The following is a 144,179-nucleotide window of genomic DNA, read 5'->3' as shown; positions in this document are numbered from 1 at the left end:
GTGACGCCCTCGTTCGGGGCGTCGCGGAAACGGGGCCGCGCCGGCTCACCTGCGATTCAAACGGGACCTGCAGGCAAGCAAACGCACGTACAAGAACTCAACTTGAAAACTGAACGCAAGAGGGACACGAGAATGAGGGACACGAACGCATGATCAATTTCATAAGAAAGTGCCGAATACAAGGGACGCAAGTAATCACTTGAAAACGGGGCTGGAAAGTTGGGGGAAGTGGCACATACTTCCCTTATAATGGAAGCCTATGGAAGCATGTAGGTTATGCTAATTAGCACATGCACAGAGAAGTGAAAGAATGCATTTATGTAATTACTTGTAGGAATGCACGTTAACTTTCACCACTCTCTTGGAGTTCAATAACTCAAAGCTATTTTAACCAAAAAAAAAAAAGAGGAAGAGAGAGAGAGAGAGAGAGAGAGAGAGAGAGAGAGAGAGAGAGAGAGAGAGCAACACTTCCAATAGCCTACGCCTACCTTAGAAGGTTCTCAAAAAATAATAAAAGTATTACCTGAGGCAATAAAAAACCTCGACTAGCTGTAGATGGAGACTTTTTATGTCTCTCTCTCTCTCTCTCTCTCTCTCTCACACACACACACACACACACACAAGAAGTTTTGGACAAATTCTCACAATAATTCCCACATTATGACTTAACTCAACATCATGAGCTTCTGTGAGGGAGGCACGGCCATACCTAGCTAGGTATGATTGGGGGCAGGGGACCGTCGGCCCGCGGTGGGGGGGCCGGTAGTCCCCTTCCCCCAATTGTACCTAGCTAGGTATGCGGTGCCTCTCGAGCAGAAGCTCATGATGTTATGCATTGTATGAAAAACTCTGAAAAAGTCTCCCTTGATATCCTACATGAGAAAATCTCTGAATCTTCTTGTGTCTCTTGCTTGGCCTGTGCTACACCCTTGAACTTTGGGACAGTTGGGTGGGGAGGATTAACTGAACTCCACACTCTTCCTTTCGTGTTTCTTCTCCCATCCTCAAACTCAAATCTCACGCACTACTTTGCTCAACTTGCCTGCACCATTTGCTTTGCTTCCTAGCAACAGTCATCCACCCTCCAAACAGGTGACTCTCTCTCTCTCTCTCTCTCTCTCTCTCTCTCTCTCTCTCTCTCTCCATTTTGGTTGTGCAGGTCAAAAGCTCCAAAGGGAAAGCGCCTTATAAGCCATGGCAGCTTGACCTATCCTTAGTGCTGCGAGTGGAGGTATAGTGCATTGAGGCATGCATGGGTTCCATAGGAGGTTTGCACACAACGTGGGTTCTATAAGAGGTGGAGCAGGTGGGCATAGCTGGCCGGTGCAGGATAGAGTACCCATGGATGGGTCGACATATAGCTGTAGCACAGAGAAGGCGGATGGGGGACATGGGTGTGGTTGAGGCAGGCTGCAAGCAGTTCCATGAGCAGCGCAGGGAGAGTGCAAGGTGTATTGTGAGTTGTGCAAGGAGATTGATTTCTGCCTTTAAGGACGCAACATGAAATCCAAAACGTGGCATACATAAGGTAATTGATTGCAAGACAAAGGGAAGCCAACAAACCAACCAGTGGGGAGGTCATGTTACGGCCATGATGATGGTCATGGTGCTTGAAGATGTTGAGCACACTCACATGCCTAGAGACTTGAGGAGATGCGGCCATGGGGAAAGAACCAACATTTAGGTCAAAAAGGAGGTGACCATGAGGCTTTCGTAGCAAGCTGTTGTTGGCGTTCAGCTTGATGGTGAAGACTTGGAGTGTAGGATTTGCATGGCATGGGCCCCAAGCTTGCCAACAGGAATGGATGCTTCGCCCACCTCCAACTGGAGGTATAACATGTAGGACAAGTTGTTGTTGTAGTGAAAGCTGGCATGGTTAGGGTTGAGGTGTAGCTCGGACATGCTCAGATCGCTGCTGGGCAACACCAGGCTTCCCAGCTCCACTTGCTCCACATTTACCACCACCACTTTGGCCTTGAAGGCCAGATGAGAATGAGAAGCCTCAGTAATACATGCGATAGGCTCACATGCAAATCTATATTATAGATCTGGTCGTCAAGTTGTGCCGAAGTGGAATCTCGGAGATGTAATAGAAGGTTGATACCATCCATACTATGCTCTCCCCTTCAAAAACGTCAAAGCCATGTTTCTTGCATTGCGATTTTGCATCACATTACTCACCCCATCGTCGCAACCTTCCAACGGCTCTTCTCAACTCTCCTTTTAATGCCGCAGCCGCCTAGGTCTGTATCATTCACCACCTAGGCCTACTTCTCTTTCTTTATGCCGCGTGGTCTTTCATTGTTGTCAGGTTCGGCGGCCCCTTAATCTTAACATTGAGCACACTAGCCGCCTGAGTCGTCGGGACTGTAGGCCACACTCGCTGAAGCAAGGAAGTTACGCCACGTGTGAAAAAGGGAGGGGGGGCCTCAACACTAAAGGGCACGGGCCATTTAATGAAGCCCAAGCGGTGGGATCCACGGCAGCGAAGTTCGGACACGAAGATCGAGACGCGCGCAGCCGTAGGATGCCGGGGTAAACTAGGACATAGAAAAGTAAACTTTGACAAGCAGCGGGACCTGTCCAAGCTTATTTATCATTATATAGTTTGCCCATAAGTCAACTTCCCCATCGCGCGGGCGTAGCGGTTAGTGCATTGGGCTCCCCTGGTGGTGGCGAGGGTTCAAGTCTCCGTGCCCGCAATGGTCGCCCATTTTTTTCCGCCCTCAATCTTCCTCGAGATCCCCCCTTTCAACCTCAGCCGCCGATCCCATCTCTTTCTACCCGTGCCCTTTAGTGCCGAGGGAGGGGAGGGTTGAATCCCTCTCCCTTTTATAATAGTATAGATTATGAAGAGACCTGCTTTCACCTTTAAATTAAGGTTGCAAATTGTGGTTTCCTTGTAAACCTTAGCAAATTATAGCTACAATTAGCACAAAAGGTTCCTTATAAGCCTAAAAGTAAAGGTAAGATTATCCGAAACTTCTCCTCATAATAGTAATATGTGGTTCCAATTTTGCAAGCAGGTGACATTAGCCAGAATCTATGAAGATCCTCCCAGACATCCAAGGCGAAAACAGAACGAGCCGGCACGTGGAGGAAAGACGCAGAGAGAGAGAGAGAGAGGAGTGGAGATGCCAGGCGTTGGCGTGAGTAGAAAGAGAGAGGGAGAGGGAGAGAGACAAAGGGGGGGGGGGGGGAGTGTCGTGTGTGGCGGCGGCATCAATGGCTCTCCCAGTAGAGGTGCGCGAGCAGGTGACAGGAGCATGCCTCGCGTATTGTGTGCTTCTCAAAGGGAACTTGCAATGGTTGTTGTCGCCCGTGTTCTTGTGTTGCTGTGAGACCTCGAAGGAGGAGAGAGAAGGCCATTATGGCGCATGGAAGCAGTTGTGTGATGGATGCCCTGTCGTGCTCTCTTGCAATGCCATCGCAAAGTTTTTTTGCATCATGCATCAAGACAATTCAGCGATGGATGCATGCACAAGGAGTGGAAAGGGGAGAGGGGAAGGGATAGGTAATTGATGAGCTGGTTCTGCAACAACAGAGGAAGTGTGTGTGACTGTGGCGAGGTGAGAGGCAAGACGCTCTTGCGTCCTTGAACTGTCGGGCAGTGGACAGCTCACCTGTGCGTATTCAATTGGAAGCGTAACGCTCATCATCCTGCACCAACAATAGCCAGGTCTGCGCACGATTGGCGATGGCAATTCGGTGCGACGCTGCAACATGATGGAGATGATGGGGACCATACTCTTTTTTGCTTCCAAGTTTCTAGATTCCAAGGAATCCAGAGCACTAATTAATTAATGTAGGCGACGTAGACCCAATAGGCATGCCCAATTTTAGTTTGGGGTGAATTAAGGGGAATATGAGTAGATGCTCTTGAGGCTTTAGGGAAAAGAGGGTCGGGGGTGTAAAGAATGAGGATGCAAGAGAGCTACACAAGACAAGCACAAAGCACACAGAGATGGAAAGCTTCTTCCTCTTCTTCGCAGAAAAGAGAGTACAAAATGACTAAGTGCTAAAGCTGAAAAGTAGTACATATGTACATGCGGTCACTAAGTGTGAACTCGCTAGAAGCGTACTAGGCTGACACTATAAGTGTAGTCCAGCTGTAGAATCACTGGCAGAGATCCTCCGTGTCGGTCACCTAACGCGCCAGTGAGTAAATGCCGTAAGCGGCCAAGACCCGTAGTGGATGCCAGCTTAAGGTGTAGAGCTCGACATCTCAACACTCCCCCTCGAGCTCTGCATGTCGCAGAGTCCAAGCATAGTCCGGAAACGTCAAAGCTTCTCAACTCCGAGGGCCTTGGTAAAGATATCCGCTATCTGCTCCTCTGTGCTGACGTAGACCAAGTCGATGTCGCCCGCCAACACTCACTCTCGAACGTAGTGGTAATGGACCTCGATGTGTTTGGTCCTGGCATGGAACACTGGGTTCCTAGCCAACTGCATGCTGCTGAGGTTGTCACAATGGATGAAAATTTGCTGGTCCACCTGCACTCCCAAGTCCTCAAGTAATGTGCGTGGCCAAGCTACCTCGCACGCCGCAACTGCTGCACCTCTGTACTCGACCTCTGTGCTCGATAAAGCAACCGTAGGCTGCTTTTTGCTACTCCAAGTAACAGCAGCACTCCCAAAAGAGAACATGAAGCCACTCGTAGATCTCCTATCAACAATGCTACTTGCCCAATCTGCATCTGTATACCCATACAATGCTAATGGTGCATCTGTTGCATAGAACAATGCGTAGTCAAGAGTACCTTGCACATACCTAAGTGTGCGTCGTACTCCATCCAAATGTGGCTTCCTCGGAAGCTGCATGAACTGACTCTCCAAGCCTACTGTGTAGCTCAAATCTGGCCTTGTGATAGTCAAGTAGATTAGACTACCCACAATCTTCCTGTACATGTTGACATCCTCAACAACATCACCCTTCTCTGCACTCAGCTTTGCATTCACATCCAAGGGAATAGAAATTGGCTTACAATCAGCCATACCATACTTTGACAACATGTCCAAAGAATATTGTCTCTGTGATAGCCATACACCCTCTGGAGTCCTGATCACCTCAATGCCAAGAAAGTAGTGCAACTCGCCTAAATCTTTCATTTCAAACTCCTGTTTGAGAAGACCCTTCACATGGTCAATCTCCATAGCATTGTCACCAACAATAATAATGTCATCTACATATATGGTAATGACCACAATCCCCACATCACTCTCACGTACATAGAGTGAATGATCAGCATGAGCTCTCTTAAAACCAACACTGACAAGATACTTGGCAATCCTGTCATACCATGCTCTAGAGCCCTGCTTCAAACCATACAAAGCTTTGAGAAGTCTGCATACATAATCTGGGTAACCTGGATCGACATAACCAGGTGGCTAATCCATATACACTTCCTCTTGCAACTCACCATTCAAGAAGGCATTCTTTACATCCATTTGATGCATAATCTATCCTCTAGATGCAGCCACTGCTATGACAGCTCTCATAGTCGTCATCTTTGCCACTGGAGCAAAGGTCTCCTCATAGTCTATGCCATACGTCTGTGCATAACCCTTTGCGACCAGCCTTGCCTTGTGACGCTCAATGTTACCATCAGCCTTATGCTTGGTTTTATACGCCCATTTACAGCCAATAGCTTTCTTGCCACTTGGCAATGGCACCAACTCCCATGTGTCGTTTGCTTCCAATGCAGCCATCTCTTCATTCATTGCATCATCCCAATGCACATTTCCAACTGCATCCTCAAAACATGTGGGCTCCACATCCTGTATCACCTTAGCCATGTAGGCTTGGTGATGCGCTAGATACCCATCATAAGTCAATTTCTGAACTGGATTTCTGACTCAATTAGATCTGCGCGGTCCTGGGTCACTCCTTTGCCCTCTAGCATCTTCTTGTACTTTCCTTACACCAGGTGTCCTCACAGCCGGAATTCCAAATTCCTCATCAAGACTTTGTTCAGAACCATCTGAATCCATATCTACATGTGAAAAACCTGATGATGCATCAGCCATAAAGGGAGGTTCATCAACCTTTTCCTTTCCTTTTCGTGATACATTCCCAGTACCTGTTGGTGGAGTAACCTGCGTACGTAGTCTACCATTCCATGGTTTCTCAACAGAGCCACGAGAAGAGGACTCTTGTGGTCCACTCAAAACCTGTGACTGTGGCCTCACATTTTGTACAACCACATCATCTTTTACATCAGCCCCAATAGTGCCATGTGCATTACTGTACCAGCTGCTCATCTCATCAAAGACTACATCTCTGCTCACTCGTAATTCTCGTGTAGTAGGATTGTAGCACCTGTACCCCTTTTGTTCAAGGGAATATCCCACAAGAATACATTTCTCTGCTTTAGGATCCAATTTCCTACGCAACTCATCTGGTACATGCACGTAAGCTATGCAGCCAAACACTTTCAAGTGTGCCAAATCAGGCTTTGTACCTGTAAACTGTTCCTCAGGTGTTACATCATGCACCGCAGTTGTAGGTGTCCTGTTCATAATGTACACAGCTGTATTTACGGCTTCAGCCCAGAAATGATGAGGCATATTCTTCTCATTCATCAATGCACGTGCAACCTCTGCAATGTGCCTGTTTTTCCTTTTTGCGACCCCATTCTGTTGTGGAGTATATCTGCATGTAAACTGTCTGCGTATACCATGCATTCGCAGAAAATCTGAAAAATCATTGGAGAAGTACTCTCCCCCTCCATCTGACCTCAATGTCTTGATTTGCATATCTGTCTCCTTCTCAATCATGACTTTGAAGTCTTGAAAGTGACCAAACACTTCACTTTTGTTATGCATGAAGTAGACCCATACTTTCCTTGTATGGTCATCAATGAAAGAGACATAATACCTGCAACCATGTATACTTGCAGTATTGGTTGGACCCCAAACATCTGTGTGCACCACCTCAAGTGGCTTTTTACATACATTGCGCTCATGTGGAAATGAGCCCTTTGACTGTTTTCCAAACTGGCATGCTGCACACACTTTATGCATACCATCCACCTTGAATTTGGGCAAACCTTTTACAATCTGTTTTGATTGCATGCTGCGCAATCTCTGCTCATTGACATGGCCAATGCGTTTGTGCCAAATGTCAACATCAGCCACAACACCTATGCCCTGTGCAAATAATGCAGCTTTTACCTCAGGCATGTCTACATTCAGCGTAAACATTCTGCCCACACATTTGCCCTCTGTGATCAGCTTACAGCCATTCTAGAAATCTTCTACATAACAGCCATTTGGATTGAAGCGAACCTGCAAACCCTGCTCAACCATTTGTCCAACAGAAACAAGATTCTTTGTAATGTTTGGGACATGAAGTACATCTGCTAAGTACTTTGATTTTCCACTCTTCGTATTTAGAGGTATGTCCCCTACATGAGCAATGGGGTGAGCTGTGTCATCTCCTGTCTGCACATAGCCTGACACATCTGGTTTGCGCATATCTCTAAACCACTCTCCATGAGACGTCATGTGATTAGAGGCACCTGAATCCACATACCAAACATCATCTTGGGTGGAATTCTCTGCAGTCATTGTATTCATTACCTGCTGCATAACAAACATGCGCTCGTTTTTGCTGTCATCTGCATCTGTGCTAGTAGATGCATAGTTGCCCTGTTCTCTCTTTCCACTTGCTTTTCCCTTTGGACAGTCACGTGACATGTGACCTCTTTCACCACAAGTCCAACATTCTCTGCTATCTGGAGTATGTTGCTGCCTGCTTGATCCTGCACCACGACCTCTTTGACTCCCCCTGCCTTGAGACTGGTTTCCTCTGCCACCTGTATTGTTTTGATTTGATTGGCCTTCCAAAAATTGGCCCCTGCAACCCCTTGGGCCTCGACCACGACCTCTACCTCTACCTCTGTTGGAGTTAGAATAGAAGGCCTGTTCAGAATTATTTCTGCCATGAGAAGAAGATGTGTCAAGGTTCTTCTCCTCAAGAATAAACATAGAAATCAAATCTTGGAACACGGGGATGTCGTTTCTTGTATTCATGGAAGACCTAAAATGTACATACTCATCTCCTAGACCATCCAAGCATGCACGGACAATGTCATCGTCTTCCACTGAGACTTTAATAGATCCAAGAGCCTCAATGATACTCTTGATCTTCAAGGCATAATCATTGATTGAGAGGTTGTTCCTCTTAACCTGATTTAACTCCGACTTTAGTTGAAGCTTCCTAGCCTTGGTGTTCACCTCGAACACACTGCCTAAGTTTCTCCATGCAATGGCGGGGGTTTCAGCATCCTATAGATTGCCCATCATGCCATCTGTGATGCTCATAGAAAGCCAATACATCACTTTGCTCTGGCCTTGTTGCCAGTCCCTCAAAGCTTTCTTTTGTTCTGCTGTAGCATTTGCCTCGGGAATCTCTGGTTCCTTTTCATTGTCTCCTTCTACATAGTCCCAATAACCTTTTCCTTTTAGGAAATTTGTTATTCTGAACTTCCATGCAGGGTAGTTATTTTTCTCAAGCTTCTCAGTAACAATCTGACTGAAACCGTCAGACATCTTGAAGCACTAAGACAAAATAGCTGCAATTTGCAAAAACCTGCAAATCTGTTGAACCTGCTATCGTGGTACCTGTAACGCTTTCTACACTCAACGAGTGTCCACAATCAAGCGTACATACAACCATTGTACTTGTACAGTAAATCTCTGTATACTGCACTTTGGAGACCTGTTCAGAAACTTGTGCGAAAAACCCCTAAAAATTTCTTCACTGCGCGAGGCGCCTTCGGCATCTGGTCGTGGATTGCGAACGAAGGGATTGTGATGCTCTTGCTCTCTTAGCCTCTCTTGCCTGCACCAGGCTCTGATACCATGTAAAGAATGAGGATGCAAGAGAGCTACACAAGACAAGCACAAAGCACACAGAGATGGAAAGCTTCTTCTTCTTCTTCACAGAAAAGAGAGTACAAAATGACTAAGTGCTAAAGCTGAAAAATAGTACATATGTACATGCGGTCACTAAGTGTGAACTCACTAGAAGCGTACTAGGCTGGCACTATAAGTGTAGTCCAGCTGTAGAATCACTGGCAGAGATCCTCCGTGTCGGTCACCTAACGCGCCAGTGAGTAAATGCCGTAAGCGGCCAAGACCTGTAGTGGATGCCAGCTCAAGGTGTAGAGCTCGACATCTCAACAAGGGGCGGCACGTGGCGGAGAGAGAGAGAGAGAGAGAGAGAGAGAGAGAGAGAGAGAGAGAGAGAGAGAGAGAGAGAGAGAGAGAGAGAAGAAGAAGAAGAACAAGAATTTTAACGTCGCGGGAAATATCCGACGAGTAGAGTTGAGGTTGTGCTCTTTTTCAGAGATAGAGAGAGAAGAAGAAGAATTTTAACGTCGCGGGAAATATCCGACGAGCAGAGTTGAGGTTGTGCTCTTTTTCAGAGAGAGAAAGAGAGAGAGAGAGAGAGAGAGAGAGTAGGTAGGAGTCGGGAGAGATGTTGCAGCCGTTGGAGTGTCTGCAGGGCACGGGAACAGAGCCAGAATAGGTGTCTGCAGGGCACGCGAAGAGAGCCAGAAGAGCACAGCAACGCGTGCGCGCGCGCGCGAGAGAGAGAGAGAGAGAGAGAGAGAGAGAGAGAGAGAGAGAGAGAGAGAGAGAGAGAGAGAGAGAGAGAGAGAGAGAGAGAGAGAGAGAGCTTGTTTCAGGGAACCTACATCCTGACGCTTTGAGTCGAGAGAGACTAAGAGAAAGACGGAGAGCGGCACATGGACATGCTGTCGATGGCTGTGCGAGCAAGGCGCAGAGGGGAACAATGGAAGAGGGAGGAGAGAGAACGGCGGACGGATCTACGGAGATTCCGCTTAATGAGGACGTAGACTAAGTATGTGGTGTTGGCTTCTTTTTTGCACTTCACAATTGCCCTATCAAATTTTTGGCTCGCCCAAAGGGCAAAGGCTATAGAGATGGCTTCTCTTTTTGCTGACTAAAATAGAAAAAGGTTGAGTTGTATTTTCAAGCATTTTTTGATAGGCCAAAAATGCTAATTGGTTGAAATCAGATAGTGGGCCGTCATTTAAATGAAGAGTGTGTAAATCTAATGATGGCATATCTAGAGTTTTAAAATATGAAATGAATGCTCATTTACCAAGGAAAAGATTTTGGGTGCCTGTAAAAGATTTTGGGTGCCTGCAAAAGGTTGGCTCGCCCAAAGGGCAAAGGCTATAGAGATGGCTTCTCTTTTTGCTGACTAAAATAGAAAAAGGTTGAGTTGTATTTTCAAGCATTTTTTGATAGGCCAAAAATGCTAATTGGTTGAAATCAGATAGTGGGCCGTCATTTAAATGAAGAGTGTGTAAATCTAATGATGGCATATCTAGAGTTTTAAAATATGAAATGAATGCTCATTTACCAAGGAAAAGATTTTGGGTGCCTGTAAAAGAATGAAACGTTGAAAGAGGTAGAGGTTAATGATAAATACTTAGCATGGGTGGTTCCACAAATCCCAAGAGCCACATTGAGACTAGAGAGTTTTGGCATGGGGAAGGCCATAGGATTGCCGAGGCCGGCCGGATAAGTGCCACATGGCAAGGGTTTGCTAAAGCATGCTTTCCAATCTTTTAGGTGTCCCTTTTGCCCTGCTCTCGACAGAGGAGGTGGTGCATTGGAGTTTTCGTTGTTTGCTCTCGGCCGAGGAAGTGGTGCTTGCAGTTGAGGTTGGAGTGGCAGTAGTCCTACGACAACATGTGCTTTGCAAACATCATCGCGCTGAATCTGGAAGAGGAGGTGATGCACTTCTAACTCTTATGGCGGCGTGTGCTTTGCAAACTTGGGCGTACTGCTTCTGGCAGAGGAAGCGATGCATGGAGGTCGTCGTCTTGTGGCTGCAGGTCTTGCGGTGGCCTTTGGAGGCTTCCGGTGCATCACGTCATGCTGGGAGCGAAAAGCTGTGGTTTGACCGATCATGCTAAGCTCGTCCTCAGTTTTGGTGGCTAACAGCAACGTCTTTGGAAGGCAACCAAAATATGCTGCCCTATCTTGTTTTGAGGCTTCTCTGCAAGCTCCGACACACTTCTTGTATCTTATCTAGAAGGCACAAATGAGGTATATTGTAATGTGTAAAATGCATTGTCTAGCTTCAAGCTCTCCCCAAAAAGTTGTCTTGTGCAAGCCCTTGTCTCAATTGGTTATAATCTTGTTAAGGTGTTGAATGAAACATTTTGTGTGCTTCTTCTGTAAATGTGCCGGCAAGTCATCTTTCTTTTACCAAATCATATTTGAGGTGTTGTGTGGTGAAAGATCGTCTCTGTGGTCTACAATTGTTCTTGACAATGCTTGTCGTCAGCAAATGTACTTTTTGTGGTCTACAATTTCTCTTGAGAATGCTTGTCGTTAGCAAGCCGTAAAAGGTCAGATTTGAAGTGCCTCTTGACAACATAAAGTTGGATGCTGCTAAAATATCCACCGTGGCTTGTGCGGGCTTGAAGCCTTGTAAGAAGCTGATGTAGTTTCATCTCAGAGCTTGGCAGTTTTTTGGAGCTCCTCTGTCATCATGGCATCTTGTGCTTGTGGTGATGCTGGCAAGGGTGGTGCAAGTAACGGCTCACCCACCGATGGTGAGAGTATCAACTTCTTTGGAGGTTCACTTTGTTGCCTTTTTACTAGATTCTTGTCATGCTCGCCTATGTGCTAAAATCGATTCTGCTATTCGTCCAATCGGGGGACTCGTCTGGGGTGTTGGCTTGGCACATTTTTTTCCCCCTAAATGTGTTGTATATGGAAAATGTTGTCCTGGTCGCTTGCTGCTTGTTTGCGCAGGTCGTCGTTGACCCGTGTTTTCAGTTCACTTGTGACACATGAGTGTACACTGGCTAAACTGGTTGTTTCTCCATTGGGGACCAGCGTTGGCATGATTTGACAGGGTTTGTGACTTGAATTGCTTTTCTGAATTCTCACTGTAGTCTTGAAATGTTTTTTCTGCACAAAGTTTTCTGAGGTTTTTTTCTTCAAGTGAGGCGTACAGGTTGTGTTGTTGGATTGATGGGTGCAATTATTTGTTTGTTGTTCGTGTTGGGAAAGTGTCGTGTTGGCTTGTTGCGTTATGGCTCTGTGCCTTTGAGTGGGCATGCTTTGCTTGTAGCTGTGGGCAATGTCTTTTGCTCAATTGATCCTGTTTTCGCCATCCAATGCCTCCACTCCAACCTAACTCACCGAGCCCAGTGCAGCATCCAATATTGTGTGTCCAAGTCCACCAGGTTGCATGATTGACGCAAACTGGTTCTACTAGTTGATGGTCATTTGCCTTGCATATTTTGGTTGCCGCCTGGGCGTGAAGTGCGTGTGATTTGTCGTGGGGCCCACTGATTCTCGCCGATGCTTATTGCTAATGTGTTTTGGTTGTGCTTCCACTGTCGTGATCCCACAACAGCCACCAACTAGCCAATCCCCTTGGGTTTTGCTCGTTGGGAATCTCAGCTTGGCCTCCCAAAGAGGTGCCAAAAGCCATGCCCCATGCTTTCGAGCGTTTTGCTTGCATGGCCTAGTTGTCCTTGGCGTTAGTGAGTTTGTTGTGTGTTGGTCATATCTATGTTGTCTTTGGCTTGCTCAATTGGTAATGTTTTGCTTGGGTTGTGGCTTCATCTTCTTGTTCTCTTGTAGAATTGCGCAAACTCCTTAAGCCTCCTCGCCCTGCAAACAAGCGTGCAACGTATCCGACATTAAAGAGTTCTGCTGAGTTGCTGAGTTGCCCCCAAGTCCGAACTCCGGGCAAGACGTAGTCGAGAAGGTGTAGGCGTCCATGTTTGAGGAAAGCCCTGCTTCATCTTCTTGTTATCTTGTAGAACTGCGCAAACTCCTTGAGCCTCCTCCTCGCCCTACAAACAAGCATGCTGCGTATCCGGAATTAGAGACTTATGCTGAGTTGCTGAGTCGCCCCCAAGTCCAAACTCCGGGCAAGACGTAGTCGAGAAGGTGTAGGCGTTCCCTGTTTGAGGAAAGCCTTGCTAGCGCAGGTATGGCCAACATACACATGCTCTTTGTGGGGCAAACTTGATGCGTCTATGTTGTGGTCTATTGTTGTGCGCTCTTCAACGTGTAACCGAATTACGATCGTGTTTTGTTTTTTTTGCCCAAAGGAGATTTGCCACTAGGAGAGGAGTCCAACCAAGCACTAAATTTGAGTGATTTGACTTTGCAACAGCTCCCCAGCTCGTGGGTCAAGCACATCTCAAGCCTCATTGCTGCAGGGTCAGTCAGCCAACCCTTAGGTGCTCGCAATCCCTCCCTGACGGTTGCAAGCCGCCTGACAAAGGGAATGCCCTGATAATCAAGGATGCCTTGGCTATTGTTCGTGATCACCGATATAGATGAGAAAAGAAAATCTTTCTCCATAGAGGGGAAAATCTTGAATTGGTATGGCATAATCTGTTACTTCTCCCTTGGTCAAAAGGAAAATGCTCGTTACTTCTAATTCGACATTGTGGACGTTTGCATTGACACGATCAAAATCTTCACTGTAGAGCCTTTCATTGAGACCTACATTGAGGAGCTCAGGGTTGTCCTGTTTGCCAGGATTGATTCTGCTAAAAACCATACTGATGGTGACAACCATTCGAGCTTGTGATTCATTCCCTATATCTTTTTTTGCTACATCTCTATGGGCAAGTGTTGACACCGCCCCTTCTCGAGTCCCCCTGTCTGCTACATCTCCTACAATAATCCTCTCAGGAGCGCCTTTTTCCTTGACCTATCATAGCCGGGTTGCTTGGAGAGCGCAAAGGAGAGAAGACGGTTAGCCTTGAAGGTTTGCTAAAAGCATTTAGAAGGGGGGTATTGTGGTTGAGTAGGGGTTTGGTAATGCGAGCTTTGAAGAGGAGTCCACATTGCAGAGGGGGTTGGGAGATGAGCTTCGGGAGTTGAAGGTGAGCAAAATCGAGAGGCTTGAAGTGGCGTTGGAGAGACGAAGCAAAAGGATCTTTAAATCCGAACCATTTGGGGTTGTTGAGGTCGAGATTGGAAAATAAAGCAAAGACGATAAAGGGCTTCCATGAGAGAGTCTAAGTGCAAGTACTGATATGGCCGGATGGTTGAAACTCCCATAACGCAAAATGAAGGGTTGTCCATTGTAATTGCCGACGAATATGACGCCCTGTGCTGGCTAGAATTTCCTATTTTGCCTTGTCCAATGCGTCTCAACCACCTCTTATGTCTAATGTAGCCATAACCCTCTATATGCATCTTTGTGTGTTGACCGGATTCATCATTGCTAATGCACTCCTCCCCCTTGTCTATTGTTGGTCGTTGCCATCTGCTGTTGCTCCAACTCAGCTTGTAGGGTATCTATCTCCAGTGGGTAAGATTCACAAGTCTGCTCAATTCCGATCTTGCATTGGAAGAAAATTTGTACAATTTAACAAGCACTTAAGTATTGAATCATGGCAAGTCTTTGAACTTGGGCTTAAAATTGAGTCCCATTGGACGCTTGTGGACATATGACAGATAGTGCAAAGGTTTGCATTGAATGAAGTCTAGTCTGGTTGTATGCACTGGAAATTTTGCTTTGTCTTTCAATTTTTGTATTGCTCTATGTCTTGCACCAATCCAATGAGACACAACCCTTAGAAATTGAGAATTACTGCACTTGTTTAAATTGCAATAGTGATATTTACCAACCACTACTCCTCTCAAAGGCAGGCCTTGTGATTTTATCACTTGTTTGAATTTGTCATAATCTAGTTAAAAGAAAGGAAGATGAAAGGCATCTTCAAATTGACTATCCAAAGGTCTTAACAAACAAAATAGGCCCCAAAAGGAAGCAAAGGCAAGGAAGAGTCTTAGCTAGAGTGAGGATCATAATGTATGCAAGGAAGACTCTCAATGACCCTCCTTACTCAAATATAAGCTGATAATATCAATCTACAACACCTCGAAAAACCATCCATAGAAACTCAAATATAAGCTAATGTGGTTTGTTAGCATTTTCCTCCCGAATGTAGCCATGCTTTTAATTAAGTTTCAAATTTGTACACAAACGGTCCAATTTTTGTTTAAGTAGAATCTAAGGAGATATCTTTGTTTAAAGGGATGTAAAAGTGTTTTAGTTTGAATAGAAAAGCAGGGAGCCGTCTGGGTGCATGCTCGTGAGTAGAGGAGGACCCATTATTCTTAAGGGCAAATTACCAAAACACCCTTTTAATTTGTGAAAATTTCCAAATTGCTTTTCAACTTTTTAAAAATTTTCAAAATACCCTTGGTTCTAAGAGTAATTCTTTTGAAAATAATTTTTTTTTTCATGAGAAAATTGATTGTGAAAGAAAACTCTCTCTCTCTCTCTAACTCTCTCTCTCTCTCTAACTCTCTCTCTCTTCTCCTTCGCCACACGCGTCTTGCCATCCACGCTTGACTTGTCTGTCTCTTTTGAGCCTACAAGCAGTAGGCACAGAGTGCGGGCAAATGGACGTAGAGGAAATTGTACTAGGCACGGAAAGAGCCATGATGAGGAAGAAGCCAAAAAAGAATTGTGTCGATTCTATAGGGAGGGATGCTAATCTACTTGTGGCAAGGGCAATGGTGAATGCATGAGTTGAGGAAAAATTTGCATGGCGAAAAGGGGGCTTTTAGAGTTTTGTTTCTCCTGGAGGGTGCTCGAAGTGGAGCAAGGCGAAGTCACAAGAAGATTTATAAATTTTCTCATGTAGGAAAATGGAGTTTTTTTCATTGTTTTTCATACAATGCATAACATCATGAGCTTCTGCTCGGGAGGCACCACATACCTAGCTAGGTACGATTGGAGTTCACTTTCACGGGGGCCGGAGGTATATGGTGCAGGAGGAGGTCTGTAGGGGGTGATTATAGTTGAAAAATGCAAGTCGCTTGCACAGAAGCACCCTAAAAAAGCACCCCTTCTCTGGGCAAAGTAGACAGGTGCAACGCAGAAGATGCCGAGTGCACCCGAAGAGGTCTGGAGGGGGGAATCCTACGTGGAGCACTGTTCAATGGGTAGCGCGAAGCTCGGCAAGGCTTGGATAGGAGCTCTAATGGACTGCCGATGGGCGGGGGGAGTTCACTAGCGCAAGAGTGCTAGAGAAAGGGACTTGAAAAAGGGGCAAAGTAGAAGCGGATCACGATTCGCGTTAATAATTTTATGTAGAGCCAAGTTTGTACAAGATGATGGCATAGATAACAATTGTCCTAATTGTCCATACTTGTGTTATGCATATCGTAGAGCTTGTATGGATGTGAGTTAGATAAATTGTTAAACAATCTTTTACCTTCTCTTCTTTCTATTGCTTGTTGAATTAGCTTTCGAGTTCCTTCATTAAGTTCTCTTGTTACCCTCTGTCCCTCAAGGCTTGGCCTGAGCTTGAAGCTGATTTGTATAGCTATTGGTGACTTTTTAATACAACTAGTAAAACAGCGCCGCCTTCGGCGGCGATACGGCCCCTCTTACCCTTACGCTCTAGTGTTGTTTGACTATCATAGCATCTCTTGCCCACCCTCTCAAACGCACCTATATTGCCTCCTTGTCTGAGTTTTGCTCTGTGCCCGTGCCCTTTGCTAGTTGAGAAAACATCCGCCTACTCATATACTCTAGATTTGTCACTTTCTATACCTACTGCATTTGCAGCTCACCATAGCTACCACCATGTCCCCGCCTTGCTTTGATCACATGCTTACCACCGTACCAACTTACCCTTGTGCTTGTTAAGAATGGCTTCAACTCGTCACAACCGTGGAGCAAAAGTACCTAATAGTAGCACATTAGATAATGGGGATTACATGCAGAATCTGTGGCACTTTGTGAGGGAAAAGTACCCAACAACCAATTGTATGTAGCAGGGCCGTGTGGAAGGAAGCACAATGCCTTCGGGCTATGGCTATACAAGCGGAGAGAGGATCGAATAGTGGTTTCAACATTATCTTTAGAGGCCATCTTCTCAGTTTAAGGTCAAATTAAAAGTCTCCCAATGGCACTGGCATGGCTGTGGCACTGCTCTAAATTCTTGTGGGCTCTGATTCTCCCAACTTACCCTTGTTTCTTGTTAAGAATGGCCTCTATTACCCTCAAGCTCTTTGCTCTTGGCAAATCTCTCTCTCTCTCTCTCTCTCTCTCTCTCTCTCTCTCTCTCTCTCTCTCTCGCAGTCATCAGGGCTATAGGGCACTCTTTCAAATTTAAAATGTAGAGGTAAATCTCAAATTTTGTAGGTGGGATTACACTAAACCTTGGTTTTTTTTTAGCATGTTCCTTTGTCTACATACTGGGTGGATTCTCTCTCTCTCTCTCTCTCTCTTTGTTGTCCATGTGTTGGGCTCTCTCTCTTTCTCTAGCTAGAGAGAGAGACATAACTCTCTCTCCTTTCCTCTCTCTCTCTCTCTCATGCTTGATGAGAGAGAGAGAGAGCGGTACTATGTGTGTTTGAAATTTATAAGATGGACAACATGAAAACCTTTATGCAGCAACCTAAACAAAAGTCATCACAACATATTTTCAAACTAACTTTGCACTAACATATATAGAGTAAGTGATATTTCCCATGTCAAAACATATAACATGTGTAGAGACTTAAGATTTATATGCTCAAAAGCGTAGTCTACGACATGCCCTGCTGCGGTATCGAACCACCCATGGCCCACGATGTAAAACACATCTACCAATTACTGGAGGAAGAGATCCTAACACAAAAACACGTAGGAACCAAGCACCGAGACTAAGATTCTAAGAAAACATAGCATTAATTGGACGGGTTCTGCCTAACTCTGCAATGGTGACACGTGCTCTGAATCCTCTCTGAATAGCAACTTGAATGTAGCACAGCAAGCTCGGATCATATGAAGCATGATATATACCCACCATTAAAAATTCTGGGTAATATTGTGATCTATAGCCAAACAAAAAGCTATTAGTATAGATAGATATTTTGATACACAAAAGCTATTACTTTACTATATCAACATCAACATTGTTGCCTTGCTACATCCAAGTCCTCGAGTAGATGAATCACCTGCATGGCTGTGATTGGACCCCTCCACAATGGTGGATCTAATAAATAATCGTTGACTGTGAGATTTAAATTCTTTAAAGTATCAAAATGTCACAAACACACATATACAATATTTTACCTCGGACGTGTCGAGGTCGTCTCCTTAGTATGTAAGTCACAGAGGCGTTAGGATCCATCTTCATTCATACATATACATATACATAAAGTATTAGAAATTCATCAAAAAGCACATGAAGCATAAATCTCTCAACACTAATAAATCTTAGTCAATTGTTTCAGCGAATATACCTTGCTTGAGGCTACACCATGTTTCATAAGAAGATACTAAGCTTGTAAATGACAAAGAAATAGTTGCGAGAGTCACTGTGCTTTTTTATTGGATGAAACATATCCATCCATGTTAAACCCCATGGCAAGGGGTTGGCAGGGGGCAGGTCAATTGCAACACCTCTTTGTAGACAATGTTAGAAGTGTATGTTCTTTGATCTCCATGTCTACTAATGCTTGTTAAGTGACTATCACCAACCACAACCTTGATGGCAGAAGAGGATCTCACAAGAGACATTGCCACATATAGTTGACCATGCATGAAAACAGGCGCTGGGAGATACAATCCAAGAACTCCCAATGTTTAGCCTTGCGCCTTGTTGATTGTCATCCCAAAAGCACAACGTAGGGGAAATTGGTGGCGTCTCAAATCAAAAGGGAGGCCTTCTCTAGATCCCATGAGAAAATCAATCCTTGGAATGAACACTGCATTTCCTGCATGTGACCCTGTATGATTTCTGGTTCAATCACTTTACTGTGTACAAATCAAGCGTGTCCCATTACAAAGACCACTTCTTGGATCCAAATTGCGAAGCAACATAACTGGAGCATTCTGTTTCAATTGTAAAACATGCGGTGGAAATCCTCCCCCAAGATCTAAACTATTTACAAACTCACTTGTGAATAAAATGCTATCACAATTTGATTCACACACTAAGTCCGCACTGACATATTCCTTATAAGTACCAGGAAATTGCTGCAACCCCAAATTGTTTATAGTATCCACCTCCTTGTTTTGTGGAGCCAAAATTGCTCCATCCTTGAAAAAGGATGCATGGCAAGTCTGTGTTTCAAGGTCTCTATATATGCAAGCAACCAATGCTTGCAAATTATTTTGTGGTAGCATCATGCAAGCCAGCAGGGCCACATTATCAAGTATGTCCCCATCACAAACATCGCCATTACCAATATCAAGTGTCCATTGCACAAACTCTCTTTCAATAACATTACTTAAACAATTGACCACTCGCATATTCTGTGTTAGATGCATGATTTCTGTACGTTGCCAAATGTATGAGTGGCACAAAGATGCATTAACAATGTCTTCTCTTACCCCTTTGTGCACAACAGGTAATATCTGTCTGAAATCACCACCAAGGAGGAGAACCTTTCCACCAAACAACATGTCATTTTTTATGACATCTCTTAGTGCCTTATCAAGAGCCCCAAAAGCGTGTCTATGAGCCATGGGGGCTTCATCCCATATGATCAGTGAACTCATTCGCAACAGCTCAGCAAGCTGGCTATTTACTTTAATGTTACATGTGGACTCAGAAGTTATATCAATAGGGATCTTGAATCTAGAGTGTGCAGTCCTTCCATTGTTGAGAAGCTGTGCTGCAATTCCGGACAATGCACATGCCAAAGAAACTTTGGACTCTCCGCGTATCTGAGAGAGCAAAGCATTGTAGAGATAAGTCTTTCCCGTTCCACCTGGCCCATCCAAGAAAAAAACAGTCCCTCTGCTCATGCAAGCTGCTTGTAAAACCCGATTGTAAGCTTCGCTTTGCCCAACATTGAAAGATGATTCCATTCGAGCAGACAATACTCTTTGTTCCTCTCTGTTATACATGAACTCTTCAACAAGCACTCCATGCTCACTCATAATTTGCAAGGTATGATCCACCTGGGGCATTCCAGAAAAATCCGAGAGCCTCTTTCCATAGTGTTGAAGCATTGTCTCTAAGTTTGACAAAGCTTGGTTTTGTGCCATGTGTTCACAGATATTTGCATCATTTATGCGAACCCTCATATGATATACATGGTCCTCAGAAAGCTCCTTACAGAAGCGATTCCACAATGCACCAGGATGTATTGGTTCACAAAAAACCAAAATGACTACAAACAGTTGGCGCAATTGTTGCCCTGTTTGCTGAAAAGAAGCTTCTTCCAAACAAAGAAACCATTCATCATCAACTTGCAGTAATCCTCGTGCATTACATGTTTCTTTAAATGTGTCATATACTTGTCCATTGAAGGTTCTAATATCCTCAAAAGACTTACATCCTTTGCACATGTTGAGTAACATACGCAAATAGTACAAATCTCTAGCATTGGGAACAATGTGGTACATTCTTTCAATCATGTCACCAATCTATCTTTGAGTCCATGTTCTACTTGCTGTCTTCCAAACCCACTTTGTTGGGAAGTCTATGTACAACAAATCGTTGGCCTCTGGATATTGTTGATTTGCAACAAACCACTCAGTGAGCGTTGTCTTTTTGCTAACATCTCCCTCCACCACACTCTGTACAGTCGCTCTATCGCTAAAGATGACTTGATTTTGATGAGGCAAGTGAACTTGGAGCCGTTGTATGTCAGGTTTCTCTTGATGCATGTGAAACCCAAGTATATGCCAGATAGCCTCAGATGTTGATACATATCGAGCATTAAGATAGTTTGTAACTTCATTTAGAAGCCCTTCACTATCTTGTAGAAAAACAGTGGCCCTATCATGTCCCTTATACACATACTTGTAGAGATATTTCACAGCGGATATAGTGGAGCAAACCTCCACATTGATATGTGCATTGTACCTTATTGACAAAAATGGATTGTATGGAACAATCCATTTATTACTCATTTGCACTTTATTACGAACAATGTAATTTCCATCATCCCTCATAATGTACGTTGGGTATCCATCCCTAGCCACAGTAGTCGATGCACTGAAGCTTCGAGGATATTTAAACCTGCACTTCCCATCTTTCATACATGGAGCATTCTTATTCAAGTTTCCACACGGGCCATGCACATTACACCGACTGATAACATCATACAATTGTGGAAACATTACTTTATCAGGAAGCTCCGCACACACAATCTTATCATAATGCAATGTCTCTGTTGGCTTATGCTCAGATGCAAGTATCAATAGAATGTGAGCATGAGGAAGGCCTATCTTTTGGAACTCAATCACAGAAATGTGTCCAATGACCTTACCAAAAATAGCTCTCTTAATCAGCAAGCCCATCAAATCCTTGAACTTATGGTAGAAAACACGGGTAGTAAGATCAGGACGATCATTGGATGTTTGTCCAGGCAGTAATGCATCTTGTATCTCCTTCCATCCAGGATTGCATGTGAATGTAATGAAGAGATCAGGTTTTCCTCTCTTGTGTACAATTGCCATGGCATCCTGGTACAGCTGGTGCATATAGCGAGGGCCACCAACATACAAAGAAGGCAATACAACCCTTCTTCCAACATTAGCACCCAATAACAATTCTCTATCATCTCTTGCTCCAACCATATTTGTCAAGCCTTGATACACCTCACTGTGAAGTTCACTTTGATGATTACGAACCCACAAAAGCCTCAACTCCTCCATACAACTATATGCATCAACAATATATTGTTGCAGTAGCCTACCACCACATAAAAGACATTGTGTCGTGTCATCTCTAATTTGCAATCTATACTTGTAGAAATCCATTGTAGAAATATACTTTGTAGTTACTCGCTCTCTGCTTACTTCCGCTCTGTTCATTTGGGGTATGTAAGGATTCCAACCTTCTTCACCATTTGGAAATAGCAACACATATAATAGAGGCATGTATGACCTATGGCAATTTGAGATTCGTTTTAAACCACCACCCAAAAGATTCAACACAATATCATGATGGCCAATGTTGCTCTCTTCACCCTGACCAGGCATGATTGCAGCAACTTCCACACTTATTGGAGCAACATATTGCCAGCCATTTGTACGCTTCTCAGTAATGACCATCCTAATCTCTGGAATATTGGAAGTTTGGACCATTGTAGCAAACCCCCTAAAAGCTTGAACATACGGATTTACTCGATGCATCATCGATTGAAAGCTTTCCAAAACATCTGGTTTGAGTTTAGAAACATAACTCATCCTGTTTTGCAACTCATTCTCAGTGTAAAAAAAATACAACTGAGCAAAGCGAGGGATTTGACCTGATCGCTCTTCTGGCATCAATGGACCAATGTTATGATAAATAGATCCATGCACCTTGAAGGTATAGATTCCTTTTCTTTGGCAGAGAGATTCATCTATATGAGCTCCCAAAGAAGCAAATGCCAACACACTATTGTATGCTCTGATATGTTTCAAGAATTTTATACTTCTAGTATTACCCCCGTACATCAATTCCCTTAATTCTAAAAGAGGTTCACTTAATGGCGGCAAAGAAACATTTCCTGAGTTGCAACAACTCTTCCCCACAAATGTGCGAATGGTCTTTTCTTCTGTTTTCCAAGCTAAAGCACCACAAAAGGAACATGCAAAATCCAAGTTGCCTATGTTCTGAAGAATACACTTTTCATGAGAAATAGACAACATAGAGATATGCATCAAGGAAGTGGTCTCAGAATATAAGTAGGTGATAGATAGGAAAAGTGTCTCAACTTTGGAGTAATCTCCCTCTCTGGAGACAATTACAGGCTCCTCAAGAACATCTCCATTATTGGCTTCCAAATTGTCTGCCACTTCAATCCCTACATAACTTTGCGAGAGAATTGACTCGTTATCTACATCCAATGCAATCCTTCCCTGAGGAAATTCATTGCATCGATTCACGTTTTTCAAATGCTGGCAATCTTCCCAACGAGGCACATCAATCTCACCCAGAGAATGTCGAACTCTATCTCGCGCTGCTGCACGCCGCGTAGCTCAAGAGGCTTGACATATCTTACTACGTCTTGCATGTCCATGAGACAACACCTTTGGACCAATAGCCATCTGTCCAAAAAAGAACTCTTATAAGTACTCACAGGTATATACAGGTTAGTATCTAGAGAATTAAGAAGAGAGTATGGAGAAGAAAGGATTTCCCAACTATGTCTATCTTTCTTTGAGAGAGTCAGTGTGAGAGGAGGCTTGCCAACCCACATGGTAAATGTCTATATACTTCTATATCTGTCTCTCTATATCTCATCTAGCTACTACTAAGGATATAGTTGGGGGAGCGAGTCCATCCGATTAGCCCACCGACGATTGTCGGTTAAGTTTCAGCCGGGCAGTTTTCCGCTGCGGTTACAACGCGCCAATCTGCACGTCAACCGGATTCTCGCCCGACTGAGGGGACCTGTCGCCACGTTAACCCATTATTGACCATTGGAAACCTTTGCTCAAGACGGATTCAAAGGTGCATCCAAATCAGCCCCGAAGTGCTTCATTATGAAGAGTTACCATGGTGAAAGGTCCCCATTTGAGTTGGTAGAGTTGCATTGAGGCTTGGGTTGTTGTGTACATTCCGTTTACGCAATCAAAAGTAAATACCACATCGGCAATGGTGTGCATGTGATTACATTAGGAGAGACACTCTCGCTTTGCATCTGCCAAAAATAGCCCAGAGCTTCTTAACCCTACCCAAATTGGGCATATCTGGCAATCAATGCATTCAAAGAGACGGCATCCTATATAGGAAGCTCTCTCCCACTTTTTGTGCTTTATGAAGTGCTTCACATTTGTCATACCTAGAAAGAAGTAAGGCATTGCACACACCTATAATACTTTGTGTGTGTGTGTGTGTGTGTGTGTGTGTGTGTGTGTGTGTGTGTGTGTGTGTGTGTGTGAGAGAGAGAGAGAGAGAGAGGGAGAGAGGGAGAGAGGGAGAGAGAGAGATTCACTGCTACATAACTTGAGAGAGAGAGAGAGGGAGAGGAGAGATTCACTGCAACATAACTTGAGAGAGAGAGAGAGAGAGAGGGGGGGGGGGGGGGGGGGGGGGGGGAGAGATTCACTACAACATAACTTCAGAGAGAGAGAGAGAGAGAGAGGGAGAGAGAGAGTTTCACTGCAACATAACTTGAGAGAAAGAGAGAAAGAGAGAGAGAGAGAGAGAGAGAGAGAGAGAGAGAGAGGGCGAGGGGGGGCAGAGAACGGGAGGTGTGACCCAAAAGACACAGTGGCAACAAAAATACTACAATTATGGAGATCCTTTGAGAATGTAGTATCCAAAGAAGACAACCAAGAGTCGTGAGAAAATTGGTATCCACTACATACATAAGCCTCCCCCAAAATGTAGTCAATATCCCCAAAGCCACCAAAATATAGATCCGCTAAGTCTATAAATGAGAAAGAAGTGAGTATTACTATCGATTACATAATTCACTTCTTGCAAGGGTTGCCCTGCTTTGAAATGGATGGAACATCTCCAACGGCATTAATCCCCTTCTTGGGCCAATGGGTCGTTACCAATGCATGGAGCTTGTTTGAGATAGATCTAACTTTAGAGACACCTGTAGTATGTTGTACTGCTACAGCGGTCAATTTGTTGCTAGTACTTCGTAATTCATGCACAATGCTTTTGAAATCAATGCTATCCTTGTCAAGAACGGACCTCTCCAAGAGACTCATGTTTTTTGCCTGGTTGCTTTCTATGCGAGAAAGTTGTCCTTTCATTGAGCTCTGCTGCTACAAAATACCATTAATCTGTAGCTGCATCCGCTCCTCTAGACGATGAAGATAAACCCCTTGCTCATATTGTGAATGGCTCAACCAGTGAATGCTCTCTCTATAGGAAACCTGTGATGCCTCCGCTCTCTCACATGAGGCTTGAATTTTGGAGCATACTGTGTGGATGATACCTAGTCCATCTACAATTTGCTTCTTTGCAGGTCCATCGCCACCTCGGGCAACGTTCTTGGCATTTCGTAAATTGTTGCTTGGGTCTCTCTCTGGAGTAGAAAATATCACCTCCGAAGAATCTCCTCCAGAGGTAAGCACGTGCTCCATCTCTGTAAGAAAGAATAAGATATATATTTAGCACCGTGTTATACATGTTATTCTCTCTATCTATTTCTAACTCTATTTTTCCCCTATCCACCTCTCTATACCTCCCACTCTATGGCGCAAGGTGGCCATAGAGAGAGCAATAGCCAAAGCCTGTGTGTAGGATGTCGTCTCTTGGAATGCACTGATTGTGGGATATGCCTAACTTGGTTAGGGCCAAGAGAGCGGCTGCCCCATCCCTCTCTCTCTCTCTCTCTCTCTCTCTCTCTCTCTCTCTCTCTCTCTCTCTCTCTCTCTCTCTCTCTCTCTCTCTCATGTGTAGGCATATCCCCTTTTCCCAAACACTGACTCACAATCTCAATCTCATGTGGAGAGGATGGATATCAAATGAAACAGCTTGAAATCTTATATTAAACGTCTTCAAAGGGCCAAGGTCTATGAGACCAAACATTACTTTTGAAGACCTATTTTTTGTAACTGTTGGTAGACTTTGGAAAACCAAGCACCAAATGGAGGGGATTCCAACCTAAAGTTTTAGCGTTTCAAAAAGTGTAGCTCACACCACCAAGAGGTCTTTCAGGGTGATATCCGCTGCCATATCTCAAACCCTCAACTGTTAAGAGTGTCATATTGTTCTAAGAGTGTCACCTAGTGTCCGGTGGTAGAGTGCGCTCAAGATGTTGTCAGCACTTATCTCAAACCCTCAACTGTTAAGAGTGTCTCCTAGTGTCCGATGGTAGCTGTTCCAATCTGCGAGTGAGGTACACTTTAATTTATATTGGCTTGTTGTGCAGTGCTTAGCCCTACTCACATAGGGCTCTGATCCAGTTTAAAACTCAAACGATAGTAAGCTGAAACACATTTTTCCTGAACACTGACTCACAGACTCAATCTCACGTGGAGAGGAGGGAGATGAAATGAAATGTTATATTAAACATCTTCAAAGGTCCTAGGTCTATGAGAGCCCGCAGAGATGATGATGACGCTGCTGCAGTAGCCGGGAGGAGGATGTTGAGCCCACGTGCGCTACTGCAGTAGCCGGTTCAGATGGCGATGAGCCCACAAAAATGCCGATGGCGATGAGAAGCGATGACAACCCGTGTGCCTTGCTACAGTAGCCCGGAGGATGATGGCGTGCGCTGCTGCAGTAGCCGGGAGGATGAAGGAAGGATGCAATGGCAAGCCTGCGTGAGAGTCGGTGGTCAACACTGCGCCATGCTGAGAGCTGTGAGGGGCGGGTGCGGGGGCATGAGGTTCTGTGGTCACCGTTGCATGCCGAACATTCTCGGGAATTGATGACGATAACTCACAGTCTCAATCTCACGTGGAGAGAAGGGAGATGAAATGAAATGTCATATTGGCCACTTCAAGCTGGACATTTCCCGCAATCAGTGCATTCCGTGCGGCGGCTACTGTAACAGAGAATATACGTATGTCTGCATACGATAAAGGAGGATAGTGGCAACACTAATACATGTGGCAAGGCATTCGAGATCACGGTGTGGGCCGTGATGGGGGACTTCGTGAGTATCCACAAATACTGGCTGCAATCAGTGGTTCAAAGCTTATTGGCCACTTCAAGCTGGACATTTCCCGCAATTAGTGCATTCCAAGAGACGACATCCTAGGTCGGAAACTCCTCGTGCACTTTTTGTGCTTTATGAAGTGCATGGCATTTGGCATACATGTCGACCAAGGTAGTGCCAAGCACAGCGTTTCTTTCAACGACCCCAATTTTACAATATTATCATGTTTTTTTTTGCCCATATCAGCATCTTGTGTGATGCCACATACCTTCAAGGTTCATGCATTTGGAGATATGCCCTTTCTTTGCATTTGTTAAAAACAACCTAGAGCTTTGTGATCGTGACCCTTGCCCTCAAGATGCAAGCATATGTGATTGCATCTGAAGCGACACCCTCGCTTCGCATCAGCCGAAAACAACCCAAAGCTTCTTCGCATCTGTGAGTACAACTCTTGTTGATCCTTGAGGTCTCATGGGATTGAGGCTACAACTTTAAAACCTGTCTACTTCTTCTCTCTTTCTCTCTATAGTTCTACAACATGTGTGACGTAGCACTCATACATGTAGCCATCATTGAAGTTGGAGGAAAACCTCTTTGGGTTACTGAAGGGGCATTCAGTCGGCGGCTACCATAACAGAGAATATACGTATGTCTGCATGCGATAAAGGAGGATAGTGGCATCACTAATACATGTGTTAAGGCATTCGAGTGAAAGGTGTGGGCCGTGATGGGGGACTTCGTGGGCATCCACAAATACTGGCTGCAATCAGTGGTTCAAAGCTCCCATCCAGTGGATGGCCAACTCCAAAAATTAGGCTGTGTGGAAAAGGCCACCATGACCTCCACAGCAACACCCTACCCCTTCATAGCCGAGAAAATTCTAGAAATGGACCAGGTCCATCATCGCTACTCCTACACCATCCTTAATACCACCGTCCGACACTTCTCTTATGGACGACTATGTCAGCACCTTCACGCTCTTTCCCATCCCCAACCCTTGCGATCCTCAAGCTGGACCCAACACCCTCCTCCATTGAAGCTTCACCTATAACCCCACTTCATCCATCTCCCCAGAGAATGGTCTCTCTACCATCTTCTCCTTGTTGACGATTGTGAGTAGCCAAGGATATTGAAGAGGGGAAAGAGGAAAATCTCTTTAGGGTTCTTTGGTGGTCATTTAGCTGGCGGCTACCACAATAGAGAATATACGTACGCCTACGGGCTATAGAGGAGGGTAGTGGCAATGCTAATACATGTGGCAAGGCATTCGAGTGGAATATCAAGGGCAAAGACACGCAGTAGGTGTGGGCCGTGACTGGCAACTTCATGGGCGTCCGCAAATATTGGCTTAGTGCATTCCCGCATTCAGTGCATTCCAAGAGACGACATCCTAGGTAGAAATCTTCGAAGGGCCAAGGTCTATAAATGACCCCTCTTAAAATAGCTCAAAGCTTCCTAACCCTGCTATTGGACATCAATGCACCCTTGCGAGGGTCGATTGCATCAAAAAACAACACACACCTACTTCTCTCTCTCTCTCTCTCTCTCTCTCTCTCTCTCTCTCTCTCCCCTTGACATCTCGGACAGGAAGCTCCTCAAGCACTTTTCGTGCTAATTCCCAAAATACCCCTTAAATTTCAAAATTCCCGAAAGTACCCTTGTATCTATTTTCTAATGTTTATTCTTTTGTGACAATTAAGATCCGTTTATTAGTGCTTAGCATGTAATTTGTCGTAAAATAATGAAGAAGTTCATCTCCAAAGCCTACATAACCAACACAAATTCTAGTTTTAGCATATTGTATTGATACAATTTATGGAAAGCTACAATTTTTTTTTGAATCTCTGGAATCACGGAAAATAATGAAGCAATTCATCTCTAAAACCAACACAAATTTTTGTCTTAAAATAATGAAGCAATTTATCTCCAAAGCCTGCATAACCAAAACAAAGCCTATGATCAGCCTTCCGAGGAAAATGAGACTCTCTCTCTCTCTCTCTCTCTCTCTCTCTCTCTCTAACATTACATTCCATTTCATTTCATTCCACAACACACAGGGGCAGGGTGACACGCTTTCATTTCATGCCCACGGCGGCACAAGGTGACAGGGTGCAGGGCGCAGGATGACGTTCATGCCCGTACATTTCATTTCATTGCATAACACACAGGCGCAGGGTGACAGTTCATGCCCACGGCGACGCAAGGTGATAGGGCCTAGGTCACAGGGTGGAAACAAAGCGAGAGAGAGAGAGAGAGAGAGAGAGAGAGAGAGAGAGAGAGAGAGAGAGAGCGCCCGCTACCTGCAGGCCGATGGTGCAGTAGCCGGGTGGATCCGCAGTTAGCAAGAGGAGCCGCAGGTCACCGCAGGCTTCTTGAGGACGTCACTGCAGTAGTCGGGTAGGTGCAGCAGCGATGGCGTGAGGATGAGGACCTCTCTCTGCCGCCGCCGCAGGTCACCGCAGTAGCCGCAACAGGGATGGCGGATGAGGCAGACCTCTCTCTCTCTCTCTCTCTCTCTCTTCTCTCTCTTGAGCGCGTGGCGGATGAGGACCTCTCTCTCTCTCTCTTGACGATGAGGAGCAGGAGCAGGACCTCCACTCTCACTCTCTCTCTCTCTCTCTCTCTCTCTCTCTCTCTCTCTCTCTCTCGCATTGATCAACACCTTGCATCGCCGGGCGTGCCATCTTGAGTACGCGGCTGGCGATGATGGTTTTTTGAAAACGCCCGATTGAGAGCCCAAACGCCCGCCCGTGAGGTCACCACCCGCCCGACTTAAGGTCCTTGACTCTCTAGGAGTCGTCACGTGGCGGGGGGGGGAGGGGGGGGATCCCCTCCCCTTTTATCTATTAGTATAGATCACTCACAATTGTGAGTTTTACCAAAAAAAGAAACGAAAAAATATACAACATGACCTTTTATATATCTCTCTCTCTCTCTCTCTCCTCCCCCCCCCCCCCCCCCCCCCCCTTTTGTGAAGGAACTCCTCTTGGAACTATGATCTACGTTATTCAACTTTTGTTTGAAAATATCGATTCTTTCTCTTTATCTCCTACCATGAAAGAAATCATTAATCATAGCCACTATTGATCAACATTCATTGTAGCATATGCTCTCCCACCTAAGCGTGTCAAACACATTGTGGTAAAGCATGGTGCAACACTCTCTCTCTCTCTCTCTCTCTCTCTCTCTCTCTCTCTCTCTCTCTCTCTCGACAAGGGTTCTAGGGAGCAGGGCTTTAGTGGCTACAAGTCATAGGATAGCATGCATGGGGACATATATGGTAAGCTATATTTATGAATCATTGGGAGGAGTGCTTGGCTATCCACTCTATTCTGAGTTTGAGTGCATAGGGAAGGTCTACGACATGCCTCCCTCTTGCCCTTTACCTCACACTAGCATCAAAATGGATTTGGCAATGGTGCCATAGTTTCTGTTGACAACAATCTCCATAGATTCATACGGATTTTTGACCCATGAATGTTTCTAGATTTCGTTAAGTACATTTAGTTTGTTTGAAGACTTTCGCAACCCCTTAGTTGTCTACAAGGTATTGTGGTCCATTCCAAATACTCAAGCCAGTAGGAAAAATGGCCTACAAGTTGGAGCATAATCATTTTCCCCAACATACAAATTTCCTTTCCTAGAAAATTAGGGGTATTATTTGAGTTTTTACACTATTTAGAAATTGGAAACCGCGCGATATTAAGCTCATCCACTGTGCATGAATTGCAGGAAGGCGGCCGTATAAGCTGATGGCTGTTGTGTGCCTCACAGTCACCTCTTTTTTCATTCTCTCTCTGGCCTCCACAGTGTTCAAGGCCAGAGAGCTCGTGATAAGCATGGAGCGAGTGGAGCTGGGAAGCCTGACGTTACCCAACAATAATCTCAGCATGTATGACCTGCACCACAACCTATCCCTCAATGTGGCAGTGTCAATTTACAACCTGAACCATGTCAGCTTCCGCTACAGCAACGACGCCTCCTACATGTTCTATCACCAATTTTGGCGGTGGGCAAAGCGTCCATTGTTGCCACTGGCAACATTGGGGCCCGCGCCATGTTACTCCCAATTGTAGGTCTTAGACCTAGTATGGCTGTCGGAGAGAGAGAGAGAGAGAGAGAGAGAGAGAGAGAGAGAGAGAGAGAGAGAGAGAGAGAGAGAGAGAGAGAGAGAGAGAGAGAGAGAGAGAGAGAGAGAGAGAGAGAGAGAGAGAGAGGTTGTCCGAGCCTGCTTGCCATTGATCGCTCCCCAGCTCTTCTTGCTCTCGGCATCGAGTACCTCACTTGTTGTTGATGTTTCAAGCACCGAGATACAGGGCAGTGCTGTCGAAACAAAGCATGAGAGAGAGAGAGAGAGAGAGAGAGAGAGAGAGAGAGAGAGAGAGAGAAAGAAATGAAATGAAATGAAAATGTTATATTAACGTCATCATCATCATTAACATCAACATCAGGCACAAAGCCCCCCCCCCCCCCCCCCCCCCCCCCCTTCTCTCTCTCTTTCTCTGTCTCTCTACCATTTTAGCAGATTGTCTTTTTAATGCTTCTATGCAAATTTGTGATGTTTTTTAAATGGTTATGACAAATTTGTGATGTTTCCTTCACGGGAAAAACAAATTTGTGACGTTTTTTTAATGGTTCTAGACAAAATTTAATGGTTTTTTTTTAATCTAACGTTTTTAGTAGCAATTTGTGATGTTTTTAGAATGGTTTTTTTTTAAAAATGTTTTAGAAGATTTGTGATGTTTTTCAAAACGAGAGAGAGAGAGAGAGAGAGAGAGAGAGAGAGAGAGAGAGAGAGAGAGAGAGAGAGAGAAATGAAATGAAATGAAAATGTTATATTAACATCATCATCATCATCAACATCAACATCAGGTGCAAGTCCCCCCCCCCGTCCGTGTGTGTGTGTGTGTGTGTGTGTGTGTGTGTGTGTGTGTGTGTATCATTTTGATGTTTTTAGCAGATTGTTTTTTAATGGTTCTACGTAAATTTATGATGTTTTTAAAATGGTTATAACAGATTTTCGATGTTTCTTTAACGGTTTTAAACAAATTTGTGATGCTTTTTTGATGGTTCTAGACAAAATTTAATGGTTTTTTTTAAAATCTAATGTTTTTACTAGCAGATTTGTGATGTTTAGAATGGTTTTAGAAAAATTTTAATGTTTTTAGCAGATTTGTGATGTTTTTCAAAACGGCAGAGAGAGAGAGAGAGATGGGTTTTGAAACCTCTATTCCTCTCTCTTTCTCTATTTTTTTCTGGCTTTAGACATTTTCTTGAAATTTTTTTTACGAAATATCTAATAAAAATTGACTAATATTATTTAACAACTTCAAAATTGAGCTAGATTATATATATATATATATATATATATATATATATATATACACTATGAATAATAGGGGAAGGGATTTCGGTTTCCTCTCCCTACACCTGTCACACCTTCTACGCTTTCGGCAATGTCCCACGATGTGTCCTCTGAGGCACCACTGTTTTTGGCCTGAGGCCCAAGCTAGCAGGCCAGTGGGAGACCACTTTACAGGTGTAGCTTTTTGGGAGCAGTAAATCCCTACAAAGGAGCAAAATCCAATTTGGGAGGCCTTTAGGAGTACCTTCTTTGAGCTAAGTAAGTTGGTGGCGAGAGTGGCGGGCCGACAAGGGGGTGGCCAACTTCTAAAGGACATCTAGTATGGTGGTGTGGGGGAGCTCATGGTGCTAGAAGGAGGACAAGATTGCAGCCTTGGCTACATGCAAGAGAGCCAACAGAGTAGCTGCCAAGACGAAGTGGGCAGCTAGGTGGCAATGCAGGATGTTGCGCTTGTGAAGGGTAGCCATGGCACTCAAAACCAGAGCAACCTCAATGAGGGATGCTAAGAGCTAGATGGTGGCAATGCATATACCTCTCTCTTTCTCTCTCTCTCTCTCTCTCTCTCTCTCTCACACACACACACACACACACACACACACACACACACACACACACACACACACAGGAGGACCAGTTATAGGTGTAGCTTTTTGGGAACTATAAATCATTACAGAGGAGAAAAACCCAAATTGGGAGGCCTTTAGGAGTACTTGCTTTGAGCTGCTTAAGTTGGTGGCGAGTCCAACGGGCTAACAAGGGGGAGGCCAGCTTCTAGAGGGTGTCTGGCATGCTAGTGTGGGAGAGCTCATGGTGATAGAAGGAGGACAAGCTAGATTTGGCCTTGGCTATAGGCAAGAGAGCTAGCAAAGTAGTCACCAAGATGAAGTGGGCAGTTGACTGAGGCAATGCACGACGTTGAGCTTGTGGAGGGTAGCTATGGTCTTAGCAACTAGAGCAAGCTCAGTGAGGGACACTTCAAGCTGGCTGTGGGACTATGTCTCTCTCTCTCTCTCTCTCTCTCTTTCTCTCTTTTCCACAATGCAATGTCTCTTCGTTTATCCGTGCACCATCATCACCGTGCTTGGAGGTCTACCCACTCCCAGCGCTTTGACCGCTCTTGAGGCCATAGCGTAGGCTTCCAGTATGATCCAAATGAATGAGAGAGAGAGAGAGAGAGAGAGAGAGAGAGAGAGAGAGAGAGAGAGAGAGAGAGAGAGAGAGAGAGGCTACACTCCCCGCGCCCCTACCCAATCCGTTTGCAAGTTCATATGTGCAACTCTTCAACAAGCCCTTCTCATCTGTGCTAACTATGAAAACAACTAAGTAAGGTCATACAGACATAACTTAATTAAGAAAGTTTCATTCACACCTTATGAATACCCTCCCCTCACACACACACGGATTGTGTACTTTTCTTGATCTTCTTTTATGAAATTTGTTAAGAGTGAAGAGCTTGAGGGTACAAAAGGGCCATGCCGCCGCGTTAGTGGCGCCGTTTTACTAGTTATGAAACAATTTTGGTGTGTGAACTGATTTTCATGGGGTCAAGGACCTGTAAGGTTTCTTGATCCGCCGCCGCGTATAAAGCCAGCCTTATATTAACACCCTTGGTTCCGTCTTCCACGTTGCCATAGCTTTGTATAGTGATGCCACGTGTACCTAGCAGAGCCGATCAAATGATCACCACCCAACTATCAAACCAGCTAGCTACACAAGTTCAGTATGGCTCTCGCACCCTTCACGGCTGCTTCTTCCTCTACTCGCCTTCGCGAACAGGTTAGTGTTAAGAATCGAGCTCATGTTTCATTGAGAGAGAAAGAGAGAGAGAGAGAGCGAGCGAGAGCGAGCATTGGCAGCAAGAGAAGCACGTCGGCTGCCATGCCCTGCGTGTTGAGCACACTGAACATTGCGGGTGCCCTATTATTGGAGGCGTCCTGGCAGCCAAAGGTTATTGCACTAGTTGGCAGAGGAAGGCCTTTCAATGGCGGAGAGGCGAGCTTGTGAATTATCCCAATTCTTCAAGGGCCAGCAGGCCACTTAAAAAAGGGCGTTTTACCCTGGAATTCAGCACAATAGAAATGAAGCCGGTAGACTGAAAGGCCTCCAGAGAGATGGAGGAGGGAGATTTGTTCACTAGAAAACAGAAAATCATGGTATCCCTAGCTGGTTGTTGCTACGAGTTCTCTCCATCGTTCCCAGCACGCGGTGCATCAATTAGGTGGCAATGTGATGCCTACGCGTGGCTCTTGCCCGATGGTACGCGACCCTTGCCTGACCATGTAACATGGCTAATATTTGGAAGAGATAAGCACCTCCCCCTGTGGGCTCTTTGGTGTGTCAAAAATAAATAAAAAATTCATGGTATCCCAAGTGTCCACTTTTGGAAAAACTGCCCATACCTTGGTGTAGAGTGCACAGTTCAGGAGTTCACTTTGTGCTCGCACAAGCATGTTTGGATCCCTTGGTAGGCTTTGTCACTCTCCATGTAGGCAACATCATTGGAGTAGTATTCAGTCAGGTGGACACTTTCCAACTCTCTCACAGTGGAGGCAGATACTGAAGACAAAGACAAAGAGGGTGGGAGGAGGTTTGAATTGCAGATATGTGAAAATCAAGAATCTATGCTTTTAAAAATGGCCAAAGCTGGTTACGATGAGCTGTTTTGTTAATCTGACTCTACAACTCAATAACAAAAAACTACTTGTGGTAAATGCATCCCTCATGACTTTAAATATTGTTATGGACATCCCCAAATGCAGTCTCATGCAGACTGTATGTAAGCAAGGCATCTTTTACCGATGTAATCCATACCTGCAATTAAATTGCGAGGGCTACTGCCCTATGTGGCAGCAGTGATCGAAATTTATCATCGCCTGTAATCCATAGCCATAGAGAGACCCAAAGCCCTATTTGAAGCGACGATGAAACCATTCCCATATCTCATATTACATTGGGCACCGACATATGTAATGCTCCTTCATCTCTGGCTTGAAGTCACATAGCTGACATGTCCGCCGCTCTTTTAGACGTATCGAAGTATATCTACCTGTCTCTATCTGCAGGTGACGAGAGGAGGTGCAAAGCTCTCCTATGAATCCCCATGAATCTTGGTCGTAGAATAAACTTATCTCCAATAATGCGAAGAAATTGCTTTTGTGAAAAGCCTTTTTTTCCCATTCTTGAGGAGGAGTTCATCATGTTCTCTCTGTATTAGTTTGTAGTGTGCACGAGATCTTGACTAATAATTTTGTAGATCTCTAAACATTTGAATGCGAGTGTTGGTGCATGCAAAGGGTACTGAAAGAGGAGCAATCCGTCCATAGTAAAGCTACGCAGGCTGACATCTGTGCATGCCAACATCTAGACTCTCCCCCTGTGGCAAACTAGTGCGATATGACTTGAGGGCCAATCTAGCATATCGGTGACCCGGAAATTCCTCCAAGCCATGTATGTAAGATATTGATCTAGGGGGCAAGGATCTCTTGTTGCAGGTATTGGCTTCCCATGTCAAAGTGTATGCTCCAGGGGATACAATGTTTATAGAGTGCATTGGCTTGGAGTGGTAAGGTCTTGGTTTTATGTTGTGGCTAATAGTCGGTCAGACAAGTGTCTCCAAGGCATTGCGTTTGGCCATTTGGTGTGTCGTTTCTCTACTCAGCAACGCCCCCTCCCCTCCCCCCACTTCAAGGCACAATTGATGGCTCGTAGTGGGCTCCTCGAAGGTGCACCTTCCGTCGACAAGAGCACCCAGTGGCCCTCAAGCACAACCACAACCTTTGTCACAAAGGCTGGTACAAGATGAGCAGGGTGTACAACCCTCAAAAGAGCTAAATCACAGGAGATCCATCATCAGTCGTTGATGGATCTCATCAATCTCCTTCATGGTCAGTAGTCTGATCGGGCGTCGTGCATGTCGGGCCAAAGTGATCTGAATCCTCTGATACAGCCTCCATCGATGCTGTGTAGTCCTCCGCAGTCGTGAGCATCTGGATCTCCCTAGCTCGGTCGCTCGATTGATCAGCATGCCACTCGTGTGAGAAGAATGTGAGCTTTGCTGTGGTAGCTACTCCTCCGGCCCAGTGTCCGCTCTAAAGAAGTCTGTGATCCGTCTCTGCAACTTGCTAGCCTCTCCTCTCATCATGCTCTCTTTGTGTCTACGCAGCTCGAGCAAAAACAGTCCCAAACATCTCTAGTTCTCATACCCCATGACTCTAGAGAGTGGTCCAAACTCCAAAGCCCTCTCCGAAAAGGCAGTGAAAGCGGCCTCGTATCTCATAGTAAAGTAGGCAGTGGCATGTGTAGTGCAACTCTGTCTCCGGCTCCATGTGACATAGGGGACACGTCCTGGCCTCTGTTGGTACTCCGCTATATTTACCACTCTCGATCCGAAGCTGGTGTGAAGATGTGCTTATCTGGCCAATAGCACATCGTATCCCATGAGATAAGTGGGTGTCCATGTATCTGGGCCTCATCACAAAACCATCCTCAGTAAGCTGGAGAAGATGCTCTCTATAGAATTCCATCTTCGCACTCAGCTCTTGTGCTGGCTGTATTCAAGTCCTCCTGGTATCTAGCTGAGTCAGGTTCTAGCGGATGAGCTTGATGATCTCAGACTGTGTAAGAGTCAGAGACAATGCATCCAATGAGTACTGGAAGGGGGGCAATCTGTCCATGCTGAACCCATGTGTCCATGCTGAACCCATGTACCTGAAACCATGATGTCATCTCCCCATAACAGCATGCTGTATCTCCCTGGGGCCTGCATAGCTAATTGTCGAAAGGACTCAAGTGCTAGGCAGGCATATCTGTCTCTGAGAAGGTCCCACAAGTGGTGTATAAAGGAGACTGATCTGGTAAGCCTCTCAACCACCAGTGGTGGGGCAGCTAGCTCTGCTCGAATAATGTCATGTGGTATTGAAGCCTCGGCTATAATAAGCCGCGAGATCATAGAGACCAGAGGCTTCTCCATGTCTCCCATCCATCAATGCGACTTGACCTCCCGTGATGGTCCAATGAAAGCCCCCATATTTGAACTCCATAGAGCAATGCGGAAGCCACCAAAGTGTCAAAAAGCCAGAGCTTTGTCCGAGGTTCCTGAAACTGAATATGTAAACACATCCTCTCCAATCCACCCAATGCTGCATTTGCTCTGGAGTCTGGTCAGTCTAGTCTCTGCTGCTCTTCTCAATGAAAATGCTGGTACACTAAAGACCACTCCAAGGTAGGTGTAAGCATCTGTATACTCCACTGTCTCATGGTTGTATGTGAATGCAGGTACTGATCTCCTGGTCCAGTATGGGGGGTGGTTTAAACACCACAACCTTGGTTTTACGGTTGACAGACAAACCACTGTCGTGAGCAAACCTATGCAAAGCATCCAAGTGAGGTTGCATCCCCTCCGGAGAGTCGGAGATCAACACAATATCATCAGCATATAACAATAGTGGAATCCATGTCCCTGTAAGTTGTGCACCTCTATCATCCTCTTTCTCAATATAATCAGAAACCTCATCCACATACATACCGTGTCCCTGTCAAGTGTGCACCTCTATCACCCTCTTTCTCAATATTATTAGAAACCTTATCCACATACATACCAAATAGAGTAGGAGAGAGCGGGCAGCCCTGCTTCACCTTGATAGTGGAGTGAACTAGTGTAGATAACCCCTCTAGAGTGCGTACATGCCCCACTATTGACCTGTATAATGTCATGATCCCCCAAATAAGCCTTGTGGGTACTCCCATCTCCTGTAGTCTACTCATCAATCTAGCTCTGGGTACTGTGTCAAATGCTTTGCGGAAGTCCACAAAGCTACAACAGATTTGTCTCGCATGTGATCTTCCCTAGTCAATAATGGCTCTGAGTGTCAGAATGTGGTCAAGAGTAGAAAAGCCGCTCCCTCATTGCCCATCTACTCAGCTACGTTGAAGAATGGATGCGTACAGCCGTGCCAATGTGTGTCCAATCATGATAGTGCGATAATTCCCAAGCTCCATAGGGTCTCCTTATTTGAAGATAGGGCCATGCATCTCCATCCATAAGTGCTACCAGATCTGCCATGGTGGTCCACCGAGGGTCCCCAAATCTTAACCCCATAAAGCATAGCTGAAGCCACTAGAGTGTCAAAAAACCACAGCTTTGTTCGAGGTTCCTGAAACTGAACCTGCGAACACATCTTCTCCAATCCTCCCAAGGCTGTATAAGCTCTCGTCAATCTAGTTTTTGCTGCTCTCCTCAATGAAAACACCGGTCCACTGAAGATTACCCCAGGATAGGTGTATGCATTTGTATAGTCGACCATCTCTTGGCCATATGTAAAAGTGGGTGCTGACCTCCTGACCCATTGTGGTGTGGTGTTAAGCACCATAACCTTAGTTTATCTAGTTTTTGTTGCTCTCCTCAATGAAAACACCGGTCCACTGAAGAATACCCCAAGATAGGTGTACGCATTTGTATAGTCCACCGTCTCTTGGCCATATGTAAAAGTGGGTGCTGACCTCCTGACCCATTGTGGTGTGGTGTTAAGCACCATAACCTTAGTTTTCCCCAGGTTAACAGACAGTCCACTATCGTGGGAAAATGTGTACAAAGCATCCACATGACGTTGCATCCCTTCCGGGGAGTCAGAAATCAACACAATATTATCAGCATATAACAATAGTGGGATCATGTCCCTGCCAATTGTGCTCCTCTATCACCATGCCTCTCAATGTAGTTAGCCACCTCATCCACATACATGCCAAATAGTGTAGGAGATAGCGAGCAGCCGTGTTTCACCCCAATAGTGGAGCGAACCAAATCAGAAATCGCCTCTAGAGTGCGTACATTCCACACTACTGACTTGTATAGAGCCATGATCCCCCAAATCAACTCTTTGGGTACCCCCATCTTCTGCACTGTGCGCATCAATCTAGCTCTGGGCATTGTATTGAAGGCTTTGCGGAAATCCACAATGCAACAATAGAGCCGTCTCCCACGTGATCTCCCCTCCTCGATAATGGCTCTGAGTGTCAGAATATGATCAAGAGTAGAGAAACCTCTCCTAAAACCCGCCTGTCCTGCTGCCCGTACACCCTCTCTCTCTGCCCATCTACTCAATTGGTAGGCCCTTGCACATGGCACGGTTGAACATCACTGCTAGAAGCTCTACAAGCAGACCTTAGGCATGTATAAAATGCTCTCCTACTAGGCCACCGTGATCATATGCTCTCCTAGTATTCATCCTGTCAATGGCTTTCTTTACCATCTCGGCGGTAAAGAAAGCACATGTGTGTGGGCATGGCTCTGGCAGAGCTGGAAGAGGTGGCTGCCCCACTGTGTAGAGGGATGATGCATACTGACCCCATACCTCCATAGAAGTAATGACTGGTGGGGGAGAGTGCTCATGGAAGAGTCGCCATGCCTCGCCTGAATTTTGGCTCAAAAACAACTGATATAAATCTTGCTCTAGTCACTCTAGTCAAGCTAGAAACTCCCTCTTCTTCTATCGTACCAAACGCCGAGAAGCAATTTGTGATTGCCTGTGAGTAATGACTCCTAGAAGTACCTCCCTCTGAAGTCGGCCCTGGTCTCTCTGCACTCCTCATCATACCAGCTATTATGGGGAATGCTCTCAGAACGTCGTCGTTGCCCAGGCTCAATGTGTGGGTATGCCTCTTCTACTGCATCCTGTAGTGTCTCTGTCAATATATAAGTGAGCTCCCCTAGAGGTCCCCCCGGATCTTGTGTGCATAAGGGTCTGTAGATACCATCTATGTAGACAGGATAAGTCTTTAAAGTAAAGTGTGTCGGGTATGCGTAGATGTCTGTGTCAGTTGAGCTGAGCTAAATTGGAATGAGACGGTAAACGTGAGGAGAGCATGATCTATTGCTACCCCAAAAGGCCTGGCCCGCCGACTGTAAAGTCCTGTATAGAAGGCATGAAACGTATAGAGGACATGAAACTGGGCTGAGCCAAAACATAATCCACTATGCTAGCCCCATGTCTATGAGGAAAACAAGTGAACCTACTCGACGCTGGAAACCTCTGAAGGCCATTCAAGATGGCGAGTCCATGTGCAGTCCCCAAGTCTGTCAGATATCCCCAGAAAGCTATCTTAGACTGGCTCATCCTGGCATTAAAGTCTCCCAAAAGAATGACATCTTCATTCCTAGAAAACTTCCATATGTCCTCATCCAATAGCATGTAGGGTGACTGCCCCTTGGGCGATGCATAATGAGATGTGCTGGGGGAAAAATAGCATATTGCAATGTAGATTGGCCCCCCTGTCTCCGCTTTCACTCTGATCCACATATATCTGGCTTGCTCATCTCTCCGAACAATACGAATGAGGGGTTGAAGCTCCTCCCTCAATAGGACTGCCACACCTCCTGACCCCATCCTGCCTACAAGTAGTCTCCCAATGGTATCCGGTCACTCTAGGTAATGTGCCGGCTGGAGTCTGATGAGTTTCCGAGTAAAAATTAATGTCTCTTCCATTAAATCTATCCTCAAATGCACCTACATCTAGCTTCATTGATCCATTACAATTCCATGCTGCCATTTTATGGTTGGTCCCATAGGTCTTGCACCGTCATGCGGTGCGCTTTTCCAACACTGCTACTCTCCTTCTCCTGTAGAAAGCAATTTTCCCTTTATCTCTCGCCACCTTGATCTTCGACATCAGTTCTTGCATGTGTGCTACTTGTGGTATAGTGAGGTCATCACCCAAAATTATCCCAGTTTGCTTGAGTGTTGGTCTCTTCTTCAAGAAATCCTTCCTACCTTTCTAGCTTCCAGCGTAGGAAACGTATAATGAGCGCTCTTTCCTTGGGCCTTCCTTTCTCATCACTTCCCTTCTTGCCAACTCTCCAAGCACCTGTGTGTGTGGGTTCAGAAATATTCATGCACTTCATGAGCTCTTGTACTTCTTCTTCTACTTTTTAAGTGTCTTTGAGACCTATAACACGCACATGAAGGGCTCTAGTCTCCTCTTTTGCTCCTCCTTAATTGTCATATTGATGATAGTGGATGTCGTTGTGGCTTCAGGGATCTTATCTTTTCCTTTCTTTGCGTCCTCGATCCACTTTTCAGCTTTATCAACCTTCCCCTGTGTTTTGAATAGGTGCTCCGTCAATGAAGAGGTTGTTCGTGCCTTCTGCTCTTCCTCTTCCCGTAGAGTTTTCACCTGCTCCTTAATGCTTTCAAGTTCCTTTATCACTGAGGGTTGATTTTCTTCCTCCTTTTTTTGGCAAGTTGCAAGGTCTCCCTCAAGTGCTTCAATCAATGCATCCTTTTCATCCATGCATTCTTCCATTTTTTATTTCCAGGATTCAAACGAAGCAAATGCATCCTCTAATCTTTTGTGCATCACGCATTCCATCTCATTCACTTCCGCCCTCACAATCGTTTGCATTTCGGCCTTCAATAATGTGTACATCTCGTCACACTTACTAAACATCTCTTTGTCCAACTCTTTCCTCATATCTGCATACATAGTTTTTTTGTAAGTCTCCTGCTCGCGCTCAAGAGGAACCTCTCTTTGTTTGTGTGAGTATATTAGTGGGAGCATTGTTGCTGCAGGTAGCGAAGAGAGAGATGTGTTGTTTGCTATCTACCTGCTCCAACTCTTGCATCCGTTTGGCTAATTTTTGATGCCATAAGTGGCCACTGATTACAATGGTAAGTCTAGTACCAAGTCTGGGTACAAACAAAGAAAACTACAAACTAGAAATCGAGATAGGAGTGCTACCGACTTTTATGGGTGGCTGGTAAGCTGAGCAATGGTATAATGCCACAAAGGTACAAAATGGGGATAAGAGTCACCATGATACAATATAGCAGTAGCATGAAGTCTATCCAGATCGACACTCTGGGTGTCGTGCTAGAATCCTGTGGATCCTCTACCGCAATCTCCGTTGGTGCTGCGTGGCTCCATTCCTTAGTCGTGGTCGTCTCGATCTCCCCAACTCCATAGCTCGGTCAATGAGAGTACCACTGGTGTGTGTATGGGTGGGAACCGAGCTCTGTGGTGGTGGTGGCCCCTCTGCCTCTGTGGTACTCGGATTGAAGAAATCTGAGATGCGTCTCTGGGACTATCTCTGTCTATGCCCTCTCAATAGTGAGTCTGTATGTCTCTGTATCTCAAGTAGAAATAATCCGAGACATCTCCGATCCTGATATCTCATGACTCTATCTAACGAGTCAAAACCATCTCTAAATAAGCAGTGTAAGCGTCCCCGTATCTCATAGTTGACGGTGCAGTGACATATGTAGTGAAGCTCTGTCTATGGCTCTGCATGGCATAACTGACATATCCTATTGTCTGCTGGTATGTCTCTGAATCTACCTGTCTCAATCCCAAGCTGGTGTGAAGATGTGCATATCTGGCCTATGGCACATCGTAACCCATGAGATAGATGTGTGTCCGTGTAGCTGGGCTGTGTGACAAAATCCGTGTGTTGTGAGTAGGAGAAGATGCTCTCTATAGAAAGCCCTCTTCGTACCCAACTCCCGTGATGGCTCTATCCATGTCCTCTTGGTATCAAGCTGGATAAGATCCTGCCAAATAAGTCTAGTAATCTCCATCCGTGTAAGAGCCAAAGATGGTGCATCAAGAGAATACTGGAAAGGGGGCAGCCTGTCCATGTTAAAACCTTGCCTCTGAAACCATGAGCTCATCTGTGCATACCAACATGATGTATCTCCTTGTAATGCTAGCTCTCTGGATGACTCAAGAGAAAGCCTAGCATATCCGTCTCTTTTCCAAGAGTCCAACCTTCGGCATGGGCCAAGCAACTCCTCTCATGGAAGCTTTCATCGCTTCATGGGTTTGATGCTCTACTTCAAAATGCCATCCTCCAAACCCATTTGGCCTCCTCCCTAAACTCGGCGGCTCATGGTGCTAGGAAGAGAGCACAAGACACCATTTTGGAGGAAGTGGAGTCTCTACCAAAGGAAGAAACGGTAGGAGAATTAGTACACCATGAGGTCACTACACAAATGAAAAACCTTCTCACACCTCCCCCGAAAAGGCCGCCGCACTTTAAAGCCTCACATCGTGTTAACCACAATAAAAAACCTCTCCCTTTGGCTAGAACCTCTCATGAGGGGGCCCTACATCAACCCTACAAAAAACCCAAATCTTTCGCCTTCGGGGATCCTCTCTTCCACCCCTTGTAAACTTCCCCATACCCCTTCCCCCAAAAACCACCTTTTTCCTTCCCCCTCCCCCAACCCCACCATTGTGCCTCCCCTCTTGATAACACCCAATTATCCTCTTAACTCTTGTAATTCCTCCACCCTTGTTTCCTACCCACACCATCCCCATCCCAAACATAGCCTCCCCAAGAATCATAGAGGTTCAAAAAACTTGCAATGGAGGAGGACGAAATAGCGGTAGAGCACCCTTCTTCTTGGGTCCACTTGCTCTTCTCCCGTACCCCTCTCTTCCCTAACCTTTGGACCCCTCCTCCATGTAATTCCTCCTTTCTTCCTCTCTCTTACCATGCTGTTAGAAAAAGGCTTAAATACTGGCTTCCCCTCACCAACCCTCCTCTCTACAAAATCATGACCTTAAGTAAGCAAACTATCTTCTCTCTTGAAAATAAAGTAACCAACTTCTCCTTTCACAACATGGCTAATCGCCCCCTCTCCTCCGCAGAACGCTAAATTTTGGGTCTAGGACTCAATTACATTCCCCCCTCCCCTCCTCCACCTTCCTCTTCTATACATGAGGCGTATAGCAATCTTGAGAGAAGCTTACAACTCCAAATCTTTTTCTAAAATTCACTTCCCCTCTCCTCTTCCACTTCTAAAAAGAATGCACTCCTTCCCCCTCCATCTTTTTCTAATCCCAATCCCTCTTGGAACCCGCCTTCTCACTCCACCACCCTACGACTTTCTTTTGAGGATACTCTCTCCCTTTTAAAACCTCTCCTTTGCCATTCTCCCCCATTTTTTACAAAACCCCTCATACTAAAAGCCGTTTGCTCTCTTAAAAACGATCGAAAAATTATAATCAACCCCGCGGATAAGAACCTTGGCCCCGTCATCCTCTCCCAATCTTGGTACAATAAAGAAGCCTTGCGCCACCTCTTAGACCCTCTCACTTACTCTCCTATCTCTTCACCTCCTCGACCTTTTGTTCAATCCACTCTTCTTTCCATTGTTTCTCACTTTCATCTCCTTCCTTCCAAAGAAAGATCCTACATCCTCTCCTCCTCTCAATCTTCTCCCAAACCTTGTCCCTTCTTCCTTTTGCCCAAAATCCATATACCGACCCTTGTAGGCCGCCCTATTTGTTCCTACAAGGGATATACCTTGGAGAATTCCTCTAAGTGGCTACATGTGCAACTCTTCCCCATACTCCTTGCCAAGAAACAACACCTCCTGGACTCTCATTATCTCATCATAGACCTGGCCGCTATCACTTTCTCTCCTCACATTACTCTCTTTACCTTCGACGTAGAGTCACTCTACCCGAGCATCCCTATCCAAGATGGGCTCTATGCACTTAGAAACTCTATCCAGGGTCATTTTCCTTATCCAAAAGTTAGCTTCATCCTCTCTTTGGCCTCTCTCATTCTCAACCACCATTACATCTCCTTTCAAGGGAAGTTTTGGCATCAAGTAAAAGGCACCGCAATGGGGTCTAACTTTGCGGTGGTGTATGCTTGTCTATTTTTATGTTCCTTAGAGGAAGGAGGGAGCCTTATCTCTTCCCCTTCTCTCCTCTACCTCAAGAGATTCATAGACGATGCTTTTGGAGTTTGGGATGGCCCCCCCTCTAGCCTTAAAAATCTTCTCCTTGACTACGGACATCCTCTCCAAGAGCACATTAAGATCACTCCCTTTATCTCCGCACATGAAGCTTTTATTTTGGACATTCACTTCAAAGAGCCCTCTTTCCACTCTACAGGGATTCTTGACACTCATTGCCACCAAAAGCCTCTTAACTTCTACAACTACATCCCGTGGCAGTCTTGGCACCCTACGCACCAGAAAATTGATTTTATATTATCAGAGCTTAAAAGATATATCATTAGGGAAAGCTCGCTCGAGGGATTTATCTCTATTCGCAACCTCTTCTTTTCCCGGCTCAGAGCTAAGGGTTACCCTGCACCGTTCCTTAAGGCTTGCTTTCTCTATGTGGCCTATGCTTCCAGGCCCGCTTTCCTTTTGAGAAGTAACCTCAAGAATGCAGCACCTTTCATTGTCAAAATCCCCTTTACTCCCTTTACCCGCCAGCTTAGTTTGGCCAAAACCGTTAACCAACCTCTCTCTAAACACCTGGAAATCCACTCCGAACTCCCCTGCTCTACCAAACCAGTCATCTGCTGGCTCAATGCGCCCAACCTCGGCAACCTTCTCTCTAGTTAGAGCCCTGCACCTTGCCCTTCTGTCACAAAGTGATGACGTGGCGGACAACAGAAACCCTAAAATTCTTCCAAACCCTAATTTCTGCCAGAAACCCTAATTTTCGAAAATCGCGAAGGCTTTTTTTTATAAAAAAATAAAAAATAAAAAAAATTGGGAAAATGATGAGCGACGCGAATTTTGCTTTTTTTTTTTTTAATAAAAAAAGAGAAAAAGATTCTCTAAGAGAGAGAGAACTGATGCTTTTTATTTTAAAAGCTTTTGGGGCTCTGCTTTTGGGCATCCCTTGTAACCTTTAAATTAGTGGTGAGGGCCTCACTTCTCAGAGCATCTGGACGCAGAGTCTGAGAGTGAAACCCTAACCGCTCTCTTGTACTTTGATGATTGATTAATACAAAAAGAAATACCGAAAGGGGCGCCAGTCTTTGGGGCCAATATCTCTAGGCACGGAACTCCGCCGGGCCAGTGCAAATCTATTGTGATTTGTGAATTGTTTTGAAGTGGTTATTTGGTGCTGTCGCGGTTGATTGTTGACTTGGAGTGTCCAAGTCTGTTACAGTGGTATCAGAGCACGGCCGATTTCTCTTCTAGGGGAAATCCGATCCCCAATTTTTTTTTTCCGCGGCACCTATGGCTTCAAGCAATGATCAGTCGACTCCCTCTGCATCTGGAGATGCAGGCTGGGATCACAACGAAGATTCAGACAGAGAGTATGGCTCGCCTCGGCCTACTCAGGTGGAGCAAAGAGAGATGGAGCGTCGTCAATTGATTGGCGATACAACAAAGATGATGCTCAATTTTGCCAAGGACCCAAAGATGGCAAAATATATGAACCAGACCTCTTTGGAAGAGGTACAGACGGAGTGGCAGAGAACCACAACACCACTCCCGAAACCCGCTCTCAAGAAACCTTCTGCCTCCAAGAAAATATACGGAGAAGGAACTGGAGAACGTGGTTTATGCACGGATTGCTCAGCTTTTTGACGCGCAAAAGAAAGGCAAAAAGCACGGCAAAAAGCAGAAGAAAGGCACTGACTTCCCGGGATATTTGGGTCGTCGGTCGACATTTGACAAGGCAAAGAAATTGAAGAAGCGCGTCAAGTTTGAAGACCTACCCAGTTCTTCTTCTTCTTCTTCTGACAGTTATTCTAGCTCCTCGGATTAGAGCGAAGAAGACAGAAAAAGCAAAAAGCGAAGCAAGACACAAAGCTTCTTAAAGGGCAAGAAAAAGGCAAAGAAGGCTACATCTCGCCCAGAGACTAACAGTTCTACTGAGGACTCGCCTACAGGCAGCTCAGATTCCGATGACGGAAAGTTTTATGCGAACAAGAAGAATTTTTACAAAGCCAACCAGTATGACTTTCTCGAAGATAAAAGCAAGAAAGTCCGAGAGTTTAAGGAAGGTGGCCACTCGATCAAGTTTGATACTTTTTCAGGATACTCAGATGCTTCGAAGGCTTTGTCTTTTATACAGCAGTTTGACATCGCTTTCGCGGGAGGACGCTATTCAGAGCACTCCAAGATTCGGAGAGCTGCCTCTTACTTTAAGGAGAATGCTCGTACTTGGTGGTCCACGCTTCTTTTAAACAAGACTGCACCAGTTAAATGACTGAAATTTAAGAGGCTTTTTATTTCTTCTTGGTTGACTCAAGAGTTTGAGCGAGATATACGAGCTGCTTGGAACCATCTTCGGATGACCAAGAAAGATACAATCAATGCTTATTGTGAAAGATTCTGGAGCTCTTGTCTACCCGCCTCTTCATTCAAGAAGATCTCGTTTAGAGAACAGATTGAGCGGTTTACCTTGGGTCTACCTACAGAGATCCGAGATCACTGCTTGGAACAGAAGTCAGCTTCTATTCAGGAGTTGATGAGTCATGCGAAGCGGGGCTTTGCCATTCACTCTGGCAGTCTGACCTACCCCACAGATGAGGCCATGACACAACGAGCAGAACAGACTTCTGGGAATGAAAGTAGAAAGAAAAAGAGCAACCCAAAGAAAAATGATGCACGACCCAAGCTTACTCCTGAGGAGAGAGCTCGCTTCATCAGAGAGGGGAAGTGCTTTGGATGCGGGGAACATGGACATATCTCCGCGAAGTGTCCTAAAAAGGCACAGAAAGAACAGAATGATAAAGACGACGACAGGTCTGAGAGTTCGAGAGCAGTTGAGGAATGTGGCAGAAAAGGCAGATAGAAAAGCAGAACTGGTACCACATGGCGTGGGACCTGTACCTAATCTAATGAATGAAAGTACAAACTTTGCCGCTTTTGGGGCAAAGTGAAGGATCAGGAAGCTCTTTTGAAGGAGCCAAGGCCAACTTCTTTTCACTTGGAATTGGCGGCTCGATTTGGAACTACGCCCGACAGACTGACGCCACAGGCGGAGGTAGTTCGACCGGCACCCGGATGGGATGTTGCCATTACACCGAGCATTGGCAAACTTCGTTTGCAATGACAGGGGTGTTCAGGACACGCGAGTGACGTTCTACTCGGGATCCCTTGGTACCAGAAGAACTACGCCGTGGTCGACTACCGGGCCGAGAAAGCGACTTTGATAAATGAAGGGCTTAGAGATTGTACTTGATGAACTTCAGTTTTCTTACTCATTCTTTTGGGAGAGCTGAACGATGGATAAAGGTTGAATATGTTTTGACCTGAAGAAAAGAACGCCAAGATTTTTTTCTCCACGCTCATGCCGATTGCTTTTGAGAGGGCCTGAAGATCATACCATTGATCTGATATCTGGAAGCACGCCACCGAATCGGCCACCTTACCGTGTGAGCCAAGTACAGAATGAAGAGATTATGAACCCAGTGAAAGACCTCTTGGAAAAGGGTCTTGTCCAGCGTAGTACTTCACCGTATTGCTCTCTAGTGTTGTTGGTTTTGAAGAAAGACGGATCTTGGAGAATGTGCATCGATTATAGTACTCTCAACGAAATCACCATCAAGAACAGATTTCCGATTCCTAGGATCGATGATATACTCGACAGGTTACAGGGATCCTCGTGCTTTAGCAAGATTGACTTGAAGAGTGGATATCATCAGATCAGGATAGTGCCGGGAGACGTCTACAAGACAGCTTTTCGGACGACTTTTGGGTTATTTGAGTTCTTGGTAAGCCTTTTGGCTTAACCAATGCTCCTACGACATTTAACCGGATGATGGACATGATTTTTCGAGAGTACAGGCTATTTGTTGGCACTTTCTTTGACGACATCATTGTTTTCTCCAAGAATGAGGCAGAACACAGAGATCATCTGCTTCAAATCTTTCAGGCATTACGAGATCACACGTTAGTGATTAATGCAAAGAAAAGTGAATTTTTCCTACCAGAGATACATTTTTTTGGGACACATTGTGTCCGCAGAGCAGGAGTGCAAATGGACCTGGCCAAGATAGAGACTATCCGTGATTGCCCGATTTGAGGAATGTCCATGAAGTTAGAAGCTTCTTGGGACTGTGTTCGTACTACAGGCGGTTCATACGAAAGTTTGCAGAGGTTGCTTCCCCTTTGCATACCTTGACTCAGAAAGGAGTACCTTTCTCGTGGGGACCCACAAAGGTGACTGCCTTTCGGACATTGAAAGAGAAATTGACTACGGGACCTATTTTGACTTTGCCGGACTTGCAGAAGTCATTTGAAGTATATTGTGATGCTTGTGGTCGTAGTCTGGGTGTGGTCTTGATGCAAGAAGGCCATGTCATAGCTTACGAGAGCCGTTTGTTCTCTGGGCCGGAGATGACAACACAGATCTATGAGAAAGAGCTTTTGGCTGTTATCCACGCTCTTACTCAGTGGCGGCATTACCTACTCGGAGCGGATTTTACTGTCTTTACAGACCATCAGAGTTTGCGCTACTTCTTGTCACAGAAGCAGCTTTCAGAAAAGCAGATGCGGTGGGCGAACATCTTGTCACAGTTCCACTTCCAGATTGTCCATGTGAGGGACAGAAGAATATGGTGGCAGATACTTTGTCTTGGAAACCGTTGGTTCTGGCTATTTCCGCGATACATCATAGGAGCTTTAAGGATATGGTCGATCAGTATGCCACAGATACAGATTTTGCAGATATTTTCACACGGATACGGGATGGGGAGACAGTAGTAGCTGGATACTCCCTTCGGGAAGGCTACTTGATGAAAAAGACTATGTTGTGCGTTACACAGCCGTTGAGGGAAAAGGTTATGACTGAATGCCACTGTCCACCTTTTACGGGTCACCGCGGCATTGCTACCACCATGAAGGGGGTAGAGAAATACTTCTTTGGGCCGAGACTCAAAAAGGATGTGGAAGAGTTTGTGCACAGTTGCTTGGTATGCCAGAAGGTCAAGTTTGACAGGCATAAGGCACAGGGATTGTTACAGCCTTTACCCATACCCACCCGCCCCTGGGAAAATATCGAAATGGATTTCATTTTTTTTAATCTCCCGAGAACACAGAATGATCACGATGATTTTCCGATTACATGGCACGCCTGAGACGATTGTCTCCGACAGAGACCCCAGATTTATGAGTTTGTTTTGGAAGGCAATTTGGGAGAACATTGGCACACAGTTGCAGTTCTCGTCATCGTTCCACTTGCAGACTGACGGGCAATTTGAGATTGCCAATTCAGTGATTTTAGATTTATTGAAGTCTTGTATCTCGGATCAGAAGACTCAATGGGAAAGGAACTTATCTTTGGTGGAATTTGCCTACAATAACACGATACACTCTTCGACGGGGAAGACGCCATGTGAGATTGTTGAAAGTGTTGCGAAGGTTCCATCCTTCCTGAGCACGAAAGATTAGATATTTGAAGCGGATGAATATTCGCGAGATTTGGATACGGCTTTTGCCAAGGTTCGCGAGACTTTGCAGAAGTCTCAAGAACGACAGAAAAAGGCAGCGGATCGCCATCGTCGCGACTTGAAACTGAAGGAGGATGATTGGGTGCTCTTACTTTTGAGAAGGCACGCCTAAGAAAGAAAAAGGGAAAGGAGAGGCTTTTTCCAAAGCTTAGTATGTGATACTACGGACCTTTCTAGATTACTGAAAAGAGAAATGATGTCTCCTTCCGATTGAACCTGCCAGATACTTGGAGGATTCACAATGCATTGCATGTGAGTCTCTTGAACCCTGTTAAGGGTGATGTGCTCGATGATGGGGAGCCTGATGAGCAACCCGCAGTGGAAGAAAACGAGGGGATCCTTGTTCCTGAACAGATTTTGGCACATAATGATACGAAGAAAGGTAAAGTCCGAAGGCGGTTCTTGGTTTAGTTCAAGAACTTTCCTGCATTTGATGCGAAGTGGATGGAGGAGGAGGACCTAGCAGATACTCCTCGGATTGTGAAACTTTACCTCGATGTTTTGGTTTAGCATAGTCTACTCCAAACGGAACCCAGAAACTCAGCTTGGCCGAAGATCTGGTGCAGTGGGATGCACAAGAGGGGAGTTACTCCGCTCCTTTGTCAACAGATGCCTCGATTTTGATACTAAAGTCATTGATGTCTCTTTGAGCTTCAAGGATACTGAGAGCTGACAATATTCTGCTGGATGACTTTATGAAATGGAATTCCTGATAATGATACTGATTTGTTCTTGACTTCTTGTGAGTGCAGGAACTGATAGACAAAATGACTGCAGCATTTTGGTCTACTTGATCTCGAATAGACATGGTTGCAATAGGGGTTATTCAATCGGACATCGATGAGGTCCCGATTGGACCTAGATGTGATTGCTAGCTACATTGCCGATAAATCATGTTCTAAGATCCGAATGAATGTTGAATGTCATGTGATGTCCTGTGATGTCGTGTGATGTGACTATCGATTTTGTACATGTGCTAGATGTGTGTTCCTAGTATGTAGGTACTAACAGTCAGTGTCTGCTAAGACGGTTTATGGCTTTTGTCGGTTTTGTAGGCATAATCGCGGTCGATTACAATGCTTTCAAGAGGGGGGTATGTCACAAAGTGATGACGTGGCGGACAGCAGAAACCCTAATTTCTGCCAGAAACCCTAATTTCCGGAAATCGCGGAGGCTTTTATTTTTTATTTTTTTGGGAAAATGATGAGCGACGCGAATTTTGCTTTTTTTTTATAAAAGAAAGAGAGAAAGACTCTCTAAGAGAGAGAGAGAACTGATGCTTTTTATTTTAAAAGCTTTTGGGGCTCTGCTTTTGGGCATCCCTTGTAACCTTTAAATTAGTGGTGAGGGCCTCACTTCTCAGAGCATCTGGACACAGAGTTTGAGAGTGAAACCCTAACCGCTCTCTTGTACTTTGATGATTGATTAATACAAAAAGAAATACCAAAAGGGGCGCCAGTCTTTGGGGCCAATATCTCTAGGCACGGAACTCCGCCGGGCCAGTGCAAATCTATTGTGATCTGTGAATTGTTTTGAAGTGGTTATTTGGTGCTGTCGCGGTTGATTCTTGACTTGGAATGTCCAAGTCTGTTACACCTTCCTCTTCCCTTCATCTTCCCCTCCTCTCTTTCCCCCACTACCTTCTTCTCCCTTTAAACTAGCTTTGGCCGCTTCCCCTTGTTCCAAAGAAACAAACTCCTATTTCCCCCCCCCCCTCTCTCTCTCTCCCCTTTTCCTACATTTGATTTATGTCATTATCTCCACCTCATACTACCCTCTTGTAAGGGACACACTTAAAACCACCAAACCCCCCCCCCCCCCCCCCCCCCCCCCCTCTCTCTCTTTTCTCCATTTAATTTATGTCCTAATCTCCACCTCCTGGTATCATCTTGTAATTGGCACACTTGAACCATCGCATTACCTCCTTTAAATCCCCCCTTCCCTCTCTTTCCTACCCCTTGATAGGGATTATTCCTCCTCTAATAAAGAGGCCTCTTCTCCCTTTAAACCTTGTACTTGCCTCATTGGAACCCCCTCCACCTTCTTGGATGGTTTCCTATTTAAACCCACCTACACCTCTTATTTGGGTTACACCACTGAAGAGCTTTTATGCGAAACGCGTTTGGCGTTAACCTTGTGGCATTTTTACCCCCTTCCCACCTCCATACCACACTCTGGCTCTACCTCTCTCTCTCCTCTCTCACTCTGCCTTGAAAAAGTGTTTAATCGCTCGCTTAGTGTTTAGTTAGCCGCTTAGGCTTTCGAAATAAGTATTTTTTCAACGAGTCTCTCTCACTCAATGATGTTCAGCGCTGCTTATACTTTGGCCGCTCGCTTTTTCATCTAACCCTCCTTCTACACAGTCAACTGCCATTTACCGCATGCGTCGGAGCCCTTATTGCTTCTTTATTTCTTTTAAACGTTGCTAAGGCTATTGTCAGGCTTAAACGGCGTTTGGCTTTGACTGCATGGTACGAGTATTTCCCGCCTCTCCATCTCCTCACAGCACGCTACTCCCCAGTTCGCGCTTTTAACACTGTAGCCTTCCCTCCTCACTCTCTGCCGGCGCACTGTTATCCCTCTCTGTTGCCGGCTTCAAAATCTCGCGAGCTACTGCTGTGCGCTCCAAGACCTCATGCGGGTTACATCACGGGGAGCTCCTGCTTACTACGGGCGTTTGCTTGCAACCTGCGCTTAACTGCTCTCTGCCCTCACGATGGTTACAACCAGTTGAGCACTTGCTTGCAAACCAGCGCTGACCTGCTCACTGCAGCTTCTAGATTCACGACGCCGCAGACCCCCCCGGCTCTCTGCTCGCGCTGAAGTACAGCAGTGCGAAGGCGCCAACCGCTACTCACCGCCATCTGGAAAAGAGTACAACACGACACAGCGTACCCCCCCAGCTCTCTGCTCTCTGAAGGACAGTAGTGCACAAGTATCAACCAACCTATACTCACCACCATCCGTAAAGTCTGCAAGGTGGGTGCTTTAATCGCTGAGCACCGCCACCCTCTCGGCCTCGGGCGTCTGTTGAGCGCTGGTGACCTGCCCCACTCTTCACGCCCCCGCGCGAGTAACGGCGCACTCCATTCTCCTCGCTCACGCGCGAGTGGCAGGCGGCTCTACCGGTGCGAGCCTCTGCGCGGCTACTTCTTGACGGACGACACCGCTTACATCACAACCTTTTAAGCTCAGGAGTGCCGCAGGGTGTAAACCACCTGTCTCAGCTCTAGAATATCGGCTGGGCGGTTACTCCTTTCTCTGAGCACCGCCACCCCCAGGGAACCTAAAACTCCGTGCCGGGGTCCTCCACGCACTGCTCTGGGAGTGGTGTTTCTTTCTCCACGGCATCGCCACTAAGCTTCTGCACCAGCGAGTGCAGTTGGCGACGGTTCTGCTTGCGGTTTTTCGACGACCACGATCCTGTATGAGAAGGGTGCCTCCTTGGAAGTAAAAGGCTTCTCTGTGCCTCACTGCTACGACAATCGGCTTCACTGCGCCACAGTACTGCGACTAATCGGCCTCTTGCATCGGCTGCATGGAGTCCATTCCCCCATCCTCGTCGGCGGCAAGCCCTTTCAAGTTTCCATGCCACGGCCATGGCCATGGAAATAGAGGGAGCCGCGGGCTCTCCCAACAGCCCGCGTGAGCTTTTGCCCCCGAATAGCTCCGCTACGGTTATTCCCCCCATGGGCCCCTCGACCATCGGCAACCTTCTAAGCCCGCTTTACCCTCTAACTTCAAACGCCACTACCCCCTTGGCCACTCTTGCTAAAGCTAATTCTTGGGCTTCCTCGTACCCTCCCAACCCTTCCCTCCCCCTCCCCAGATTCACCTCGGCTGCGGCCCTCTTCAACTCACCCTCAGGGTTGCTACCCTCTCCGGGACGAACCACCTCCCCCTTCCCAACCTCTTCTAAGAAAACCCTTTTCGGTCCGGAGGAACTTCGGGGGCTCACGGCCAACTTGCCCTTGGAAGACCTCGACCAACTCTCCCTCCCCTCTATCCAAGCCTTTGGCTCCGCTAGTGCGGCTTTTGTATCACGTAAGGGCGCCTTTCCCAAATCTAGCCAAGGCGGCATCCTTTCTAAGCCCCCCCTCACTTTTCCAACCACTTTTAGCTCTCTCTGTGAGCTCCTCTTCCTTGGACTTTACCCCACCCTTTGCCACCAATCCGATTGTGGAAAACCTACCCATTCTCCCCGCCATTAACAAGCCTTGTGAATTTGATAAAATTGTATCCTTCTCCTTAGTAGAGTTTAAAACCCTCAACCATAAGCTACACCAAGCTACCTCTCATCTCACCCATTAGCAAAACCTTCTCGCCAATCAAAAAGCTCCGCTTAGCTTTTGTATGAAGCTCCCCCGCCTCTCCTTGGATGACTCTCAAGCGCAAGCACTCTTAAGTGCCAAGCTCGAATCCCTCAATATCCAATTTCAATTGGATTGCACCCAAGCCTACATCCATGCCCAAAGTGTTCTTGTCAACAACCTTCAAAAAAGCTTTGATTCGTACTGCGACCTTGTAGAAGAAAGGCTCTTGGACCTAACTAAGAAACTTGCTTCCGTCTCTTTTCCAAGAGTCCAACCTTCGGCATGGGCCAATCAACTCCTCTCGTGGAAGCTTTCATCGCTTCATGAGTTTGATGCTCTACTTCAAAATGCCATCCTCCAAACCCCTCTTGCTCTTCTCCCGTACCCCTCTCTTCTCTAACCTTTGGACCCCTCCTCCATGTAATTCCTCCTTTCTTCCTCTCTCTTACCATGGTGCTAGAAAAAGGCTTAAATACTGGCTTCCCCTCACCAACCCTCCTCTCTACAAAATCATGACCTTAAGTAAGCAAACTATCTTCTCTCTTGAAAATAAAGTAACCAACTTCTTCTTTCACAACATGGCTAATTGCCCCCTCTCCTCCGCAGAACGCAAAATTTTGGGTCTGGGACTCAATTACATTCCCCCCTCCCCTCTTCCACCTTCCTCTTCTATACTCGAGGCGTATAGCAATCTTGAGAGAAGCTTACAACTCCAAATCTTTTTCTAAAATTCACTCCCCCTCTCCTCTTCCACTTCTAAAAAGAATGCACTCCTTCCCCCTCCATCTTTTTCTAATCCCAATCCCTCTTGGAACCCGCCTTCTCACTCCACCACCCTACGACTTTCTTTTGAGGATACTCTCTCCCTTTTAAAACCTCTCCTTTGCCATTCTCCCCCATTTTTTACAAAACCCCTCATACTAAAAGCCGTTTGCTCTCTTAAAAACGATCGAAAAATTATAATAAACCCCGCGGATAAGAACCTTTGCCCCGTCATCCTCTCCCAATCTTGGTACAATAAAGAAGCCTTGCGCCACCTCTTAGACCCTCTCACTTACTCTCCTATCTCTTCACCTCCTCGACCTTTTGTTCAATCCACTCTTCTTTCCATTGTTTCTCACTTTCATCTCCTTCCTTCCAAAGAAAGATCCTACATCCTCTCCTCCTCTCAATCTTCTCCCAAACCTTGTCCCTTCTTCCTTTTTCCCAAAATCCATAAACCGACCCTTGTAGGCCGCCCTATTTGTTCCTACAAGGGATATACCTTGGAGAATTCCTCTAAGTGGCTACATGTGAAACTCTTCCCCATACTCCTTGCCAAGAAACAACACCTCCTGGACTCTCATTCTCTCCGTTCCGCTCGTATGATGTCATGTGGAACTGAGGCCTTGGCTCTAATCAGCCTAGAAATCATAGATACCAAAGGCCTGTCCATATTACTCCATCCAGCACTGTCAACAGATGGTCCCCAAACCTGAACTCCGTAGTGCATAACTGAAGCGACCAAAGAGTCGAAGAGCCAGAGCTTTGTTCAAGGTTCGAACCTGCGAACGAATCCTCTCTAAACCGCCTAGGGTCTGCATAGGCACGAGTCGATGTAGTGTCTGCTGCCACTCTCAGTGTGAACCTCGGTCCATTAAAGACCACCCCAAGATATGTGTATGCATCAGTGTACTCCATACTGTCCCGACCATATTTGAATGTAGGTGCTGATCTCCTGACCCACTGTGGCGTGATATTAAATACCATGACCTTGGTTTTACCAAGATTGACAGACAATCCACTATCCCCTGCAAAAGTATGCAATGCGTCCAAATGTCTCTGCATACCCTCTGGTGAGTCTGATATCAACACGATATCGTCAGCATACAATAAAAGAGGGATCCATGTCCCTGCAAGCTGAGCACCTCTATCTCCTCCTCTGTCAATATAATCAGAGACCTCATCAACATACATACCAAATAAAGTAGAGGACAATGAGCATCCCTGTTTCACTCCGATAGTGGAGTGAACTATGTCAGATATCCCCTCTAGGGTGCGTACATGATCCATCACTGAACTGTAAAATGCCACAATCCCCCATATCAGCTCTGTGGGTACCCCCAATTCCATAAGTCGGCGCATCAATCTGGCCCTCTGTACTGTGTCAAAAGCTTTACGCAAGTCCACAAAGCTGCAATATATCCGTCTACCATGTGCTCGACCCTCCTCAATGATAGCTCAGAGTGTAAAGACATAATCCAATGTGGAGAAACCCCTCCTGAAACCATCCTGTCCAGGTGCCCGTATGCCCATAGTCTCTGCCCAATTTCTCAACCTATGCTCAAGGATGGATGCATACAACCGTGCCAATGTGTGTCCACCATGATAGTACGGTAATTCCCTGACACTGTGGGGTCTCTTGTCTTGAAGATAGGTACAATAGTAGAAAATCTCCAAGACTCAGGAAAGTCCTCACACATGACACTGTTGAACAACCGTACAAGCATCTCTGCCAACAAGTCTCCAGCATGTATAATGTGCTCTGCTACCAAACCCTCATGATCCTGTGCCCGTCTGGTCTTCATCCTGTCAATGGCCTCCTTTACCATCTCAGTGGTAAAGAAGGTGCTTGTAGCCGGACATGGCTGTGGTGGATCTGGTAGTGGTGGTTGTCCAGGTACAGTGTATAATGATGCGGCATACTGCCCCCATATCTCCGTAGGAGTAATCACTAGTGGGGGAGATTGCTCATGGAATAGATGCCAAGTCTCTCCTGAATCTTTATCAAGGAAGAGTTTATATAAATCCTGCTCCATCTGGACCAAGAAAGCTCGCTTCTTCCGTCGTACTAGTCGTCGTGTAGCAATACGAGACTGTATATAGGTGATCACTCCCAATGCAAGCTCCTGCTGGATCTGAGCTCTCCTCTGTCGACACTCCTCATCATACCAGTTGTTCTGAGGCATGTGCCCAGAATGACATCTCTGACCACGCTAAGTGTGTGGGTACGCCTCTGTCACAACCCCATGTAATGTCACTGTCAGCATAGACGTGATCTCCTCCACTGTGTATAGTGGCTCTGATGTGCATAAAAGTCTACGTATCTCCTCTGCATAGATTGAGTCAGTCTCTGGTGTAAAAGTATAGCGTGGATGTCTACCACCCCGTGAGGCCTGAGATGTATTGTACTCAAAGGAGACTGATAATGTCAAAAGTGCATGATCTACTGCTATCCCAACTAGCCTGGGCCCCGCTGTAAAATCCTGAATGTGAGAGAGAAATCTCGGATGTGTCAGAACATAGTCTACAGTACTGGCCCCATGTCTGTGTGGAAAACAAGTAAAACCTGTAGATGATGGGAAGGTCGGTAAGCCATTCAGTATGGCTAAACTATGAGTAGTTGTCATCTCCCTGAGGTATCTCCCATACTCTGTATGCACTGTGTCGTGTGAGCATCTCTCAAGCCCCATCTCCTCTGGCTCTAGCTCTCTAAGCATCTCCTCTGAGGTGTCATAGAAAACCGTCTGTGAACTGCCTGTATGGGCATTGAAATTCCCCAATAGTATGATGTCTCCATCCCTAGAGAACTCCCAAATATCATCATCAAGTATAGAGTAAGGAGACTGTCCTCTGGGTGAAGCATATACTGAAGGTTGGGAGGAAAATAGCATATGGTGATGTACAAGAAACATCCAGTCTCTGCCCTCAGCCTCACCCACATGTATCTGGCTTGATCATCTCTCCGAACTATGTGCAGTAGTGGTTGGAGCTCCTCTTTGAAAAGAATTGCTACACCTCCCGATCCTCTAGTCCCATGCTCAGATCTGGTGCATGCAAAATGTCCCCCATCTGTATCCTAATATGTGCGGCATCAACTGTCCTGGAGCCTGATGTGTCTCTGAGTAGAAAGCAATGTCTGTGTCTGTGAAGCTGCCCCCAAAGGCCCCCACATCAAGTCTATACGAACCATTACAGTTCCAAACCGCCATCCTGAGAGTGTTCCCATAGGTCTCGAACTGTCATGTAGAGCGGCGCTCTGTAATCAGTACTCGCCCATCTCTGTAAAATGCTAACTTTCCCTTCTCCCTTGCTGCTGTAATCTCTGGCATGACCTCTCTCATATGTGCAAGCTGTGAGAGGGTAAGGTCATCTCCTAAAAGGATACCTATTTTCTGGAGGGTTGGCCTCTTCTTTAAAAAGTCTTTCTTTTCTTCCATGGAGGGAAAGCGCAAAATGAGAGAGAGAGAGAGAGAGAGAGAGAGAGAGAGAGAGAGAGAGACTCGTACAGTATGCTTGTGCCATCGATATGCATCATTTTTTGGGGTATGTCATCAATAAATGTGGATGAGGATGATTTTGGAGGCACGGCCTAGGGGTTTCACAATTCCTTGGCTTTTGTGAGCAAGAGGTTTTTGCAGCAGATGCTTTATAACAGTCAAATACACAGCATTGGACTTTGTGGTTTTTTACTACATCACCCGAGGTGGACAGAGCTTTGGGAAGATTTGTGTAGACTTGATCACAATCTAGGTAGCTGTCTTTATCCCTATATAATCCTTGGATTTGTTTCGGGATTTTTTCCCATGATCTCATTGTATATCTTTTAGGGTTTTCCCCATGTATATGGATCTATGGTCAAAGCCCCACTTATGTGTGTGTGTGTGTGTGTGTGTGTGAGAGAGAGAGAGAGAGAGAGAGAGAGAGAGAGAGAGAGAGAGAGAGAGAGAGAGAGAGAGAGAGAGAGAGAGAGATGAAATGAATTGTTACATTAACGTCTTCAAAAGGCCAAAATGACCTATGAGACTGAACTGCTGCAAAATTGTGAATCTGATACCATGTCTGGGTACAAAAAGACTAGAACAAAAATACTACTACTACTAGAATCCATCCTCATCTGCACTCTGGATGTCGAGAGAGCATGGCATGGCTCGAATCCTCTATTGTAGTCTTCGTCGATGCTGTGTATCCCCTCTCCTCAATTGTGGCCGTCTGGATCTCTGTAGCTCCAGTGCTCGGTCGATGAGAGTGCCGGTAGTGGTCGAATGAGTGTGGGCCGAGCTTTGCAGTGATGGCTGCTCCTCTGGCTGTCCCATATCTAGTGAAAAGAAATTTGTAATTCGTCTCTGGGACTGTCTCTCTCTAGCTCTCCCCAGTAAAGTGTCTCTATATCTGTGTAACTCAAGTAGATATAGCCCAAGACATCTCTGATCCTCATAACTCATGACCTTAGAGAAAGGACCGAAACCGTCTCTGAATAAGCAGTGGAAACGTGTCACACAGTGATGACGTGGCGGACAACAGAAACCCTAATTTTTGCCAAAAACCCTAATTTCAGGAAATCGCGGAGGCTAAAAAAAAAATTAATAATAATAAAAAAATATATATATTTTTAAATGATGAGCGACACGAATCTTGCTTTTTCTCCACGCCATGAGAAAGAGAGAGAACTTGCTTTTTTTATAAAAAAAAGACTCTAAGAGAGAGAGAGCTTTTTATTTTAAAAGTTTTTGGGGCTCTGCTTTCGGGCATCCCTTGTACCTTTAAATACGTGGTGAGGGCTTCACTTCTCAGAGCCGACTTTTGACAAGGCAAAGTAATAGAAGAAGCGAGTTCGATTTGAAGGAGTACCCAGTTCTTCTTCTTCTTCTTCTTCTTCTTCTGATAGTTCTTCAGCTCATCTGACTCGAGCGAAGAAGACCGAAAAGGCAAAAAACAAAGCAAGAAACAACGCTTCCGAAAGGGCAAGAAAAAGGCAAAGAAGTCTAAATCTCGCCCAGTGAGTGACTGTTCTACAGAGGACTCGTCTACAGAGAGTTCAGACTCCGATGAGAGCAACTTTTATGCAAAGAAGAAGAATTTTTACAAAGCCAACCAATATGACTTTCTGGAAGACAAAAGCAAGAAAGTCTGAGAGTTTAAAGAAGGTGGACAATCAATTAAATTTGACACGTTTTCGGATATAGAGATGCTTCGAAGGCTTTGTCTTTTGTACAGCAGTTTGACATCGCTTTTGCGGAAGGATGTTACTCAGAGCACTCGATTCGGAGAGCTGTCTCTTACTTTAAAGGGAATGCTCGAACTTGGTGGTCCACGCTTCTATTAAGCAAGAGTGCGCGAGTTAAATGGCTGAAATTCAAGAGGCTTTTTGTTTCTTCTTGGCTGACTCGAGAGTATGAATGCGACATACGAACTGCTTGGAACCATCTTCGAATGACCAAGAAGGATACAGTGGACGCTTATTGCGAGAGATTCTAGAGCTCTTTTCTACCCGCCTCTTCATTCAAGAAGATCTTGTTCAAGGAACAGATTGAGCGGTTTACCTTGGGTCTTCCTATAGAGATACGAGATCACTACTTGGAACAGAAGTCAGCGTCCATTCAGGAGTTGATGAGTCATGTGAAACGGGATTTTGCTACTCACTCTGGCAGTCTGACCTACCCCACAGATGAGATCATGACACAAAGAGTCGAACAAACTTTGAAAAATGAAAGTAGAAAGAGAAAGAGCAACCCAGAACAGAAAGATAAGGATGCATGACCCAAGCTTACTCCTCACGAGAGGGCTCAGGAGGGGAAGTGCTTTGAATGTAGGGAAACTGGGCATATCTCCGCGAAGTGCCCTAGCAAGGCACCGAATGAATAGGATGAAGAAAGGCCAAAAAGTTCTAAAGCAGCTGAGAGACGTGGCAGAAAAGGCAGATAAAGAGCAAAACTTGTACCACATTACATGGGGCCTGAACCGAATCAAATGAATGAAAGTACAAACTTTACCGCTTTTGGGGCAAAGTGAAAGATCAGGAAGCTCTTTTGAAGGAGCTAAGGCCAACTTCTTTTCACTTGGAATTGGCGGCTCGATTTGGAATTACGTCTGATAGGTTGAGGCCACAGGCGGAGGTAGTTCGAGTGGCTCCCGGACGGGATGTTGCCATTACACCGAGCATTGGCAAACTTCGTTTGCAATGACAGGGGTGTTTAGGGCATGAGGAGTTTTACGTATTTTCCTTGGAAGGTTGTGACATTCAACTCGAAATCCCTTGGTACTACAACAACAACGCCGTGGTTGACTACTGGGCTTGGAAAGTGACTTTGACAAATGAAGGGCTCAGAGATTGTGCTTGATGAACTTTAATTTCTTTACTCACTTTTTTTTGGAAGAGACTGAATGATGGATGAAGGTCGAGAATGCTTTGACCTGAACAAAAGAACGCTAAGATTTTCTCCACACTCATGCCGATTGCTTTTCAGAGGGCCTGCCAGGCGAGTTACCACCTGCTCGTCCTGAAGATCATACCATTCATCTGATACCTGGAAGCACGCCACCGAACCGGCCACCTTACTGTGTGAGCCGATCTCACAGAATGAAGAGATTATGAACCAAGTGGAAGACCTCTTGGAAAAGGGTCTTGTCCAGACTAGTACTTCACCGTAATGCTCTCCAGTGTTGTTGGTTTTGAAGAAAGACGGATCTTGGAGAATGTGCATCGATTATAGAGCTCTCAACAAAGTCACCATCAAGAACAGACTTCCGATTCCTAGAATCGATGATATACTTGACCGACTTCAGGGATCCTCGTGCTTTAGCAGGATTGACTTGAAGAGTGGATATCATCAGATCCGAATCGCGTCGGGCAACGTCTACAAGACAGCCTTTCGGACGACTTTTGGGTTATTCGAGTTTTTGGTGATGCTTTTTGGCCTAACCAATGCTCCTACGACATTTAACCGGATGATGGACATGATTTTTCGAGAGTACAGGCTATTTGTTGGCACTTTCTTTGACGATATCATTGTTTTCTCCAAGAATGAGGCAGAACATAGAGATCATCTGCTTCAGGTCTTTCAGGCATTATGAGATCACAAGTTAGTGATTAATGCAAAGAAAATTGAACTTTTCCTACCAGAGATACACTTTTTGGGACACATTGTCTCAGCAGCAGGAGTGCAGATGGATCCGGCCAAGATAGAGACTATCCGTGATTGGCTTGATTTGAAGAATGTCCATGAAGTTAGAAGCTTCTTGGGACTGTGTTCGTACTACAGGAGGTTCACTCGAAAGTTTGCAGAGGTTGCTTCCCCTTTGCATATCTTGACGTAGAAAGGAGTCCCTTTCTCGTGGGGACCAACAGAGGTGACTGCCTTTCAGACTTTGAAAGAGAAATTGACTACGGGACCGGTTTTGACTTTGCCAGACTTGCATAAGTCATTTAAAGTATATTGTGATGCTTGTGGTCGTAGTGAGTGCGGTCTTAATGCAAGAAGGCCATGTCATTGCTTACGAGAACCGATTGTTCTCAAGGCCGGAATTGACAGCACAGAATTATGAGAAAGAGCTTTTGGCGGTTATCCATGCTCTTATTCAGTGGCGGCATTACCTACTCGGAGCCGATTTTACGCTTTTCACAGATGATGGGAGTTTAAGCTACTTCTTGTCATGGAAGCAGCTATCGGAAAAAGTAGATGCGGTGGGTAAAACTTCTTGTCACGGTTTACTTCCGGATTGTCCATGTGCAGGGACATAAGAAATTGGTGGCAAATACTTTGTTCCGCAAGCCATTGGTTCTGGCTATTTCCGCGATACATTATAGGAACTTCGAGGACATGGTCGGTCAGTACGCTACAGAACAGATTTTGCAGATGTATTCAGTTGAATATAGAAAGGGGAGATAGTAGCGGACTATTCCATTCGGGATGGCTACTTGATGAAGAAAACCATGTTGTGTGTTACACAGCCGTTGAGGGAAAAGGTTCTAACCGAATGCCACTGTCCACCTTATACGGGTCACCCCGGCATTGCTACCACCTTGAAAGGGGTAGAGAAATACGTCTTTTGGCCGAGACTCAAGAAGGATGTGGACGAGTTTGTGCGCAGTTGCTTGGTATGCAAGAAGGTCAAGTTTGACAGGCATAAAGCACAAGGATTGTTACAGCCTTTTTACCCATACCCATTCGTTGTGGGAAAGTATTGCAATGGATTTCATCTCCCCAGAACATAGCGTGGGCACGATTGTTTATTGCCCAGGTCTTCAGATTACATGGCATGCCTGAGACGATTGTCTCCGACAAGACCCCAGGTTCACGAGTTTGTTTTGGACGGCTATTTGGGAGGACATAGGCACGCGATTGCAGTTCTTGTTCCAACCGCAGACTGATGGGCAATTAGAGATTGCTAATTCAGTGGTACAGGATTTGTTGAAGTCTTCTTGGTTTGGATCAGAAGATTACTTGGGAAAGGTTTTTACCTTTGGTGGAATATGCCTAATGGGGAAGATACCATTTGAGATTTTTGAATTTGCTACGAAGGTTCTACCCTTCCTTAGCGCGAAAGATAAGACTTTACTTTGAAGCCGACGAGTTTACGAGGGACTTGGTCCGGAAGGCTTTACAGAAATTTCAGGAAAGATAAAAAAAGGCAGCAGATTGCCATTGTCGCGATTTGAAATTGAAGGAGAAGAATTGGGTGCTCTTACATTATGGGAAGGCACGACCGAGAAAGAAAACAAAAGGGAAAGGAGCGGCTTCTTTGTAAGCTTAGCATGACATAGTGTGGACCTTTCTAGGTTTTCCAAAAAGATGAATGATATCTCCTTTGGACTGAAGCTGCCAGCATACTTGGAGGATTCACAATGTTTTTTTTTAATGTGAGTCTCTTAAAGCCTTTTGAAGGCGATGTACCCGATGATGGGAAGCCGGAGGTGCAACCCGAATTGGATGAAAACGAGCAGATACTCGTTTGAGAACAAAAATTGGCAGAGAAAGAAAGAAAGAAGGTAAAGCGAACTGATAGTTCTTGTTTAAATTCAAGACCTACTTCGCATTGGATGCGAAACGAATGGAGGAGGAAGACCTAGCAGATATTCCTCGGAATGTGAATCTTTACCTTGAAGCTTTTGGTTTAGCATAGTCTATTCCAAATGGAACCCATAATTCAGCTTGGCCGGAGATATGGTTTAGTGCGTTTGCACAAGAGGGGAGTTACTCCGCTCCTTTGTCAACAGATGCCTCAATTTTTGAATACTAGAGTCACTGATGTCTCTTTGAGCTTCAGGGATATTGAGAGCTGATAGTATTCTGTTGGATGACTTTATGAAATGGAATTCCAGAATATGAAACTAATTTGTTCTTGACTTGTTTGTGAGTTAGGAACTGATAGACGAAATACCTGCAGCATTTTGGTCTACTTGATCTCGAATAGACGTGGTTGCAATAGGGGTTAGTCAATCAGACATCGATGAGGTCCCGGTTGGATCTAGATGCGATTGCTAACTACATTGCCGATAAATCATGGTCTAAGATCCGAATGAATGTTTAATGTCATGTGATGTCCAGTGATGTCTTGTGATGTCATGTGATGTGACTGTCGATTGGTACATGTGCTAGATGTGTGTTCCTAGTACGTAGGTACTAGCAGTCAGTGTCTGCTAAGACGGTTTATGGCCTCTGTTTGTTTTGCAGGCGTAATCGAGGGCGATTACAATGCTTTCAAGAGGGGGGTATGTCACAAAGTGATGACGTGGTTGCCCAAAACCCTAATTTTGCTGAAACCTTAACCCTAAAATCAAAAAACCTAATTTTGCTGAAACCCTAACCCTAACTCTAATCCTGATTTGCTGATGTGGTGGGCTGACACGTGGCCCGCTGTACGGACACCAGTGTGATTTACGGAAAGCTGGGCAGATTTTGACTTTTGCTTTTACTCAACGCAAGAGATGAGAGAGAGAGAAGCTTTTGCTTTTATTTTATAAAAGCATAGAAGAATGAGAGAGAAAAAAAGCTTCTGCTTTATTTTAAAAGCTTTTGATTGGACAACTTTTTGGAACTTGTTTTATTTTATAAGCAAGAGAGAGAAAGAGCCTTTGCTTTATTTATGGGCTTTTTATTTTCAGCTTTTGGGGCTCTGCTTTTGGCATCCCTTGTAACTTTTTATATGTGAGCAGGCCTCTCACAACTCAGAGCATCTGGACACAGAGTCCGAGTGTGAGCGTCTGCCCGCACTCTTGTACTTTGAACACAGATTAATATAAAAAGAAATACCGAAAGGGGCGCCAGTCTTTGGGGTCAATATCTCTAGGCACGGGCGAATCAATTGTGAACTGTGAACTGTTTTTGAAGTGGTTATTTGTGCTGTCGCGGTAGATTCTTGACTTGGAGTGTCCAAGTCTGTTACATCACCATCCCTAGAAACCTCCCATATATCATCATCTAGTATAGAGAAAGGCGACTTTCCTCTGGGTGTAGCATATACTGATGTACTGGGGGGGAAGTAACATATAGCAATGTTTAGAAATCGGCCTGTGTCAGCTCTCAGCCTCACCCACATGTATCTAGCATGATCATCTCTCTGTACAATTTGTAGTAGTGGCTGTAACTCCTCCCTAAATAGCACTGCTACCCCTCCTGAACCTCTACTCCCATGCTCAGATCTCCCGACTGTCCTATGGGCTGTCTCCCGTCTGCATCCCACCACATGTGGCATAAGCTGTCCAAGGGCGTGATGAGTATCTGAGAAGAAAACAATGTCCCTCTCTCTGAAACTGTTCTCAAAGGCACCAACGTCCAACCTCATAGATCCATTACAATTCTAAGTAGCCATCTTCAGTGTGGTCCCATAGGTCTCACAGCGTCATGTGGAGTGCCGCTCTAAATCGGCACCCGACCATCTCTGTAAAAGGCCATCTTTCCCTTCTCCCTTGCAGCCGTAATCTCTGGGATTACCTCTCTCATATGCGCAAGCTGGGAGAGAGTGAGATCATCACCGAGGAAAATACATGTCTTCTTGAGAGTAGGCCTCTTTTTTAGGAATTTCTTCTTCTCTTCCAAGGAGGGGAAGCGAAGTATGAGAGCTCTCTCTTTTGAAGATTCTCCCGGGCCACCACTCTTCTTGCCCACTCTCCATGCCTTTGTGTGTGAAGGCTTGTCCACCCCCATCATGGATGTGAGGATTGTGACCTCTTTTTCCACATTGTTTATGTCCTTGAGGCCGGTTACCCTCACATGTAGAGCCCGCATCCTCCTCCTTTGTTCCTCTTCGAGGGTCATGTTAATAAGAGTGGATGTACAAGGTGCTTCATTACCTTTCCCTTTCTTGGTGACCTCAATCCATTTTTCGGCCTCTTCTACTTTCTTTTGTGTTGCGGAGATGACCGTGGCCCATGACTTCTCCTCATCATCCTTGATAACGCGTAATCGAGAACTTCATGTTGAGAGGGAGGCGGGCTATAGCCACTGAAGAGGCCATGTGAAAGGGGGTCAATGGGTAGCCCAATGGAGGGAGACCATGAGAGAGAGAACTAAAATAAACAAAAAATGCAAGAAACTCTAAAAAATAGCAAGAAACGCTTGTGAAACCCTTTAAAAAACAAAGAAAATCAGCTTCGAAACTTTTAAAAACAGCAAAACACATATTTGAAACCCTAAAAAACAATGACAAAACCTTGAAAAACAGTTTTGAAACCCTAAAAGACAGCACAAAACAGTGACAAAACCCTAGATAACAGCAAAAAACAGTGGCAAAACCCTAAAAAACAGCCAAAAAACAGTTTTGAAACCCTAAAAACAGAAAAAAAAAAACAATGACAAAACCCTAAAAACAACAAAAAAGAGGTGACGAAACCCTAAAAACAGTGAGAGAGAGAGAGAGAGAGAGAGAGAGAGAGAGAGAGAGAGAGAGAGAGAGAGAGAGAGAGAGAGAGAGAGAGAAGAAGAAGAAGAAGAAGAAGAAAAGAGTTTCAACGTCGTAGGAAACTATCCCAAGAGACCTAAAAACAGAGAGAGAGAGAGAGAGAGAGAGAGAGAGAGAGAGAGAGAGAGAGAGAGAGAGAGAAATGAAATGAAATGTTATATTAACGTCTTCAAAAGGCCAAAGTGACCTATGAGACCAGAAAGTTACAATGCGGTGTATCTGATACAAAGTCAGATTAACAAAATAAATTAAACTAGGATAACAAAATATAAATACTGCGGGATCCTAAACTAAGCAGTACAATGTGAAGACAATATGGGAGGGGAGTAGAGATCCATCTTCATCTGCACTCTGGACGACAAAAGAGTGTAGCTTGAATCTTTTGCCATAGCCTCCTTCGAAATTGTGTAGCTCCTCTCCTCCCTCGGGGTCGTCTAGATCTCCCTAGCTCCAATGCTCTGTCTATGAGAATGCCAGTAGTGCGGGTAGACCTCTCCACCGTCGTTGGTTGCTCCTCTGTCTGTTCTTCTGGGTGTACAGTATCTAGTGTAAAGAAATCTGTGATCTGTCTCTGGGGATGTCTCTCTTCACCTCTCCTCAGTAAGGTTTCTCTATGCTTGTGTAACTCAAGTAGATAAAGCCCAAGACATCTTTGATCCTCATAACTCATGACCCTAGATGAATAGATAGTGAAAACGGCCTCGTATCTCATAGTACACTGTGCAATGACATATGTAATGTAGTTCTGTCTCTGGCTCTAGATGGCATAAGCGGCATATTCTGTTATTTGCTGGTGTCCCTCTGAATCTGCCAGTCTCAATCTCGAGCTGATGTGAGGACGTGTATATCTGGCCAATGGCACAACGCAAACCATGCGAAAGATGCGTGTCCATATAGCTAGGTCGAATTACAAACCCATCCCCCGTGAGGTGGAGAAGATGCTCTCTATAGAAAGCCATCTTTGTGCCCAACTCTTGTAACGGCTCTATCCATGTCCTCCTCGTGTCCAACTGGATCAAATCCTGACGGATGAGTCTATTAATCTCTACCCGTATCAGAGACCTCAAGGGTGCCTGAAGAGAGTATTGAAAAGGAGGCAACCTGTCCATGGTGAAACCATGTGTCTGAAACCATGATGTCATCTGAGCATACCAGCATGATGTATCCCCGTCAAGAGCTAATTGTCTGGAGGACTCTAGAGCCACCCTGGCATATCTGTCTCTGGTAGTATCCCACAGACTGTGTACAAAGGAGACTGATCTTGTGAGCGCCTCAATCTCCATAGGGGAGGCAGCTAATTCCGCTCGAATGATATCATGCGGTACAGAAACCTTGGCTCTAATAAGCCGAGAGATCACAGATACTAGGGGCTTCTCCATACGCCTCCACCCATCCTGGCCTATAGAAGGTCCCCAGACCTGCACCCCATATAACATAGTAGAGGCAACCAAAGTATCAAAGAGCCATAACTTTGTCCTAGGTTCCTGGAACTAAACCTGTGAACACATCCTCTCCATTCCTCCCAGAGCCGCACCAGCTCTAGTTAGTCTAGTCTCTGCTGCTCTTCTCAAGGAAAATATCGGTCCAGTAAAGACTACCCCCAGGTAAGTGTATGCATCTGTATACTCCACAATCTCCTGACCATACTTGAAAGTGGGTACTGATCTCCTGACCCATTGCGGTGTGGTGTTAAACACCATAACCTTGGTTTTACCTAGGTTAACACTCAATCCACTATCCTCTGCAAAATTGTGTAGTGCATCCAACTATCGTTGCATACCTTCTGGCGAGTCAAATATCAGCACAATATCATCAGCATATAGCAACAATGGGATCCACGTCCTTGCCAGCTGTGCACCTCTGTCACCCTCTCTATCGATGTAATCAGACACCTCATCAACATACATACCAGGAGACAATGGGCAGCCTTGTTTCACTCCAATGGTAGAGTGAACGAAATCAGATACCCCTTCCGGAGTGCGTACCCGTCCCATCACTGATCTGTACAAAGCCATACTCCCCCAAATCACCTCTATGGGCACCCCCATCTCCTGTAGTCTGCGCATCAATCGAGCTCTTGGTACCATGTCAAATGCTTTGCGAAAGTCCACAAAGCTACAATATATTCGTCTCCCATGTGCTCTGCCCTCCTCAATGATGGCCCTGAGTGTCAGAATATGATCAAGAGTGGAGAAACCCCTCCTGAAGCCGACTTGACCCTTTGCTCGTACCCCCTTGCCCTCTGCCCAATTACTCAAGTGTTGCTCCAGGATGGATGCATACAACCGCGCCAATGTGTGTCCAACCATGATAGTGCGGTAGTTCCCAGGCTCTGTAGGGTCACCAGCCTTGAAGATGGGCACAATATTAGACAATCTCCAAGTCTCAGGTAATCCCTCACACATGGCACGATTGAACAACACTGCGAGAACCTCCATCAGCATATCCCTGGCATGTATAAAGTGCTCCGATACTAGACCGTCATGATCATATGCCTTCACGGTCTTCATTCTGTCAATGGCCCTTTGTACCATCTCAGGTGTAAAGAAAGTGCTCGTAGCTGGGCAAGGCTTGGTAGGGTCTGGAAGGGGTTCCTGTCCAAGAACCGTATATAATGATGTCGCATATTGGCCCCACACCTCAGATGAAGTAATCACTGGGGGAGGGGAGTGCTCATGGAAGAGACGCCATGCCTCTCCTGAGTCCCTACTCAAGAACATCTGATACAAGTCTCGCTCCATTTGGGCTAGGTAAGCTCGCTTCTTCCGTCGCACAAGGCGTCGGAAAGCAATCCGAGACTGTCTGTAAGTGATGACTCCTAAAAGAAGATCCCTCTGAAGCTGGTCTCTCATCTCTCTGCATTCTTCATCATACCAACTATTCTGGGGCATGCTCCCAGAATGTCGTCTCTTGCCCGGCTGAGTGTGTGGGTATGCCACTGATGCAACCTCGTGCAATGTCTTAGTCAGTAGCGTGGTGCACTCCTCCACTGAGAGGCCTGTACCATTTGTGCCAGCTGTGCCTTCCAATAGACGGTGCCAGATCTCCTTTGAATAAACGAAATCAGTCTCTGGAGTAAATGTATAGCGGGTGTGTGACCTGCCTCCTGATGTCTGGGTTGTACTATATTGAAATTTAACGGATAGTGTCAAGAGAGCATGGTCTACTGCTATGCCCACTGGCCTGGCTCCCACTGTGAAATCCTGAATGCAGGGGATAAAGCTCGGTTGGGTCATAACATAATCCACTGTACTGGCCCCATGTCTATGTGGAAAGCATGTGAAACCGGCTGCTCCAGGAAATCACTGTAAGCCATTAAGTATGGCTAATCCATGTGTAGTCGTCATTTCCATGAGGTATCTCCCATACTCCGTTTGCTCTCTGTCATCTGAGCATCTGTCAAGCCCCAATTCACCCACATTCAGCTCTCTAAGCATCTCATCTGACGTGTCGTAGAAGACTGTCTGCGAGTTCCCCGTTCGGGCATTGAAGTCCCCTAGGAGAATGATATCACCATCCCTAGAAAACTCCCAAATGTCATCATCTAGGATAGAGAAAGGCGCCTGCCCTCTGGATGCGGCATACATTGATGTACTGGGAGGAAAGTAACATATGGCAATATATAGGAATCGACCTGTGTCAGGTCTCAGTCTCACCCACATATATCTAGCATGATCATCTCTTCGTACAATATGCAGTAATGGTTGTAGTTCCTCTCTGAATAGCACTGCTACTCCTCCTGAACCTCTACTCCCGTGCTCAGATCTCGCATTTCTCCTATGAGCTGTTTCCCATCTGTATCCTACCACATGTGGCATTACCTGTCCAGGGGCCTGATGAGTCTCTGAGAAGAACACAATATCCTTGTCTTTGAAACTCTCCTCAAATGCGCGCACGTCCAACCTCATAAACCCATTACAGTTCCAGGTAGCCATCTTCAGTGTGGTCCCATAGGTCTTGCACCGTCATGCAGTACGCCGCTCTAAAATCACCACCCGTCCATCTCTGTAGAAGGCTATATTTCCCTTCTCCCTTGCCGCTGTAATCTCTGGCATTACCTCTCTCATATGTGCGAGCTGTGAGAGAGTCAGGTCATCACCGAGGAAAATTCCTGTCTTTTTGAGAGTAGGCCTCTTCCTCAAGAATTCCTTCTTCTCTTCCAGCGAGGGAAAGCGTAGTATGAGAGCTCTCCCCTTTGAAGACTCACCCGTGCCATCACTTTTCTTACCTACCCTCCATGCCTTTGTGTGCAGAGGCTTTTCCATCCCCATCATGGATGTAAGGCTTGTGACCTCTTTCTCCACATTGTTTATGTCTTTGAGACCGGTCACTCTCACATGCAGTGCTCGCATCCGCCTTCTTTGTTCCTCTTCGAGAGTCATGTTGATAAGCGTCGGTGTACAAGGAGTTTCTTGACCTTTCCCTTTCTTGGCGACCTCAATCCATTTTTCAGCCTCGTCCGCCTTTTTCTGTGTCCTTGTTATCATCTCCGCCCATGAAGATGTCTTTGCCACACTTGATTTCATCTATTACTGAGGGTTGAAATTCGCCTTCCTCTAGTCCATTGCTTACTCTATCAGCAAGCTCCTGTTTAAGGGCTGAGACTTCTTTTTTGAGTACCCGTATCTCGGCGTTTGGGTTCTCCTGTTTGAGGGTTGAGACTTCTTCTTTGAGTGTCTGTATTTCTGCGTTAAGGCTCTCTTTCTCCTTCTTCCACTGTGCGCCCTCATTGAAGACCATCTGAAGTAGGTTGGCCTTCTCCTTCCACCATCCTTCCATCTCTGTTTTCCACTCCTTCATTTCCCTCTCCATCTGTGCCATCCGCTTATTCGTGAGCACGAAGGTTGCCTTTGCTCGTGGCTTGCAAACAGGTGAGACATTGGCGGCTTCCGTGTCCTGTGCAGGGTCTTCTTCAAGTGGATCCCTTACGGTGAGGCCCAAAGAATCAGGGTCTTCTTCAAGTGGATCCATTACGGTGAGGCCCAGAGAATCAGAGAGAGAGAGAGAGAGAGAGAGAGAGAGAGAGAGAGAGAGAGAGAGAGAGAGAGAGAGAGAGAGAGAGAGAGAGAGAGAGAGAGAGAGAGGTGCGATAGATAGGTTGAGGAGAGGGGGGGGGGGGGGTTTCGCGATAGATAGAAGAGGGGCGGGGGGGGGAAGGGGCGCAATAGACTGAAGAGGGGGGAAAGGGGGGGGGGGCGCGATAGACTGAGGGGGGGGGCGATAGATAGGGGGAGGGGGAATAGTTGAAAAACTTAAAGTTTAAGTTAAATTAAATTAGGGGGGGGGGGGGGGGGGGGGGGGGGGGGTTTGATAGACGGAGGAGGGGGGGGGGGGTTAAAACTAACATTAAATTAAAAATTAAAAGGGGGGGGGGGGGGGGGGGGGGGGGGGGGGGGGGCGATAGAGAGGAAGCGGGGCGGGCAACGCGAGAGAGAGGGAGCAGCAGGGGGGAAGCGCGAGGGGCAGGGGTGGGCAGGGAGCGCGAGGGGCATGTGCAGCAGGGGGTGCGATAGAGAGGGAGCGGGGCGGGCAGCGGGAGAGAGAGGGAGCAGCAAGGGGGAAGCACGAGGGGCAGGGGCGCGAGAGAGAGAGAGAGAGAGAGAGAGAGAGAGAGAGAGAGAGAGAGAGAGAGATGAAACGAAACGAAATGATATATTGACGTCTTCAAAAGGCCAAAGTGACCTATGAGACCAAAAAGTTACAAAGTGGTGAATCTGATACAGTGTCTGAGTACGAAAAAGAAAGGACTAATGGTATTGGAAAAGATAGTGTGACATCCTAAACTGCTGGAAGTGAGCTAAGCAGCTAACTGGAGCTGTGTAGGGTATGAGTATAGCTGATACAATTAGTGAAGGGCTGATACAGTGAGTGATGCAATCTCAATGGAGATGAGTCGATACTGTGTGAACATCCTCTGAGACTGGCTTGCCCTTAATCTCCTCAACAAGCTCTCTTGCTATGTCTGCCATAGTTACCAAGGAACGGGATCCTAGGGATGTGGAACCGGCCCAGCCGTTCCGGACAGCCTGGCCAAACTGGAACGGGGCTGCCAGAACGTCCCGGAACGGTGCGGAACGGCTTCAGAACGGCTGGGCAGCAATAAAAAACGGCCAAAATTTGGGGGCAGAATTTTCAGCTCCCCATTATAAAATGCCCCCCCCCCCCCCATCCCTTACCTTCACAAGTGACAATGCACAAGGTTGGCATTATGTATCTACTTTCTCAAGCTCCCTCTCTCAAGTCTCAAGCTCTTATGTATCTTTCTCTCGTAGTTTCTCTCCCTCTCCCTCTTCCTACCTGTCTCTCTCTCTCAAGCTGTTAAGAAGTCAAGCCTACATCAAACACATTTGCCATTGAAGATTCGAGAATCTCTTGAGTCGTCTCAACTTTCAAGTCTACGAGGCTCAAGGCTCAAGCTCTCTTCTTCTCCCTCTCCCCCTCTTTCTCACATAATCCATGGCCTCATACTACTTGTATTTAGAAAAATAGAGCTAAAAATTGCATTATTTGGATGTTTTTTATGCCTCCTGTTCCGCGCCGTTCCGTTCCGTTTTGGACCCCTCGGGCTTTCCCCCGTTCTGCAGGGAACCGGCCGCTGTTCCCATTCCGCATTCCGGGTAACTATGATGTCAGTGCTACTTTACTAAAAATAGTCCAAGACATCTCTGGTCCTGGTATTTCATGACTCTAGAAAGTGGTCCAAACCCTTTCTGAATAGGCAATGAAAGCGGCCACGTATCTGCTAGTATACTAGGCAATCACATATGTAGTGCAGCTCTATCTTTGGATCCAAGTAGCATAAATGACATATCCTGGCATCTGTTGGTACTCCCCCTCCAAATCTTTCAGTCTCAACCTGAAGCTGATGCGAAGATGTGCATATTTGACCAATAGCACACTGTATCCCATGAGATAAGTGTGTATCCATGTATCTGGGCCTAGTCACAAAGCCATCTCCATGAGTTGGAGAAGATGCTCTCTATAGAAAGCCTTCTTCGTGCCCAACTCCCGTGTTTGTTGTATCCATGTCGTCCTAGGTATCTAGCTGAATCAAGTCACGACGGATGAGTCTAGTGATCTGTGTCCTTCTGAGAGTCAAAGAGGGTGTATCCAGAGAGTATTGGAAGGGGGGACTATCTGTCCATGCTGAAACCATGTAAATGAAACCATGATGTCATTTGTCCATAACAGCAGGCTGTGTCCCCTGTTGCGCTAGTTGTCAGGAGGGCTGAAGGGCTACCCGGGCATATCTATCTCTGGGGAGGTCCCATAAACTGTGTATAAAGGAGACTGGTCGAATAAGTGCCTCAACCACTATGGGAGGTGCAGCCACCTTAGCTCGAATAATCTCATTTGGTACTGAAGCCTTGGCTCTAATCATCCGAGAGATAATATAAACCAAAGGTCTCTCCACACCTCTCCATCCATCAATGCTACCAGACCTTCCATGGTGATCCACTGAGGGTCCTCATATCTGAACTCCGGATAGCATAGCCGAAGCCACGAGAGTGTCAAAAGGCCAAAGAGATTCCTAAAACTGAACCTACAAACACATCCTCTCCAATCCCCCAGTGCTGCCTAAGCTGTGGTCAGTTTATTCTCTGCTACTCTCCTCAATGAAAACACTGGCCCACTAAAGACTACCCCAATGTAGTTGTATGCATCAGTAAACTCCATTAGCTCATGACCATCGGTAAATGTAGGTGCTGACCTCCTGACCACTGCGGTTTGGTGTTAAACACCATAATCTTGGTTTTGCCAAGATTAATAAACAATCTACTATCATGGGCAAATGCATGTAAATCATCCAAGTGACGCTGCATCCCTCTAGAGAACCAGAGATCAACATAATATGATCAGCATATAACAATAATGGGATCCATGTCCCTGCCAACTGTGCTCCTCTATAACCATCCCTCTCAATGTAGTATAAAGCCTCATCCACATACATACCAAATAGCGTAGGACATAGTGGGCAGCCGTGTGATGAGTGTCCGGACTTGAGTAACCAGTTGCAGCCTATTTGAGTGGTGGGTCTCCCTTGGCAAGTGATCTTGTGTTGATCCTGTTTCCCCACTAAGGAGGCTGATCTTTGGAGATTATGGATTTAAGATGGAGTCCCTTGGCAGAGTTGATTTGGATCTTGGTGAGTGGCAGTGGCCCTCTGAGCAGACTAATGGGGAGCCAGTCTTCTTCTTAGAATACACTTCTTATCAGGCAGCAGAACTTTCTACGGCAGCACCAGTCGGGGCACTGGTCTCAGCACAGCGACTCAGTTCTGCTTTCCAGTTACAGTTTTGGTCATGCATTTGGAGGCTCTGAGTCAGCCGCCGGATATCTTACTTCCCTTTGTGCTCGGGATCCCTCTCTGCCATAGGTACATCTGCACAAGAAAAGGTTCTCTAGGAAGTGTGCCTCTAGAGGAGGGAGGGGTCAACGATAACTCAATTAGATGTAGGGCTGATTTGAGATTACCTCAAGAAAACACACGATGAACTGCACTGACAGAGGCTTTGTCTTCTGTTGACTTTATTTCCTACTTCTATGGTGAATTCGCATGTCAATATGGGATTCAGCTCTTACTTGAATTAGAAAATTAGGTGTGCTAATCCTCGAGAATCTTGATACTTTACCCTTTGTGATGAAGACTGGGTCTGCGTTATGTTCAGGGACTCATACTGGTTTCTGAATTCCAAGGCATTCGCTTACAATGCTTGCCAAGGCAGAATAAGCCCAATATTATCTTCCACACAAGCCACAACATTAGAGCGGATGGTGGCCGCCAACCCTGGGATTTTGGAAGGTTCTTGAAGACTGTGACCTTTTTTAACGAACCTCCATCCCTCAGTAAGGTACTCATTGGATGCAATCTTGCTTATATAACTTGCTGTTTCTGTAGAACTAAGAGATCTAACTTTACATGGGACAATCTAATATGATTCTTTTTTACCCCTTGAAAGTTCATGGAGGCTTTGTCATCCTTGTTTACTGGTTCTTCAGCAACGGATCAGCAGTCAGAACAAAAGAACATAAAACCTGAAGGAGTAGTTCTAGTAACAGGAGCAACTGGAGGGGTTGGGAAACGAGTGGTCGATGTGCTTGGAAGAAAAGGGTATTCAGTACGAGTTTTGGTAAGAAGTTTAGTTTGAATGCTTTCGCTGTGCACTGTTTTCAAAAATGGGCTATCTTAAGCTGGGTGAGCACAGCATTGAGCTAGCTATTTGTTAATGGCAGGTGCGAAATGCTGAAAAGGCAAAGCAGCTACTGGGTTCAGACATAGACACAGTAAGTGGCTGCTTTTGGTGGCACTTAAGCACATGTGAAGACTGTACATAACCATTCAAAGTCTTAAGAAAAAACTGTTAGCTTGTTTTCTTTGCTCTATCTGTGGCCTGAAAGTAACAAGCAGGTCATCCCCTTGAAGGGCAATGATCATGGGACAACTAGATGTGTTTTTAGTTAATGTTTACTTCTATAATTACTGAGAAATCAAATAATTACTGAGAAATCAAAGTTGGAAGATTTTGGCAAAGAAGGATACAAGCATGTTTGTTCCATGAGGAGCATGATATATTATGCTCAAATTTCTGTAGATGAAGAAGATTAAGCATGGGAGACATTCTCTGGATAGTATGTTGGGAGTAAGCACTTTGACGATGAATGTGTGTTAATTGTGACTGAATTTGGACCTTTCAACAAGCAGCACGGTTTCTGATATTTTCCAAACCTACAACTATCTTGCTGTAATGTGTGTGACCTTCTCGAACCTTCCATGTTTAAGATGTGTAAGATTAGACGGATTATTCTTTGTGTCCATTAACTGGGCACTGCAAATGCAGGCTTTATGTTGAATATATGTGACCTTCACCCCTGTTTAAAGCTATGTGAGACTGGAGGGATTGTTCTTGTGTTCCTTTAGTATATGCTACAGGATGCGGACTCTCGTGTGCCTGACTTGCTAAACCTGTTTTGTTAATTTTTGGCAAATGATCCTTGCTCAATGTCTGCATTTTCTTGCCTTGTTTTTATGATTGTGACGTTTTGGTAGGCGACACTTTTTTCTCTCACTTTGACGGACTCTCTATTTCGCAAAAATGTGGCACATAGGTGATTGGAGATGTCACAAAGAAAGATACACTTTTGCCAGCATATTTCAAGGGAGTAAACAAGGTTATTAATGCAGTCTCTGTCATTGTTGGTCCAAAAGAAGGAGATACGCCTGAACGGCAGAAGTATTATCAGGTTACTGAGCCTTTTCTTTGCATAGCATTATGTGGAAGGACAGTTTTCAAGCCAGGAAAGTATCGAAACAGCAGCTCTGAATTTTTGTTCTTTTCTGCAGGGTATCAAATTCTTTGCACCAGAGGTACTTCATAAAGCATTTCTTGTTTAAACCATGTGATGGATCTGTAAGCTGAATATGTTATCTTCCATTGATTTGTGCTAAGAGACCCATGCCAGACAGGTTATGCCATACAGGTTATGCCATACAGGCTACAAAACGTCTCAATGAGCCATGGTATCATGAAGTTTCAAAGGCTTTGCATAGCACTTCTTGTGTAATCATTAGATAAGAAAAGTTTCATGGTGCTTTTGAGTGTCAGATTTTATCAGCTTAACTGCCTATTTGTGATGCCAGCTGGTTAAAGTGTCATTTCTTGCTGTGAGAAAAGTATATCTGATGATGTTGAAAACTGTGGGAAAAACAGCAAAGTCTAGGCGAAGCAATTCCTGACTGCTACAGAACATTGATGTTTCAGCTGGCTGTACACTCCCGCTGCGCCTTCGCCTTCGCCATCGCCATCGCCATCGCCTCCCCTCCCCCCCACCCCCCCCCCACCCCCACCCCACCCCCACCCCCTCCCCCTCCCCCCCCGTGACTCGGCCCGTTCACCCATCAGTTTGGGCCCTCCGCCTCGGTTACTCCTTGCAGATTAGGCACCTTCGGCATCTGTTTCAACTCCTTGGAGCAGTGTTGGCGCGCCCTTTTGCAGCACCCTCCCGTCGTCCTCTTCTTACGCCACAGCAGTAGACACAGATGGAGGCTCCATCTTCGCCACAGAGGGACTCGCCAGAAGCCCCCTCGCCCGACCCCGCTGAGCCCACCATTCGACTTGCTCTCTCGCCTACAGAGCAAGCGAGCCTTGCCGCCGAGGTAGAGCGATTGGCGACCTCGGTCATCTGCAAGATTCTCGGCACCCGACCTAGCAGAGGAGAGCTGCGAGACCTTCTCCAGGCCCGCCTTCTCGCAGAGGTGGGAAAGATTTTGGATGTCCAGATTCTCGGACGGGGTTACTATCAGATCGAGTTTGAGTCCTCCGAGATGGCGTCCAAGGTCATAACTATGAGTCCACTAGCCATCCGAGCCTCAGGTGCCCACTTTCGATAGTGGCGACATGGTTTTGACCCAGCTTCGGATGTTCTAGTAGAGGAGGCAGACATCCCCATCTCAGTCTGCTTTCCGGGTTTATGGAGGGAGTACCTACCACTTCTCTCCAGGATCGGTTCCGCCGTTGGGACTGTCCTGGAGACACCTCGCACGGTAGCATCATAGCTGCCAAGGCGGTTGGCATTCCCTCAGTTCGAGTTTTGGTCAGAGATACCCACACGCTCCCGAAGGTTATCCTTCTACCTCGGGTGAGTGGGGGTTGGTTTCGACAGAGTGTGGAGTACTCGGGCCTCCCGAACCAGTGCTTCATTTGCTGCCAGATGGGCCATCTAGTGAAGGCCTATCCATGGAGGAGGCCGCGACCTGCACCACAGCCTCAGCCCCAGCCTGCCAGGGCTGGCTCGCAGCCACAGCCAGTGGCACAGCGTACAGATGCAGAGCCACCCTCCGATCCAGCGGATCCAGCGGAGGAGGGGTGGCAGCAGGCCCGTGGCTGCCAACGCCAGGGGCCACAGCGTCAGCTTGGCACTCAGAGTGGCCCTCAGGTGCCTACTCAGCAGCAGTGGGTTCCCACGGGAAACCGTTTTGGTCCTCTCGAGCAAGAGGAGATCCCTACGCCAGCCTCAACCTCGGCTTCTCCCTCGACAACCGCTCCCCCCCCCCAGAGTTCCCTCCCTTTGCCTCATCCTCCCCGCCTTCTGTTCCCATCGCCTCTCCACCCCGCCCCTCTACCTCTGTCGCCCCATCCCGCCCCTCTTCTCCTCCACTCTCCCAAGCTCCCTCTCCTCCTCCTGCTCCAGTTCCTCAGTCGGCTCAGGCGACTGGTCCCTCTCCGGCGGCTAGGAGATCTCTTGGCAGCGCCTTTGCCACGAGTCGCCTAGCGCGAGAGGGTCAGCTCTTCTTGCGGCCCCCTCTGCAGATTCAGACATCCTCCCTTTCAGCCATCCCTCGTGGGCTGACGAGCATTGACATCAGAGGCTGTTGGGACTTCTTCGACTACGGGTTTACTCGTTTTCTCTGCGACTCCGCAGTAGACCATGAGGCAGCCTGTTTCAGGGTCCATGTTTTGTTCCTCGCCGCTAGGGGGACAGAGGCCCTGGACTCAGCAGTTGGTTTCTCCTTCCCCCTCTGTGGTAGGACCGAGACAGAGTGGTCCCTTGACTTAGTGGTGGGATGGTTGCATACACAGGTCTTAGAGTTCTCTCACCACATGGGAGAACTTGGAGTTACAGATATGCTGCAGACTTTGTGGCCATTGGCCAAGTTTGCGGTGACACCCCCAGACTCAACAGAATGTAGGCACATTGTGGTGTACTTCTTTGCTGATACGCAGTGTTTGCCTTGCTATGTATACATTCATGAGGACTCCTGGACAGAGGAGGTTGCGTTACGTACAGCTCGCTCTGCTTGGGCTTGGGCTAGGCACTCACTGCAGTCACGCCTATCTAGAGGACGCTCGGATGCGGATTACTCCCCATCCAAGCCTGCCTCGAAGATAGCCCGTCTTGCTGCTGTGGCAGCATCTGTTCTCTCTCGCTCCCCATGAGGATCGACTCATGGAACGTGCAGGGACTAGGTGGGCCCCAGTTTCAGCGACAGCGGGGCCGATTGCGTCAGGAGCTTCAACGTTGCCTTGTGGGAGGAGAGATTGATCTCCTTATGCTTCAAGAGCACCATCTGTGTGAGCTGCATTCGGCGTTGTGGTCAGATTTTGCGTGGACGGTATGATACCTTTTGGTCAGCTGTTTTTGGACCTAGAGGCATCCAAGGAGGGGTATGTATGACTATTGCAGACTCATTGCAGCAAGCCATTGTAGACAGAGGGATTATTGTGCCAGGAAGGGCTCAGTGGATTACTATGCAGGTTCAAGGTGGCCTTGTGGGCTTCCTGAACATCTATGCACCCAATGTGGCAAGTGCTCATGCAGAGGTTTGGTCACAGATTGTTGAGTCTTTGCCGCAGGCCGATCATTGGTGTATAGGAGGGGACTTCAACATGTTGGAGGACCCTTCTGACAGGATTGGTGGCAGCCATGCTACTGTGCATGGAGTCGAGTTGGCAGCTTGGGAGAGGTTTTGTATGACTTTGAGGGTCTCGGATACATGGCAGCACTCAGGTTTTGTGAGGCCCCCAGACAGTCTTGCCTTCTCTAGATCGGACCGCAGAGTGGGAGGAGTGAATCTATCGCGGATAGATTGCTTCTACACTAGTGACCACTTCAGTGACTTGGGGGGTTCAGTGGGCATCCTAGCAGGGACTTCCTTCTCGGACCATGCACCAGTGATCCTCACAGTGGCAGACAGGCAAAGGAGTGGGAGCACGATGCTCCGCATCCCAGAGAGGGTCTTGTTGGACTCAGCACTCAGAGAGAGGGTAGAGGCTCTCTGGACAGAGGGTATGGACAATCAGGATTCACCTGCAGACAGAGTGGCCTCTGGCCTAGCTCAGCTTAGCCACTTTTTTCTTTAGGAGTCTCTGGCTTGCCGGGCTGCAGCGAGAGAGGCGGAGCAGCGTCTCAGACGGGGCATTGCTTCACTGCAGAGGATGCAGGAGCAGCATCCAGACAATCCATGGTTGGAGGAGCAGCTACAGCAGGCTCGATAGGAGCTTGCTAGCACAGAGGAGAGGCGTCATTAGTTTGCCTTCCACCGACAGGCATCTCAGTGGACTCAGGTGGGTGACAAAGTGACTGGTGCTTTTTTTGAGACAGTGGGGCCTCGGCATTCGCATGCCAAGGTCAGTCAGTTGAGGAGGCCCGATGGGTCAGTTGCTTGTGAGCCCGAGGATATGCGTGCAGTCGCTACTTACTTTTACCGTGAGTTACTATCGGCTGAGCCTCTGTCAGAGCGGCAGGATGCATGCAGGGAGCAGGTTTGGGCACAGATGCCATGTCTTGTGACAGAGGAGATGCGCCAGAGGCTAGAGATGCCACTTCAGCTTGAGGAGCTGCACATAGCTCTGAGGGCCCTCCCTCGTGGTAGCTGTCCAGGTGAGGATGGGTTGACTCCCAGCTTTTTCTTGGAGTACTGGGACTTGCTTGGCCCAGATCTTTGTAGTGCTTTTCAGTACATTTTGCACACAGGAGTGATGCCTGACAGCATGAGTGAGGGCCTGATCTACCTCATTCCCAAGGAGGGTGGCTCCTTGGATGAGATTCGACAGTGGCGCCCCATCACCATCCTCAACTCAGCCTACAAAATTCTTGCCAAGGCTCTGAGTTTGAGGATTCAGCCACTTTTAGAGAGCCTTATACATGGGACTCAGACAGGTTTTGTCAAGGAACGCAGTATCCTTGACAACATCTTTACTTTTTGGGAGGCTTCTGCCCTGGACGGCTCCGTGGTGAGGACCTTGTGATTCTTCTTCTCGATTTTGAGAAGGCCTACGACGGAGTTGACTAGGACTTTCTAGAGGGCACTCTTCGCATGATGGGCTTCTTAGATGCTTGGATCAGAGGGGTGTCAGCTTTGTACAGATAGGCTCACAATCAGGTGCTTTTGGCAGGGGGGAGAGGTGAGCGCTCCATGCTCACACGCTCGGTCAGAAAGGGTTGTCCTCTTGCCCCCTTTCTCTTTCTGTTCTATGCGGAGGCGATGAGCAGATTTTTGGTGTCAGAGCAGGTTGGTCTTCGGGGCTTAGCACTCCCTATTTGAGGAGAGGAGCTACTGGACGCTTAGCACTCCCTATTTGAGGAGAGGAGCTACTGGACGCTGAGTTTGCCGATGACTCAGCTTTGTACTTAGATGGCCAGGAGGCCAATCTTCACAGATGTGAGCAGGCTCTGGAGACCTTCTGTTGTGCATCGGGCGCACTGATCAACTGGAGAAAGACAGTGGATTTCTCGGTTGGTAGTGCTCCTATGCCAGATTGGATGCCAGGAGAGGGTTTCAGGTGGATTCCCCCAGGGACTGCAGTTCGATACTTGGGTTGTCAGGTTGGTTTGGACTTGTCTCCCGAGCAGCAGATTGCTCCTCTTCTCCTGTCCATCAAGAAGAAGCTGTTACATTGGAGCTCAGCACGTCTGTCGTTCGCTCGTTGGTAGAGTAGTAGTTGCCAACCAGGTGCTGTTGGCGACTATGTTGTACATCACCTCCTGCTGGATCTTCTCGAGTTCTTGTATCAGCCAGGTAGAGAGGCTAATCAGGAACTTCCTTTGGTCAGGACGTGACACTCAGATGGCCCGAGCCAAGGTGGCTTGGTCGGTCATCATGCTTCCTTGTTCTCAGGGAGGGCTTGGGATCATTGATCCAGCACAGCAGAGCAGAGCCCTTCTAGGGAAGTTCATAGTCAGAGGACTTCTTCCAGGTGAGGAGCCCTGGAAGGAGTTCTTGTTGCAAAGGCTTCGTGCCAGGGTGCCTCAGTCAAGAGGCACTTGGCAACCTTCAACCAGATGGATCTTTACAGAGATGCGCTGAGTTGGTTTGAGCAGGAGACTGGAGGATCGTTTCGCTATGAGTTTGCTTCGTTCTTGGGAGCTCCTACGGCGTGGCCTAGAGCAGCAATAGCCGATGTGCACGGAGGAGCGCCTACGGCAGTCCCTCGTCTGGAACCCCATGGTTAGCACTCAGAGAGGCCACTTACCAACCTCATGTTTCCTGGGGTCCCATGGTAGTAGGTCCAACACGCTCTCTAGATGACTGGCTAGAGTTCACAGGTTTGTCAGAGGAGGTACAAGGTTTCCAGCTATAGGGCATGAGAGGGGTGCAGAACATGTGTCAGGACATCTCAGAGTCAGTTCGAGCTGAGTGGCTCACGCCTCTCGAGCCAGTAGCACCCCGGTGGATGGGAGCCTTCACACGACTGGAGGTTCTCATTTCAGTCAGGGCCTGCTCAGAGATTGTCCCAACCCTGTTCTTTGAGCTTCAAGGTGGGGGACGATTACAGCGAGTTGCAGTAGAGGCCCCGCAGGTAGCGGAGTGCTGTTTTCAGAGGATCGGAGTTGTGGGCATCTGTGGGAGGACTTGCGTCATAGACCCTGACCCAGCAGCTCTTGAGACTTGACACTGGAGGCTTTGGGCTTGGGAGTGCTGTCCACTGGCATGAGTGTAGTGGGATCCTGGTGAGTGGCTATGGAGGGACCCCTTCTCTTCTGCAGACCACCCAGGAGTCCCCTTCTTTCAGTACACTGTTCGGCTTGGATGGCATATACTAGCAGCACAGAGAGAGGCCCTCCCCGCTGCAGCACGTCATTGGCAGGAGGAGGGTCTCACAGTCGAGTTCTTGGCAGACTTTTGGGAGAGGTTTTGGGACTCCAGACAGCCGAGGCGAGTCACCTTGTTTTAGTGGCTGGTCACACATAGAGCCACAGCAGTAGGGAGCTGGCTAGTGCATAGTGGTCTCTCGGCCACATGTGCAGCTTGTGACCATTTGGTGGAGAGTCAGCGTCACTGTCTTTGGGACTGTCCCTCGGCCCAGCAGGTGTGGCTACGAATTCTTCGTCTGATGCCTGCTCTCTCCACGGCTCAACAGTACACTTGGGGGCAGCGGCTTGGTCCACCCTCACGGGCCCGGCACTTCATTTTGAGCTATCTTCCACCAGCAGGATGATGGTGATGCAGGGGGGGCGTCCTACACTTCAGCCTGCTACAGAGCTTACTCCACAGGAGTGGTGCAGTGAGAGAGGAGTGTTGGGAGCTCATCAGTGGCCTGACACTTTGGTTCATCTGGCAGGCCCGCTGTTTCCGCATCTTTGAGGCTCGCCCTGTGCCACCAGCAGAGACTGTTCGTGACTTCTGGCTAGAGCTGATCCATACTCTCAGAGGACAGCTTGAGGGACTACAGGGCAGCTCCGACCGCATGCGGGAGCACCGCGAGGCTTTCCTTCGACTCTGGCGCCCTGGGCCTTTCTACACCATAGTCCAGGGGGTGCTCAGATGGCACTACTGTCCACCTGTGTGGCTCTTCCCTCCTCCCATGTCTTGATTTGGCCTCATTGTATATATGCTGTTTTTTCATTGGGAGAGTCTCCCCATCGTGCTTGTTGTAGCCCTCTCTTGCAGAGGTGGTTGTAGCCCTATGGGCAGTTTTCATTAACTAATAGAAGGATCTTTTTCTCGAAAAAAAAAAAATTGTGGGAAAAACTGCTGAGTACAAGGTCTACCACCTCCAACTGTACAGTGGTAGTGGAGAGCCCAGGAGGTTAGGGGAGTATGGAGCTCACTTCGAAGGGGTGAGGCAAGCTGGTATGGGATGCACGGTCTTTAAGGTGCTCGCCTTTGTCCTCAGACACTTGCCCAGCTAGGTGTTGGCTACGGTTGGGTGGCTTGTTGTTCGGACAAAGCTAGCTTGGCTACTTAATGGACCTTGTGCACACCTATGGACTTGGAATTTTTAAGTGGGAAAATATTGTGCTGATATAATTATTCAAAATGTCTCGATGTGCTAGTGATTGTTGTAATTTGCAGGAAATTCTTTGGTCACTTCTTTGTGTATAATATATTGATGGGGGTTGATCCAGATGTGTGGGCTGATATTTTTGGTTTTTTCTCTCTAATTTTCAGCATTTCAGCTTTGATGTTTCACTGAGAAAGCCACTCGGATTCTGTAATAATTGCAAATTTCTACTTGGTTTTAGCATAATTAACTGTGCATCTCTTTCTTTCTATAGTGCAGCTTGAACATTGGGTATAACCCTGATTCTCTTGATAGTTGTTTAACAGGTCAAAGGTGATTCTCCAGAAATGGTCGAGTTTCAAGGGATGCAAAATTTGCTTGAAGTTGTCAAAGAGTATCTTGGTTTACGAGATGGCAAGACTTTATACAGCATTTCTGGTAGAATGGCATCTTTTGACGTTTTTAAATAAGCAACACTTTAACCGTTTTTACTTACTAAAAGTGCAATTTCACAATAGCCAAGGGTCTGCCGACGGGCCCTGCATGGGGTGCTTTGGATGATGTGGTGATGGGTGGTGTAAGTTCAAGTGGCCTTCAGATTGAATTGAAGGGTGGTGAAGATGGTGGGGCTGTTGGGGTTTTCAAAGGTATCCATCGTGAAGTCAGCAGTGGTGTAAATTGTGGAAGCAAAATGATTCGTAATGATGAGGTCAATTTGCTTGCAGGATTGGTATCAACTGATAACAATGGTGGCTTCGCAAGTATCCGAACAAAGGTCAGTAGTAAAGGCGAGGTCTTTCAATTCATGTTTTTCATTGGCCAAGAAATATGAAGCTTTTGCATTGTGCCAGAGGAAGACTGTTGAGTTAAGCTACTTGTTTGTATGTTGTGTTCTATAAGCTTTTGCATTTTGCCAAAGGCAGACTGTTGAGTCTTCAGTTTGAAAATCAACATCAGTGAAGGTTTTTTGCATAAGTAAATAGGAGCGCCTCAGGAGGCAACTGGAACAATAACCAAGGTTTTGACTATGTGAAAGTCATAAAACAGTTGTGTTCTGGCCAATGGCCCAATAAATTATCCCTCTCCTCTTTCTCGTTCCTGCATAAGTGGCTTTTGTCTGTAATTCCAACGGCCTCATGCCCTTGGATCTCAAGCAACATACCTTACAGATGTCCCAACAGATTATGCTGTTAAGTATGGTCCACAATAAGATGTCTGTGCTCTTTGTGAGTGGCATGATATCAGAAAACGTATTTCAAATGCGGAGAGCAGTGCTGTCCTCTGTTGCCTTGGAGAGCAAGCTAGTACCAGTGTTCTGTCACCAGCTGGCACCCTAGATGGAAAACTTGAAGTCCACCACTGCCCCTTTCAACGTTCGAAAGGCTCTCTTGCAGACATTGCACCTCTGGACAGCCCTACTAAGAATGGCCAACAAACCAACTACCAATGTGCAACTCGACAAGAACCAGGTGCCGAATTGAGGGCGGCCTATTAGTGCTCCTAGGTCGTATTCGCTCCTTAGAAAGTCGTTCATGAACCGAACCTCACATATGATCAATGGCCATCTGTCAACTTTGCAAATTGCTTGTTCAAGAATCTTATTGTCATCTTTTTGTTATGTGAATTTTCTCTTTCTGACTTTGGGAAGGTGGAAGGTTGGTAAACGAAGGTCATAAGGATGTACCAAGCTTCCTTAGAACCCGTTAGTAGGCAGCTTCTTGTTTACTGATTATCGTAGTTGAAAAGGCTATCCTTTAGCTGTTTCAGAAAGCATTTAATTCCTCGGTTGTCATGCTCAAATCATTTTCTTTCTAAAGAGAACGCTTTCCCTAGATTGATGGGCGTATATAGAAGCCGGAGGGAAAAGCCCCTCCTATCGAGGGAGAAAGTGTCTCGGCGGTCCTAAGTGTGTTTACACACATCACTACCATAATATGGTAACACATTCCCCTTGGGAATGATGCGGTGAACAGGAGCTTGCCCACACATGTATAGGGAAGCGTCTGCTCATGATAGGGAAGCGTCAGACCCTATGTGATCAGTTCACAAAGGGCAGTGGGTGTGGTGTAAGGGCTGCACATGTGATCGTGGCTGGGTCTGCCAGCATCAGAGCAAATCTCTCCTAGGCTACCTGGTGGTGGCGAGTCTGGATCCCCTGGATCTGCATGTGATGGAGTCTCGAAGCTGTGTATCTTTGACTTCGGGGGTGTCTCCTAGCTCTGATCGTCTCAACTTGCTGTAGGGTGACCTCTGTGTGTCTATGTGATGGGTGACAATAGGGTGGTGGTCCTCTGGAAGAATTTTGTAAGCTATGACTATCTGCCACCCTCGCGTGCTGCTATAGGTGCCAAGTGTCTATATATCTGTATAACTCCACTAGAAAACGGCCAGACTGGCATTGATCTCTAGACTCCATGATCTGTCGTAGTGTGGGTTGTCCTGTGAAAAGCTGTCTCTGATACCCTCATATGCTCTACATCTGCACCAAAGTGCTCCTTGTTCTCAATCACCCTCTCTGTGCATTGGTGCAAAGCTGGCAGAACCTCTCAGCTTGGGGGGTATGGACAGCTCTTCCTGTTTCTATCTCTAGCCGGTGTGATGCTACGCGGAGTTGACCAATTACCACTCATGAGCTGTGGCATGTATGTGTCCATTTAGCGAGGTCTTTGGATGAACCCCTCGTCTAGCATGTTCAAGAAGTGCTCAGTGTAATGCAGCATCTTGAGGAGAAGGGGCTGTCTAGGTGCGATCCATGTCTCTTTGATGTAGAGCTGCCATTAATACACACACACACACACACACACACACACACACACACAGAGAAATGAAATGAAATGAAATGTTATATTAACGTCTTCAAAAGGCCAGAATGACCTATGAGACCAAACTGATACAAAAGTGGTGAATCTGTTACAATGTCTAGGTACCTTAGTACTAAAGTACTAAGTGTGAAAAGTGTGAAAGTGTGAAAATAAATGTGAAAAACTAAATACAAAGTGTTAAATAAACTAGGAGCATTCTGGGTGTCTGGTAGAATGCTTCTAATCCTTTGTTGTAGTCTCCTCCGGTGAAGTGTGCTTCTGCATCTTGGTCGTGGTCGTCTCGATTTCCTAAGCTCAATCGCTCTGTCAATTAGGGTGCCTTTGGTATGAATGTGGCTACTCCTTTGTGCTGGCTGCTGGCCTCTTGCTTCTCCTTCCACTCCTGCTTCTCTCAATCCGAAGAAATCTGTGAGCTGCCTCTGAGGCTGTAGTGCTCTTTGTCTTCTCATTAGATTATCCCTGTGCCGATGTAGTTCCAGTAGGTACAAGCCTAAGCATCTTTGATCTTGGTATTGCATGATTCTATCTAGAGGTCCAAAGCCTTCTTTAAAGAGGCAATGAAAACGCTCACGTATCTAATAGTATACTGTGCAGTGGCATATATAGTGTAATTCTGTCTCCAGCTCCATTCCGCATAACTTGCAAATTCTGCTCTCAGGTGGGATTCCCCTAAATCTGCCAAATTCAATTTCCAACTGGTGTGAGGATGTACGAATTTGACCAATAGCACATCTCAAACCATGAGACACGTGGGTATCCATGTAACTCGGGTGAATCAAAAATCCATCTTCAGATAGTTGTAGGAAGTTTTCTTTGTAGTCGGACATCTTCGTGCCCAATTCTTGTGTAGGGTCTACCCATGTCCTCTTAGTATCCAACTGTATAAGATCGTGTCGGATGATTTTATTAATCTCCCTTCTTGTAATTGCCAGTGATGGAGCCTCAAGAGAGTATTGGAAGCGGGGTAATCTTTCCATACTGAACTGGTATCTCTGAAACCACGAGGACAGTTGCGCATTCCAGCATGATGTATCCCCTTTCATTGCTAATTGTCAAGAGGATTCGAGGGCCAGTCTAGTATATCGGCAATTATTTGTATCCCACAAACCGTGTATAAAGGACACTGATCTGGTGAGAGCTTCAATTTCTATCGGAGGGGCCGCTAGTTCCGCTCGGGTAATCGCGTGTGGTACGGAGGCCTTTGCTCTAATCATTCAGGAAATCATAGATACCAAAGGTCTCTCCATTGACTTCCAATTATCCTCATCCATAGATGGTCCCCAAATCTGGACCCCATAAAGCATAGCCGAAGCCACCACAGTATCAAAGAGCCAAAGTTTTGTTCCTGAAACTGCACTTGTGAACACATCCTCTCCAACCCTCCCAAGGCCGCAGAGGCTCTGGATAATCTAGCATCCGCTGCTTTGTTAAGAGTAAACTTCGGTCCTGCAAATACCACACCAAGGTATGTGTATGCATCTCTGTACTCTCTTGTATCCTGGCCATATGCAAATGTAGGTGCCGATCTCCTAACCCACTACGGTGTGGTGTTAAACACCATAACTTTGGTTTTACCCAAGTTTACCGACAGTCCACTATCCTCCGCGAATTTATGTAATGCATCTAGCTGCCTCTGCATTCCATCTGGTGATTCTGCTATCAATACAATATCATCTGCATACAACAACAAAGGGATCCATTACCCTGCAAGTTGAGCAACTTCTTCACCCTCTCTATCAATGTAATCTGATACCTCATCTATGTACATACCAAATAAAGTAGGGGACAATGAGCATCTCTACTTTACTCCAACGGTAGAATGAACAATGTCGGAATCCCCTTCTGGAGTACGTACATAACCAGTTATTGACCCGTATAAGGCCATGACCTCCCAAATAATCTCTTTGGGGACCCCTAACTCTTGCATCGTGCGCATCAATCTGGCCCTTGGTACTGTATCAAAAGCTTTCCGAAAATCCACAAAGCAACAATACATCCTTCTCCCATTTGCTCTTCCTTCCTCAATAATGGCTCTGAGCGTAAGAATGTGATCTTAAGTGGAATAACCCCTTCTTAATCCAGCTTGTCCTGTTGCCCTTATGCCCTCATTCTCTGCCCATCTACTCAATTTTTGTTCAAGAATGGATGCGTACAGTCGGGTAAGTGTCACCTACCATAATGGTACGGTAGTTCCCGGGTATCATAGGATCCCCTGACTTGAAAATAGGAATGATAGTACATAATTTCCAAGATTCAGGTAATGCTTCACACATGACCCGATTAAACAGACGAGCAAGGACTTCTGAAAGTAGATCCCTGGCATGGATCAGATGTTCTGTTACTAAACCATCATGATCATATGCTCTTCTTGTCTTCATCTTATCAATGGCTTTTTCCATCATTTCCGTAGTAAAGAAAGTACTAGTAGCAGGGCATGGCTCTAGCGGATCTGGTAATGGAGGCTGTCCAGATACCATGTATAATGATGTTACATATTGACCCCAAATCTCAGGAGAAGTAATCGTCGGAGGCGGTGAGTGCTCGTGAAATAAGCGCCAGGCCTCATGTGAGTCCTGACTCAAGAAGAGCTGATATAAATCCTTCTCCAGTTTGGCTAAAAATGTCCTTTTCTTGCGACATACTATACGCCGAAGAGCAATCTGAGACTGCTTATATGTGATGATCCCAAGTGTAAGCTCTTTCTGGACCTGGGTTCTCGTCTCTCTGCATTCCTCGTCATACCAACTGTTTTGAGGCATGTTCCCAGATCCTCTCTTCTGATCAGGTTGAGTATGTGGGTATGCCTCTTGTGCTACTCCATGTAGTATCTCTGTTAACTGAAAAGTAATCTCCTCTACAGTATATACTGGCTCGGCTGCCCACATCCTATTATAGATCTTTTCCACATAGACTGAATCAGTCTCTGGCGTGAGAGTATATCTTGTGTGTGTCTTCTTCCTTTGTACTTGAGAGGCATTGTATTGGAAGGAGATTGATAAGGTCAAGAGAGCATGATCCACTGCAATCCCAACCGGTCTGGGTCCCACCTTAAAATCCTCGATACTAGAAATAAAGCTTGGTGAAGTCATGACAGAATCCACTGTACTGGCCCCATGCATGTGCGGGAAGCATGTGAATCCCCCAGATAAAGGGAAATTCTCTAGACCATTAAGTATGGCCAAACCATGTATAGTTGCCATCTCCATGAGATGTCTCCCATATTCAGTGTGTTCTTGATCTTGTGAGTTTCTAGTAAGCCCCCTTGTGATAAATCCACTTCTCTGAGCATTTCCTCAGAAGTATCATAGAATACTGCTTGAGAGTTGGCCGTTCTGGCATTAAAGTCTCCTAGGAGAACGATGTCTCCATCTCTAGAGAACTCCCATATGTCATTATTCAATATGGAGAAAGGGGACTGTCCTTTAGGTGAGGAGTAGACCGATGTACTTGGAGGAAAGTAGCATACAACGATATATAGAAATCTACCTGTCTCGGCTCTCATTCCACCCACATATACCTTGCTTGCTCATCTTTCCTGATAATCTGTAGTAGTGGTTTCAGCTCCTCTTTAAATAAGATTGCTACTACTCTTGAACCCCGGCTACCCCGTAGAGATCTCTTGTCTGGTCGACCAGCCTTTTCCCATAAATAACCCTTCACATGTGGCATACGCTGTCCCGGTATCTGGTGTGTCTCTGAGTAGAAAACTATGTCTCTGTCCCTAAAGCTGTCCTTAAAGGCACCTACATCTAGCCTATATGATCTGTTACAATTCGACGCCGCTATCCGGAGCGTCGCCCTATAGGTCTCGCACCGTCATGCTGAGCGCTTGTCCAGAACCACTACTTTCCCTCTATAAAAGGCGATTTTCCCCTTTTCTCTTGCTGCCCCGATCTGTGGCATCAACTCTTGCATGTGTGCCACTTGTGCCAATGTAAGGTCATCTCCCAAGAAAATACCGGTTTTCTTAAGAGTTGGCCTCTTCTTTAGAAATTCTTTCCTTATTTCTATATTCAGGAAGCGGAGAATAAGTGCCCTATCCTTTACGTTTCCCTTCTCATCGATTCCTTTCTTGCCCACTCTCCATGCACTTGTGTGAGTAGGCTTGGTGATGCCCATGCGTTCTAGCAGTTCCTTGACTTCTTCATCTACATTCTCTTTGTCTTTGACTCCTGTGACTCGCACATGCAGAGCCCGATTCTTTCTTTTCTGCTCTTCCTCAATGGTCATATTAATAATGGTGGAGGTAGGTGTGGTCTCGGGCATCTGGGCCTTCCCTTTCTTCGCATCCTCAATCCATTTCTCAGCTTCATCAACCTTTTCTTGTGTCTTAAAAACACGTTCTGCCCATGAAGATGCCGTTTTCGATTTCTGTTCATCTCCTTCCTGTAGAGCTTTCATTTGATCCTTCATGTCCTCGAGCTCCTTCAGTACCGAAGGTTGGTCGTCTCCCTTCTCCTTAGTTGCAGATTTGCAAGCCGCGAGTTCTCCTTTTAGCTCCTCGATTATTGCATCTTTTTCCCCCATGTGCTTTTCCATATTTGTTCTCCATGCTTCAAAACTTGCTACGGCCTCATCGAGTTTCTTTTGCATAACGCATTCTGTTACATTTACTTCAGCCTTGATTAGGTTTCGTAATTCCGTTTTCAAGATCTGAATCTCCTCATTCTGTATCCCCCAGATCTCTCTCCTTAGTTCTCTCATCATGTCTCCATACATGGAGTTCCTGTAGCTCTCAGCACTCGCGTGCATTTCCTTCCTGATGTCATCCCTCATATAGTTTAGCTCTGATTTGAGCATCACCTGGACCTTCTCCATCATTAGCTCAACATGTATCCTGGAGGTTTTCCCAACTCGTAAGGATCCTTGTGATAGTACAGTATCTCTGTTTCTCCGTTTAAATGTAGTTGTTGTTTTTTTAGGGGTGGTGTAGCTATCTACACCCTGCCCTTCCTCTTCGGTAGGGGGATCCATCGAACTCGAGCTACAAATGTGGGGTAGGGTACTAGGGTACTAGGGTGAGGGACTAAGAATAAGGCAAAACTTAAAAGTTTAACTTAAAACTTAAAAGTCTTTAAACTTTAACGTAGGAGGTATGAGGAATTTCTATGCGTAGATAAATGCAAAAAAGAGGGGGTGCCAGGGCGCGCGTAGGACAGGACTTTCTACGCATAGAGGAGCTTGCAGAGAGTGTGTGGTACGTACGATCAGAGCGGGAGAGCTTTGTTTGCGCGCGCGATCAGAGTTTCATGACAATGAGTGCGGGCCTGCTCGCTGCCCTTAGAGCCCATGCTCTGCTGCCTTTGGTGCCATAAGACCTGCGCACAGCAGCCCTGAAACCTGCGCACGCTGCTGTTGCATGCTGGTGCTGAGGCTGAGACCTACGCGCTGGTGCTGAAGCTGAGAGTGCAGAGCAAAGGTCGCGGGGTGCAGAGCAGAGGTCGCGAGAGTAGAGGTCGCGTTGTTGAGAGAGAGAGAGAGAGAGAGAGAGAGAGAGAGAGAGAGAGAGAGAGAGAGAGAGAGAGAGAGAGAGAGAGAGAGAGAGATGATGAAATGAAATGTTATATTAACGTCTTCAAAAGGCCAAAGTGACCTATGAGACCGGAAAGTTACAATGCGGTGTATCTGATACAAAGTCAGATTAACAAAATAAATTAAACTAGGATAACAAAATATAAATACTACGGGATCCTAAACTAAGCAGTACAATGTGAAGACAATATGGGAGGGGAGTAGAGATCCATCTTCATCTGCACTCTGGACGACGAAAGAGTATGGCTTGAATCCTTTGCCGTAGCCTCCTTCGAAACTGTGTAGCTCCTCTTCTCCACCGGGGTCGTCTAGATCTCCCTAGCTCCAATGCTCGGTCTATGAGAATGCCAGTAGTGCGGGTAGACCTCTCCACCGTTGGCTGCTCCTCTGTCTGTTCTTCTGGGTGTACAATATTTAGTGTAAAGAAATCTGTGATCTGTCTCTGGGGATGTCTCTCTTCAGCTCTCCTTAGTAAAGTTTCTCTATGCCTGTGTAACTCAAGTAGATATAGCCCAAGACATCTTTGATCCTCATAACTCATGACCCTAGATAGAGGCCCAAAACCTTCTCTGAATAGACAGTGAAAACGGCCTCGTATCTCATAGTACACTGTGCAATGACATATGTAATGTACTTCTGTCTCTGGCTCTAGATGGCATAAGCGGCATATCCTGCTATCTGCAGGTGTCCCTCTGAATCTGCCAGTCTCAATCTCGAGCTAATGTGAGGACGTGCGTATCTGGCCAATGGCACAACGCAAACCATGCGAAAGATGCGTGTCCATATAGCTAGGTCGAATCACTAACCCATCCCCTGTGAGGTGGAGAAGATGCTCTCTATAGAAAGCCATCTTTGTGCCCAACTCCTGTATCGGCTCTATCCATGTCCTCCTCGTGTCCAGCTGGATCAGATCCTGACGGATGAGTCTATTAATCTCTACCCGTGTCAGAGACCTCAACGGTGCCTGTAGAGAGTATTGAAGAGGAGGCAACCTGTCCATGGTGAAACCATGTGTTTGAAACCATGATGCCATCTGTGCATACCAGCATGATGTATCCCCATTAAGAGCTAATTGTCTAGAGGACTCTAGAGCCACCTTGGCATATCTGTCTCTAGTAGTATCCCACAAACTATGTACAAAGGAGACTGATCTGGTAAGCGCCTCAATCTCCATAGGGGGGGCAGCTAATTCCGCTCGAATGATATCATGCGGTACGGAAACCTTGGCTCTAATCAGCCGAGAGATCATAGATACCAGAGAGAGAGAGAGAGAGAGAGAGAGAGAGAGAGAGAGAGAGAGAGAGCTGGTCTCTCACCCCATGCTTACACTTCTTACCAACTTGGCTGAGAATGGAGAGATAGTTGGGCTCTCTCTCCCTACAGGGAATCAGCTAGTTGAGCAAGCATTGGCTGATGACTCTTTCATGTTTTTGAAAGTTGATAAGAACAATGTCGATCGTGCAATGTCTGTGTGGTCTTTGTTTGCCACAACATGTGGTTTGCATATAAATGCACAAAAATCTTCTCTTATCAATTGTATAGAGAAAGATTTAGAACATCTTGGCTGGCTAGGCTTTGTGGTACGAAGGGGGACTATCTTTCGTCATTTAGGATATCCTATCGGAGTCAATGTATCTAATAAACAAATACTTGATTGGATTTCGGGTCGTATTTGGGATAAGTTTGTTTATTGGAAATCTCAAGCATGGCCATTTCATATAAGATTGAAAGTTGCTCAAGTCATCATGCTATCCATGCTTTCCTTTTTTTGCCTCTATTGCGTTGGTCTCCAAAAGTTTTGACAACTCTTACTCAACTAATCCGGTTCATGTTGTGGAAAAAGCAAGGTAATAAACCTGGCATGCCTTGGATATCTTGCCAGCATGTTACATGTCCAAAAGGTCTAGGTGGGGCAGCATTATTGGATGTCTAGTTGCATCTTATCGCACGAAGATGGGCCCTTTTTCAAGCAATGTGCAACGATGCTCAACCATGGATTGACATGGCAGTTGCACATATAGAGGATGTTGGCATTGCACATGGCAAGACATGCATCCATGCTTCTTGGTGGAATATTTTGAATGCCTCGCAGTCAATGTGGATAGGAAACTCTCAATTTTTGCATAATGTGGTTAAGTCATGGAAGGAGGTGCTCAAATATGCTACATGGAAACCTCCGAGATCTCGCCAAGATGTGAATTCTCGTATTGGTGAAGTTTTAGCAACATCTCATGTAATTTCGTGGCCGGAGAAGACCTCATGTAGACGTCAGTTTAATCTCTTGGCCAGATTGTGTGTGGTAAGGCTTTTAGATACATTCATTCCGGAACAGCTTCGGATGTTGTCGTTTTGTTGTGCGCGTCATCGTTTTCGTCTGCCTAGAGGTTATCAATTTCTTTGGGCACAATTGCAAGAACATGTTCAATCATTGGGACAACTTCATTCTCTTGATTCATCAAATGCTTGGGATGATTGGGTCTTACATAAGCGTATACGAGAAAATGGCACCTAAACTTCCTGACCCCCGTCTTCTATTTGTTGATCTCACATGTTGCCTACAAGTAGTCTCCCAATGGTATCCCGTCACTCTAGGTAATGCGTGGCAAGGAGTCTGATGCGTTTCCGAGTAAAAAATGATGTCTCTTCCCTTAGAGCTATCCTCAAATGCGCCTACATCCAGCTTCATTGATTTATTACAATTCCATGTTGCCATTTTAAGGCTGGTCCCATAGGTCTTGCGGTGCGTTTTTCCAACACCGCTACTCTCCCTCCCCTGTAGAAAGCAATTTTTCCTTTCTCCCTCACCGCCTTGATCTCTGGCATTAACTCTTGCATGTGTGCTACCTGTGTTAGAGTGAGGTCATCACCCAAAAATATCCCAGTTTGCTCGAATGTTTGTCACTTCTTCAAGAATTTCTTCCTAGCTTCCAGCATAGGGAAACGTATAATGAGTGCTCTTTCCTTAAGCCTTCCTTTCTCATCACTCCCCTTCTTGCCAACTCTCCAAGCACCTTTGTGTGTGGGTTCAAAAATACCCATGCGCTTCATGAGCTCTTGCACTTCTTCTTCTACTTTTCCAGTGTCTTTGAGACGTGTAACACGCACATGAAGGGCTCTAGTCTTTCTCGTGTGCTCCTCCTCAACCGTCATGTTGATGATAGTGGATGACAATTTGGCTTCAGGCATCTTATCTTTTCCTTTCTTTGCGTCCTCGATCCACTTTTCAGCTTTACCAACCTTCTCTTGTGTTTTGAAAAGGTGCTCTGCCCATGAAGAGGAGGTTCAAGCCTTCTGCTTTTCCTCTTCCCGTAGAGTTTTCACCTGTTCCATAATGCTTTCGAGCTCCTTTACCATTGAGGGTTGGTTTTCTCCTTCCTTTGCGGGGGTAGTTTTGCAAGATGCGAGGTCTCCCTTAAGTGCTTCGATCAGTGCATTCTTTTCAATCATGTGTTCTCCATTTTTTATTTCCGAGAGAGAGAGAGAGACCTGCACGTGGAGAAACCTCCTGCTCCTATCCCTGCTAGCTTGTTTGCGAGTCTCCTGCTCTGTGCAGTTACATCAGCGTGCTCGCGCTGCTCAGAGAGAGAGAGAGAGAGAGAGAGAGAGAGAGAGAGAGAGAGAGAGAGAGAGAGAGAGAGATGAGAGAGAGAGAGATGAAATGTTATATTAACGTCTTCAAAAGGCCATAGCGACCTATGAGACCAAAAAGTTACAAGGTGGTGGATCTGATACAAAGTCAGAGTAACAAAATAACAACAGTACAACAAAGATATATACTATGGGATCCTAGAGTGGTCGATTTGAACTAAGCAAAAATTGGCGGCTTGCTGGGATAGCTGAATTACAGGAGATCTAGCATTGGTCGTTGGCGGATCTTATCAATCTCCTCCATGGTTAGTAGTCTGACCGGGCGTCGTGTATGCCTGGCCAGAGTGCTCCGAATCTTCTGACGTAGCCTCCGTCGATGCTGTGTAGTCCTCCGCAGTCGTGGACGCTTGGATTTCCCGAGTTCAGTCGCTCGGTCGATCAGTGTGCCTCTGGTGTGAAACGAGGGGGAGCTCTGCTGTGGGAGTGGCTGTTGCGGCTGTCCCGTGTCTGCTCTGAAGAAGTCTGTGATTCGTCTTTGAGACTGGCTAGCCTCACCACTCAGCAGGCTATCTCTGTGTCTGTGCAGCTTGAGCAAGAACAAACCCAGGCATCTCTGATCCTCGTATCCCATGACTCTTGAGAGTGGTCCAAAACCCTCTCTGAACAAGCAATGGAAGTGGCCTCGTATCTCGTAGTATGCGGGGCAGCGGCATGTATAATGCAACTTTGTCTCAGGCTCCATGTCACACAAGGGGCATGTCCTGGCCTCTGCTGGTATTCCGCTGTATCTCCCAGTCTCAATCCGCAGCTGGTGAGAAGATGTGCGTAACTCGCCAATAGCACATCGTATCCCATGAGACAAGTGGGTGTCCATTTATCTGGGTCTCGTCACAAAACCATCCTCCGTAAGCTGGAGAAGGTGGTCTCTGTAGAAAGCCATCTTCGTGCCCAATTCCTGTGCTGGCTGTATCCATGTCCTCCGTGTGTCTAGCTGGGTCAGGTCTTGGCGGATGAGCTTGGTGATCTCTGACTGTGTAAGAGTGAGAGATGGTGCATCCAATGAGTACTGGAATGGTGGCAGCCTGTCTATGCTGACCCCATGCGCCTGAAACCATGATGCCATCTCCCCATACCAGCATGTTGTATCTCCTTGCATGGCTAACTGTCGAGAGGACTCAAGTGCAATGCGAGCATATCTGTCTCTAGGAAGTTCCCATGTGCGGTTTATGAAGGAGACTGATTTGGTGAGCGCCTCCACCACTAGTGGGGGGGCCGCTAGCTCTGCTCGGATAATGGCCCGTGGTACTGATGCCTTGGCTCTAATGAGCCGCGAGATCATAGAGACGAGAGGTTTCTCCATGTTCCCCCATCCATCTGTGCGACCCGGCCTCCCGTGGTGATCCAATGAAGGTCCCCATATCTCAGCTCCATAGAGCAATGCTGAAGCCACCAAAGTGTCAAAGAGCCAGAGCTTCATCCGGGGCTCGTGAAACTGAACCTGCGAACACATCTTCTTCAATCTACCCAATGCTGCGTGGGCTCTAGTCAGTCTGGTCTCTGCTGCTCTTCTGAGTGAGAATGCAGGTCGGCTAAAAACCACTCCAAGGTAAGTGTAAGCATCTGTGTACTCCACAGTCTCCTGGCCATATGTGAATGTAGGTGCTGACCTCCCGATCCACTGTGGGGTGGTATTAAACACCATAACCTTGGTTTTACCAAGGTTAACAGAGAAACCATTTTCGTGGCAAACCTATGCAAAGCATCCAATTGACGTTGCATTCCCTCTGGAGATTCGGAGATCAACACTATATCATCAGCATATAACAAAAGTGGAATCCATGTCCCTGCCAACTGTGCACCTCTATCACCATCGCTCTCAATGTAGTCAGAAACCTCATCCACATACATACCGAAAAGAGTAGGAGAGAGCGGGCAGCCCTGCTTCACCCCAATAGTGGAGTGAACCGGTGTAGAAAGTCCCTCAGGGGTGCGTACATGCCCTACTACTGATCTGTACAATGCCATGATCCCCCAAATGAGCTCTGTGGGTACTCCCATTTCCTGTAATCTGCACATCAATCTAGCTCTGGGTACTATGTCAAAAGCTTTGCGGAAGTCCACAAAGCTACAATAGATCCGTCTCCCATGAGATCTGCCTTCCTCGATGATGGCCTTGAGTGTCAAGATATGGTCAAGAGTAGAAAAGCCTCTCCTGAACCCTGCCTGCCCAACTGCACGCATTCCTTCCCTCTCTGCCCATCTACTCAGTTGTTGCTCAAGAATGGATGTATACAACCGTGCTAGTGTGTGTCCAATCATGATAGTGCGATAATTCCCAGGCTCCATGGGGTCTCGTGACTTGAAGATAGGTACAATCGTAGATAGGCTCCAAGTGTCCGGTAGGCCCTCACACATGGCATGGTTAAACATAACTGCTAGAAGCTCTGCTAGTAGGTCTTTGGCATGCATGAAATGCTCAGCGACTAAGCCATCATGATCATAAGCTCTCCCAGTCCTCATCCTGTCAATAGCTTTCTTCACCATCTCAGCGGTGAAAAAAGCACATGTGTGTGGGCATGGATCGGGGGGCTTGGGAAGGGGCAGCTGTCCAGGTACTGTGTACAAAGATGATGCGTACTGACCCCAGGTCTCTGTGGAGGAAATAGCAGGGGGGGGGGGGGATTGCTCATGAAAGAGCCGCCACGCCTCACGCGAGTCCTGACTCAAGAATAGCTGTTATAGATCCTGCTCGAGTCGGGCCAAAAAAGCCCTCTTCTTCCGCCGCACCAGGCGTTGGAAGTCAATCTATGACTGTCTGTGAGTGACGTCCCCCAAAAGCACCTCCCTTTGAAGTCTGGCTCTAGTCTGGCGGCACTCCTCATCGTACCAGCTGTTCTGAGGCATGCTCCCTGATCGGCGTCTCTGCTCAGGCTGGGTGTGTGGGTATGCCTCTGTTGCTGCATCATGTAATGTCTGTGTCAGTATAGTAGTTAGCTCCTCCAGAGGTCGCCCCGGTCCTCAGTGCATAGGCGTCTGTAGATCCCGTCTATGTATATAGAATCTGTCTCCCGTGTGAAGGTGTAGCGAGTAGGGGCTGCTACCCGTGGCCTGTGTGCTACACTAAACTGGAAGGAGATGGTCATCGACACCAGAGCATGATGCACTGCCACCCCGACCGGTCTGGGCCCAACTGTGAGATCCTGGATACTAGAGATGAGATTCGGTTGTGCCATGACATAGTCCATTGTGCTGGCTCCATGTCTGTGTGGGAAGCATGTGAAACCTCCCGCAGCAGGAAATCTCTGTAGGCCATTCAAGATGGCCAATCCATGTGCGGTGCCCATGTCTATCAGGTGTCGCCCGTACTCAGTATATTCCACATCGTGTGATAGTCTAGACAGGCCCGTCTCTACAACATCTAACTCTCTTAGCATCTCCTCTGAAGTATCATAAAACACTGTCTGGTGATGGGCAGTCCTAGCATTGAAGTCCCCTAGAATGATAATGTCACCATCTCTAGAGAACTCCCATATGTCATCATCCAAAATAGAGAAAGGGGACTGTCCTCTGGGTGATGCATGATGTACTCGGGGAAAAGTAGCAAATAGCAAGGTAGAGATATCTGCCTGTCTCTGCTTTCAATCTCACCCACATGTACCTAGCCTGCTCATCCCTGCGGGCTATATGTATCAATGGCTGCAGATCCTCTCTAAATAACACCGCCACTCCCCCCAAGCCGTGTCCTCTGTGCTCTGAGAGTGTCTCCTGTCTGTAAGCTGTCTCCCACCTATATCCAGTGATGTGAGGCATGGATTGCCAAGGGGCGTGGTGTGTCTCAGAGTAAAAGATGATGTCTCTGCCAGTAAAGCTCTCCTCAAAAGCACCCACATCCAGACGCATAGATCCATTACAATTCCAGGCATCCACTTTGAGTGTGGTCCCATAAGCCTCGCACCGTCATGTGGAGCGTCGCTCTAGTATTACCACTCTTCTATCTCGGTAAAAGGCAATCTTGCCTTTTCCCCTTGCCGCTCTAATCTCTGGCATTACTTCCTGCATATGAGCGATCTGTGGGAGGGTGAGATCATCCCCGAGAAAGATGCCCGTCTCTTTAAGAGTTGGTCTTTTCTTCAAGAAGGACTTCTTCGCTTCCATGGAGGGAAAACGGAGGATGAATGCTCTTTCTTTTGAGATTTTCCCACTACTTCCATTTTTCTTTATGTTGCCCACTCTCCATGCTCTTGTGTGTGTCGGCTCATGAACCCCCATCAAGGCTATGAGTTCTTTTACCTCTTTGTCCACATTGCCTTTGTCTTTAAGACTGCAAATTCTCACATGTAAAGCGCTTACCCGTCTTCTTTGCTCCTCCTCTAGTGTCTGATTAATGATAGTGGGTGTGGCCATGGGTGTTATCTCCTTGCCTTTTCCTTTCTTGGCCACCTTGATCCATTTCTCGGCTTCATCCGCCTTCTGTTGAGTTTTGGTAAGAACATCCACCCAAGAAGTCGTCATTTCTTTGTGTTGCTCTTCTCCCTCTTTGATGGCCCGTACTTGCTCCTTGATCGTGTTGATTTCTTCGATTACTGAGGGTTGCAGTTTGCCCTCTTCCAGTGTGTTTCTTGATCGTGCTTCGGTGAGATCTTTCTTGAGTGACGCAATCTCTTCATCCTAAGTCGTCACTCGGTCTTCCAACGTATTTATCTTACTCTCTTGGATCAGCACGCGTCCTTCGAGCATGTTTATTGTGCCCAAGAGATTGCGGTTCATCTTGGTAATGGTCTCCGTCATTTCCTCTTTGCACTTTTGAATGGCATCCTCTAGGGGGTCAGCTTTATCGTTCAGCTTCCTCATGCTTGATCGCCGTCCGAAAAGCCACTAAGCGCACGTGTGCATCCACATTAGCAGCGGGCGTGGTAGTTGGGCGAGTGGGGGAACGTGAGGAGGTATGGCAAGGGAGGGGCAGCAATAGAGTACGGACGAGAGAGAGAGAGAGAGAGAGAGAGAGAGAGAGAGAGAGAGAGAGAGAGAGAGAGAAAATGAAATGAAATGATATATTATCGTCTACAAAAGGCCAAAATGACCTATGAGACCAAACTGATTACAACGGTGAGTTTAGTACCAAGTCTGGGTACAAACATAGAAAACTACAAACTAGAAACTGAGATAGGAGTGCTACCGACTACTATGGGTGGCTGGTAAGCTGAGCAATGGTATAATTCCACAAAGGTACAAAGTGGGGATAAGTGTCACCATGATACAATATAGCAGTAGCATGAAGCCTATCTTGATCGACACTCTGGATGTCGTGCTAGAAACCTGTGGATCCTCTGCCGCAATCTTCGTCGATGCTACGTGGCTCCCCTCCTCAATCGTGGTCGTCTCGATCTCCCCAACTCTATAGCTCGGTCAATGAGAGTACCACTGGTGTGTGTATGGGTGGGAAACGAGCTCTATGGTGGTGGTGGCCCCTCTGCCTCTGTGGTACTCGGACTGAAAAAATATGAGATGCATCTGTGGGACTGTCTCTGTCTATGCCCTCTCAATAGAGAGTCTCTATGTCTCTGTATCTCAAGTAGAAATAATCCGAGACATCTCGATTCTCTGATCCTGATACCTCATGACTCTATCTAACGAGTCAAAACCATTTCTGAATAAACAGTGAAAGCGTCTCCGTATCTCATAGTAGACTGTGCAGTGACATATGTAGTGAAAATCTGTCTCTGGCTCTGCATGGCATAATTAACATATCCTACAGTCGGCTGGTATGCCTCTGAATCTACCTGTCTCAATCCCAAGCCGGTGTGAAGATGTTCGTATCTGACTTATGGCACATCGTAACCCATGAGATAGATGTGTGTCCATGTAGCTGGCCCGTGTGACAAATCCGTCTGTCGTGAGTTGGAGAAGATGCTCTCTATAGAAAGCCCTCTTTGTACCCCAACTCCCGTGATGGCTCTATCCATGTCCTCAGAGAGAGAGAGATGAAATGAAATGAAATGTTATATTAACGTCTTCAAAAGGCCAAAGTGACCTATGAGACCAGAAAGTTACAATGCGGTGTATCTGATACAAAGTCAGATTAACAAAATAAATTAAACTAGGATAACAAAATATGAATACTGCGGAATCCTAAACTAAGCTGATAGGAGTGAAAGGTGAAAGGCATGAAATGTGTGAACTAAGTAGTATAGTGTGTAGACAATATAGGAGGGAAGTAGAGATCCATCTTCATAGAGACCCATCTTCATCTGCACTCTGGACGATGAAAAAGTATGGCTCAAATCCTTTGTTGTAGCCTCCTTCGAAACTATGTAGCCCCTCTTCTCCATTGGGGTCGTCTAGATCTCCCTAGCTCCAATACTCGGTCTATGAGAATGCCAGTAGTGCTGGCAGACCTCTCCACTATTGGCTGCTCCTTTGTCTGTTCTTCTGGGTGTACAATATCTAGTGTAAAGAAATCTGTGATCTGTCTCTGGGGTTGTCTCTCTTCAGCTCTCCTCAATAAAGTTTCTCTATGCCTGTGTAACTCAAGTAGGTATAGCCCAAGACATCTCTGATCCTCATAACTCATGACCCTAGATAGAGGCCCAAAACCTTCTTTGAATAGACAATGAAAACGGCCTTGTATCTCATAGTACACTGTGCAATGACATATGTAATGTACCTCTGTCTCTGGCTCTAGATGGCATAAGCGGCATATCCTGCTATCTGCTGGATTCCCTCTGAATCTGCCAGTCTCAATCTCGAGCTGATGTAAGGACGTGCATATCTGGCCAATGGCACAACGCAAACCATGTGAAAGATGCGTGTCCATATAGCTAGGTCGAATCACAAACCCATCCCCCGTGAGGTGGAGAAGATGTTCTCTATAGAAAGCCATCTTTGTGCCCAACTCCTGTATCGGCTCTATCCATGTCCTCCTCTTATCCAGCTGGATCAGATCTTGACGAATGAGTCTATTAATCTCTACCCGCGTCAGAGACGTCAAGGGTGCCTGTAGAGAGTATTGAAAAGGAGGTAACCTGTCCATGGTGAAACCATGTGTTTGAAACCATGATGGCATCTTTGCATACCAGCATGATGTATCCCCATTAAGAGCTAATTGTCTGGAGGACTCTAGAGCCACCCTGGCATATCTGTCTCTTGTAATATCCCACAGACTGTGTACAAAGGAGACTGATCTGGTAAGCGCCTCAATCTCCATAGGGGGGGGCAGCTTATTCCGCTCGAATGATATCATGCGGTACGGAAGCCTTGGCTCTAATCAGCCGAGAGATCATAGATACCGGGGGCTTCTCCATACGCCTCCAACCATCGTGGCCTACAGAAGGTCCCCAAACCTACACCCCATATAACATAGTAGAGGCAACCAACGTATCAAAGAGCCATAACTTTGTCCTAGGGGGGTTCTTGGAATTGAACCTGCGAACACATCCTCTCTATTCCTCCCAGAGCCGCACCAGCTGTAGTTAGTCTAGTCTCTGCTGCTCTTCTCAAAGAAAATCTCGGCCCAGTAAAGACTACCCCCGGGTAAGTGTATGCATCGGTTGTATCCATAGACGGAGTCTGCGTCCCAAGGTCCTCTCTCTCTCTACTGAAGAAGTCACGCATAGTGCGCTGTCGATCTGTTGGTGGAGAACTGTCTTGTAATAGTTTGTCCCTATGCCTCCTCAGCTCTAGTAAAAAGAGTCCGAGGCATCTCTGGTCCTCATAATCCATCACCCGACGTAATGGTCCAAAGCCCTCTCTGAAAAGGCAATGGTATCTCCCCCTGATCTCGTAATAGACTGTGCAGCGGCAAATGTAATGCTCCTCAGATTCCACCTCTTGGTGGCATAGCTGACATGTCCTATCTATCCGGGCCATCTGCATGTATGTGCCTGTCTCGATGCGTAGTTGATGGGAGGAGGTACGAATCTGTCCAATGGCACTGCGCAACCCATGTGAGAGATGTACATCCATGTATGCTGGCCGAATCACAAAACCCTCCAACGAAACATGCAAGAAGTGGTCCCTGTAATGGGCCATCTTCGTGCCTAATGGCTCTAGAGGTCGCTGCCAGGTCCTTTCTGTCTCCAGCTGCACAATATCTGATCTGATCACCCGGTTGTGCTCAGTGCGCGTAAGCTGGAGGTGCGGGCAGTCCAAGCTATACCGGAAGGGTGGAAGTGCATCCATCTGTAGTCCATGTCTCCCAAACCATGTCTGCATCTGTGCATACCAACAATCATGAACCCCATCTTCTGCTGACTGTCTGGAGGAATCTAGTTCCAATCTCGAATATCTCTCTGGGGGGAGCTCCCTTATGCGATGTAGGCCTATCACACTCTGAAATATGGCCTCTGTCACTATGGAGGATGCTGCCATCTCAGCTCTGACAATAGCATGTGGTATTGATGCCTTGCACCGGATCATCTGTGCAATCATCGTAACTAGTGGTCTCTCCATACGCCTCCACTCCTCTGTACTGAGGCTAGGCCCCCACACCATGGATCCATACAACAATGCCGGGGTGACCAACGAATCGAACAACCAAAGCTTCGTGCACGGCTCCTGAAACTGTACATGAGCTCACTGCCTCTCAAGCCTCCCCAAAGCTGCGAAGCCCCTGTCCAACCTAGTATCTGCTGCTTGCTTCAATGAGAAGCGCGGGCTTGTAAAAGTCACTCCTAAGTATACATAAGACCGTACTTGCTCCACCATCTCCCCTCTAAATGTGAACTGATGCTCTGCTCGAGTGACCCATGCCTGTGTGGTGTTGAACACCATAACCTTGGTTTTCCCAAGGTTCACTATCAAGTCCCTATCTGCACAAAATCTCTGGAGAGCATCCAACTGTCTCTGTAGCCCCTCTGGAGAGTCCGAAATCAATACCACATCGTCTGCATACAAAAGAAGTGGTATCATCACCCCTGCCAGGCTGGATCCCGCATCACCATATGTATCCACATACTCTGAGAGCTCATCGATGTAAATCCCAAAGAGTGGGAGACAGTGGGCATCCCTATTTCACCCCAATTGTACTTTCGATAGCATCTGAAAGTCCCCCACCCTCCCAGTCACCGACTCATACAATGCATAAATCCCCCATCAGATAGCCTCTGGAACTCCTATATCCTGTAGCCTCTGCATCAAACGAAATCTCGGGACAGAATCAAATGCCTTGCGGAAGTCCACAAAGCAACAATATAGTCTCCTCTTGTCTCCCTCTGCCCGCCGCTCCTCTATCAATGCCCGAAGAGTCAGTATGTGATCCATAGTGGAGAACCCTCGCCGAAAACCAGCCTGTCCTCTAGCTCTGTGGCCATGTCTCTCTGCCCAGACACTGAGCTCTCTGTCTACGATAGACCCATAAATCTTGGCCAGATAATGCCCAATCATAATGGTCCAATAGTTGCCCTGTACCATCAGATCCCTACTTTTGAAAAGTGGGACTATGGTATTGGCCGTCCAACTGGCTGGAAAGCCCTCACAAATCGCCCTGTTAACATGTGTGCCAAAAGGGGGGCCAGTTCCCTACATGCATAGATGAAGTGCTCACCCACTAGCCCATCCTGATCTTGGGCTCTCCCATGCTGTAATCTGCTGATGGCCTCTGCTACCATATGTACAGTAAAGAAGTCGCTCATGTGCGGTCTAATGTCCCCTGGCTGTGGAATGGGGGGCTGTCCTGGGATATCATATAGTGCCTCTGCATACGCTCTCCATGCCTCTGGGGTTGTAATGGGGGTACCCGGCTGTCTCTCCTGAAACATCCTCCATGCTCTCTTGCTGTCCTGACTCAAGAACAACTGGTATATCTCGTCCTCCAGGCGTATCAGGTAGGCCCTCTTCTTCCGCCGAATAAGACGGCGGAAGATCGTCTGTGCATGCTTATGGCTACATGCCCCACAAGCCTCCTCTCTCTGAAGCCTCTTCCGGGTCTCCCGGCACTCATCATCATACCAACTGTTGCACGGAGCAGTGCAACGCGGAGGGGCTGCTGATGCCACTGTACATGGGAAGGCCAATCCCGCTGATGCATGTAACACATGTGCCATACCCTGGGTGAGCTCATCCAATGTGCGATGCGGATCCAATACATACAGCCTATCCGACACTGTGACCCCATAGATGTCAGTAGTCGCTGTAGTAAACTGATAATGTGGATGTCCAGGGGATGGGTCTCCCTGCAGCTCTGCATCTCCACCACCCATCAATGTGAAGCTCAAATATGCATGATCTGCTGCCAAAGCCAGGGGACGCCCTGAAATAGTAAAATCTCTGATGTCCTGAATCAGTGCATGTGATCCCATCAAGTAGTCTACCGTACTCGAACCCCCTTTGGGGTTCCAACATGTAAGAGCATCCGATCCGGGCCATCGTGGAAGGCCATTATAGATAAGCAACCCATGGGCACTGCCTAAAGCTAGAGAGAGAGAGAGAGAGAGAGAGAGAGAGAGAGAGAGAGAGAAGACACTCTTGCCTCAAGCAAGGCCCTTGCTTATCATTAAATTAAATCAACGTGCTATAGTACTCAACCTAATCGTTTTGAGAAAATCCAATTACGGCAACTATGTTTTTATGGTTCGGAAGCTTATGCTGAGCCCTAGTGATAGCAAGTCTCTGTCGCGAGTAGGGCAGCCTGTCGTGAAGTGCCACTGCCCGACGCACCCGCGCCCTGTTTACTCACTGTTGCAAACCCTAACTGCGCATTGGCATGCTGCAAACTTTTGACTTCTGCTACTCGCGCTTCTGCCTTACTGTTGCCTCGCGTGAACTGCTGGCACATCAGAGCACCACCACCCTACAACCTGCACAGCCCTCGCGCTGCCCAAAACAGGCCTGTTCCCTTGCGCGCTGCCCGTTCCCTGCACAAAATTCAGAGAACTGACGTGGTGCCCTAAATAGCCTGCTCCTAGGCATGCTGCTTGCTCCCTGCTCAAGGGATTGCACCCTGCACAGCAGCCAATTCCCTACAGCCTCCCCTGTTCACTTGTGATAGAGGTGCCCTGCTCACGACGTGCTGGAGAATAGCCCTCTACGCCAGCAGCAGCAGCAGGAGTTCGCGCAGAGAGCTCATGCCTTCAGCCTTCAGTTCGCATGTAGAGGGAGGGGGGGAGCAGCCCGCTGTCTCTGAAGATGCCCTGCTCGCGACCTGCTGGGGAACAGCCCTCTACGCCATCAACAGCAGCAGCAGTTCGCACATTGTCATCTCATGCCTTCAACCTTCAGTTCGCGCGCAGAGGGAGGGGGAGAGCAGCCCGCTACCTTCAACCTTCACAGAGAGAAATGAAATGAAATGTTATATTAACGTCTTCAAAAGGCCAGAATGACCTATGAGACCAAACTGATACAAAAGTGGTGAATCTGTTACAATGTCTGGGTACCTTAGTACTAAAGTACTAAGTGTGAAAAGTGTGAAAGTGTGAAAATAAATGTGAAAAACTAAATACAAAGTATTAAATAAAATTCTTAGGAGCATTCTAGGTGTCTGGCTAGAATGCTTCTAATCCTTTGTTGTAGTCTCCTCCGGTGAAGTGTGCTTCTGCATCTTGGTCGTGGTCGTCTCGATTTCCTAAGCTCAGTCGCTCTGTCAATTAGGGTGCCTTTGGTATGAATATGGGTACTCCTTTGTGCTGGCTATTGGCCTCTTGCTTCTCCTTCCACTCCTGCTTCTCTCGATCCGAAGAAATCTGTGATCTGCCTCTGAGGCTGTAGTGCTCTTTGTCTTCTCATTAGATTATCCCTGTGCCGATGTAGTTCCAGTAGGTACAAGCCTAAGCATCTTTGATCTTGGTATTGCATGATTCTATCTAGAGGTCCAAAGCCTTCTTTAAAGAGGCAATGAAAACGCCCCCGTATCTCATAGTATACTGTGCAGTGGCATGTATAGTGTAATTCTGTCTCCGGCTCCATTCCGCATAACTTGCAAATTCTGCTCTCAGGTGGGATTCCCCTAAATCTGCCAAATTCAATTTCCAACTGGTGTGAGGATGTACGAATCTGACCAATAGCACATCTCAAACCATGAGACAGGTGGGTATCCATGTAACTCGGGCGAATCACAAATCCATCTTCAGATAGTTGTAGGAAGTTTTCTTTGTAGTCGGCCATCTTCGTGCCCAATTCTTGTGTAGGGTCTACCCATGTCCTCTTAGTATCCAACTGTATAAGATCGTGTCGGATGATTTTATTAATCTCCGTTCGTGTAATTGCCAGTGATGGAGCCTCAAGAGAGTATTGGAAGGGGGGTAATCTTTCCATAGTGAACCCGTGTCTTTGAAACCACGAGGACAGTTGCGCATACCAGCATGATGTATCCCCTTTCATTGCTAATTGTCGAGAGGATTCGAGGGCCAGTCTAGTATATCGGCAATTATTTGTATCCCACAAACCATGTATAAAGGACACTGATCTGGTAAGAGCTTCAATTTCTATCGGAGGGGCCGCTAGTTCCGCTCGGGTAATCGCGTGTGTTACGGAGGCCTTGGCTCTAATCATTCGGGAAATCATAGATACCAAAGGTCTCTCCATTGACTTCCAATTATCCTGATCCACAGATGGTCCCCAAATATGGACCCCATAAAGCATAGCCGAAGCCACCACAGTGTCAAAGAGCCAAAGTTTTGTTCGAGGTTCCTGAAACTGCACTTGTGAACACATCCTCTCCAACCCTCCCAAGGCCGCAGAGGCTCTGGATAATCTAGCATCCGCTGCTTTCTTAAGAGTAAACTTCGGTCCTGCAAATACCACCCCAAGGTATGTGTATGCATCTGTGTACTTTACTGTATCCTGGCCTTATGCAAATGTAGGTGCCGATCTCCTAACCCACTGCGGTGTGGTGTTAAACACCATAACTTTGGTTTTACCCAAGTTTACCGACAATCCACTGTCCTCCGCGGATTTATGTAATGCATCTAGCTGCCTCTGCATTCCATCTGGTGATTTTGCTATCAATACAATATCATTTGTATACAACAGCAAAGGGATCCATGACCTTGCAAGTTGAGCCCCTCTGTCACCCTCTCTATCAATGTAATCTGATACCTCATCTATGTACATACCAAATAAAGTAGGGGACAGTGGGCATCCCTGCTTTACTCCAACGGTGGAATGAACAATGTCGGAATCCCCTTCTGGAGTACGTACATACCCAGCTACTGACCCGTATAAGGCCATGATCCCCCAAATAATCTCTTTGGGGACCCCTAACTCTTGCATCCTGCGCATCAATCTGGCCCTTGGTACTGTATCAAAAGCTTTCCTAAAATCCACAAAGCAACAATACATCCTTCTCCCGTTTGCTCCTCCTTCCTCAATAATGGCTCTGAGCGTAAGAATATGATCTAAAGTGGAATAACCCCTTCTGAATCCAGCTTGCCCTGTTGCTCTTATGCCCTCATTCTCTGCCCATCTACTCAATTGTTGTTCAAGAATGGATGCGTACAGTCGGGTCAAAGTGTGACCTACCATAATGGTATGGTAGTTCCCGTGTATCATAGGATCCCTTGACATGAAAATAGGTACGATAGTAGATAATTTCCAAGATTAAGGTAATCCTTCACACATGACCCGATTAAACAGACAAGTAAGGACTTCTGAAAGTAGATCCTTGGCATGGATCAGATTTTCTGCTACTAAACCATCATGATCATATGCTCTTCTTGTCTTCATCTTATCAATGGCTTTTTCCACCATTTTCGTAGTAAAGAAAGTACTAGTAGCAAGGCATGGCTCTAGCGGATCTGGTAATGGAGGCTGTCCAGATACCATATATAATGATAGAGAGAGAGAGAGAGAGAGAGAGAGAGAGAGAGAGAGAGAGAGAGAGAGAGAGAGAGAGATGAAATGAAATGAAATGTTATATTAACGTCTTCAAAAGGCCAGAGTGACCTATGAGACCAAACTGATACAAAAGTGGTGAGTCTGTTACAATGTCTGGAAAGTGTGAAGATGTGAAAATAAATGTGAAAAACTAAATACAAAGTATAAGATAAACTTCTTAGGAGCATTCTGGGTGTCTGGCTAGAATGCTTCTAATCCTTTGTTGTAGTCTCCTCCGGTGAAGTGTGCCTCTGCATCTCGGTCGTGGTCGTCTCGATTTCCTAAGCTCAATCGCCCTGTCAATGAGGGTGCCTTTGGTATGAATGTGGGTACTCCTTTGTGCTCGTTGTTGGCCTCTCGCTTCTCCTTCCATTCCTGCTTCTCTCGATCCGAAGAAATCTGTGATCTGCCTCTGAGGCTGTAGTGCTCTTTGTCTTCTCATTAGATTATCCCTGTGCCGATGTAGTTCCAGTAGGTACAGGCCTAAGCACCTTTGATCTTGGTATTGCATGACTCTATCTAGAGGTCCAAAGCCTTCTTTAAATAGGCAATGGAAATGCCCACGTATCTCATAGTATACGGGGTAGTGGCATATGTAGTGTAATTCTGTCTCCGGCTCCATTCTGCATAACTTGCAAATTCTGCTCTCAGGTGGGATTCCCCTAAATCTTCCAAATTCAATTTCCAACTGGTGTGAGGATGTACAAATCTGACCAATAGCACATCTCAAACCATGAGACAAGTGGGTATCCATGTAGCTCGGGCGAATCACAGAGCCATCTTCAGATAGCTGTAGGAAGTTTTCTTTGTAGTCGGCCATATTCATGCCCAATTCTTGTGTAGGGTCTACCCATGTCCTCTTAGTGTCCAACTGTATAAGATCCTGGCGGATGATTTTATTAATCTCCGTTCATGTGATTGCCAGTGATGGAGCCTCAAGAGAGTATTGGAAGGGGGGTTATCTTTCCATACTGAACCCTTGTCTCTGAAACCACGAGGACAGTTGCGCATACCAGCATGATGTATCTCCTTTCATTGCTAACTGTCGAGAGGATTCGAGGGCCAATCTAGTATATCGGCAATTATTTGTATCCCATAAACCATGTATAAAGGACACTGATCTGGTAAGAGCTTCAATTTCTATTGGAGGGGCAGCTAGTTCCGCACGGGTAATCGCGTGTGGTACAGAGGCCTTGGCTCTAATCATTCGGGAAATCATAGATACCAAAGGTCTCTCCATTGACGTCCAATTATCCTGATCCACAGATGGTCCCCAAATCTGGACCCCATAAAGCATAGCCGAAGCCACCACAGTATCAAAGAGCCAAAGTTTTGTTCGTGGTTCCTGAAACTGCACTTGTGAACACATCCTCTCCAACCCTCCCAAGGCTGCAGAGGCTCTGGACAATCTAGCATCCGCTGCTTTCTTAAGAGTAAACTTCGGTCACGTAAATACCACACCAAGGTATGTGTATGCATCTGTGTACTCTACTGTATCCTGGCCATATGCAAATGTAGGTGCCGATCTCCTAACCCACTGCGGTGTGGTGTTAAACACCATAACTTTGGTTTTACCCAAATTTACCGACAGTCTGCTATCCTCAGCGAATTTATGTAATGCATCTAACTGCCTCTGCATTCCATTTGGTGATTCTGCTATCAATACAATATCATCTGCATACAACAACAAAGGGATCCATGACCCTACAAGTTGAGCACCTCTGTCACCCTCTCTATCAATGTAATCTGATACCTCATCTATATACATACAAAATAAAGTAGGGGACAGTGGGCATCCCTGCTTTACTCCAACGGTAGAATGAACAATGTCGGAATCCCCTTCTGGAGTACGTACATAACCAGTTACTGACCCGTATAAGGCCATGATCCCCCCAGATAATCTCTTTGGGGACCCCTAACTCTTGCATTCTGCACAGCAATCTGGCCCTTAATACTGTATCAAAAGCTTTCCGAAAATCCACAAAGCAACAATACATCCTTCTCCCGCTTGCTCTTCCTTCCTCAATAATGGCTCTGATCGTAAGAATGTGATCTAAAGTGGAATAACCTCTCCTGAATCCAGCTTGTCCTGTTGCCCTTATGCCCTCATTCTCTGCCCATCTACTCAATTTTTGTTCTAGAATGGATGCATACAGTCGGGTCAATGTGTGACCCACCATAATGGTACGGTAGTTCCCGGGTATCATAGGATCCCCTGACTTGAAAATAGGTACGATAGTAGATAATTTCCAAGATTCAGGTAATCCTTCACACATGACCCGATTAAACAACGAGCAAGGACTTCTGAAAGTAGATCCCTTGCATGGATCAGATGTTCTGCTACTAAACCCTCATGATCATATGCTCTTCTTGTCTTCATCTTATCAATGGCTTTTTCCACCATTTCGGCAGTAAAGAAAGTACTAGTAGCAGGGCATGGATCTAGCGGATCTGGTAATGGAGGCTGTCCAAATGCCGTATATAATGATGTTACATATTGACCCCAAATCTCAGGAGAAGTAATTGTTGAAGGTAATGAGTGCTCGTGAAATAAATGCCAGGCCTCATGTGAGTCCTGACTCAAGAAGAGCTGATATAAATCCTTCTCCAGTTTGGCTAAAAATGCCCTTTTCTTGCGACGTACTATATGCCGAAGAGAAATCCGAGACTGCTTATATGTGATGATCCCAAGTGTAAGCTCTTTCCGGACCTGGGTTCTCGTCTCTCTGCATTCCTTGTCGTACCAACTGTTTTGAGGCATGTTCCCAGATCCTCTCTTCTGATCAGGCTGAGTATGTGGGTATGCCTCTTGTGCTGCTCCATGTAGTATCTCTGTTAGCTGAGAAGTAATCTCCTCTACAGTATATACTGGCTCGGCTGCCCACATCCTATTATAGATCTGTTCCACATAGACTGAATCAGTCTCTGGCGTGAAAGTATATCTTGTGTGTGTCTTCTTCCTTTGTACTTGAGAGGCATTGTATTGGAAGGAGATTGATAAGGTCAAGAGAGCATGATCCACTGCAATCCCAACCGGTTTGGGTCCCACCTTAAAGTCCTCGATACTAGAAATAAAGCTTGGTGAAGTCATGACATAATCCACTGTACTGGCTCCATGCCTGTGCGGGAAGCATGTGAATCCCCCAGATAAAGGGAAATTCTCTAGACCATTAAGTATGGCCAAACCATGTGTAGTTGCCATCTCCATGAGATGTCTCCCATATTCAGTGTGTTCTTTATCCTGTGAATTTCTAGTAAGCCCCTCCTGTGATAAATCCACTTCTCTGAGCATTTCCTCAGAAGTATGATAGAATACTGCTTGAGAGTTGGCAGTTCTGGCATTAAAGTCTCCTAAGAGAACGATGTCTCCATATCTAGAGAACTCCCAAATGTCATTATTCAATATGGAGAAAGAGGACTGTCCTTTAGGTGAGGAGTAGACTGATGTACTTGGAGGGAAGTAGCATATAGCGATATATAGAAATCTACCTTTCTCGGCTGTCATTCTCACCCACATATACCTTGCTTGTTCATCTTTCCTGATAATCTGTAGTAGTGGTCTCAGTTCCTCTTTTAATAAGACTGCTACTCCTCCTGAACCCCGGCTACCTCGTAGAGATCTCTTGTCTGGTCGACCAGCTGTTTCCCATAAATACCCCTTCACATGTGGCATAAGCTGTCCCGGTATCTGGTGTGTCTCTGAGTAGAAAACTATGTCTTTGTCCCTAAAGCTGTCTTCAAAAGGCACCTACATCTAGCCTATATGATCCATTACAATTCCACGCCGCTATCCGGAGCGTCGCCCCATAGGTCTCGCACCGTCATGATGAGCGCTTTTCCAGAACCACTACTTTCCCTCCTCTATAAAAGGCGATTTTCCCCTTTTCTCTTGCTGCCCCGATCTCTGGCATCAACTCTTGCATGTGTGCCACTTGTGCCAATGTAAGGTCATCTCCCAGGAAAATACCGGTTTTCTTAAGAGTTGGCCTCTTCTTTAGAAATTCTTTCCTTATTTCTATATTAGGGAAGCGGAGAATAAGTGCCCTATCCTTTACGTTTCCCTTCTCGTCGATTTCTTTCTTGCCCACTCTCCATGCACTTGTGTGAGTAGGCTCTGTGATGCCCATGCTTGTAGCAGTTCCCTCACTTCTTCATCTACATTCTCTTTGTCTTTGACTCCTGTGACCCGCACATGCAGAGCCCGATTCTTCCTTTTCTGCTCTTCCCCAATGGTCATATTAATAATGGTGGAGGTAGGTGTGGTCTCAGGCATCTGGGCCTTCCCTTTCTTCGCATCCTCAATCCATTTCTCTGCTTCATCAACCTTTTCTTGTGTTTTAACAAGACGTTCCGCCCATGAAGATGCCGTTTTCGATTTCTGTTCATCTCCTTCACGTAGAGCTTTCATCTGATCCTTCATGTTCTCGAGCTCCTTCAACGCTGAAGGTTGGTCGTCTCCCTTCTCCTTAGTTGCAGATTTGCAAGCCGCAAGTTCTCCTTTTAGCTCCTCGATAATTGCATCTTTTTCCTGAAATGAAATGAAATGTTATATTAACGTCTTCAAAAGGCCAAAATGACCTATGAGACCAGAAAGTTACAATGTGGTGGATCTGATACAAAGTCAAAGTAACAAGATGACAAAATGACAAAATAAAATATTATGGAATCCTGAACTGCTAGGTGTGAACTAAGCAGCTAAACAGCTAGCTGGGATAGCTAGGTCACATGAGATCCAGCATCGGTCGCTGGCAGATCTCATTAATCTCCTCCATGGTCAGTAGTCTGACCGGGCATCGTGCATGTCGAGCCAAAGTGATCCAAATCCTGTGGATGCCTGGGGCATAGATAGTTGGGCTAGTCTTCTGGTCTTGTATGTATTTTTCGTAAGAGAGCATAAGCTTTGCAGCTGGGGAAGCATGGTGTCACCCAAGGACCTGACTGAAAGTGGCGGTTAGGTGAGGCAGAGGCAGAGGCAGAAGCAGGAAATAAATTTTGATAGAAGCTGAATAAGGACTGCGGGCGAACCAGGCTGAAGATGTAGGAAGCGGGAGGAGGTCAGGACAGCTGGTGGACGTGCAGGGTGAGGCAGCTTGGACAGCTCAGAAGAAAACCATCAGGGTTGCAGGCCATTGCAGAGGAGACATGGCATTGAAGGATGGTAATTTTAAAGGCTAGCTTGTTGGTGGGGCAGACAACAAGAATTGATTGGAGCCGACATTGCACCCGAAAAAACTTCTAAGGCCCTTGCTTTATAGTTGCTTTCGTACTGAATGATAGCTACTTCAATACTAAAATCATGGAGAAGCTTTTCATCTTACCGCCTGCTTTGTGTACTCATCTGAGGAGTCGTGTTCTTTTCCTGTGTGTGTACATCTGAGTTTCCTTTTTACAGAATTTCGAGTCACCAGAGAATCTGTCAGCCTATGAAGGTTTGGAATTGCGATTGAAAGGAGATGGGCACCGCTTCAAATTGATTGTGCGAACTTCAAGAGACTGGGATGCCCTTGGCTATGCCATGAGTTTTGACACAATTAAGGATGAATGGCAATCAGTTAAGTGGTTGCAATCTTCAGGGTGCAAAATTAATGTAACATGCTTGTCATGGGGATTGAATGGTCTTTTCGGTCTTAGGTGCGGCTGCCTTTTGCTAAATTTATTCCCACATTCAGAGCTCGAATTGTTAGTAATGCAGAACCTCTAACCACCTCAAACATCTTGTCGTTACAGGTAACTTTTGTTAAGACTAAACATATTCTATTGAAGACGAAAGAAAAACAGAATAGCTGGTCCCTGAAGCATTCTTTTTCCATTTTGACAGCTGATGTACAGCAAATTTGAGTATGAGGGAAAGCTTAATCCTACTTTTGAGGAAGGTCCTTTTGCGCTACCAGTGGCAAGCATAAAAGCTTACTTAAAAGAGCCAGTCACTTCAAGGTTTGACACTCTCCTCTGTTCCTCTAAGGTTAATATTTGACTACAAATTGCCAAGATGTTGTTTTTTGAGAAAGGCGAAGCTTGACAGTTTTGTCCATTTATGCATATGATGAATAAGATGCCTCCTGAATACATGGGTTAGTATGCAAAATCTTTGTTTCTTTGGAAAATTTTATGCAATAGGAACCCATCGCAGTTGAGTCATGTTTAATGTCATATGCATCTCCACAGCTGGAATCGCTTCTCCTATATTTCATTTTAGATGTTACTGGAGAATCCGAGTTATGTGTAGGTGTGTCTGGTCTTTTTTCCGCGACATGGAGTGTAGCAGCTGTCTAATCTCCACCAAACTCTTTTTTGACTATGATAACAAGCATAAATAGAAATCGTAGGCAGTGTGATAGGATCTGAGCAACTCAAGATGACATCTCTACCGGTCCAATTCTGTCCATTTTGCTCTTTTTTGAGTGTCTTATTGAAACTCTCTTTTCAGGTTTGTCCATGTAAGTTCCGCGGGTGTGACTCGACCCAATCGACCAGGGCTGGACTTAAGCAAACAGCCTCCTGCCGTGAGAATGAACCAAGAACTGGGTTTTATCATGGATTTCAAACTAAAGGTAATCTGCTTATGTGGCCTTTGAATCGCTTTCAGAAAATGGCTGACGACGCTTGCCTTACATAGGGGGAGGATGTTCTCCGAGAGAGTGGGGTTCCTTACACTGTTGTAAGACCTTGTGCTTTAACAGAGGAACCAGCTGGAGCAGATTTGATATTTGAGCAGGGCGATAACATAACGGTAACACCGTTGCAAGCAATTTATTGTGTTATTCAGTTTGTTTGGGTTTCATTATGATATTGATGTTTTCCATGTTTGCACCTTTAGGGAAAGGTATCTAGAGAGGACATAGCTCAGATATGTGTTGCTGCATTAGAGCTTCCATCAGCTTGTGATAAGACATTTGAGGTAAGACTGAAATTGTTACGCAGCATCAGCTCTCCACTATGTGTATTTATTACATGGACCATTTGCAGCAGTGTTAGGAAAAATCTTTATCCTAAACATACCTAATCTTCATCAAATTTTTCATAGAAGAAATTCTTGCTTTTTTGGCTATTTTTCCACATTTTTATACTATAGGCTCAAACTTTAGGCAGAAGTTTTCTGTTTCCTCTTGCTCCTAACCACCATTATTGATTTTTTCAAGCAGCATGATTGTAAGCTGACACATTTTTCTCTAACACTGGTTTGCAGGTGAAGAGCACTTTGGCATTTAGTGAGGTTTTCAAAGTAGACCCCACAAATCCCCCTTCCCCAAGAGATTTTGACAAGAATTTTGGGTCCTTAAGGGCAGGTGTCACTGGGAAAGAAGCCTTGGCAAAAGAGGCAGTTCCCGTGTAAGAGAGTTCTAGAAACAAACTGTTTTTAAGTATGAACACAATGTAAAGTAAACAATTTGTGTATATAACGTACTTTGTATCCATGGAAATTTATGGTTAGCTTGGTTGAGGATGTCTAAAATGACATATGGTATGGCAATAATCTTCAAGAGTAGGGCTCTTTTGCAGGATTGGGCTTTTACCCATTTTATCTACTGCTGGATCTGACCATGTGGAGCTTCTCACCTCCGCTACTTCCAGTTTGAGGTGCCTTGTGAGTCCTTCACATGGTCTGAGATCCTCATTCTCTTCTGGAGGCTCTCTTGACTCTAGTCTTTTTGAGCACTAATCAAATGATTTGCTGCAAGAAGGTTCATTGACCTCTATAATAGCTTTCTTCTTGTTATTGAAGAATGGGATAGATGTGTACTTAGAATGTAATCGCATGCAACAAGCAACAGAATGAGACCGGCGAGGCCATCTAAGACGAAGAAAGCTTTCTCTTTGCAAGAGAACAGATTAGAAATGGCTTCTTATAGTTACATTTTGTATGCAACATTTAGACTTCCCTTGAGGAACGGCATGAATGGGGTCTGGCTTTGAAAATGTGAACAGAGTTTCCGATCCAGTAGGCCCCAAAACGGAGTTTCTTTGTGACTGAAGCAGATGCCTCACATGTGTTTTGAAGACAAAACTCATCATTGTGGGTTTCCAAGTTGATTACAAAATGGCAAGATTTCGAAATAATACACCTTGACATTTTTATGAGGTCCAAAGCCCACCAAGTGCAAGCCTCCCTAATTTCAATCACCATCTGTGCAACATCAACTTTGTGAAGATTGAGCATGGTATTAAATATGATTAATGTTTTACAATACTACATCTAGACTTTGAGTATTACTTGTATCTTTTGGTTTAACTAGCTTTCCTCTCCTAGTTATATGATGTTGATGAGTAGCAATGACAAATTGCAAATTTGATAACCTATGAATTTTGTGTACTAGCAATGGACCATACTATCTATTGTCGTTGAAACTAAGCAAGGGACTGCATGTTGCTAATGTGGGTAACATGTTCAGTAAGCTCTTAAAACAGTGAAGATATATAACTTCATTAGTGTTCCTAGCTATGTTGTATTATTCAAAACAAATCATGAAGCTAGACAACTTGAATCTAAAAGACAAATTTCATCGATATATCGGAAGTTGATATGCTATTGATTGATATGTTGCCTAGATATCTTTTAAAAACTTCATCATCCCCCCCCCCCCCCCCCCCCCCCCCCCCATACACACTTTTTTTTTTCTGTAAATCATTGGTATTAATTTACAAGTGGGAAACCTCAACACGAGGAAAACCCACTAGAAGAGGATATACACAAGAAGAGAACGCTAGTGTTCTCATGGAAAGAAAGCTAAAAACAGCTTTGTAGGCATCGAGGGAAATATCTCCAGCCTCCATGGCATAGTGTAATGATTGCCCAAGCGACAATTCAAAGTGGTGAAAAGGATCAGTCATAGAGCCATGAAACATCTGAAGGTTGCGTTGGTTCCATAGGGTCCTCAAAGCCCAAAATCTGACCCAGCTAAAGAATACCTCAAACTGAGAATGCAAAGGTTGTATCACACCAAAGAGCCAAAACTGTCTATAAAAGGCGCTTGAGGGGAAACAAAGATGAAGGGCAGCCGAGAGCTTGCGATAGAAAAGACGAGTGTCTACACGGCCACAACATGTACCAACACTGATTCCTCAACAACACCACATGGGAACATGAAGAGGACATGATATGCCTTGTTTGTAGGAAGCGACCAACTGGAAGAGCACCCACCACACGTCTCCATAGGAAGATACCCTTCAAGAGGCAAATGATTCTTCCATATACGAGAGTGCGTTTCCACCACAATCTGGATTCATGAATAGACCATAACTGGTTGGCATGTTGCACTATCCAGGCATCTGCTTATAAGAAGGCATAAACACAACCAGTGTACAAGTGATCAGAATGAGTGGTGGAGAGGCACCAATCCAGCAAACGAGCATCCATGATGCATGGAGGTATTGGGGCAAAGTCCGCCAGCATGGAGTGAATCTCCCACCAAACATGACAGTAATGAGGCCCCAATGTGAAGCGTTGAGCCCCATCCCAAAAAGGTAAAACATGCCCATCAATATCAACCACTTGATCAACCCACGGTAGTCCTTTTTGAGAAAGGAAGTATGCCTAATGAGGAGAGCGCTAAGTTAGACTGGCTGAGAAGACCTTACTCCAATGAATACTCTCGAACCTTAGAGAATTCCCAGAAGGGAATTGACGACCATGCCATGATAAATGCACTGTAGCAGCACTCCAATCAACCATAAGGGAAGAAGCAAAGGGGCAGGAATATGGCCTTCAAGCTTGCCAAATATGATCTCCCAATACAATGTATGCCAACGATCAAAAGCACGTGTAACAATATTGACACATAGATAAGAAAGCATTTGAGTCCAAGGTTGCTTTTGGTCCATCAGAACGGGTAACAAGATGGCTTTCCTGGTGTAGACATGTTTTCGCAAATCTATATTGTTCAATCCTCCTAGGCGATGACGAGTGCATATTTTACTCACAGAAAGAAGCCTAAGGCCTTTATGACGAGAGGAAGTGTGCCAAAAATGCTCCATGATGCATGACATGAGGCTATTCAATCTTTGTTGTGGCCAAGATAAGAGAGGCAGATAAAACTGCACATATGCCACAAGAATACATTGGACAATTATGAGACGCACATGTAGTGGCCAGGTAGATAATTTCCAATAATGCAATTTAGATTCAAGGCGATGCCTTACCCAATCAAGCTTCTGCTTAGCAGATACATTCCATCCAATTGGATATCCCAAATGACGCACCAGAGTCTGAGATGAAACAATTTCACCCAGCCATAACACCTTGTGCCATTCATGAGCATTGAGAGGAATCAACCTGGATTTGCAAAAATTAACTTTCAACCCATCCGCAATCCAAAGAGATGGACAACATGCATAATTTGTTGAACATCCTCATAATGATTGTGAGGTGTGAACAATGAATCATCCTCATACCCTTGACCAATAAAATGCTTTCTAGATGGCAGTGTCCAGCCATGCAAGTCTTTAAGTGAGGTAAAGGACTCTAAATGTATAAACAAAGGAATTAGCAATAGCATAAAGCAAAGCACTGAGAGGACATCCTTGCCTGACAGAACGACGTAGAGACCAAGGATCAGTAATGTAACCATCAAGCAAACCAACGGATGTGCTATGAGCATACAAGAAATACACAACCTGCACAAGTTTAGGCCCAAATCCAAGCTTTTGCATTACCTCAACGATGTAGTCTCAAAGGACCGAGTCAAAAGCTTTTTCTATGTCAACCTACATGACCAGCACATACTGCTTGGTGTACTTTGCATATTCCATACCAAGAATGACATTTGCCAGATTATCAATAATTTGACGTCGTGGAATAAAACCATATTGAGATCGATGTATGCTTGAATGCAGGTAATCTTTGATACGGTTAACAAGCATCTTGGCCATTAACTTATAGACAACATGCATGAGAGTGATTGGTTGCCAATGGGAGAACTCCTCACATAGGACCTCTTTCGGTAACAGTTTAAGAAGGCCCTCTTTCCAAGAGGATGGCGTTTGCTGATGTTCCCATGTCATATTCACCATAAATAGCAACGGGTCCTTTAGATGATCCCAAAATGAAATGAAAAACTCAACAATGAGTCCATCCCAACCTGGGGATTTCCCATGGCCCAAATGCCTTAAGCTATCCTGCAATTCCTCCTCAGTAAAAGGAACCTCAAGCTCCTGTGCTTGCTGCGGGGAAAGGATCGGGTTTACATGCGATAGGAACAAAAAACGTGCCATCCGTGCTTCTTGTGAAAGATGAGTAGGAGCCGCAAAAACAGTACCATAATAAGCTTCGACTCCTGCATGGCAGAAGTCCACTCCCCATATGGAAGTGTAATTCTTTTGATAGCTTGATTTTGTCTAGTATGATGTAAATAATTGAAAAACTGCTTGGAAGCACAACCTTTATCTTGAAATGCATGTTGTCTAGCTCTAGTTTGCCACTTGGTCAGTTTTCTTTGATCATCAAGACACAATATATTTTAGCTGAAAATAATTCAGCCAACTGCACTTCAGAGAGCTGAGAATGATTCACCAATTATATTAATGTCTGACATGTACTTTTAGCCTGCTGCACTTGCCTTCGTTGGTGTGACATATAGACTTTTCCGTACTCTTGAATGACATGGTGAACTCGCATAACAAAACGATACCAAGACGTGTCAATATGACTATACATATGGAACAAAAGAGGCGAAATGGTATCCACAATCATATTGCGAAAGGTTTCTTGTGACAAATATGCATTATTGATATGTAGCAACCGCTTCCTCGGTAATGTGGCAGCATCTTGCATATAGCCAAAGTGTAAGGATACACTTATGGGAGCATGATCCGAAATGCCAAGCGTATAATCAATGCTCATTTCACATATATAGTCCTCATACTGTTGCATATGCAAAATATACCATTGATCCAAGCGAGCACGATAAGAGGACAACGCATTGTGCTGGAAAGTGAATCTTGGATCATTCTTATGCAAAGAATACCACATATCAATGCATTACATCGTGACATCAACTGATCCCATGAGTGCTTTCCATGGCTAGCATATGAGAATGACCAGCCGTATTATCCCGAGGATGCAACACATTATTAAAATTCCCACAAAGAAATACATTCGAGCGCCAATTTGTAATATGCCATATCATTCCATAGCCTCAGCCTTTCCACAGAAGCTGTATAAGCATATACACCTGCAAATTCGAAGACTTCCCCATTCACCATACATTGGATTACCATCCACCTCCCTTTAGGATCATTAAAAGCCAGAATTGGTTGCAGTTCATGACGAATAAGCATAAGCACTCCTGAGTAATCACCAGATCCTGCATAGGCGATCCAATACCCCCGTAGTAAAATATATGATCAGCATACTCATGCTGATTGTGTTCTTGTAAAACTACGATGTCTTCTTTACATGTATGTACATATTGCCAAGTAAGCCGCCACTTTGCGTGATTGCTTAACCCATGCACATTGTATGAAATGCAGAGAGCTATGCATTATAACTAATATGCAAAGAAAGAAGATAATTTAATTTTTGATGTGCATAAGCACATCCTCATCAACCAAAGGTGGATGAGGAGGTGCTACCTGATAAGACTTCGGCAATACCGAATGGGATGTACTGGCCATGAAGAAAGAGGACTTGAAGTATCTATCCCTTGTGACTACATCCTTATATGAACGAACGACCTTGTCCCAAGCCTCCGCCAAGAGACTTGTTATCGTTGCAGAGAAGCTTCTTCTGAGAGAGGTTAGGAGAGGAGGAAGGAGGTACATAATTGCGTAAAGAAACCTCATTACGTACTTTAATCACTTTTTTGGGGACCGTCCAAGCCTCTGTGACTGAGACCGAGGCCTTGCCTTTATCTTGTTATCCTTTGTTCTTGTGTGATCCACGGGCGTATTAGACAATGCTCGGGTTCATGACACTCCGATTGCATATGATCGAATTTACCACAGCGGAAATAAGAATTGGCAAATTTGCCCCATTTAAGCTTAAAAGGATGTTTGCCGACCTCAGGATCACCCGAATTGACTATAATACCTGTTTGGCATAGGAGTTTCAGTGTCCCAAAGGATACAAAAACGATTAATATTTGCATCCAACTTAGGTGGGCAAATCACCTTCCCCAATTGGGCAAACAATAAAGGAAGAAAGTGATGCCAAGTACGAGGAAAATCGAGCACCTCAACCCATACGGGACACTAGTGGCGAATCAAGCTTTGATAATCTTTAGTGAGAGCCCATGGAAGGACATGGGTCATTTGCGTATTAAAAAAGAGCAGGGACATTTCCAACAGTGAATCCACGCTTTCGTATTAGACAACACTTCATAGAAGCCCCTTGCACCAAAGTAAACACCACGTACTGCTTGGAGCTTTAATAGGAAATCGATCCATTGCCCGACATCTTGTGCAATAGGCATTTTACCAGGGGAAAAATAAGATGACTCCATTTAGGGCGTATTGAGAAACCGGATCCATGAGCTCTTGCACTAGAATACATACTTTTGTAACAAGAATAGGGCCATCCCACATTTTACGTGCATCCTGAAAATCCTCCGTGTAAACACTCCTTGATAATTGACAGGGCATCCATGGTGGAATCATCAATTGCTTTCCTTCTTTTGTAAGTGCACGTATCTGCAGGCTCCATGGAGGGCTAAAATGACAGCAACTCTGAAGGGACGGAGGGGAACACCTCCTTCTATGCTCAGTACACATGCACACAGCAGCGTATGCACAGGACAGAGACACACGCACGCACACACCGAACCTAAACTAGAGAGATGACGAGTTGTACAGCCCTAAAGCAGGAAGTTGACTGTCGAGGCAGGGTTCCCCACACACACACTCTCACACCTACGCACGCACACACACGCAGAGCTGACTGACCAGAACAGGGCTACAGACTGTCGCGCAGCAGAGCAGGAACCCAAGATCGCGAGCAGGCCTACACACAGCAGACGCACACATGTGCGCGCGCACCTGTGGGCAGGTTGGGACTCGCGAAGAGGAAGGTTGCAGAGTGCACAGGTTTAGGGTTCGCGTCTCTGCAGACTGCGCAGGTTTATGTCTCTCTCACCACCCCCTCCCGCACGGGCCCCCCCCCCCGCCGCCCCCCCCACACACACACACACACACGACCATGTAACGATAGAATGAATGTTGCAACGTTGGTGCTTGTGTCATATATTTCAACATCACCAATGTAGGAATGACCAAGCCAAGGTTTATGCTTTTAAATTGATTCTTTTCCAAGTTTTCATGTTTTCTAGATTCTTGAGAATGTAGTAGGCACATAGGCCGTGCACTACTTACTTTTTTAAAAGAATTTTTTAAAAACCAAAAATTTGACATGTGTTTTTTATTTTCTTCCGTAGATTCTCAAAGGCAAGGCCATACAAACTTATTCTAGTGAAGATATTACTCATAGAAGTACTACACTACTCGGTCCAAATTGCAAAACATCTATTAATTAGTACCTCAGATTCCGTGGATTTGAACGTAAAAATCCCTCCTCCACTCGTTTTGCACAACGAGGCGGCCTCGCCTCTCACTGGGCTCTGTTTCCCCCTCTCCCTTCCCTCGCCATGGCAACAGACTCATCTTTGTCTCATGCGGTCCGTTGCAGCTCGCATGGCAAGACTCCCTCTCTGACGCAACCCATGTCATGGCAACATTCCCTCTCTCTCTCTCTCTCTCTCTCTCTCTCTCTCTCTCTCTCTCTCTCTCTCTCTCTCTCTGCATGGCACCATTCTCTCTCATCACCCTACTGTCGGCATTTCCGTATTCCACACAATGGGCCCCCATGTAGTCTTTTGCCTTGCCGGGGAAATTCGAAAGGTTTCAAAGCATGGATTACACTGGATATGGCGTCTCTCTCTCTCTCTCTCTCTCTCTCTCTCTCTCTCTCTCTCTCTCTCTCTCTCTCTCTCTCTCTCTCTCTCTCTCTCTCTACATGTGTGCACATAGGAGGAGAGTCATTCTTTTCCTGCAAATGAGTTGGGCGAGACAGACACATGAAGAACCTACTTGGCATCTGATACACCATCACCGTGTAGAGCAAGAAAAGACCATTGCACCTCGGCTTGTTTTGATAGATGCACAAGGGCAAGATTTCTCTCTACCTCCCTCTCAAAGACTTGTACTGTGTCGTGCGATAGTCCTTGTAGCCAGAACCCTCGTTGATACGGAAACCGCGATTGCTCCCATGATTGGTGCTCTATCCGATCACTTTCATGCACAAAACACACACACACACACACACACACACACACACACACAACCACACAGCCACCAAGTTGCCTCGCGATTCATCGTCCAGCCAAAACACACACACACACACAACCACCAAGTTGCCTCGCGATTTGTCGATGCTATGAGGTCTGCACAGATCGTCTGCACACAGCTCTGGTGCACTGACGAACACGAGAGAGAGAGAGAGAGAGAGAGAGAGAGAGAGAGAGAGAGAGAGAGAGAGGCACATTCTCGAAGCATTGTACGCGACCTGTGCATTTGCCTTTTTCTCTCCCCTCAACGTGTCTCCTCCCCCTTTTTTCACTTCAAAGCTATCAAAGGCATCTCCCAAGATACCCCTTAATCAACCTTAAACGAAAATTGGTAGGGCCTACTAGTTTTTATGGAGAGACTCCATATATGCTTTTTTTTATAAAAAAACGAGATTTTGACTTTACAAATGTATTTCACAAAATCTTCTATGTTTATTTTGATCTATCTTGTTTATTTAGAAAACCTTGTCGAGCTATTTATCTAAAGTATACTATTTTCACATTAACGTCTATGACTATTATTTACACATTAATACAAGGAGATGGCTACTAATCGAACATGGCTATGGGTCTAGGCTATTTCAACTAGACGTGAAGGAATAGCCTTTTGCCAAATTCAATTGCTTATGCTTGCACCTTGAAGATCTCTATCCTCACGCAAGACCTTTATATGGGTGAGAGAATTCTTGATGACATTGCTAGTCAGGGGCTATTGGAGAAACATGGTTGGCAATGCTTTGGTCTGGTCTAGATGTATACAAAATGTGGTTCCCTTATGAAAGTACATTAAGTTCTTAATGTGTTGTCTCTTGAGAACATGTCGATTGTAGGATATCCCCAGCATGGTTGTGGCATGAAAGCTTTACATTGGTGATTACAAGATGTGTCCAACATGGATGTGGGTTTGGGCTCTTTTAACCAGATGTGAATGTATGGTCTCTCTCCAAATGCAATCATCTATGCTTGCATCGTGCTAGCATGTGGCCTTACATAGGACCTTCTTATGTGTGGAAAAATACACAATTAGGTTACTAGGCAGGGATTGTTGGAGAAAAAAGTTGTCCTTAGCAATGTTTGATCTCTTAAACATTGTCTAGAATTTCAATTCCATTAAAAGGGAACTAATAATTTTGATTCATGTTAAATACTCTTGTTCTGATTAAGTTTACTTTAGATTCTATGTCAACTTTTGTATCTATTTTAATTCTTGTGATATGTGCTATAAGAACCATATATATATATATATTCATACCAGTGGATGTTTCAAATGGACAAGCATGCCTCCACCTTGATAAAACTACAAGATTTGTAATTTTTATTTAAACCTCCATGCCTATGCAGTATACTTGGACAACACATAAAGACTACAAGGCATGCCAGGACTTCCATTCCTAATATATTATTAGGAGACCATAGTCCAAACTCTCCACCATACTCTTGTATGCATCACATGCACTATATGTTTAGCATTTTCACTCTATGCTTCATTGCATGAAAACATGTCACTATTCACATTATTTCCATGTAGCTTAACACAAACGACATCTTCTATCTTGCACGCTTAAACGACACCCATAAACAATTACCGAGTCGGTGGTGCACTACAATTTTAGTGTTTATCGATGCTTTTTATATTTCTTGATGGAGAACTATAACCATTTCTCAATTTTGCAGACATCGACAAAGCCATCAAGATAGCATGCATATACCACTTCTAATACACATGAGTAATAAAAATGTTCAATTTTAAGTCTATTAAATTTTTCATCATTACAATGTCCTCTATTTAATGTCTAATGAATTCTATTAAGTAAAATTGGGCCATAAAACACTTTTGAATGCTACGCTAGCTACCATGTTCCAATCCCATTTTCTTTAAGAGATTTGAGAGCTAAGACCACAAATCTCTCTACAACTTGCAAAGGTTCGACCTTGTCTATCTCTACATTTATGACATCCATTACCTTCCCCTAAATAATTTTTGGTTCACCTCCTAATAAGAAACTACATTTATGAGAGAGAGAGAGAGAGTTGGATTGATGTTTCAAATCTAAACGAAAAATCTCTAGACATAGTTCACAAAAACAAATACTTGAAGACTTATATAGCCAGGTAAAACTACATTACCCTATATTTTTTAAAAACATTGATTTTTATATTAAAAATACTCTCCTTCTCATCGTTTAGTTTATCTCAATTCATATTGTTATATCAACTAAATACCAAATGTGTGTGTGTGTGTGCGCGCACAGGGATGGGGGGCGGGGGGGGTGGAAAACTCTTATGATGCGTGTCACAAAAAGCATATATATTCACAACAATGGACGTTTCAATTAGATAAGCACGATTCTACCTCAAAAAAATTGCAAGGTTCGTTATCTACATTCAATTCTACATGCCTTTGTGGTTGCTTGAAAAACGCATAAAGACCACGGGCTAGGGCATGGCTTCCGTTCCTTATAATTTTTGGAGATACCACTGTGCAAACTTTCCACCATACTTTTGTATGGCACTTTTGCATAACATGCATTATATATTCAGCATTTTCACTATGTGCGTCGTTGTAAGAAAAATTGTTTAAACTATTTACATTGCTTTTATGTAGCTTGATACAAACATCATCCTTTGCCTTGTGCAATTGGACGATATCCATACATGATCTCACGGTCAATAGTGCACTTTTAATTTTAGAGTCCGTTGATGCTTTTTGAATTTTTAAAGTTTTTCAATGCTTCATTTAGTTTAGTTTAGCTACATGTTTTTTTTTCATTAGTACATACTAGACCTCGATTATTCTATGTATATATTGAATACTTACAATTCATCAATGCAACTTATGTATTACAGTGCTCAATGTAGTATTATTTTAATAAAATGTCATCTCATACATTGATAGTTTCACGGTCCGCTTCTAAATTTTACATCTAGTAAATTGCTTACTTTTTGTGCAGGCTAATTTAATACTTCATTTTTTATATAATTGCTGCTTTAAATCCACAAGATCACTTTGCTATATCTGTTTAGGTTTCTTCGCCTAACATCATAGCAATTCAAAACTAAGATCTCTTTCAACTAATGCACTTAAATTGTTAATGTCTTGTCATATATGTGGAAATCTACTTCTAAATCATATATAGTTTTCAAATTACTAATTTAGTTTTTCAATGACCTCAATTTCATGTTTGTTTAATTGTGCTCTTTTGTTCATGTCTATTAAATCATATCAAGCATAACTTTCTCAACAGCATTGTATAGCAAGGCCCACCAAGCAAGACTAGTTCCCCGCCCCCCTCCCCGCTCTCCCTCACTCACTCTCTCTCTCTCTCTCTCTCTCTCTCTCTCTCTCTCTCTCTCTCTCTCTCTCTCTCTCTCTCTCTCTCTCATATGTTATAGGCCTTGAGTTTAATACTTGTAAGGTATATTTGATGGCATTGTTCTTGTAACACTAAAACATTTTTATGCTCTCTATTCTCTCTCATGGAAACTTGTACATGTTGGATAGATCTTTCTGGTCTTTAAGAATAGTTGAAACTTTTCCTCTCTCTCTCTCTCTCTCTCTCTCTCTCTCTCTCTCTCTCTCTCTCTCTCTCTCTCTCTTCCGCAATATCGTCACAATGTTGAACATGGGTGGCCAATTGTGTGTGTGTGTTTTACATACGTAACAAAACTCTAACATTGAGCAGCTTAATTTTCCACCATCGTGATACGAAAGTATTGGCTTGGAGGTTGGTTGTTGCATGCATGGAGGTCACTTTGACAACCATGGAGTCTCTCTCTCTCTCTCTCTCTCTCTCTCTCTCTCTCTCTCTCTCTCTCTCTCTGTGTGTGTGTGTGTGTGTGTGTGTGTGTGTGTGTGTGTGTGTGTGTGTGTGTGTGTGTGTGTGTGTGTGTGTGTGTGTGTGTGTGTGTGTGTGTGTGTGTGTGCACACGCGTCTGCTCATGAGGGCTTCCTTGGCTCTCTTTTGTCATATTCAACCTCCTTGGGACTCAACGCATTTCATATCTCTGCCCATACAACATGCTTACTATTGTTGTTGTTGTTGTTGTGTCTCTGTGTGTGTGTGTGTGTGTGTGTGTGTGTGTGTGTGTGTGTGTATGTGTGTGTATAACATAACAATATAACATAAACACCAAAGAATTCTTTCAAATTACAAAAGACACTAGAAACTATGTCAGTGAAAAGGTGGTATAATTCCCATTCATGGTACAGAACAGACTTTATACATAAGTACAATAGCGTAAGATCTTAAAGATGTATTAATCCACCATCTTCACTCCAAGGAACTTTGAAAAACATAGTTGAGAAGGTAACCCTCACTTGCACCCATGGAAAAAACACAACTTTCAGTTAGTATTGGCACCTTATGCAGGTGATGCATGGTTATCCCACATGTTATAGATGTCACCCAACTAAAAATGTTTTCAAAGATAATTAATAAGAAATATGAAGCTTCTCATATGATCAGCAATGGTTTCCTTTACAAGGAACGCCACCGTCCATAACTGCAATCCAAAACACTGATGTTCAGGTCCTCGGGAGAGACTCCATGGTCCATAATTTTGATCCAATAAACAACCATTTACATCTTTATGAGGAGCCCATTTACAACCGTATTTACCATAGTCCACAACCTTTCATAACCATTATCTTACCATACTCGACCACAATCAGTCATAGCCGTGTTCACAACATTAATAACAATATTCAAACAAGTTGAGCACTTTTACAAAGGATCAATATACTATCACGACGTCGGCATAGATCATATCTGAGCAAGAATGGTAAGATTGATACCAACCCCACAAGCACACATCAGTCTAATAACCACTCTGCCCATAATAAATCAATCATAACCCTGTACACATCACCCATTCATGGCTAAGAGATCAGATGTTAAAGTTCTAAATCCATAACATTAGATCATCATAGAATGAAACCGAGTGGTAATGGTAAGCTCGATAACCAACTCAAAGGCACAGCATCAGTATAAGCCATAACACAGTATACCAAGTCGTATGTTAACCCCACAGTCAATCCTATCATATAGGGCCATTTGCAAGAGCTTTTGTCATTATATTTTGGCAAAAAACACTAACTTTGGGCAACATTTATCTTGTGTTTGTAAGAGGATACCACCTTTAAAAGTATTCTAAAACTATGCAAATGAAAAATCCCGTAGCTATTTATTGGCCATACTCACTAACCTCAAACGAATTTCTTAATGCAAACAGCAGGATGCACATATATATGCCAATGATAAGTTAATCACAAATTGAAATCCTTTCCTAAACCTGTAAGGTGCAAAAAAACCTCCCCGTAGTAAGTGATACAGTGGAAGTTGCCATTTGTGTATAATCTGGCATATGCATGCGGACTATAACAACAAGTGAATCATATCACAATCAAATAGTTCGAACAGAAGTTCATATCAATGCCATAGGTCACCTGAGATTGATTCGGAGTAGCCAGCTCCACAATAGCCTGCTTATCTTTGCCTTTTTCCATAGAGTCGACAACTTTAACACAACACCACTTGCGGGTAACACCCTCCCAATCCCAATGTACAGATAACAACTCTCAAGTGCACACATACACACCACAGAAGCATACACTACCAATACTAAGTGAGCATGGGAGCTCACCTTTATAGTGTTTGGAGAAAGTGACCACATTCCTCCAGCGCAGTATGGTGGGCCCATCATCAAGAAGTACGACAAATACAGCAGCCGCCGTCTAGTAGAGAGACAGGGGAAGAGAGAGAGAGAGAGAGAGAGAGAGAGAGAGAGAGAGAGAGAGAGAGAGAGAGGGGAGAGAGAGGGGGGGGGGGGGGGGGGGGGGGGGGGCAAGAGAAAGAAAGAGAAAGGGGGAGAGAGCTAAGGAGAGAGAATGAGATAGCCCTTAGAGGGTGCTGTAGTGCGGACCTCTCAAGATGGAGCCACCGTGAAGTTAAGCAAAAAATGACAGGGATTACAAAGCCAGGGAATCCGTTGAACGAACATGTGTGTGTGTGTGTGTGTGTGTGTGTGTGTGTGTGTGTGTGTGTGTGTGTGTGTGTGTGTGTGTGTTAGCATTTAATGCATCAATTAAGTGTCCTTTAAGACAACTCCAAATTCTCAGCTATTGAATTACCTACTATATTTCAAACAGGATTCCCTAGGTCAATTAGCCCCAGCAAATAATGTTCAAGGAATTTAACAAAATATCCTTAAATTTTTGTAGCTAGGCAAAAAGACCATCCAAATTTACACGAGTTTCAGAATTTATAGTTCCAGTATACCAGTACATAAGTAGCCCCAGTCTGAATATTAAAGAGCACAAACCATACTAGTTCCAATACCGGTGTAGTACCAATACACAGGTAGTATCAATACCATTATTACAAGTAGCACTTGTATCAGCCCAGTATAATATTGTACACAAACAATACCGGTTCTAGTACCAGTATATCACATAAGTAGCAACAATCCTAGTACAATATAATACCATACCAGTACCAATACAATATAGTACCAGTTCATAATGTCTATACACTCCTTACCCTATCTTAGCCGGGTAAGGGGTCAACCTATTTTTTCACCAGTTCCAGTATCACTAGTACTCGACCAGTGTAGTAACAGTCCACAAGTAGTAGTACTACCAGTCTACAAGTAGCACTAGTTGAGTATATTATAGTATACATACATTACTAGAACCAGTACAAATTCAGTGCCCGTACACAAGAAGTACCAGTACAAGTAGCACAAGTACCAGTCCAGTATAAAACCTCACCAATTACAGTACCAGTACATCACACTAGTAGTAGTTGTACCAGTTCAGTACAATCCAATTCCAGTGTCAGTACAGTATATACACACATATGTAAGACCAATATTAGTCTAGTATAAAATAGTACCAGTCGAGTATAATATAGTACCAATATCAGGACCAATCCACAAGTAGCATCAATACTAGACCTGGCTCCAGTATCAGTAGCACCAGTGTCAATATAGATAAATTAACACAGCAAAGTGTGAGTGTGAGTGTGTGTGTGTGTGTTAAAATTTAGTACAATACAATACCAATACCAGTTTTACTAGTAGCACCAGTACCAGTCCAGTATAATATTGTACCCAAACAGCACCAGTTACAATCCTAGTTACTATAAGATACGAATGACTCCTTAGGGTAACTTGCCCCAGTAAATAATTCCCAAGGACATTTTACACACTATCCTTATACTATCCTAGCCGGGCAACAGGTTTCGATATTCTTAACTGGGTTTTCCATCAAACAAGTATTCCTGAAGTCATAAGCGAACAGAGAAATGGAAAGACACTCGATGTATTAGGCATGGGTTCATACACAGTAGAGTGGAATATGGCTGGAGATCTCAAAACCCTAAAGTGTATGTACAACATCTCAAAAGAAGTAACAAGTAAAAGCCCTTGTTTGTATTGCATGGGAGGAGTCATTGGTCTTGACAAAATAAATTGGAGGAGAGCACCTGACAGGCACTTGCAGGACCTTAACTTCCGCCCAGTGTTGGATATTCCACTATCCAGAGTACATATTTGCATGATGCATGCACTCTGCAGAATCATTGAGAAACTTATGTTTCTGTACATTTGTTTTGCTTGGACCACTCGGCCAGCATCAGCAAAACAAAGGGCTATATTATCATTGGAAACAATTTTCTCAGATATGGGCTTGCATGGAGGACATGTGAAAATAGAGCAAGACGAGAAGAGGTCTAAGAATGGTCGAGATGTGCCAAAGAAGTTGTCTATTGGCGGTGTGAAAGCCCGTCTCTTCTTGTCGATGCCAACAAGTGGCAGACAACGCAAAAGCCAAAGTGCTCAGGAAAGATTGACATTGAGATACAACCGGTGGAGAAACCTGCACAATGCAGTGGTTGACCACGCAGACAATGATGCAGCAAGGACTCGCAAAGCGAACGTGTGGAAAAGTTTGGATTCCATATTCAAGTTTTGTGGGCTCAATACTTGGAGAGATACTGACTATACATTGTTTCAAGATGCTCTAGAGACCTTCCATAGGTCTTTCATAGCTGCATGGACAAATCAACACATAACTCATTACATGGTATATTACTTTATTTGATAAAATTGTGATTATATATTTACATATAAACAATAGGCTGGTCTTTTTTGTAGCATATCATATGCAACCACATGCCTTGGTTTGCTAGGCAGTATGGTAGCTTGGCTATATGGTCTACACAAGGTATGGAGAAAACTCACTACCAAGCCCGTACTGGCTATTTCAGCCGCACTCGTCACAGAGGTGGTGCAAACAAAGCCAACAATTTGGAGGAACTACATCAATGGACTTATCGAAAACTTATGCATAGAACACACCGAAAGGAATGTGTCAAAGACAGTCAGATTGGCCAAGCAATGAGATTAGCAAGCAAACGACGGAAGAAGGAAATATGGGAGGCATCTTCTGTGGCATCAACGACATGCAAAGTGGCGACTTCAAAAAGAACGCATTGGAAAAACTTGGACAACTCCGATCCAAGTTGTTTGAGACTTCCTAAAGATAGCACATTGTAACACAATCTAATTTTTTGTGCCAAGAGAAGACAACGAGTCACAAAAGTGAGAAACATAATGTACTCATTGTTTTGATAGAAAATGTACTATTTTTTGGCGTTGACAATATACATTGGAGCTTCTCTATTCTTCATCTTCGTCAGAAAAAGGTACAAAATATTCTGGCCTTTTTGCCTGCTGTGTGTTATCGTCTTCTTCTTGCCTTGGTCTTTTGCAACCTAGTCCTACAGGTTCGTTTGTCGACAATACATTTGTCTCCACCTCCACAACCACAAGAGACATTTCTTCAGTAGGCAGATGTGCAATTGGTTGTTATGCGAAATATAGCATGCTTTTCATATTCTAGTAATTTCACAGGGTCAGTGATTCCGCATGCCAAACCATATGCTGCTTGGGTCAAAAAATAGCGACTACGCAAACCAGACATTCCTAGCCCTTGGCCAAATATATACAATGCGGCCTTTTTTTCTAAAAGCATTATTTTATCTGCGTTCCACCTAATGACGGCCCCTCCTAAATATCTTGAAAGTGTCTTCAACGTCATCAAGGGTAGCTCCGCGTTGTCATTGGAGAAGGAGGAATGGAAGACCAAAAAACTCGGATACTTAAGATTCTTTAAGTATTGGCCGAGAGAGGAATTCTTCCCTAAATCTCCCATGCCTCGTCCACGAGGGCGAGGAAAGAAGGTATCATCATAGACCACCAACTGCAACAAATTAAAGTTATGAAATGAGATAAGTAGAAACCAAAAAGGTAAGGCAAAAAAAAAAAAGATTACCTTCTGGTTTTCATCTTCCTCAAGTATGTCCTCATTCTATAGGTTGATGCCACCCTGACCTCCAGTGGGCGCATTGGAGGTTGAGGCCAAAGACGATGAAGAAGTGCTTGCCTTACCCATTTCTTCAATCCCTTGCTTTTTTTGCACTTCCATGAACTCCTTTTCTATTGGAAGCATGCGCTCATACCTAGCAACATCATTGTAAATCATCACAAGTGCACTTGCGGGGTCAACGAACTCATCCTCATTTACATGGGCATCTATAACAGAATACTTGTCGTGCTCAAGGTCAATGATAGCATCATCCTCTTCGAGATTCTGTGCCACAATGGCAAGGCAATAGTCCTCTCGAAGGTCAAAAAGCTCCATAATGTCGTTAAGCATGACATACTTCAAATCACCAATAGGTATGGTAGGTAGAACACTAGTAGGCAAAGCACCCTCCTGAAGCTAGACTCCCTCTGGAACCTGCAAGGCAAGGCTTCCCCGAGACTTGGGCTCTTGACCCTTCCCAGTCTGATCCTCTAGTGAGGCCTCTGCAGCATCAACATGCTCATCCAAAATTAAATGCAAATATAAAATAAAACCTACATAATATTCAGCCACTCAACACTTGCTGTTATGAAGTGTATACTTGTAGTCTGTTATCCGCAAGTGCACTGGCAGCTTAAGGCAACTCCTAGAAAATATTTGTTTCTTGGAGGAGTCCGAATTGATATCCTTCATGTGAACAAAACGAACTCCTTGTATCTCGACAGTGCCACCGGACGTTTGCTGCTGGTAGGTCCGTTCAAAACCTGATAGGTAATGTTGCGCGGAGACAATCCACTCATGCAAAGAAAAATCTGGATTGAACATCGGCCTGATCTCTGTCTCACACTGCTGAAGCCCAACGCCGTTTATAAAATGAGATAGTTTGTCTTGGGGGGCATCCTGAGAGCAAGGCACTTCTTCCTCTGCTTCAACATTGAAGGGGTCCATAACGGAAATTCAAAAGCGAAGATAGACGAGAGAGCACAACATCCAAACAAAGGGAAAATGGGGGAGCAAGTCATATTTATAGGACTCCCAAGGACATTGATGACATCGATTGACGTGCATCATGCGGCCGTCGTGCATCATGCAGTCGCTGTGATGATTACGCCACCTGTCAGCCGTCATGGAACGGTCACGCCACAACGCGAAACTGGTGCCGCCACTCCACAAAAGCACCGCTATCGTGTTTTGGAGCGACAGCTTCTTGTCGCGTCATAACGCGATACGGCCAATCCAGAGTACTCAAGAACGCCCTGTATCGTGTTGTGACGCGACACCTTTTACTTGTGGTCAAACTAACCGGGACCTTACTTATTGCGTTTTGATGCGACAACATTTTGTCTTGCCACAACGCGAACACTGCAATCGAGAACCATCAGGGTCCGCCTCCTCGCGTTGTGCCGCGACATACCGTTGTTGCTAGGGCAACCCGTTGGGGCTCTTCTTTACTCGTCGTGCCACACCCCGAATAGGCAGTGCCACTAATTTCGGCACCACCAATATCGCGTTGAGTCCCAATGTGCCACGTGGCATGTAATCATTATGCTCGCATGCTTCTCGTCATACCTCGCAATGTCATGATTAATGCAGCCGCCTCTTCTCATGATTAAGATATGATTATACTTATTCCGCTAATATAAACACCCCCCCCCTTTTTTCTCATCATTTTTTCCGAAGTGTCTCTAGTCACTGCGTTTTTACCCACATCCAGATTTCCATATTTCCTCGCATTCTCCTCGTTCAGGTCATGGCCCGCACAAAGCAAACAGCAAGGAAGGTTTATCCTGGGCAGTCTGGTCCACAGGGCCAGGCTAGCTCGTATGTAGTGCAACCCTCAACATCGCAGGTGATTCCGGGCAAGACCATGCCGCAGTTACGAGCAACAATGCGAAGAAGAAGATACGAGCAGAATAGGAGCGTTCTACTCGAACTTCGTAATCTCCAAAATCACATTTCATTGGCAATACCTAAACTGCCATTCCAGAGAGTTGTTCGTGAGATTTAGGAGCAACACAACCTGAATTTCCAGTGGTCTCGAAGTACAATGGGGTGCTTGCACGAAGCCGCCGAGGATTTTTTTGTAGAGCTTTTCCAGGACAACTACATTCTCTCGGCCCATGCCCATAGGGCAACATTGATGCCGCGAGGCATCAACACACGTCGCCTTCTCAGGTTCAGGTATGACAAAACAATATCGCCCGCCGGTATTTCAGACCGAAAGATGGACAATATTCTTAGAATACCACCTATTGACAAGGTCAAAGTTCATGAAGTGTCTACACAAATTCATCGATACAGCACCCGTCTCAACACCGAGCGGGACACAACAGAAGACGATAGTGAAAGATTGGAGAAGTTATGCCTTGAGATGATGGAGGAACAAATGGCAGATGCCATCAACGACGCCAACGCTGATGATTTGTCATTGCTATTTACCTATTTCCATGTTGGCCTTCCTCTGTGGGGACGCATTCTGTATTTTCCCTATCACGTCCACGAGATTGCAATTTTACAGAACCGGACGAGGGAACTGACAAACTCAATCATCAATTGCTTGCTTTGGTGCGTGCTATTCTTTTTTTCACAATAAATTCTTTTAATATATTGAATTTTGTATGACACGAATTTCTTTACAGTTTTGCAGTTTCAAATTTGCCTTGGAATATGCAAAATGATGTCGTCGTCCTTGACTCGAACCTCTCGGTCGTTTTGACGGCCGAGAATACATCTTTAGTGAAAGTAGTTGACTGGTTCTAGTCAGTGAACATGGAGACGGCAAATTTTTTTGTTTTGGCTTATCATGAAGGGTACGCAATGTTTTCAATAGTAAAATTATTTTATCTTGAACTCTAATTTATTGTGATGACATATGTTTTGCTTATGTTTATTTGTAACAGCGCTCATTGGAGTCTTGTTCTCTTACACCTTGAACGAAACCGATGCTACCTTGTTAATTCAGCCCATGGATTTCATGGTGAAGTACGTAGGTAAGAGGTTTTGTATTTTGTTCGACATCGCATAGAATTTTGTTAAAAGTCTCTTATGAAATTTAATTGTATTTTGCGCAGATCTGTTCGGAAGCTCGTGTCTGCTCTTGAAGCTTTAACGCAAGAGCAGATATATGATAATCTTACGATTATTAGTTGCAAAGTTCCTAAGCAGGACGATGCCTACTCTTGTGGATGGTGGGTTTTAATCAATGCAGAAATTTTGTTAGGAGTCATGCTTGATGGAAGTCGTAGAAGTGTAAGCATTTGACACTCGTTTACAGATTTGTATCTTAATAAGTTAGTAGCTATGTTAATAAACATGATGTTCTTAACGCAGGTAAGAAATTTGGCAGATTATTTAAAGGCTGATGTTTCTTCGTTTAGAAATAGAATGATTGAAAACTTGATCAATTGCGCGACCATGCGTCCAGACGGAGCACGTGATGCTTTTATTCCGCCAGCACCAAGGCCCACGCCTAGGCCTCCGTCGACAAGATACCCCTTGTCTGCCATACCAACACAAGCACATATCAAAATCTCCCCAGATGCCTCCCCAACCCAAGCTCCCACCAGCTCTCGTCCTCAAGAAACAGCTCCAAAAACCTCAAACCCCCCACCCAACACCTCTCCTGCTCATGAAGTAGCTCCAGAGCCCCCAAACCCCCCCACCCAGCACCTCTCCTACTCATGAAGCAGCTCCAGAGCCCCCAAACCCCCAATCCACCACCTCTCATCAACCTCAACCAACAGCCCCCACATCACCGCACGCACAAGATTAGAAAGAGATTATGAAATGTACTTTTGACAAATTGATTACAAGCAATGGATCAAAATTTGACTTTTGTTTTGATTATGGTTCAAAGTTTACAAAATATTGTGTACAGCTTTCCAAAAAAATGAGAGAGTAAGGATCCAATGGTGTTTGGTAATGTAGAGAGCTGCCTTTGTCGAGTAATCTTTGAGAATAGTATTTGAATCATTGTGTACAGTTAGTTCACTATTTCAAGTCTGTCGCTGGTAATCTGTGCACAAAGAGTCGTATTTTCTTGTCTGTGAGGTACCTGCAATGCAACGTACGCGATAAGACATTGGGATACATGAGCACGATAGAAACATTAACGTATAAAAGTAATACATGTAGCTTAGTACCTTTCGCATGTTACACTTGAAAACAAATTTTGAAGCCAAATTGAGATCGGACTCATTTAACAGATCCTCTCAAACCTGTCTTAAAGTGACATTTGATCTGACCACAACAACTATAAGCAAATAATTTGAAAACCAAATCTCGATGGACGTCAAGGGATTAAAAGCATTGTCACTTAAATCTTGATCCATAGCTACGAACTGACCATTCACTCGATGCCACCTCATGTAGTAGAAAGAAACTATAAAATTCTGTGATGCTATCATACACTTGCACACAACTGAGCACTTGTCAACTTTGCACAAAATGCCTTCAGAATCACTGACATCCCAATTATCATCCAAAAAATCAAGGCAAGTTTGGTATTTGCATATGAACATGGTTTCTGTTTTTCTAACCTCCTCATCGTGGAAGAAATCTATAAAGACGTGTAATGGCATAAATAGACTCACTCGTACTTGCCTGCTTGCAATGTTTGGTCGCAAACACTTCAAAATTTCCTGATGAAGCTTGAGTCTAAAACACTCAGAGGTTTCTGAAGTTGGAACTGGCCACTTTGGGGAATCTTGTTGGGGAAGAGGGAAAGGTTTCAAAGTGTCAAATCCATGGACAGAGCAAGGGGCGTTGTAAAAGTAGTCGTAAAAGAAAACTCCCCTCTCTGCGAGAGCTCTTCTCGCACTAGTTCTGTACATAAGTTCTCCCACCGAAGCATGAAAAGCATCAAAAATACCAATTATGCACTCAACTGGTTGCCAGTCTTCTTTGTTAGAAGGATAAATATCTGCAAAAATAAAAGATAAGAGAATGGTCACAAGAAATAGTCAACAAAATAACTTGAAGGATCTTTAAAGACTTTTTAGCAATATAGTAGTCACACAGTTTGGTCTATGAGCAGGAAACCCCAAAGGTGACTGTTGTAGTCATAGTTCGGAGTGCATATATGCATGCTCAATGAGCACCTCTGTCACTGTCTTTCCCGTTTGAGACAAGCGAAAATCTTTCACACGTTCTTTGTAGTTGTTGATGAATTCATTTTCGATCCGTTTTCTTCTTCTTGTTTGAAGCAGAACCCAACTACCAATGGTGACTGTGGTAGACATCCAGCAACCATGGACTAAGTCAAAGTTGTTGAATAGTTCCACAGATTTAACAGAGGCGGATGGTCGTCGTGGTCGTCTTCCTTCCATCTCTGCTTCTATTAGCTGCGAAGTGACACTATGCAAAAACGATAGAAGAAAAGAGACTCACTAGTTTACACAAGAAGTAGTAGCTTGAAAAGTGTTCATCAAAAGATGTGCCTCATTGAATGTGAGTTATGGCACATTCGGCGTTCGTCGGCCATGGCAGGGGAATAATTTGCACAAATCACGTCATATCTTTTTATTCAGATCTTTTTAACAGAAAAAAACTCTTTTTTGAAAACGCAACAATTTGAGATAAAAATCAAATAAATTGGAGCTACCGTTGTGGTGACTCAAACTCTATTGGTCGAACAGCATTCTCTCTCTAACGCCAAAAAGTCCTTTTTTGAGTCCAAACTTTTCCTAATGATAGAGGTGTGTCAGAATCCAACCAATCATCCTCTCTTTCAACGTGAAATGCATGTGTAACTCCAAGGTTGGCCTCTCGTTGGCGTCTTATACATTGTTGTCGCTCCTTAGCTTCAGCTTGAGCTTGTATCTTCTTCAACTCTGCTTGTGCCTTGGCTGCCTTTTTTTTATGGATGGCATGTAGCTCCTCTTGGCTTAAAGGATCATAATATCCTTTAAATTTTCTCCCATTGAGAAATCCAATGGTTTCAGTTTCCACATGAATGGTATCTGGTGGGGTGATTTCGCATACTCTATATGATCCTTTTCCCGCATATTTCAACTATTTCTTCTCGTTACACACTCCATACATAAGGACTTTATCCCCAACATTAATATCTTTGTTCTTTATATGGTAGTCAAACCAATTCTTTCTCCTATCTTTCTCCACAAGTGCATTTTGCACAGCCAATTGCCTTTCTTTGTCTAACCTCTCAAGGATATATAAACACTCAACTAACGGGTTACCATCCCAACCTTCTTGTAAAGCTACCCATAGACTAGGAATCACAAACTCCCATGGCATAACTGCTTCTTCACCATATACCATTTTGAATGGTGTACAATTAATAGCCACTTTGTAGGACGTATGATAAATCCATAGAGATGATGTCACTTCAAATCCCAATATGTGCGATGAGCTTCCATTATTTTGGTCAAGATACAAATTAAGGTCTTGTTAGTGCTCTCAGCTTGGCCATTTGCTTGTGGATAATAGGGTGTGGACTTATGTTGGGCTATCATGAAGTTGGTAGTGAGTTCCTTTATCACTCCATTTATGAAATGAGTACCATTGTCACTCACAATATCAAAGGGACAACCAAATCGCGTAATAATGTTCTCAATGAGAAACTTGGCAGTTAACCTTGCATCAGCCTTGCATGTCCCCCTGAATTCCACCCACTTTGTCACATAATCAGTGGCAACAATAATATATTGAGATTGAGTGTTATGAGTTGCCGGACTAATTGGGCCTACAAAAGTCTAAACCCCATTTTTCAAATGGTTGAGTTACCTTGATAGGATGTAAGGGCATCTTATCCTCTTGTTGTGTGATCTTGTAACGCTTGAATTCATCACACCCTTTGGCAAAAAGTGGTGCATCTTTGAATAAGGTAGGCCACTAATAGCTTAATTGCAACACCTTTCTAGCAGTTAGTTCCCCTGAAAAATGTCCTCCGGCTATACCCATGTGGGCTTCTTGGAGTATGTATAAATAGTTATACCTCACAAGCACAACGTCTAAGAATATCGTCCTTCCCTAGCTTGTAGAGAGTTCTTGCAATTAGAGAATAAGGTTCACATTCTTTTAACAGTTTTTGAGCTATATCCTTACGAAGCTCCTTGGATGGAAAATCGTTAACTAAAAAGTTCACAATCTTCTCACCCCATTCATGCATGGTCTCTACTAGGAACAGGGAAGTATCGAGCAATTCATCATCGATTCCAGTAGGCGCTTCACCATTGGGTATACGAGACAAATGATCCGCCATGACATGTCTTTTACCGGGTCTCACCACCACAACAATAAAATGAAACTCAAAGAAGAATTAACAACCATCGTGTAATTCTTCCCATGGAATAAGGTTTATTTACTAGATACAACGATGCTTGATGATCAACATAGAAAACAAACTTGTTGGTAAGAAGGTAGCAGTGAAATTTCTTTACCGCATGAGTCATAGCTAAACCTTCCCTCTCTATAGTGGTGTAGTTTCTCTCAGCATCATTTGATTGACGACTTGCAAAGCTAGGGGGGAAGTCCAATTTATGTTCTCCTAGTTGAGCTAGAACACGCTCGATAACAAAGTTTGATGCATCAATATGCACATGGAAAATTACATTCCAATCGAAGACTTGTAGAATGGGACTTATCAAGGTTTTTTTCAATGACTCATAAGCATAGTCACACTCTGTGGTCTAGTGGAACTCAATAAGAAGCTTGTACAAAGGGCAAGCTATCTCGACAAAAATTTAAAATAAACCTCGGTAATAACCAGCATGGCCATGAACCTTTGAACTAATTTGTAGGTGGTGGCAAATTAGCAATGGCTTTAATTTTGCTCTCATCTGTGGAAATCCCATTTTTGGACAATATATGCCCTAAAATGACTCCATGTTTAATCCAAAATTGGCATTTGAAAGGGTTTAGATGCGATACAATCTTCACTTCTCAAACACTTTTCATAAACATGATAGACGTTCCTTCCAAGAAGAATAAACACAAGGTCATCTAAGAAAGATTCACAAAACTCCCTCAAGTATTATCTAAAAGTAGTGTTTATTAATCTTTGGAAGGTAGCAGGGGCATTGGTTAAGCCAAAAGCCATAACACAAAATGCGAACACTCCAAATTTGGTTATTATCTTGGTCCTCTAGTGCAATTGTGATTTGATTGTAGCCAGAGTACCCATCTAAAAAGCTATAAGCTTTCTTCCTTGCGACTCTTTCAAGCACATTTTCTGAATATGGCAAGGGGTAATGGTCTCTCTTAGTGGTGGTGGAGAGGGGGAATGGGGAACACACCCGACACACACGCAATGGCCCTTATATAGCTCAGGGTATTCACAACACCCTTGTCCTTTCGAAAACACCTTCAAAGAAAGCGACTCACACTAGCAGGGCCTCGCCTGCACTTCGCCCAATGCACAAACACTCTGCACAATCCTCAGACAGCTACCACACCGATCTTGCCCGCTTCTCACACTTCCACACCTCGACACCTCTCTCTCTTTCTCTCTCACACACACAAGGGGCTCGGGGGGGCGCACACGCTCACACACACCGGCACCACACACCTTGGAGATGAGCAAAGAAGAAAGGGGGGAAGGAGGGAAAGACAACACCAAAAAAATCGGCAATGACAGCTTCTTTACACACCATGTACAAAACTCATGTGGCCTACTCTAGGTCGCGCCATGGCCATCACCAATCCATACAGAGGGGCATACACCTCCCTTGCCACTCGACTCCGTCGACACATGCCTCAATGGGACCATTCACCACTGGCTTTACTTTGACGACAACTCCTCCTCCTGACAGCCGTCGCTGACTGCCTCCTTTGCAAGCCCTTTGCTCTTTCCAGCCGCGTCACAGCAATCCACAATCTTGTGCGGCTTTGACTCTTCGAATATTCGAAGCTTCTCCTCGTGGTAGCTCTCGCTAGCCACCTTCTCTGCAAGATGCTCGCTCTTTTCGTACCGCTTCACAGACCACACTTTGCGTGTTGGCTTCGATCGTC

At 45.4% G+C, this 144,179-nt stretch overlaps 3 protein-coding genes across 3 annotated transcripts; 1 reads left to right on the top strand and 2 right to left on the bottom strand.

The window, feature by feature from the left end:
- Positions 1-20,410: 20,410 nt before the first annotated feature.
- On the bottom strand, positions 20,411-22,998 carry LOC147459506 (uncharacterized). The gene is made up of 2 exons (XM_086511603.1): positions 22,912-22,998; positions 20,411-22,837 (listed from the first exon to the last, which is right to left on the bottom strand). The coding sequence occupies exons 1-2, from the start codon at positions 22,996-22,998 to the stop codon at positions 20,411-20,413; spliced, it is 2,514 nt and encodes an 837-aa protein (XP_086367729.1).
- A 10,533-nt stretch (positions 22,999-33,531) lies between these two features.
- On the top strand, positions 33,532-118,011 carry LOC147459504 (NAD(P)-binding Rossmann-fold superfamily protein). Its single transcript, XM_086510771.1, has 16 exons — positions 33,532-33,688; positions 75,769-75,951; positions 76,060-76,230; positions 76,334-76,384; positions 77,207-77,341; positions 77,442-77,465; positions 85,149-85,260; positions 85,341-85,469; positions 85,548-85,597; positions 115,963-116,121; positions 116,202-116,297; positions 116,389-116,504; positions 116,998-117,121; positions 117,187-117,300; positions 117,388-117,468; positions 117,757-118,011. The coding sequence occupies exons 1-16, from the start codon at positions 33,635-33,637 to the stop codon at positions 117,901-117,903; spliced, it is 1,746 nt and encodes a 581-aa protein (XP_086366897.1). The 5' UTR covers positions 33,532-33,634; the 3' UTR covers positions 117,904-118,011.
- Positions 70,387-71,526, bottom strand: LOC147459505 (uncharacterized). The gene has a single exon (XM_086509849.1). The coding sequence runs from the start codon at positions 71,032-71,034 to the stop codon at positions 70,402-70,404; it is 633 nt and encodes a 210-aa protein (XP_086365975.1). The 5' UTR covers positions 71,035-71,526; the 3' UTR covers positions 70,387-70,401.
- Positions 118,012-144,179: the final 26,168 nt, after the last annotated feature.

Source organism: Adiantum capillus-veneris, chromosome 4 (assembly GCF_014529385.1).
Source record: "Adiantum capillus-veneris isolate H3 chromosome 4, ASM1452938v2, whole genome shotgun sequence".
Lineage (NCBI taxonomy): Eukaryota > Viridiplantae > Streptophyta > Polypodiopsida > Polypodiales > Pteridaceae > Adiantum > Adiantum capillus-veneris.
The sequence above is the reverse complement of the archived record's forward strand: the minus strand, read 5'-3'. Positions and strand labels throughout refer to the sequence as shown.

Bases quoted from the DNA above. Each gene is read 5' to 3' on its own strand.
- LOC147459506 (XM_086511603.1), bottom strand. From the start codon at position 22,998: ATGGACATGCAAGACGTAGTAAGATATGTCAAGCCTCTTGAGCTACGC. The intron at 22,838-22,911 runs GTGAGATTGATG...GAATTTCCTCAG, and splicing joins TAGAGTTCGACATTCTCTGG to GGAAGGATTGCATTGGATGT.
- LOC147459504 (XM_086510771.1), top strand. From the start codon at position 33,635: ATGGCTCTCGCACCCTTCACGGCTGCTTCTTCCTCTACTCGCCTTCGC. The intron at 116,298-116,388 runs GTAACTTTTGTT...CCATTTTGACAG, and splicing joins CAAACATCTTGTCGTTACAG to CTGATGTACAGCAAATTTGA. The intron at 117,301-117,387 runs GTAACACCGTTG...TTGCACCTTTAG, and splicing joins AGCAGGGCGATAACATAACG to GGAAAGGTATCTAGAGAGGA.
- LOC147459505 (XM_086509849.1), bottom strand. From the start codon at position 71,034: ATGGCTACCTGGAACTGTAATGGGTTTATGAGGTTGGACGTGCGCGCA.